This window comes from Anolis sagrei, chromosome X (assembly GCF_037176765.1).
Source record: "Anolis sagrei isolate rAnoSag1 chromosome X, rAnoSag1.mat, whole genome shotgun sequence".
In the NCBI taxonomy this organism is placed as follows: domain Eukaryota; kingdom Metazoa; phylum Chordata; class Lepidosauria; order Squamata; family Dactyloidae; genus Anolis; species Anolis sagrei.
This window is the reverse complement of record NC_090034.1, coordinates 106,978,025-107,100,841: the sequence shown is the minus strand read 5'-3', so window position 1 is coordinate 107,100,841 and position 122,817 is coordinate 106,978,025. Positions and strand designations below refer to the sequence as shown.

At 44.7% G+C, this 122,817-nt stretch overlaps 4 protein-coding genes across 4 annotated transcripts in view; all 4 read right to left on the bottom strand.

Annotated features, from left to right (window-relative positions):
• Nucleotides 1-13,465: 13,465 nt before the first annotated feature.
• LOC137094878 (very-long-chain 3-oxoacyl-CoA reductase-B-like) lies at nucleotides 13,466-54,697 on the bottom strand. The gene is made up of 11 exons (XM_067460801.1): nucleotides 54,523-54,697; nucleotides 48,495-48,541; nucleotides 45,477-45,552; nucleotides 23,583-23,693; nucleotides 23,180-23,244; nucleotides 22,004-22,048; nucleotides 20,847-20,881; nucleotides 17,764-17,845; nucleotides 17,494-17,559; nucleotides 15,395-15,544; nucleotides 13,466-13,704 (listed from the first exon to the last, which is right to left on the bottom strand). Exons 1-11 carry the CDS (start codon nucleotides 54,695-54,697, stop codon nucleotides 13,609-13,611), a joined length of 948 nt encoding a protein of 315 aa, XP_067316902.1. The 3' UTR covers nucleotides 13,466-13,608.
• A 3,663-nt stretch (nucleotides 54,698-58,360) lies between these two features.
• Nucleotides 58,361-71,723, bottom strand: LOC137095002 (very-long-chain 3-oxoacyl-CoA reductase-like). Its single transcript, XM_067461134.1, has 11 exons — nucleotides 71,543-71,723; nucleotides 70,024-70,070; nucleotides 68,570-68,645; nucleotides 68,132-68,242; nucleotides 67,710-67,774; nucleotides 63,005-63,049; nucleotides 62,558-62,592; nucleotides 60,463-60,544; nucleotides 60,166-60,231; nucleotides 58,965-59,114; nucleotides 58,361-58,538 (listed from the first exon to the last, which is right to left on the bottom strand). Exons 1-11 carry the CDS (start codon nucleotides 71,715-71,717, stop codon nucleotides 58,440-58,442), a joined length of 951 nt encoding a protein of 316 aa, XP_067317235.1. The 5' UTR covers nucleotides 71,718-71,723; the 3' UTR covers nucleotides 58,361-58,439.
• Nucleotides 71,724-79,387: 7,664 nt separating this feature from the next.
• On the bottom strand, nucleotides 79,388-109,219 carry LOC132780527 (very-long-chain 3-oxoacyl-CoA reductase-B-like). Its single transcript, XM_067460800.1, has 11 exons — nucleotides 109,057-109,219; nucleotides 98,901-98,947; nucleotides 89,394-89,469; nucleotides 88,954-89,064; nucleotides 87,305-87,369; nucleotides 85,113-85,157; nucleotides 84,990-85,024; nucleotides 83,998-84,079; nucleotides 83,782-83,847; nucleotides 82,401-82,550; nucleotides 79,388-79,483 (listed from the first exon to the last, which is right to left on the bottom strand). The coding sequence occupies exons 1-11, from the start codon at nucleotides 109,211-109,213 to the stop codon at nucleotides 79,388-79,390; spliced, it is 930 nt and encodes a 309-aa protein (XP_067316901.1). The 5' UTR covers nucleotides 109,214-109,219.
• A 7,529-nt stretch (nucleotides 109,220-116,748) lies between these two features.
• LOC132780456 (galectin-7-like) overlaps nucleotides 116,749-122,817 on the bottom strand; it is an 11,799-nt gene continuing 5,730 nt past the window's right edge. The window contains exons 5-7 of the mRNA XM_067460799.1: nucleotides 120,166-120,276; nucleotides 118,260-118,292; nucleotides 116,749-116,994 (exon numbers count right to left, since the gene is read on the bottom strand). Of these exons, the coding sequence (XP_067316900.1) occupies nucleotides 116,989-116,994; nucleotides 118,260-118,292; nucleotides 120,166-120,276 (150 nt within the window). The 3' untranslated portion in view covers nucleotides 116,749-116,988. The remainder of the gene's footprint in view (nucleotides 116,995-118,259; nucleotides 118,293-120,165; nucleotides 120,277-122,817) is intronic.

Here is a 122,817-nt window from a genome sequence, read left to right as displayed (position 1 = left end):
TACCAAACCCATGGATACTATATTCATGGATACTGAATCTGTGGATACTGAATCCATGGATACCGAATCTATGGATATCAAATTCGTGGATACTAAATCAGTGGATACTAAATCAGTGGATACCGAATCTGTGGATACTGAATCCATGGATACCGAATCTATGGATATCAAATTCGTAGATACTAAATTCATGGATACTAAATCCTTGGTTACCAAATCTGTGGATACTGAATCCGTGGATACCGAATCTATGGATATCAAATTCGTGGATACTAAATTCATGGATACCAAATCTGTGGATATATAATCTGTGAATATCGAATCTGAGGATATATAATCCGTGAATATCAAATCTGTGGATATCGAATCCGTGGATACCGAATCATAGAATCATAGAATAATAGAATCATAGAATCAAAGAGTTGGAAGAGACCTCCTGAGCCATCCAGTCCAACCCCATTCTGCCAAGAAGCAGGAATGTTGCATTCAAATCACCCCTGACAGATGGCCATCCAGCCTCTGTTTAAAAGCCTCCAAAGAAGGAGCCTCCACCACACTCCCTACGGGGCAGAGAGTTCCACTGCTGAACGGCTCTCACAGTCAGGAAGTTCTTCCTCATGTTCAGATGGAATCTCCTCTCTTGTAGTTTGAAGCCATGGCTCCATTGCATCCTAGTCTCCAGGGAAGCAGAAAACAAGCTTGCTCCCTCCTCCTCCCTGTGGCTTCCTCCTCTCACATATTTATACATGGCAGTCGCATCTCCTCTCAGCCTTCTCTTCTTCAGGCTAAACATGCCCAGCTCCTTAAGCCGCTCCTCATAGGGCTTGTTCTCCAGACCTTTTATCATTTTAGTCGCTCTCCTCTGGACACATTCCAGCTTGTCAACATCTCTCTTGAATTGTGGTGCCCAGAATTGGACACAATATTCCAGGTGTGGTCTAACCAAGGAAGAAAAGAGCATGGGGAGCATGACTTCCCAATTTGGTGTCGTCTCTTGATTCAGGCCAAAATCCCATTGGCTTTTTTTGCCGCCACATCACATTCCTGGCTCATGTTTAACTTGTTGTCTACGAGGACCCCAAAATCTTTTTCACACATACTGCTCTCGAGCCAGGCCTCATTGTCCCCCATTCTGTCTCTTTGCATTTCGTTTCTCCTGCCTAAGTGGAGTATCTTGCATTTGTCCCTGTTGAACTTCATTTTGTTAGTTTTGGCCCTTCATCTCTCTAATCTGTCAAGATCGTTTTGAATCCTGCTCCTGTCCTCTGGAGTCTTGGCTCTCCCTCCCAATTTGGTGTCGTCTGCAAACTTGATGATCCTGCCTTCTAGCCCTCCATCTAAGTCATGAATCAAGATCCTGATCAGGACCGGGACCAGGACGGAACCCTGCTGATGGCACTCCACTCGTCACTTCTTTCCAGGATGAAGAGGAAGCCTTGGGGAGAATCACCTTCTGGGTTCGTCCACTTAACCAATTCCAGATCCACCTCATCGTAGTCTTGCCTCGCCCACATTGGACTAGTTTCCTTGCCAGAAGGTCATGGGGGACCTTGTCAAAGAAGGCCTTCCTGAAATTCCTTTTTTAAAAAGAGAGCAAAACGTATAGATTTGCTTTTGGGGTTTTCCAAGCAGCGGCCGAATCTGTGGATACAGAATACATGGATACCAAACTATATCTGTGGATACTGAATCCGTGGATACCGAATCTGTGGATATCAAATTCATGGATACTAAATCCGTGGATACTGAATCTGTGGATACTGAATCCGTAGATACCGAATATATGGATAGCAAATTCGTGGATACTACATTCATGGATACTAAATCCTTGGATACTGAATCCGTGGATACCGAATCCATAGGTGCTAAATCAGTTGATACCGAATCTGTGGATACTGAATCCGTAGATACAAAAATCTATGGATATCAAATCCATGGATACCTAATTCATGGATACTAAATCCGTGGATACCGAATCTGTGGATGCAGAATCGATGGACACCGAATCCATGGGTGCTAAATCAGTGGATACTGAATCAGTTGATACTGAATCCGTGGATACCGAATCTATGGATATCAAATCTGCGGATACCGAATCCGTGTATATCAAATCCGTGGATACTGATTCTGTGGATACCGAATCCATGGATATTGAATCTGTGGATAAAGAGGCCTGGCTGTAGATAGGAAGGTAGATAAACAAATGGAGGTCTTCCTTTTGAGTCATTTCCAACCTATAGTGAGTCTAAAAGGAAGCCATTGTGCGTTTTCTTGGCAATGCAACGAAATCCTGGGAGTTGTAGTTTGCCCTCTTTGGCAGAGAAAGCTAAAGGCTCAATGCGATGGAATCCTGGAAGTTGTAGTTTGCCCTCTCCAGCAGATAAGGCTAAAGGCTCAATGTGACGGAATCCTGGGAGTTATAGTTTCAAGTTAGGGCACTTATACACTGTAGAATCAATGCATGGGAGTTGTAGTTTTCCCTCTTCGACAGAGAAGGCTCATGGCTTAATGTGACGGAATTCTGTGAGTTGTAATTTAAAGTAAGGGCGTATCTATGCTGTAGAACTAATTCATGGGAGCTGTAGTTTGCCCTCTTTGGCGGAGAAGGCTAAAGCCTCAATGCGATGGAATCCTGGCAGTTGTAGTTTGACCTCTTCAGCAGAGATGGCTAAAGGCTCAATATGACGGAATCCTGCGAGTTATAGTTTCAAATTAGGGTGCTTATACACTGTAGAATCAATGCATGGGAGTTGTAGTTTGCCCTCTTCGACAGAGAAGGCTGGTGGCTTAATGTGACGGAATCCTGGGAGTTATAGTTTCAAATAAGGGTGTATCTATGCTGTAGAACTAATTCATGGGAGACTTAGTTTGCCCTCTTTGGTGGAGAAAGCTAAAGGCTTAATGTGATGGAATCCTGGAAGTTGTAGTTTGCCCTCTTCAGCAGAGATAGCTTAATGTGATGGAATCCTGGGAGTTGTAGTTCCAATAAAGGCGTATGTACGCAGTTTTACCACGCATAAACGGCTATGGCCCAATTGCTATGGGACCCATCCTGAGAGTTGTAGTTTCACAAGGTCTTTGTCGAAATCTGACAAAAAGAGTGCCAAAATACAATTCTCAGTATCCCGTTTCAGTTAGCCATTGGTATTTAAAAGTCAAACCATATTCATTGTATTGTGTAGATGTGTCCTTAGTGAAACTACAACTCCCAGGATTCCATAGCATAATTGAGGCATGGCGAAGCCAAACTGTATTCATTTCTCTCTGTGTCCATTCACTTCCTGACGAATAAATGAGTAAAATTGGACCTACCATGAGGCTCATCCAGGACGAGGTTAGTCCACTTTGCTGCTGCAAAACGGGCAGGAGCACCAACCCAAGGCGATGTTTGGAGCCCCCTTTTTGGTGCCAGCTTCAGGCCGAATGTGTCCAAAACGTGAACCCCCCCCCCTTAAAATAACCAATAACCGCACCCCGGACCCTAATGTCACAACTGATGCCAACACAGAAGAGGAACAGGGACCCGAAAGTCCCAACTTCCCCACCGACAATAAACACAAAAGGTGGGGCCCCAGAACCTACCCACTCCGTGGAAGACAAAGGAGGAACTTTGCAGTATGTTTTGGGGAAGAGGATGGAGAACTGCAAATCCCACTCTCTCGCCCTATTGAAATGAAGGACCTCTGGTACCATCACCAGGTGCTTTGAGGGAAGGGGCAGCGTTTATTTCCCTTTATTGGATCTCCTGCTGGCTTGCCGACGTCACAGCCAATCATACCAGGGTGGTCGCCTCCCAGCTCCAGGGTTTTCTGTTGTTGTTGTTCATTCATTCAGTCGTCTCTGACTCTTCGTGACCTCATGGACCAGCCCACGCTAGAGCTCCCTGTCAGCCGTCACCACCCCCAGCTCCTTCAAGGTCAGTCCAGTTGCTTCAAGGATGCCATCCATCCATCTTGCCCTTGGTCGGCCCCTCTTCCTTTTGCCTTCCACTTTCCCCAGCATAATTGTCTTCTCCAGGCTTTGCTGTCTCCTCATGATGTGACCAAAGGACTTCCACTTTCCCTCTAGTCTCCTTCCCTCCAGTGAGCAGCCAGGCTTTCTTTCCTGGAGGATGGACTGGTTGGATCTTCTTGCAGTCCAAGGCACTCTCAGAACTTTCCTCCAGCACCACAGCTCAAAAGCATCGATCTTCCTTCGCTCAGCCTTCCCTCAGGTCCAGTTCTCACATCCGTAGGTGACTACAGGGAAGACCATGGCTTGGACTAGGCAATGGATCTTGGTTGCCAGTCTGATGTCTCTTTACTATTTCATCGTGATTGGACATTGCTCTCCTCCCAAGAAGGAAGCGTCTCCTGATTTCCTGGCCACAGTCTGCGTCTGCACTCATCTTTGCACCTAGGAATACAAACCCTGTCACGGCCTCCACGTTTTCTCCCTCTATTTCCCAGTTGTCAATCATTCTTGTTGCCATCATCTTGGTTTTTTTGATGTTTAGCTGCAACCCGGCTTTTGCGCTTTCTTCTTTCACCTTGATGAGAAGGCTCCTCAGCTCCTCCTCGCTTTCGGCCATCAGAGTGGTGCCATCTGCATATCTGAGGTTGTTGATGTTTCTTCCAGCCATTTCCACCCCAGCTTTGCATTCCTCAAGCCCCGCACATCCTCGCATGATGTGTTCTGCATACACGTTAAAAAGGTTGGGTGAGAGGATGCAGCCTTGCCGGACGCCTTTCCCAATCTGGAGCCAGTCTCCTGTTCTGTGGTCACTTCTGACTGTTGCTCCTTGGTCCTTGTACAGATTCCTCTGGAGAGAGGGAAGGGGGCTTGGGATGCCCAATCCCACCAAGAACTTGCCACTTTCTAGATGACATCAATTACCTGGACCAGTCACAGTCTGGTTTCAGGCCTGGCCACGGCACTGAGACGGCTTTCGTCGCCTTGGTGGATGACCTCTGTACAGAGCTGGACAGGGGGAGCGTGACTCTGTTGGTCCTCTTGGATATCTCAGCGGCTTTCGATACCATCGATCATGGTATCCTTCTGGGACGACGCTCTGGGATGGATCTCGGGGGCACGGTTTTGTCGTGGCTCCGGTCCTTCCTGCAGGGTCGATCCCAGATGGTGAAGCTGGGAGACGCCTGCTCGGACCCCTGGCCTTTGACCTGTGGGGTCCCGCAAGGCTCCATTCTGTCGCCCATGCTTTTTAGCATCTACATGAAACCGCTGGGATTGGTCATCCGGAGTTTTGGAGTTAGGTGCCATCTCTACGCAGATGACACACAACTCTACTACTCGTTTCCACCTAATTCCAAGGAAACCCCTCGAGTGCTGGACGAGTGCCTGGCCGCTGTGTCTATCTGGATGAGGAGGAACAAGCTGAAGATCAATCCCAACAAGACAGAGGTCCTCCTGGTCAATCGCAAAACGGATTGGGGTATAGGGTGGCAACCTGTGCTGGACGGGGTTACACTCCCCCTGAAGCCACAGGTCTGCAGTTTGGGAGTCCTCTTGGATTCATCGCTTACGCTTGAGGCTCAGGCGTCGGCGGTGTCCGGGAGGGCTTTTGCACAATTGAGACTCGTGCGCCAACTGCAACCGTACCTCGTAAAGGCTGATCTGGCCGGGGTGGTCCACGCCTTGGTCACCTCTAGATTGGACTACTGCAATGCGCTCTACGTGGGGCTGCCCTTGAAAACGGCTCGGAAATTTCAGTTAGTCCAGCGGGCAGCAGCCAGGATGTTAACTGGTGCTCCTTACAGGGAGTGGTCAACCCTCCTGTTTAAGGAGCTCCATCGGCTGCCGTTCATTTTCCGGTCCCAATTCAAGGTGCAGGTGCTCACCTACAAAGCCCTAAACGGTTTGGGACCTGCCTACCTATGTGACCGTGTGCAGGAAGCAGGAGCAGGGGAGCCTAGGGATGATTATTGTTGCTACCAATTTGAAAGGAACCAAATTTACCATCAAGTTAGAAGGGAGGCTGTTCAATCGCACCTCTTCCTTTATTAAGATAGTAATAACTTAGTAGTAATTATACTGTATGTATTGTAGCGTGACTGGAGATAAGAATGTAGATCTATTTGGTCACTTTCCCCTGCGTTTCTGCCACCACGTGAGGTAAGTTATAATATTGTGAGAAATGGCACACTGGACGCAGAATTGATGGAGGTGAGGCAGTCTTCAAACAAAAGTTAACAAGTTTATTGAGCACAAAGCGTGTGGTTGAAAGTTGTAATTTTTCTTATAGAACTTAGAACAATGCTTGTAAGTTTAACAGTTCATTCTTTAAAGTAACACAGTATCTTCCTGACGTAGAGCACTTGCTTCAGACAAAGTATCAATACAGGGATATTTCCCTTATTTGATCCTTCCTAGATCAAATTCTAAATAATAGGCCTGGGCGGTTTCGTTTCGTTAATTCGTAATTCGTTAATAATTCGTTAATTTTTCCAATTACAAAACGATAACGAACCATTCTGGAGCAATCATTTAAAAAAACGAATTTTTAAACACGTTTTGTAAATGCTTCGTATTTCGTTATTGTATTCGTTTCGTTATTGTTTTGAGGTCGTTTCGTTATTATTTCTGCATGTCTGGGCCAGTTTTATGGTTTAATTAGTGAAAAGAAATTATAACATCATACCAACAGTCAACAACAGAGGGAGAGGGAAGCTTCAGAAGGTTTTGGAGGTTTTTTAGCGTATTTCGCGGTCGCGTCCGCCATTAACGAATCGATTCGTTATTGTTTTGGAAATCGATTCGTTAATTTTTTACCATTTACGAAATTTCGTAAATATCGAACTTTTTAAAAGGAAAATTTTGTAATTATTTTAAATATCGAAACAAAAAAACCCCCAAATACAAATCGATTTTAGAAACAAATTTTTGCGTTGTTACCCAGGCCTACTAAATAAGCTATTCTTTAGCCTCTCCTTGGACTAAAGAATTCCGGCTATGTTTCCCCCCTTTCGGCTACCCTAGCCAGAGAAACTTTCAATAGCCAGACCCAGCTTTCCAAAGCCTTGAAACTTTGCTTCACAAGTCACTCAGCCACCTTTTCCTCTCCTTCTCTCTCAACTGCTCACTCTAACTCCTCACTGCTCAACCCTAACTCCTCACTCCTCGGAACCTAAAACCTAACTGATTTTTAACTGTCGTTTTTCAAACTCTCCCCTCTAAGCTCCTCCCACTTCTCTCTCTACAGCATCGTCTCCATGGCAACGCACTCCTCTGGCTTAGGCCGCTCCAGCATTACTGCAGCCAATCTAAACACAAATACAGTTAAAATCATACAATTTATAGTCAACTTCTGTACAGACCGCATCTCCGTTTATGAGCTTCAAAGCAGAGGGGTGGTTCACGGAACCAATTCTTCGGCTTTAAGTGCCTTCCGCCGGGCTGACTTTCTCAGTTCAGGCATCGTTTCAGATTGATGAAGACCTTGGCGGTTCTCCCGGTTTCCCTGGCCATGGTCATAGAATCATAGAATCATAGAATCATAGAATCAAAGAGTTGGAAGAGACCTCATGGGCCATCCAGTCCAACCCCATTCTGCCAAGAAGCAGGAATATTGCATTCAAATCACCCCTGACAGATGGCCATCCAGCCTCTGCTTAAAAGCTTCCAAAGAAGGAGCCTCCACCACACTCCGGGGCAGAGAGTTCCACTGCTGAACGGCTCTCACAGTCAGGAAGTTCTTCCTAATGTTCAGATGGAATCTCCTCTCTTGTAGTTTGAAGCCATTGTTCCGCGTCCTAGTCTCCAAGGAAGCAGAAAACAAGCTTGCTCCCTCCTCCCTGTGGCTTCCTCTCACATATTTATACATGGTCTTGAAAGATTTCTAGGATATCAAGCACGGTTAGTGGATTGCTAACAGGTTCCAGTATTTTACAGTGTGGCTTTGGGTTTTGTTTTATCCATTTAAATTCATGTTTGCTGATTTTGCTGTGGCTTTTGACTTGCATTTCCCCTTTATTTTGTAACCATTTTTCTTCAATAAAAAAGGATTGTTTTTCACAGTCAAGTGTGGTGGATAGTTATCTTAGGGCCTCGTTCCCTGCTCTGGATTGCAACAAATCCTTTCAAAATAGAAACGCCAGCGCCCCCTATAAACGAAACGAGTTTAGAACCATTTTTTTTCTTGATCACCCAAGCCTAATAGCTCCCTAGTTTCTGGGATTTTTAAATTCATGGACTCCAAACTCTCAACTGAAATGCTATCTCCACTGATCCCTAGAAGCGTTGGTATATCTGTAGCTCTCAAATAAAGAAAGGAGGAAGGAAAGAAAGAATCCTAGAATCAAAGAGTTGGAAGAGACCTCATCCAGTCCAACCCCATTCTGCCAAGAATCAGGAATATTGCATTCAAATCACCCCTGACAGATGGCCATCCAGCCTCTGTTGAAAAGCTTCCAAAGAAGGAGCCTCCACCACACTCCCTACGGGGCAGAGAGTTCCACTGCTGCTCTCACAGTCAGGAAGTTCTTCCTCATGAAATTGGATCAAAAAGTAATTTAATCCGAATTAATTACGATTTTAGAAGCTTACGAACGAACTTACCCAAGCCAAGTAGCTATGGTTTTCTGTTGGCAAGGTGCACTTTATCCCACTATCCACTTTATTTTATTTATTTATTTTATTTATTTATCGTGTCATCCACAACCAGAACATTGTATTACATTTCTAACAGAACAAAACAAACAAACAGATTAAAAAAACCCACAAATTTTGCAAACTTGGTAGTTGGTTAAATGTCCTTTGACCAGTCTCTGGCCCCTTGGAGTGCCTCTGGTGTTGCCGCAAGGAGGTCCTCCCTTGTGCATGTGGCAGGGCTCAGGGTGCATTGCAGCAGGTGGTCAGTGGTTTGCTCTTCTCCGCACTCACATGTCGTGGACTCCACTGTGTGGCCCCATTTCTTAAGATTGGCTCTGCATCTCATGGTGGTGCCAGAGCGCAGTCTGTTCAGTGCCTTCCAAGTCGCCCAGTCTTCTGTGTGCCCAGGGGGGAGTCTCTCATCTGGTATCACCCACGGATTGAGGTGCTGGGTTTGAGCCTGCCACTTTTGGACTCTCGCTTGCTGAGGTGTTCCAGCGAGTGTCTCTGTAGATCTTAGAAAACTATTTCTTGATTTGAGTCGTTGACGTGCTGGCTGATACCCAAACAAGGGATAGAAAAGGTGCCCTAAACATAGTCTGCCTCACTTATCCCTGACTGGACTGCCGCGTCTAGTGGGGTCACCACCCTGCGGCCAAAAAAGAAAAATGAACTTCGGTACGTGGAATGTACGGACTCTGATGGACAACAGTGGCAGTGAACGCCCCGAACGCAGAACTGCCATCATTGCAAGGGAGCTGGGACGCTTCAACATCGACATAGCAGCCCTTCAGGAGACCCGGAGAGCAGGAGAGGGACAGCTGAAGGAAGAAAAAGGAGGCTACACCTTCTTCTGGAAGGGACTGCCCGAAAAAGACCAAAGAATGCACGGAGTTGGCTTCGCCATCAGAAATGATCTGATGAAACATCTGCCCGAAGCACCCACTGGCATCAACGAACGACTCTCAACCCTCCGAATCGATCTTGCCAAAAACCAACGGGCAACCATCATAAGTGCCTATGCACCAACACTAGATGCTGACGAAGACATCAAGGAGAAATTCTACTGTCAGTTGGACACCGTCCTATCGGGGATACCTAAGGAGGACAAAATCATCCTCCTGGGGGACTTCAATGCAAGAGTCGGGCGAGACTTCGACCTGTGGCCAGGGACCATCGGAAAAGACGGGGTTGGAAACAGCAACTCAAATGGCATCCTGCTTCTCACCAAATGTGCGGAGCACAACCTTGTCATCACCAACACGCTCTTCCACCAGAAAAACAAGTTCAAGACATCATGGAAGCACCCCCGGTCAAAGCATTGGCACCTCTTAGACTATGTAATCACACGCGCCAGAGACCGCCGTGACGTGCTCCTCACAAGAGCCATGACAGGTGCTGACGACTGCTGGACTGACCACAGGCTAATTCGATCCTCGATGGCTATCAAGATCGCTCCCAAGCGCAGACTCCAAGGAAGGAAGACAAGGCGCAAAATGAACACCCAAGCCCTTCAGGAGCCCTCCAGACGAGCCCATCTCCAAACAGCACTCAAGGACCATCTACCCACAGTACACCCCGAAAATGTTGAGGAACATTGGAACAAACTGAAGACCTCCATCATCCAAGCCTGCGAAGAAACTATTGGATACCAAGCCAAGAAACATCAAGACTGGTTTGATGAAAATGACATCGAGATCCAATAGCTAATTGACAAGAAAAGGAAAGCCTTCCAAGCATGGCAGAGAAACATCAACTGTGCTACTAAGAAAAAGATCTATGCCAGTGCAAAAGCTGAGGTCCAAAGAAGGACAAGAGAACTCAAGAACATCTGGTGGACAAAGAAGGCCGAAGAAATCCAACACCTGGCAGATACCCATGATGCTCAGGGATTCTTCAAAGCCACAAAGGTCATCTACGGACCAAGAAACCATGGCACACAGCCTCTACGCTCATCAGATGGAACCAAACTCCTGAAGGACCAAAACTCAATTGCACTACGTTGGAAAGAACACTACCAAAGCCTCCTGAACCGCAGCTCCAATGTGGCCGAAGAGGTCCTCTCACAAATCCCGCAGCAACAAACCAGGGACGAGCTTGCAGCACTGCCTAGTTTGGAAGAAGTCAGCAATGCCATCAGCCAACAGAAGAATAACAAAGCCAGTGGACCAGATGGGATCCCTGCTGAAATCTTTAAAGAGGGAGGACCTGAGCTGACTCACCAACTCCACCAGCTCATAGAAAAAGTGTGGGTGACCGAGAAAATCCCAGCAGACTTCAAGGATGCCACCATCATCACCCTCTTCAAAAAAGGAGAAAGAACAGACTGCGGAAACTATCGAGGTATCTCCCTTCTAACCTCCGCTGGGAAAATCCTCGCAAGAATCCTTGCAAACCGCCTTCTGCCCCTCTCAGAAGACACCCTCCCAGAATCCCAGAACGGCTTCCGCCCCTCCAGAGGAACCGTGGACATGATCTTCACTGCACGACAGCTCCAAGAAAAATGCAGGGAACAAAACCAACCTCTGTACATGGCATTCATCGACCTTGCAAAGGCATTCGACACAGTGAATCGCAGCGCTCTCTGGACCATCCTCCACAAAATCGGGTGCCCAAACAAATTTGTGAACATCCTGCGGCTCCTCCACGATGACATGATGGCAACAGTCTTGGACAGCAGTGGCTCCCAAAGTGACCCATTTAAGGTGGAATCAGGTGTCAAACAGGGATGTGTTATTGCCCCAACTCTATTCTCCATCTTCATCGCTATGATACTTCACCTTGTTGATGGGAAGCTTCCCACCGGAGTGGAAATAATCTATCGGACAGATGGCAAGCTATTCAACCTCAGCAGACTGAAAGCCAAAACCAAGGTCACAACAACATCTGTTATAGAACTCCAGTATGCTGATGACAATGTCGTCTGTGCGCATTCAGAAGAAGATCTACAAGCCACTCTAAACACCTTCGCAGAAGCATATGAGAAGCTCGGCCTGTCATTGAACATTGAGAAAACCAAGGTGCTGTTCCAGCAGTCACCAGCCCATCCCTCTCCAATGCCAGTAATACAGCTTAATGGTGTCACATTAGAAAATGTGGACCATTTCCGCTACCTTGGCAGCCACCTCTCCACCAAAGTCAACATCGACGCCGAAATACAACACCGCCTGAGCTCTGCAAGTGCAGCATTTTTCCGAATGAAGCAGAGAGTGTTTGAGGACCGGCACATCCGTAGGGATACCAAGGTGCTTGTTTATAAAGCTATTCCCCTCCCAACCCTGCTCTATGCCTGTGAGACGTGGACTGTCTACAGACGTCACATGCAGCTCCTGGAACGTTTCCATCAGCGCTGCCTCCGGAAAATCCTGCAAATCTCCTGGGAAGACAAGCGGACAAACGTCAGTGTGCTGGAAGAAGCAAAGACCACCAGCATTGAAGCGATGGTCCTCCAACATCAACTCCGCTGGGCCGGCCACGTTGTCCGGATGCCTGACCACCGTCTCCCAAAGCAGTTGCTCTACTCCGAACTCAAGAACGGAAAACGGAACGTTGGTGGACAGGAAAAGAGATTTAAAGATGGGCTCAAAGCCAACCTTAAAATCTCTGGCATAGACACTGAGAACTGGGAAGCCCTGGCCCTTGAGCGTTCCAGCTGGAGGACAGCTGTGACCAGCAGTGCTGCAGAATTCGAGGAGGCACGAGTGGAGGGTGAAAGAGAGAAACGTGCCAGGAGGAAGGCGCGTCAAGCCAACCCTGACCGGGACCGCCTTCCACCTGGAAACCAATGCCCCCACTGCGGAAGAAGATGCAGAGCAAGAATAGGGCTCCACAGCCACATACGGACCCACAAAGAAACCCATAATGGAAGACCATCTTACTCGTCCAACGAGGGATCGCCTAAGTAAGTAAGTAAGTAAGTAAGTAAGTAAGTAAGATCTTAGAAAACTATTTCTTGATTTGAGTCGTTGACGTGCTGGCTGATACCCAAACAAGGGATGAGCTGGAGATGTCTCTGCCTTTGTCCTTTCACTATTGGCTGCTACTTCCCGGCAGATGTCAGGTGCTGTGATACCGGCTAAGCAGTGTAATTTCTCCAGTGGTGTAGGGCACAGGCACCCTGTGATAATGCGACATGTCTCATTAAGAGCCACATCCACTGTTTTAGCGTGGTGAGATGTGTTCCACACTGGGCATGCATACTCAGCAGCAGAGTAGCACAGCGCAAGGGCAGATGTCTTCACTGTGTCTGGTTGTGATCCCCAGGTTGTGCCAGTCAGCTTTCATATGATGTTGTTTCTAGCGCCCACTTTTTGCTTGATGTTCAGGCAGTGCTTCTTGTAGGTCAGAGCACGATCCAGAGTGACTCCTCCCAGGTATTTGGGTGCGCTGCAATGCTCCTGTGGGATTCCTTCCTACCCAGGTAATAATCCTCAGAGCTTGGGATGCTTGTCTGTTCTTAAGGTGAAAGGCAGAAGTCTGTGTTCTAGATGAGTTAGGGATCACTTGGTTTTCCCATTGATATCCAATTGATATGACAATAATGTGATACATAAAATAGGATCAGATGGCGAGGAAAGAGGTCGTAATATGGAGGAAGCAACACCAGCAGTTTAAGCTATGTAGATGACATTGAGTTAATTGTAGAAGATCCCTCATGTTCAGAAGGTTTGTGAAGAGAAAGTGGAAAGACACTTCTTGGTTCTGATACATTTTGCAATTGAGAAGAAATCTGTTCAAATTGGGACTAAAACGTTGCAGCCGGTGTCAGGAATCTCCAAAAACGATTCAGGGACAACAGAAGCAGAATTTGGATATTAAAAGTGGGGGGGGGGGACACACAACCACACAGACCAATAGCAGGAAACAACATATTTTCACCCATAGTGTATAATGAGAACTTTATTAAATTGTGACACAACCATCATTTTAATAACATAGGCATTTTTGGAACCAACTGCTCTGCATGGTCCTGGTCCTGGTCCAGCTCCGTTCCACAAGAACCATCAGGAAGGTGAAATTGCGTTATTTGAAAAGGGACTTCATTCCAGACCGATACATCAATTGGCCATAGGATGTGGACAGCAATGATGTTGGGATGAACCACTCCACCATGGCAGACTGAAACAAAAGCCATAGAGAGAGGAAAGTTAAGTATTATCACTTTTGGAAAAGTTTGGCAGAGGCAAGCTCACCAGCAGAGTGGCTTAAGGCACATCTACACTGTATTGTCGAAGGCTTTCATGGCCGGAATCACTGGGTTGTTGTAGGTTTTTTCGGGCTATATGGCCATGTTCTAGAGGCATTCTCTCCTGACGTTTCGCCTGCATCTATGGCAAGCATTCTCAGAGGTAGTGAGGTCTGTTGGAACTAGGAAAAAAGTTTATACATCTGTGGAATGACCAGGGTGAGATAAAGGACTCTTGTCTGCTGGAGCTAGGTGTGAATGTTTCAACTGACCACCTTGATTAGCCTATAATAGCCTGACTGTGCCTAGAGCAATCTTTTGTTGAGAGGTGATTAGATGCTGTGTGCTCCCACAGAAGTTGAGGAAGCAAGAACCCATCTTGTTCCCTTCTGCTTCAGGATAAGCCTTGTCTTAGAGGGCACTAGAAATCTGAGTAAGTGTTTAAAATTAGCTGCTTTGAGTGTTGATTTGTTTGCTGCTTTGAGTGTTAGCTGCTTTGAGTGTTGCTTTGTTAGAGGGCACTAGAAATCTGAGTAAGTGTTTAAAATTAGCTGCTTGAGTGTTGCTTTGTTTGAAAGGCGGGGCGAGGCTACATTTTTTTTTAGCCAGCAGTGCAGGCCAGCAATTAGTGGCCCATTGTTTTCTGCTTCCTTGGAGACTAGGACGCAATGGAACCATGGCTTCAAACTACAAGAGAGGAGATTCCATCTGAACATGAGGAAGAACTTCCTGACTGTGGGAGCCGTTCAGCAGTGGGACTCTCTGCCCCGGAGTCTGGTGGAGGCTCCTTCTTTGGAAGCATTTAAACAGGGGCTGGATGGCCATCCGTCAGGAGTGATTTGAATGCAATGTTCCTGCTTCTTGACAGAATGGGGTTGGACTGGATGGCCCATGAAGTCTCTTCCAACTCTTTGATTCTATGATTCTACGATTCTATGATTCTATGTCCTTGTTTGTTTCCTGCGCAGATTCTTTTTGCACGGTCTGCCAAGGCTTTAATGGTGCACAACAACAGAGAGGAAACAAACAAGGACATCTAATCACCTCTCAACAAAAGATTGTTCTAGGCACTGCCAGGCCCTTATATGCTAATCAAGGTGGTCAGTTGAAACATTCTCACCTAGCTCCAGCAGACAAGAGTCCTTTGTCCACAGATATATAAACCCTTTTTCCTAGTTCCAACAGACCTCACTACCTCTGAGGATGCTTGCCATAGGTGCAGGCAAAACGTCAGGAGAGAATGCCTCTGGACCATGGCCATATAGTCCGAAAAACCTACAACAACCCACACATCTACACTGCTTGACACTATTTCTGTATGTAGATGACATGGTCTTTCTCTCAAATATTAATTTTAGTTCGACTTCCCCACCCGGCAAAAAAACACAACCCAAAACTACTTTGTACCCACTTTTCCTATTGTTGAAGACAGGGGAGCTCTTTTCCTGTAATAGGACCCAAAGCAGAACTTTGTTTGGGGAGAAGTTATTGGTGTTCTGGAGCGACTGGGCAGAAAACCGACCTCAAATCTCAACTTCTTGGTACGCTTCCAAAGAGTTTCATTGACCAGGAAAGTGGGGTGGGTTTTGTTGAGTGAGGAAATGCCTCTTGCCCCCAACTCACCTGCAAGCTGTGGCTGAGGCACCCCGAGGTTCTGTTGGTGAAGCCCACGGTGTTCAAGGCTTTGTGGGCATAGACCTCGGGAGACATCTTTGCGATCCGGAAGTTAAAGAGCTTGGTCATGTTGGTGTCGACAAACATTGGTAAGACGCACTGTGGAGGGGAAAGGAAGGACAAGAGAAGGACAAAGGTGTGTTCGTTCTCTCAAAACGGGATGGACCAGAGATCATATTCCAAAGATGGACCCAAGGATGGAGGGAAGGAGAAGGCAAAGACCTGGTAGAGATAGAGCTTGGAGCTTGAGAGAAGGAGGAGGAAGAGACAAAGAAAAATAAGATGAAGGAAAAGGAGAGAAGAAGGAAGGAGGATGAGGAGGAGGAGGAATAAGATGAAGGAAGAGGAGAGAAGAAGGAATAAGAGAATGAAGAGAAGGAGAAGAAGAAGAAGAAGAAGAAGAAGAAGAAGAAGAAGAAGAAGAAGACAACAAAGGAAGAGTAGAATAGAAGGACGGAGGAGGAGGAGGGAAAATAAGATGGAGAGGAGAGGAGAAGGAAGAAGAGAATGAAGAGAAGAAGATGATGACAAAGGAAGATGAGAAGAATAGAAGGAGGGAGGATGAGCAGAAAGAAGGATAAGATGAAGAGAGAGGAGAGGAGAAGGAAGAAGAGAATGAAGAGAAGGAGGAGGAGGAGAAGAAGAAGACAACAAAGGAAGAGGAGAATAGAAGGACGGAGGAGGAGGAGGGAAAATAAGATGGAGAGGAGAGGAGAAGGAAGAAGAGAATGAAGAGAAGAAGATGATGACAAAGGAAGATGAGAAGAATAGGAGGGAGGATGAGGAGTAAGAAGAATAAGATGAAGAGAGAAGAGAGGAGAAGGAAGAAGAGAATGAAGAGAAGGAGGAGGAGTAGAAGAAGAAGACAACAAAGGAAGAGGAGAATAGAAGGACGGAGGAGGAGGAGGGAAAATAAGATGGAGAGGAGAGGAGAAGGAAGAAGAGAATGAAGAGAAGAAGATGATGACAAAGGAAGATGAGAAGAATAGAAGGAGGGAGGATGAGGAGTAAGAAGAATAAGATGAAGAGAGAGGAGAGGAGAAGGAAGAAGAGAATGAAGAGAAGGAGGAGGAGTAGAAGAAGAAGACAACAAAGGAAGAGGAGAATAGAAGGACGGAGGAGGAGGAGGGAAAATAAGATGGAGAGGAGAGGAGAAGGAAGAAGAGAATGAAGAGAAGAAGATGATGACAAAGGAAGATGAGAAGAATAGAAGGAGGGAGGATGAGGAGTAAAAAGAATAAGATGAAGAGAGAGGAGAGGAGAAGGAAGAAGAGAATGAAGAGAAGAAGAAGACAAAGGAAGAGAAGAATAGAAGGAAGGAGGATGAGCAGAAAGAAGGATAAAATGAAGGGAGAGGAGAGAAGAAGAGAGTGAAGAGGAGAAAAAGAAGACAAAGGAAGAGTAGAAGAGAAGATGAAAGGAGGAAGAAGAATAAGAAAAGGAAGAAGAAGGAAGAGGAGAAAAGAAGGAAGAACAAAGAGTAGGAAGGTGAAGGAAGAGGAGGAAGAGGATGAAGTGTAGAAGATAAAGGAGGAAGAGGAGGAAGAAGAAAAATATGATGAAGAGAATGAGGAGAAGAAAAAGAGGATGAAGGAAGATAAGAACAGAAGAAAAAAGGAGAAGAAGAAAAGGAAGATGGAAAATGAGAAGGAAGAAGGAGGAGGAGAGAAAAGGAAGTAGAAGACGATAAAGAAGAGGAGGAAGAAAGGGAAGAAAGGGAAGAGATGAAAAGAAAGAAGGCAAAGAAGACAGAGTAGGAGAAATGTGAAGAAAAGGGAGATGAAGGAAAAGGAGAGAAAAAGGCAGAAGATGAGGAACAAGAAGAAAGCTAATGAGGGGGAGGAGGCAGAGCAAAAAGAGGGGGAGGAGGTAGCAGTGGTAGAAAAACGAAAAAGAAAAAGAGAGGTGAAAGAAAGCAAACCAGGAGAAGGAAGAGGGAGAAAAGAAGAAGAGAAGGAGGAGGATGGAGAATAAAGAGAAGAAAGGGAGGAGGAGATGGTGTAGATGAAAAAAAGAAGGAGTTAAAAGGCATTTCAGTTGCAACATACCTGTACAATGATGCCTTTGGACCTGTATTCCACATCTAACGCCCGCGAGAAGAAATCCACAAAAGCCTGAAAGGAAAGTGTTGTGCAACATTGAACGGTCCAATTGGATCTTTGAAATGGCATTTCCCCTCCCAAATAGTTGGGGCGGTGACCCCATATTCAATTTCACAAGGGTGCTGGCAAACATGGGAAATGGGAACGGGGTCTCTCAAGCAGAGTAATTGATTTGCAGGGCAGAAGCTGAACTGCCCTCCTTGGTGTTTGTCTCACCTTGCTGGAGCTGTACAGCGCAGCCCAGGCCGTGGGTCTCCAGGCACTAGCAGAAGACAGGTTTATTATGATCCCCTTCTTCCTACAAAGAGATACATGAGGTGTGTGTGTGTGGGGGGGGGGGGGTGTTAGAGGTCCCGTTCACGCTACAGCTGTCCAAGTCCAGCTATAGACTCTCCAAAATGCTGTGAAGGCAAAAACAAACATGTCTTCTCCTTAATGTGACTCAGAGCCCAAGCCCAATACAATCACTGTCCCATGGTGCCTCTTGATGTTTCCCTGTTGACTGCAACACCCAACATTCCTCACCTCTATTGGAAAAACCAGGGAGTAGGCACGTGATTTATAGTTCCTCTATCACAGTAGTTCTCAACCTTCCTAATGCCGCGACCCCTTAATACACACACACACTTGATCTTAGCCAAAAGGCCGAGAAGCGACCCCTTAATACAGCGCCTCACGTTGTGGTGACCCCCAACCATAAAATTATTATTATCATGGCTACTTCCTAATTGTAATTGCGTTACTGTTATGAATCATAATGCAAATATCTGAAATGCAGGGTGTATTTTCATTCACTGGACCAAATTTGGCACAAATACCCAACAACAGCACTCCATGCTGTCATGTCAGCCACATGACCTTGGTAGAGTTTGGGGAAAACAGACATTTGGGAGCTACTGGGATGTATAGCTCCCTTGCCATCAAAGAGCTCAGAAGAGTGTGTGGGGGGCAGAAAGGCTGTGCTCATGGCAAGGCCGTGAGCTCAGCCTCCGCCTCGCCCCTGCACCCTTCCGAACTTGGAAAGGCACGGGAGTCGGGCAGAAAGGCGTGCAGCCTTAAGGCCGTGAATGCAGCCCTCCGCCTCCCCCCCCCCCTCGGTGCCCTTCTGAACTCGGAAAGGTGCAGGGGGTGGGCAGCCCTCTCTTGCCCAAACAGCAAGGGTTGGCAGCCATTTTGGCGGGGGCAGGGCCAACCAAGGCAGCTTCACGACCCCCCGAAAATGTCCCAACGACCCCCCTGGTGGTTGCGACCCCCAGGTTGAGAACCGCTGCTCTATCACGTCCTCCCAATGCTGTGAATTGGAGTGATTGTCTCAGGGCAAGCTATTAAATCAAACCAAACCTTGCAGAGTCTTTTTATCAATAGCACTGTTCTACAAATTTTCAGTTTTTCTCAGTTGCGGAATCGAAATGTGCCGTTTCTTAATAAATTTAACATGCTGAATTCAAATATAATAATTAAATGTGTTCATTGGCTCTGGTTTTTATGCAACAGCTATTTCAATTTTCTCCACAATAGGTAATTCGTTAATATTATGATAATGCGCCTAACCTTACTGCATGCATATAAACCGTGAATATTTACTAATTTTTAGTCAAATTATATTGCCAATAGTTTATACATGAGAAATATTTATTTAATTAGTCTATTGTTTATGTTTGTGCAGCAAGAAACTCTATTAGTAGGCCGAATGCAGTTGAAAAGTCTGAAAGTGTAAATGTCACTTTAATTGTGACTTTAGTTTCTATCCTGTTTGCTTCTCTTGACTTTTCTTTTGTCTTCAAGGAAAGGGTTGTCTCTTGCAATGCTCCAGCAGGAGTCTGACAGCATTGACGGAGTCCATTGGCCTTGATCTCTTTTTTCCATAGTGCTTTATTGACACACGTGCGAGGAGGCAGAACTACAGTAAAAAGAACAACGTAAAACGATGTTTAACGAGACTGTCTCAGTCTTCAACTGACTGACCCTCACCCTTCAAAAGTCTGGCCTTATATAGGGCTTTCTGGCTTTTGCACACGGCACTCATACTGCATCATCAAACTTTCTAGCGTATTCCAGAATCTTCCATAGTGTAAGTCGCAACATGTATTTTTTCAACCATACGTGATCACGTGATTCATATCATAAAAACTAGAGCCAATACACATTTTTAAATGTCATTTTCGTTTTCAGCACCCCAAAATCATAAAAGAACAACTATTTTCAGGCCCACAACTTTTTCTCCGTTGAACAGTGTAGTCAGCAGAGATTGACAGCCTCTGACCTTAAGCAAACACTGGTTTTCATCCAAACTCTCAGTGGAGGCTTTAATCTTGACTCCTTGCTTATGTTCAACTATACACTGTTCCCTCACTTATTGCGCGTGTTACGTTCCAGGACCACCCACGATAAGTGAAAATCCACGAAGTAGGGACGAGGAAGAGGAGGGGGAGGGGGAGCCAGGTGATGGACCTCACCCTAGGACTTGTTTCTGGGCTGGGCCTTGGCAGGAGCCTCTTCCTCCTCCTCGCCACCTCCGCGGTTCCCCGCTTCTTCCTCAGAGGCCTCTTGGGTGCCGTTGACACCACTGCCAGGCTGGGCTGAGGCTTGGTCTTCTGTGCTCGGCACCCAAGGGATGAGGAAGTAGGTACAAGGAAGAGGAGGAGGAAGAGGAAGAAGAGGAGGAACTGGGCGCTGGGCCTTGCCCTGGGGTTTGTCTCCAGGATGAGCCTTGGTATAGCCCTCTTCGGCAGTGGCCTCCTCCTTTTCTCCTCCGGAGAAAAGCCCCAGGGTAAAGACGTTAAGAAATCCAAGTCTTTCTTTTGATAACTAAGAAGAGTAGTATTTGTTTTTCCCCCAATTTTATTACTTTTTTAAAAAAAAACAAAAAAAGTGGAAAAACCCGCGAAACAGCGAGTCCACAATAAGCGAACCGCGAAGTAGCAGGGGAACACTGTATACACATCAGGACTCCCGGATTTGCTATCAGTATATACAGGGATGTACACACAACCGATACAGTGACAATCCAGCGAGAAGTGTAGCAAGATAATCCTAGCAAGAGATGCATGGCAAGGCAAGCACGTGGCAAGAGAAAAACGCACATACCGGCTTCTCCCTTTCTACCCACAGCTCACCCCGACCTAGGCTTGGAACTGTCAACCTTTCAATTGGTAAGATCTATTGCTGCTGGTGATGAACCAGCTGTGCTAAAGCCCAGCTAACAACCTCTGGTTTCAGTGGAGAGGACTAATGGGTGTTGCAACCTTTCAACATCTACAGCTTTCCCCTGGAAACGGAGAGCCCTCTTTGTCTCCTACCTGGCGACCATTTGAGGAAGGATGGCTTCCGTCATCTGCAAAGAAAGAGTAATCTCAATTGAGTTCTCGATTGTCTGCAGTTTTGATTAATCCACATCCAACAAAGTATGTCCCACAAAGCATTTCAACAACAACAACAACAACAACTTTATTTTTGTACCCTGCCACCATCAACCCGACTTACAGATGGTACAAAGTTCCTAAAACAGAGTATAATATGAACCACAAAATACAATAAAATAAAAACATATGGCTTACAAAACAACAAATTAAAAACAGTGCACAATAACCTATGGTGACAAGCTACCAAAGAACATGGCCAGACTGTAAACAAAACATGAGGGATGTTGCAACTCAGAGTAAGCTTCACCTTGCTGCCAAACACCACCACACAAGAGCTGTAGTTTTATAGTTTATTGAGGAAAAAATCCAAGTCAAAATAAAGAATAAGCATTGCAAAGTTCCAAAGAATAAGGTTAAATACAGAATATAGTTCCAAAGACCTTCAGGTAAAAACAGGAGACACAATCCTATTGGCAAAGTTCAAACCAGAGTCCCAGATACAAGCAATGAAACAATTGCTCCATGAATCACAATGCAAGAAATCCCAAGCGTACTGCTTTCCAGGCTAAGGTTATTCCATGAAGCTTCCAGGCTAGTAAGCTACGTTGAACTGACGCTTTCTCAGAGTTTGCAAAAGGCCTAAATACCTTTCTAACATGAAAACATTAGGCTCTCATCATCATAAAAACATTGCGATGACCTTTCACCGAGCTGGCTTCTCATCTGCTGGCCAGATCAAGGCGAGCTTGCCGGGTCAAGTCACTATCTACACTTCCGGTATCAGTGTGGGAAGGCACCTGCTCGCTATCTCCTTCATTAAAATTCCTTTCTGGTGGAAACGGCTGTGTTGATACTGCACTGTCTGTGGGGGCCTCAGAAGCAGGCCCAGAGATTTGAGGCACAGACAAAGAGCCAGGAAGCTGAATCCCAGCAGGAATCTGAATCCCATCATCCTCATCGTCAGAAAATAGCTCAGCCACAACAAGGGAGTGAGATAGTGCAAAAATGTAGCCATGGAACAAGGACATGAGAAGAATTCTGATATTTTGTAGGTTCTATACGCAAAGACAGAAACCAGGTTGCATTCCACCTACCTTCAGGGTTGAAAGGATGTTGCAATTCACCACGTCGTTAATGTACTAAAAGGAAGGGGGGCAGAATAAGGTTTGGTATTAGTTTCGTTTATGCAAGTATGTCCTCTCTAGGCACTTTCTAGGTCCTCCAGCCCCATACTGCTCTCTGGTTCGAGAGCAGTATGTGTGGAAAAGATCTTGGAGTCCTCGTGGACAACAAGTTAAACATGAGTCAACAATGTGATGTGGCGGCAAAAAAAAAGCCAATGGGATTTTGGCCTGCATCAATAGGAGCATAGTGTCTAGATCCAGGGAAGTCATGCTCCCCATGCTCTATTCTGCTCTGGTTAGACCACACCTGGAATATTGTGTCCAATTCTGGGCACCACAATTCAAGAGAGATATTGACTCTAAGCTGGAATGTGTCCAGAGGAGGGTGACCAAAATGATCAAGGGTCTGGAGAACAAGCCCTATGAGGAGTGGCTTAAGGAGCTGGGCATGTTTAGCCTGAAGAAGAGAAGGCTGAGAGGAGACATGATAGCCATGTATAAATATGTGAGAGGAAGCCACAGGGAGGAGGGAGCAAGCTTCCTTTCTGCTTCCCTGGAGTCTAGGACGCAATGGAACAATGGCTTCAAACTACAAGAGAGGAGATTCCATCTGAACACGAGGAAGAACTTCCTGACTGTGAGAGCCGTTCAGCAGTGGAACCCTCTGCACCGGAGTGTGGTGGAGGCTCCTTCTTTGGAAGCTTTTAAACAGAGGCTGGATGGTGATTTGAATGCAATATTCCTGCTTCTTGGCAGGAGGTTGGACTGGATGGCTCATGAGGTCTCTTCCAACTCTTGGATTCTATGATTCTATGAAAGGTTTTCATCTTGACGTACGTAGACGATATAGTGCTTTTCTCCCTCTCTCAGTTGGGTCTTAAAAACCTTCTGAAGGTTTTCAGTACCGACAGGAAAGAGGAATATCTGTCAATCAATTACTCCAAGATCAAGATTAATGGTTTTTGGCAGAGAATTCCCCAGGTATAAATGGTCTTTAGACCAACATGCCATAGCATGGTGATTAAGGTGGTCAGCTAACTGAACCTACTCTAAAAATCTTCAGTAGCAATGTGTTGGCACAAACGCTATTTGGTGCACAAATCTGGGGATTCGATAATAACACTTTATGAAAAAGATGAAAGTCACCTTATCAATGTCGGGGGTCCGCAGGAAATCTAACGGCATCAACTGGTTCGTGCCAACGTTGTTCACTGCGGAAAGACCAAAAGGCACACACTCGCATTGGTAAAGAATTTGGAGAGGTTTTCGATGGAAATACACTTAGAACAGACACGAGCAAACTTGGGCCCTCCAGGTGTTTTAGACTTCAACTCCCACAATTCCTAACAGTCCAAAGCACTTGGAGGGCCCAAGTTTGCCCATGCCTGATGTGGAATGAATGTGGTTTGGCACCACCTTAATTGCCATCTAAACCAAGGGATTGTCCTTGACTCACCATCCAAGAACACTTTCAAGGGAACCATTCAAGTTGGGAGTCAATAAATGAAAATCCCAGCTCTCAAACAGAAAATATGAAGACATAATTTACCCAAAACACCAATCTCCAATCCATGCAGAGTTTTGTGGATAGATTCATAGATTTCGGAGCCACCTGTAAAGTCCGCCTGGATCACTTTGGTCCTCCGGCCATAGAGTTGCTCTGCGGAAAAGGAAAAAAGAGATGGACGTGCCTCAGTTTCCCCATTTAAAAGGAGCCAAAAGTGTCAAAAGGAACAAATCCAAATCCAGTGAAAAGTATCCCAGTTACCAAATGCATCTACACTGTAGACTAGAGCAACGATGTTTTGCAGCCAACTAAAAAATGCACAGAATGCATCCTGAAAGCTGTTTCCAATGCCTGCACTATCCAGCTGTTTTTCTGCGGTACATTTTTTGCAAATGCAATATTGGGAGAATATTAAGACACTAAAATGATTTGCAGAGCCAATGTTAACAATTAAGTCGATACGTCGGTCCTTGTCTCACCAATTTCATCAGCCACTTGCTTCAGCTTTTCCATGGAGCGGCTGGCCAGGATGACATCGAGACCTTTCTTGGCAAGCTGGAAAGGGAAAAACAGAGTTGGAAAAGTCATGGCGGCATCTACACTGATACAGTTTGACACCATTTTAATTGTGAGTAATCAATGCCATGGAATCTTGGGTGATGTAGTTTTTCAAGGGCCTTCAAGGGCAACCTCTGTCATTGCCTGCCTGAAAATCATTGACCAAACCATCTCCATCTTGTACCTCTGCCTCAGCACCATCATGTCTCTCATCATTTCCCTCATCATTTCCCACATCAGGATCCTGAAATACAAACATAGGCTGATTCCCGACATTTACCTGGAATCACACTGTGTCCAATTTTGGGCACCACAATTGAAGGGAGAGATTGGCAAGTTGGAATGTGTCCTCCCACCAAAACCCTCCTCCTCTGTGATTGGCCAGCCTCTCAGCCACCTCTCAGCCAAGGGGAGGGCTATTTCTGCTAGTCCAAGTGGGGAGGGGAGAGCAGGGGTGTTTGGTGCATGAGAGTGTGGTGCGCATGTCCGCGTGAGGGAGAGAGTGTGAGGCTGGAGGGAGGCTTGCACCAGCAAGTCCCTTCAAGGCATGGGGATTCTTAGAGCAATGGCCCATCTCGATCAAAGAGTGAAGAGTAGAGACATCACACTGGCAACAAAGATCCGCATACTTAAAGCAATGGTATTCCCTGTAGTAACCTATGGATGCAAGAAATGTATCCAACTGTGTGGGAAAGTGGATAGTGGTTGTTCATCATTGACAGAAATGTATCCAACTGTCTGGTGATTATGTGGGAAAGTGAATAGTGGTTGTTCATCGTTGGCAGAAATGTATCCAATTATCTGGTGATTATGTGGAAAAGTGAATAGTGGTTGTTCATCATTGGAAGAATTGGATCCAATTATCTGGTGATTATGTGGAAAAGTGGATAGTGGTTGTTCATCGTTGGCAGAAATGTATCCAATAGTCTGGTGATTATGTGGAAAAGTGGATAGTGGTTGTTCATCATTGGAAGAATTGTATCCAATTATCTGGTGATTATGTGGAAAAGCAGATAGTGGTTGTTCATCGTTGGCAGAAATGTATCCAATAGTCTGGTGATTATGTGGAAAAGTGGATAGTGGTTGTTCATCGTTGGCAGAAATGTATCCAATAGTCTGGTGATTATGTGGAAAAGTGGATAGTGGTTGTTCATCGTTGGCAGAAATGTATCCAATAGTCTGGTGATTATGTGGAAAAGTGGATAGTGGTTGTTCATCGTTGGCAGAAATGTATCCAATAGTCTGGTGATTATGTGGAAAAGTGGATAGTGGTTGTTCATCATTGGAAGAATTGTATCCAATTATCTGGTGATTATGTGGAAAAGCAGATAGTGGTTGTTCATCGTTGGCAGAAATGTATCCAATTGTTTGGTGATTATGTGGAAAAGTGAATAGTGATTGTTCATGGCCCAGCATTATTTCCAATTTTAACTCTACATTTGGCCATCCCACTGTTTTTAATTATGTGTTGCTTTTTTGATAATGTTGTGTATTTTATTGTCTATGTTTTTTAATTGCTTGTATTGATGTTTTATTGCTTTTGTTGTTGTGTTTGGGCTCGGCCTCATGTAAGCCGCACCGAGTCCCTTGGGGAGATGGTAGCGGGATACAAATAAAGTTAATAATAATAATAATAATAATAATCGTTGGCAGAAATGTATCCAATTGTCTGGTGATTATGTGGAAAAGAGAATTGTTCATCGTTGGCAGAAATGTATCCAATTGTCTGGTGATTATGTGGAAAAGTGAATAGTGGTAGTTAAAGAACACATTCTAAGGATTATTTCTGCATTTGATTTATTAAAATATTCCCATCCAAACCCAAGTAACGCAGGTGGAGGCATTACTTTTCATTCAACCCAAATAATAATAAATTGACAGTGTTGGTTCCTGTTTCATTGTGTAGTCCTATTGCAGAAACTTTTGTGTTGCAAACTATGTTGAATCGGTTGAGACTCAATGAGATATTCATTGAAAGACTAGAGCACAATGTGCTCTAGCACGATGTCCCTTTTCCCGTGTTTTACAACCCAGGAACAAAAACCGTGTTACATTGTGTTACTATTATTGTTGTTTTTATTTGTTCCTCCCCTTTCCTCTCTTGACTCAAAGCAGCCACTCACCTCATGGGCGTAAGCTTTTCCAATGCCGGATGTAGCACCGGTGACCACTGCAAAAACAAGAAAAGGGACAGGTTAGGAGTCCTGCAATGACTAACTACTTGCTTTCTGGACTGTAATTAAAAGTTGCTAATAAGAACTGAAAAGTAGACTTTGTTGCACCGTTGACCACTGCAAAGACAAGAAAAGGGACAGGTTAGGAGTCCTGTAATGACTAACTACCTGCTTGCTGGACTGCAATTAAAAGTTGCTAATAAGAACTGAAAAGTAAAACTTTGCACCGGTAACCACTGCAAAGACAAGAAAATGGACTGATTAGGATTTATGCATTGATGCAAACTTTCAAATCCTCATTTTAATATCCCGAGATTCCCCCCAAATTTCGTCACAAAAATATCATTGCAGATTTGATAAATGTGGATTTAATGATGTGTGGGAATGAATTGAAAAGAGAATGAGTGGAGCTAATCATTTTGGAGACACCAATTCTAAAAGGCCAAATCCTGCAATGACTAACTATTGCTTGCTGGACTGTAATTAAAAGTTGCTAATAAGAACTGAAAAGTAAACTTTGTAGCACCGGTGACCACTGCAAACACAAGAAAAGGGACAAGTTAGGATTTATGCATTGATGCAAACTTTCAAATCCTCATTATAATATCCAGAGATTTCCCCCAAGTTTTGTCACGAAAATATCATTGCAGATTTGATAAGTTGGATTTAATGATGTGTGGGAATGAATGGAAGAATGGAAGAGTGAATGAGTGGAGCTAATAATTTTGGAGACACCAATTCTAAAAGGCCAAGTCCTGCAATGACTAACGACCTGCTTGCTGGACTGTAATTAAAAGTTGCTGATAAGAACTGATTATCCAGAGATTTCCCCCAAGTTTTGTCACGATAATATCATTGCAGATTTGATGTGGATTTAATGATGTATGGGAATGAATGGAAGAATGGAAGAGTGAATTAGTGGAGCTAATAATTTTGGAGACACCAATTCTAAAAGACCAAGTCCTGCAATGACTAAATACCTGCTTGCTGGACTGTAATTAAAAGCTGCTAATAAGAACTGAAAAGTAAACTTTGTCATGCCGGTGACCACTGCAAACACAAGAAAAGGGACAGATTAGGGTTTCTGTATTGATGCAAACTTTCAAATCCTCATTTTAATATCCAGAGATTTCCCCCAAGTTTTGTCAGGAAATATCATTGCAGATTTGATAAGTGTGGATTTAATGATGTGTGGGAATGAATGGAAGAATGGAAGAGTGAATGAGTGGAGTTAATAATTTTGGAGACACCAAGAGTGAATGGAAGAATGGAAGAGTGAATGAGTGGAGCTAATAATTTTGGGTACACCAATTCTAAAAGTCAAGTCCTGCAATGACTAACTACCTGCTTGCTGGACTGTAATTAAAAGTTGCTAATAAGAACTGAAAAGTAAACTTTGTAACACCGGTGACCACTGCAAACACAAGAAAAGGGACACATTAGGGTTTCTGTATTGATGCAAACTTTCAAATTGTCATTTTAATATCCAGAGATCCCCCCCCCCCCAATTTTGTCCCTTGCAAAATAGAAAACAAAGGGTGTGCCTACACTGTTGGAATTAATGTAATTCGGTCCTACTTGAACTGCCATGGCTCAAGGCGATGGGATCTCGGGAGGAGCAGTTTGGAAAGATTCTATTTGTGCTTTGCCAAACCACAACTGCAAGGACTTGTTTTCTCTGATTTGGCGAAAAGATAGCAAACCTGGCAAGAGAATTGAAAGCAGTTGCAATTTCAGGTTTTGCATAGGATGCTCCGTACTCATCCACTCAACATTTGCAATAACAGGTTGCACAACATTTCAGTTGTGCCAATCCTTGACACAATTTGAACGGTAACGGCTTCGTGATATGGAATAATGGGAGTTGTAGTTTGGTGGGGCACACGAAGAACTTTGTAAAACTACAACTCCCAAGGCTCCATGGCACGGAGCCGAGGCAGCGAAAGTGGTGTCAAACTGCATTCATTCTACAGTGCAGACGCCACCAAAGACTCGTATCTGTAACATTGAAACTTGCCATCTTGGGTTTTATTCCTGACCTTTCAGAGTCTACGTTAGTCCTGATTTGAGGTACATCTACGTTGTTGAATAATAATACTACAACTACTAATTAAATATTATGATTAAGAATACTAATTATTAGACTATGTACTATATTTAATTATTAGAATATTAACTATATTATTATTATTATTATTATTATTATTATTATTATTATTTATTGGAGTCCCCAAACTTGTTGACCGAAAGGTTGCAGGCTCGAATCCAGGAAGCAGGGTGAGCTCCTGCTGTTAGCCCCAGCTTCTGCCAACTTAGCAGTTCGAAAACATGAGAATGTGAGTAGATCAATAGGTACCACTCCAGCGGGAAGGCAATGGCACGCCATGCAGTCATGCTGGCCACATGACCTTGGAGGTGTCTACGGACAACGCTGGCTCTTCGGCTTAGAAATGGAAATGAGCACCAACCCTCAGAGTAGGACATGACTGGACTTAATGTCAGGGGAAAACCTTTACCTTAATAATTTATTATTTACTGCTCGCCTCTAGTTATGTCTCAAGGAAGACCTTAACCACGGTGGTCCAGGCTCTTGTTACATCCCATATAGACTACTGCAATGTGTTCTACGTGGGGCAGCCCCTGAAGACTGTCCAGAAGCTCCAAGTAGTCCAATGGGCAGCAGCCAGATTCCTTACTGGATCGGCATACAGGAGGCATACAACTTCCACTGGCTGCCAGTCTGCTACCAGGCTCAATTCAAAGTACTGGCTTTGGCAGAAACAGGCATCGCATTACATGCAATGGAATCCTGGGAGTTGTAGTTTAACAAGGTCTTGAACCTTCTATACCCAGAAAAGTGTAGGTACCTCACCATACTACAACTAGGATGGCATGCCATTGAGTTGGAAATGCAAAAAGAGGCATCCCATTACATGCAATGGAATCCTGGGAGTTGTAGTTCAACAAGGTCTTGAACCTTCTATACCCAGAAAAGTGTAGGTACCTCACCATACTACAACTAGGATGGCATACCATTGAGTTAGAAATGCAAAAAGAGACATCTCATTACATGCAATGGAATCCTGGGAGTTGTAGTTTAACAAGTTCTTGAACCTTCTATACCCAGAAAAGTGTAGGTACCTCACCATACTACAATTCCCAGGATACCATTGAGTTAGAAATGCAGAAACAGGCATCTCATTACATGCAATGGAATCCTGGGAGTTGTAGTTTAACAAGTTATTGAACCTTCTATACCCAGAAAAGTGTAGGTACCTCACCATACTACAATTCCCAGGATACCATTGAGTTAGAAATGCAGAAACAGGCATCTCATTACATGCAATGGAATCCTGGGAGATGTAGTTCCACATGGGGCCATAGAGTGTGAGTATGTCACCAAACTACAATTCCCAGGATGGTCTAGCATTGTGTTAGAAACGCAGAACCGGACATCTCATCACAAGCTATTGAATTCCTGGGAGTTGTAGTTCGGCAAGATCTTGAGCTGTCCACACCACCAAACTACAACTCCCTGGATCTTCTTAGCATTGAATTTCAGCAGTCAAAGTGGTGCCGAACGCATGATACAGTGCAGAAGAGATGCGCCCTTGGGGAGTCTATGGAGCGTGTTTGCACTCACCTGCCCAGGTGCCGTAATGGGAGAAGTCCACCGCTTTCCAATACTCAGAGAGAATGTGGACCCGGACCTTGAACCAAAGGACCCAGGAGGCTCTCAGGAGCATCCAAAGGGCAACGGCGCCTCCAAAGAGGCAGAAGTAGAAGTCCAGGGAAGTCATTCCACTTTGGGGAGCCATTGCCACCTTTCCCATGCTCTCCTTGCGCCACCCGTCACCACTGATGTGGAAGACGGGCACGGAGAAATTAGTTCACGCCGAATACAGATCCTTTTATTTCCAGACCTACGTGGAGTCGGTTCACACCTCTTTCTGGCTCCAAGGCACATGCGCTTCCAAGTGCCAGAACACTCCCAGACAGTCTGGCAACACCTTTGCTTTCACTACATCCAAACCTTTGTTCCATGCGGGGTGAGTCAATGCTTGGGATAATGAGTAGATGATTTCAGATTGTGGAAGACCTATGTCAGCCTAGATCAGGGTTTCTCAACCTGGGGGTTTCTCAACCCCTGGAGGGTCACGAGGGGGTGTCAGAGGGGTCACCAAAGACCACCAGAAAACACTGTATTTTCTGTTGGTCATGGAGGTTCTGTGTGGGAAGTTTGGCCCAATTCAATCATTGTTGGGTTCAGAATGCTCTTTGATTGTAGGTGAACTATAAATCCCAGCAACTACAACTCCCAAATGTCAAGGTCTATTTTCCCCAAACTCTACCAGTGATCATATTTGGGCATATTGAGAATTTGTGCCAAGTTTGGTCCAGATCCATCATTGTTTGAGTCCACAGTGGTCAGTGAATGTAGGTGAACTACAACTCCCAGAATTCAAGGTCAATGCCCACCAAACCCTTCCAGTATTTTTTGTTGTTCATGGGAGTTCTCTGTGCCAAGTTTGATTCAATTCCATTGTTGGTAGAATTCAGAATGCTTTTTGATTGCAGGTGAACTATAAATCCCAGCAACAACAACTCCCAAATGTCAAGGTCTATTTTCCCCAAACTCTACCAGTGATCATATTTGGGCATATTGAGAATTCATGCCAAGTTTGGTCCAGATCCATCATTGGTTGAGTCCACAGTGCTCTGTGGATGTAGGTGAACTACAATTCCCAAAATTCAAGGTCAATGCCCACCAAACCCTTCCAGTATTTTTTGTTGGTCATGGGAGTTCTGTGTGCCAAGTTTGATTCAATTCCATTGTAGGTAGAGTTCAGAATGCTCTTTGATTGCAGGTGAACTATAAATCCCAGCAACTACAAATCCCAAATGTCAAGGTCTATTTTCCCCAAACTCTATCAGTGATCATATTTGGGCAGATTGAGAATTCGTGTCAAGTTTGGTCCAGATCCATCATTGTTTGAATCCACAGTGCTCAGTGAATGTAGGTGAACTACAACTCCCAAAACTCAAGGTCAATGCCCACCAAACCCTTCCAGTACTTTTTGTTGTTCATGGGAATTCTGTGTGCCAAGTTTGATTCAATTCCATTCTTGGTGGACTTCAGAATGCTCTTTGATTGTAGGTGAACTATAAATCCCAGCAACTACAACTCCCCCCAGGACAAAATCAATACTCTCCCCCAACCCCACCAGTATTCAAATTTGGGCATATTGGGTATTTGTGCCAAATTTGGTCCAGTGAATGAAACTACATCATGCATCTCAGATATGTACATTACAATCCATAACAAGAGCCAAATTACAATTATGAAGTTGCAACAAAAATAATGTTATGGTTGGGGGTCACCATAACATGAGGAAGGGTATTAAGGGGTCGCGGCATTAGGAAGGTTGAGGACCACTGGCCTAGATGTACATCGTCTCGGAGACGCGTCTGTGGTGCACGAGCCATAGAGGACCTTGTGCGAGGAATGAGAACTCCGTGTGCCAATGGCATGCACCAGGATGAATGCGCAGTGCAAGGCTGGCTTGGAGACATCAGTTCCAGCGCACGCTCCCAATAAGGATGCTCCCACTGGCAAAGCTTAGTTTGCGCCACCCTTCTGGCTCCAAGGCACACACACATTGGCCATACACAAGTTCTGAGTGCCACTCACTCCTTCCTACCCCATATCCCTTCTCCCCTTTCCTTTCTTTCCCTCCTTCCTTGCTTACCTTCTTCTTTTCTTTCTTTCCCTTTCTTTTTTCTTCTTCCATCTTCTCCTTTCCTTCCTTATTTCCTTCCTTCCATTTTTATCTTTCTTCCCTTCCTTCTCCTTTCCTACCTTTTTTCCTTTCTCCCTTCTCATCTCGCTTCCTTCCTTCCTTCCTTCCTTCCTTCCTTCCTTCCTTCCTTCCTTCCTTCCTTCCTTCCTTTTCCTTTCATTCCCTTTTCTTTCCCTTTCTCTCCTTTCTCCCTTATTTCTCTCCTTCCTTCCTTCCTTCCTTCCTTCCTTCCTTCCTTCCTTCCTTCCTTCCTTCCTTCCTTTCTCTTTCCTTTCTCCCTCCCTCTTCCTTCTCCTTTCCTACCTTTTTTCCTTTCTCCCTTCTCATCTCCCTTCCTTCCTTCCTTCCCTCCCTCCCTCCCTCCTTCCTTCCTTCCTTCCTTCCTTCCTTCCTTCCTTCCTTCCTTCCTTCCTTTTCCTTTCATTCCCTTTTCTTTCCCTTTCTCTCCTTTCTCCCTTATTTCTCTCCTTCCTTCCTTCCTTCCTTTCTCTTTCCTTTCTCCCTCCCTCTCTTTCTTCCTTTTTCCATTCATCCCCCTTTCTTTCTGTTTCTTTTCTTTCTCCCCTCCTTCTCCTCTTCCTTCCTCTTTCCTTTCTTTCCCCTTTCTCTCTGTCTCTATCTCTCTCCTTTCTCTCTCCCTCCCTCCCATCCTTCCTTCCTTCCCCTTACCTTTCATTTCCCTTTCTCTCTCTCTCTTTCCTTTCTGCCTTCTTTCCTTCCTCTTTCCTTTCCTTCCCCTTTCTCTCCCTCATTTTCCTTTCACCCTTCCTTCCTTCCTTCCTTCCTTCCTTCCTTCCTTCCTTCCTTCCTTCCTTCCTTCTCCTTTCCTTTTATTCCCCTTTCTTTCTCTCTCTCTTTCCTTTCTCCCTTCCTTTCGTCTTCCTTCCTTCGTTCCTTCCTTCCTTTTTCCTTTCATTCCCTTTCTCTCTCTCTTTCCTTTCTCCCTTCCTTCCTTCTGTTCCCCCTTCCTTCCTTCCATCATTCTCATTTCCTTTCATTCCCCTTTTTCTCTCTGTTTCCTTCCTCCCTCCCTTCCTTGTCCCCTTCCTTGGCACACAAATGCAACATGGCCAACTGGGAATACTGGTGGATTTTGGGGGTGATTGACCTTTAATGGATGAAAGTTTTATGGATTTTAATTCTGAAAGGGAAAAGATGGAATTTATCTCAGCAATGGGGTTGTTTTATGGGGGAACAGGGTAGGCCAAAGTAGATGGCAAAGCAATGGGAATAATAATAATAATAAATAATAATAATCATCATCATAGAATCATAGCATCAAAGAGTTGGAAGAGACCTCCTGGGCCATCATCCAGTCCAACCCCATTCTACCAAGAAGCAGGAATATTGCATTCAAAGCACCCCTGACAGATGGCCAGCCAGCCTCTGTTGCCATCATTGGCCATAGGGTAGTCCAACTCAATGTCAACACAATGTCAAAGATCCCTAGAAAGGACCATGGGATACTCCAACACAACCCTATCTCCTCGAGGACCTCGAAAATGGCTAGAAAGGACATTGTTCCAAGTGTTTGCTATTTTCTATGACTAGCAGGATGTCATCTACAAAGTTTTAACTGCTGGTGTTGCTTCCTCCATGTTAAGGCCTCTTTCCTCGCCATCTGATCCTATGTTATGTATTACATTATTGTCATATCAATTGGATAGTGTGATCAAGTGCAGCTTTGCCAACAGAAAACCATAGCTACCTATTTTCTGAGATTTTTGTATTCAACTGAAATGCTATTTCCATCGATCCCTGGATGCGATGGTGCATCTGTAACTCTCAAATAAAGGAGGAAGAAGGTTTGTAAAGAGAAAGGGGAAAGGTATTCTTGGCTCCGATACATTTTGCAATTGAGAAGAAATCTGTCCAAAGGTGGGACTAAAACGTTGCAGCCAGTGCCAGGAATCTCCAAAAGCTATTCAAGGGCAACAGAAGCAGAATTTGGATATTTAAATGCGGGGGGGGGGGGGGGGCTACTACATAGAACTCTGTTGTTTAACATCTATATGCGACCACTTGCTCAGCTGGTTCGAGGTTTTGGGCTGGAGTGTGACCAGTACGCCAATGACACTCAGCTGGTGCTGCAGATGGAAGGCTGACTGGACTCTGTACCCGATTGTTTCCATCAGTACCTCAAGGCCGTGACTGGATGGCTGCGTGCCAGCAGGTTGAGGGTGAATCCAGCAAAGATGGAGATCCTATGGCTGGGTCGACCGGGCAGTGGGGATATCCAGCTGCCTACCCTGGATGGAGAGGCACTATGCCCGTCATCGTTGGTCAAGAGTTTGGGAGTCCTTTTGGACCCTCTGCTGAGGATGGAGGCCCAGGTCTCTCTCCGCCGTGAGCAGAACCGCCTTCTTTCTTTCCCCTGCGGCAGGCTAGACGGCTGGCCCCCTCCCTGTCCAGGGACGACCTAGCTACGGTGATCCAGGCCACGATCATCTCAAGACTGGACTACTGTAACGCCCTCTCCATTGGCCTTCCTCTGTCGGTGATCCGGAAGCTCAAGTTGGTACAAAATGCAGCCGCTCGGCTTCTTGCAGGAATTCCGATGAGATGCCACATCACCCCAATCTTCCTGCAGCTGCATTGGTTACCCATTGAGCACCGGATCACTTTCAAAGGGATGGGACTCACCTTGAAGGCCTTGCATGGTCTGGGGCCAATGTACCTGAAGGACCTCCTCACCCCCTCCCAACCCCAGAGATCCCTCTGTTCTGAAGACCAAGATCTATTGGAAGTCCCCATTGTCAAGACCTTGTGTCTAACAGCAACCAGGCGCAGAGCCTTCACAGCAGTGGCACCATTGCTCTGGAATACTCTGCCACCTGAAGTCCGTGCCTTGCGGGACTTATCAGCTTTCTGCAGGGCATGGAAGACAGACCTGTTTCAACATGCCTTTGATTTTTAATATTGCTGTTTTTAAATTGTTTTAAATTGTTTTAAAATTGTGTTAGATTTTAGCCATTCTTGTAAGCCGCTCCGAGCCCCAGAGGAGTGGCGGCATAGAAGTTCAAATAATAAATAAATAAATAAACTATAGTAGCAAACTATACATTTCCACCCATAATGCATAATGAGGAATTTATTAAATTGTGACTCATCCATCATTTCAATAATACAAGGATTTGGTTTGGAACATAGCAACCAACGGCTCTGCACGGTCCTGGTCCTGGTCCAGCTCCTTTCCGCAAGAACCATCAGGAAGGGGAAAATACATTATTTGAAAAGGGACTTCAGCATAGCCCGATGGATGAAACGTCCATAGGATGTGTGGTACACTAATGACTTTGGGAAGAACCATTCCAACATGAAATTCTGAATCAAAAGCCAAAGAGAGAGGAAAGTTAGGTAATATCACTTTTGGAAAAGTTTGGCAGAGGCAAGGTCACCAGCAGAGTGCCTTAAGCCACATCTACACTGCTTGACACTATTTCTGTATATGTAGACGACATGGTCCTTCTCTCATATATTAATTTTAGTTCAACTTCTCCACCCAGCAAAAAACACAACCCAAAACTACTTTGTACCCACTTTTTCTATTCTTGAAGACAGGGGAGCTCTTTTCCTATAATTGGATCGAAAACAGAGCTTTGTTTGGGGAGAAGTTATTGGTGTTCTGGAGCGAATGGGCAGAAAACCGACCTCAAATCTCAACTCCTTGGGACGTTTCCAAAGGGTTTCATTGACCAGGAAAGTGGGGTGGTTTTTTGGAGTGAGGAAATGCCTCTTGCCCCCAACTCACCTGCAAGCTGTGGCTGAGGCACCCCGAGGTTCTGTTGGTGAAACCCACAGTGTTCAAGGCTTTGTGGGCATAGGCCTTGGGAGACATCTTTGCGACCCGGAAGTTGAGGAGCCTGTTCATTTTGGTGTCAACAAACATTGGTAAGACGCTCTGTGGAGGGAAAGGGAAGGCCAAGAGAAGGACAAAGGTGTGTTTGTTCTCTCAAAACGGGATGAACAAGAGGTCATATTCCAAAGATGGATCCATGGATGGAGGGAGGGAGGAAGAAGGCAAAGGCCTGATAGAGATGAAGTTTGGAGCTTGAGAGAAGGAGGAGGAAGAGATGAAGAAAAACAAGGTGAAGAAAGAGAAGAGAAGAAGGAAGATAATGAAGAGAAGAAAAAGGACAAAGGAAGAGGAGAAAAGAAGAAAAGGGAAGAGAAGGACGAGAGAGTGTAGAGTAAAACAAGAAGGAGTTAAAAGGCCATTTCAGTTGCAACGTACCTGTACAATGATGCCTTTAGACCTGTATTCCACGTTTAACACCCACGAGAAGAAGAGAGAAGAGAATGATCAGATGGCAAGAAAAAGAGGACAAAGGAAGAGGAGAAAAGGAGAAGGAAGGAGGATGAGGAGGAAAAAGAAGAAATAGAAAGAGGAGGAGAAAAGAAGGAAGAGAACAAAGAAAAGGAAATTGAAGGAAGAGGAGGAGGGAGCAGAAAGAGTAGAAGATAAGGAGGAGGAGGAAGAAAAATATGATGAAGGAAGAGGAGTGAAAAAGGAAGAAGAGAACAAAGAGAAGAAAAAGAGGACGAAGGAAGATGAGAAGAAAAAAGAAGAAAAAGAAGATGACAGAAGATGAGAGAAGAAGGAAGAGAACAAACAGAAGAAAACAAGGTGATGGAAGAGGAGGAAAGGAAGAAGGAGGAGAAGGGGAAAGGAGGTAGAAGACGATAAAGAAGAGGAAGAATGGGAAGGAAGAGATGAAAAGAACGAAGATAAAGAAGACAGAGTAGGAGAAATGGAAGAAGAAAAGAAGGATGAAGGAAAAGGACAGAAAAAGGTAAAAGATGAGGAACAAGAAGAAGAAAGGGAAGGAGGGGGAGGAGTCAGAGCAAGAAGAGGGGGAGGAGGTAGCGGTGGTAGAAAAAGGAAAAAGAAAAAGAGGAGGAAAGGAAAGCAGTAGAACGAAGAGAGAGAAAAGAAGACAAAAAAGAAGGAGGGTGGAGAAGAAAGAGGAAGAGGAGAGAGTGTAGAGGGGGGAAAAGGAGTTAAAAGGCTATTTCAGTTACAACATACTTGTACAATGATGCCTTTAGACCTGTATTCCTCATTTAATGCCCGCGAGAACAAATCCACGGAAGCCTGAAAGGGGAAGCAAGGAAAGTGTCATGTGACATTGAACGGTCCCATTGGCTCTTTGAAATGGCATTTTCCCTCCCAAATAGCTTGCACAACTGTGCCATTGAGGCGGGGACCCCACATTCAATTTCACAGGGGTGCTGGGAAACATCAGAAATGGGAACAGGGTCTCTCAAGCAGAGTAATCGAGTTGCAGGACAGAAGCTGAACTGCCCTGCTTGGTGTTTGTCTCACCTTGCAGGCGCAGTACATCGCAGCCCAGGGCACGGGTCTCCAGGCCATTCCAGAGGAGATGTTTATTATGATCCCCTTCTTCCTACAAAGAGATACGGGGGGGGGGGGGTGTTAGAGGTCCCGTTCACCCTACAGCTGTCCAAGTCCAGCTATAGACTCTCCAAAATGCTGCGAAGGCAGGAAACAAACATGTCATCTCCAGAGCGCAAGCCCAATGCAGTCACTGTCCCGTGGTGCCCCTTGATGTTTCCCTGTTGACCTGCTTGGACTGCAACACCCAACATTCCTTACCTCTATCTGAAAAACCAGGGAGGAGGTACATGATTTATAGTTCCTCTACCATGCCTCCCCTATGCTGTGAACTGGAGTGATTGTCTCAGGGCATGCTCTTGAACCAAACCAAACCTTGCAGAGTCTTTTATCAATAGTCAGCAGAGATTTACTGCACAGCCTCTGACCTTAAGCAAACACTGGTTTTCACTCAAACTCTCAGTGGAGGTTTTAATCTTGACTCGTTGCTTATGTTCAAATGTATACACATCAGGATCAGGGATATACTCACAACCGACAGACAACAGATAGAGGTATTATGTTTGCATTTTTCCCAACTTCAGTGTCCAGGATATTAACCATGATTCTCAAATTATAAGGACTGGACCCAATTCAGTAGGAAATTTTCCTTATCACCATTGCACCATATGTCAGCAATTTATTCAAACTAAGGTTTTTCAAAATGCCCAAACGAAGAGTATTTATCAACTGCATCATTTTGCTACCTGCACCACTAAAGGTGTCATTTATGTCATTATCTGTCCCTGCTCCCTGATGTATGTCGGGCAGACCAGTAGACAAACTAAAATTAGGAATCAGGCCGTTGACTCAAACCTATATAAACATTTCAATGTTATGAACCATAGTCCTGAATTGTCCCGGGTCCTAGTTTTAGAGGTGGTTACATCCTTCTCAAACATACATTTATCCTCTAGACTACAACAACGTGAAGCCTTCTGGATTTTTACTCTTAAAACTGTGCATCCTAAGAGTCCAAATGATTCCATTTCATTTCAATGTTTTATGTGAGCCAGTACATGCCTCTTTAAACAGGTTTTTCTTCTGAGTAACTTACAATTGATGACTGGGATACAGCCATACCGGTAGCTATAAATTACTCTTCATATACTTTAAGTTTCTCCCTATATACTGGAGTGTCGACCTGCCTCTCCTGGGCTTGCCATGGAATCAAACGAATAGCAGAGCACCTTTGTAGGAGAAATTACGTGAGTATTTTTGTTTCCTGTTCTGTATGCTTTCATATTTGGTAATTGCTTTCCTATACTATGTTTTTTAGCCACGTATATGCAGGGAACACATATGTGGAAGGTAAAAGGAAGAGGGGCTGACCAAGGGCAAGATGGATGGATGGCATCCTTGTAGTGACTGGACTGACCTTGAAGGAGCTGGGGGTGGCGACAGGGCCGACTCTTCCATGAGGTCACGAAGAGTCGGAGACGACTGAAGGAATGAACAACATATGTGTTCCCTGTAGGTCCAATCATATATTGACTCTACTTGAAGAATTCTCCACTTTGCAAAACTGACTATTTGTGGATTTCTACACTTGTATCAACTACCACCTCAGGAACACTCCACGTGGTCGAAATTGGCTGTAGTTTATAAACTGTGAATTCCAAAAAAGGACTGACAAACTTTGATTTGCTGTTGACAAACTGTGGTTTTAAAAAAAGGACTAACAAACTTGTGCATTCTGCTGTAGGAATCAGCTGTCTAACCCACATTGAGAAATTCTGGAGTAAGAGACTTGCAAAAAAGACTTACAAACTTCGATTGGTTATTGATAAACTTTTGGTTTTCAAAAAGAATTTACAAACTTGTGCATTTTGCTGTAAGGATCTGTTGTATATCCCACATAAGGAATTTTTTTGGTTTAGAGAATTGCATGAAGCATACTCTGTACAAGCAGCTAGTGCCTTTAATGTTATAGTACTATGAGCATAGATATGATATACAGTCTTATATCATATCATATACATTTTGCCCTTGTACTCGATTCCTGCCACAGGGGGGTCGCTCCATCCTCTATGACGCAGAGTCTTGATCACAGACTTACTCTTTCCTTTGATTGCCAACATTTCAGGTATTTCTTTTATGGTGCCGTAAAATATCTCCCCACTTAAGTGGTGCCTAATTTCTCTACTCACAGCTCACAGCTGTTTTCAGACTGCTTAGGTGGACAGTAAGCTGGGCTGAAGGTCAGGTGCTCACCCCAACTTCGAACTGTCAACCTTTCAATTGGTAAGCTCTATACTTTACTTAGGCGATCCCTCGCTTTCCAAGGATGATTGTATTCCAGTGTTCTTGTGGGTCCGTATGTGGCTGTGGAGCCCTATTCTTGACCTGCATCTTCTTCCGCAGTGAGGGCATTGGTTTCCAGGTGGAAGGCGGTCTCGGTCGGGGTTGGCTTGATGTGCCTTCCTCTTGGCACGCTTCTCCCTTTCACCCTCCACTCGTGCCTCTTTAAATTCTGCAGCACTGCTGGTCACAGCTGACCTCCAGCTGGAGCGCTCAAAGGCCAGGGCTTCCCAGTTTTCAGTGTCTATGCCAGAGTTTTTGAGGTTGGCTTCGAGCCCATCTTTCAATCTCTTTTCCTGTCCACCAACATTCCATTTTCCATTCTTGAGTTCGGAGTAGAGCAACTGCTTTGCGAGTCCGAGGATGATGGTCCTCCAAGTTCGGTGTCCTGGGGGTGGGTTCGTAGGTGACGGTGGAGCCCTATTCTTGACCTGCATCTTCTCCCGCAATGAGCGCATTGATTTCCAGGTGGAAGGTGGTCCTGATTGCTTGATGCACCTTCCTCTTGGCACATTTCTCTCTTTTGCCCTCCATTCGTGCCTCTTCAAATTCTGCAGCACCGCTGGTCACAGCTGACCTCCAGCTAGAGCACTCAAACGCCAGGGCTTTCCAGTTCTCAGTGTCTATGCCACACTTTTTAAGGTTGACTTTGAGCCCATCTTTCAATCTCTTTTCCTGTCCACCAACATTCCATTTTCCATTCTTGAGGTCGGAGTAGAGCAACTGCTTTGGGAGACGGTGGTCGGGCATCTGGACAACGTGGCCGGTCCAGCGGAATTGATGGCGGAGGACCATCGCTTCAGTGCTGGTGGTCTTTGCTTCTTCCAGCACGCTGACGTTTGTCCGCTTGTCTTCCCAGGAGATTTGTAGGATTTTCCGGAGGCAGCGCTGATGGAATCATTCTAGGAGTTGCATGTGACGTCTGTAGACAGTCCACGTCTCACAGGCATATAGCAGGGTTGGGAGGGGAATAGCTTTATAGACAAGCCCCTTGGTCTCCCTACGGATGTCCCGGTCCTCAAAGACTCTCTGCTTCATTCGGAAAAATGCTGCGCTCGCGGAGCTCAGGCGGTGTTGTATTTTGGTGTCTATGTTGACTTTGGTGGAGAGGTGGCTGCCAAGGGAGTGGAAATGATCAACATTTTCTAATGTGGCACCATTAATCTGTATCGCTGGCATTGGAGAGGGGTTGGCTGGTGTCTGCTGGAAGAGCACCTTGGTTTTTTCAATGTTCAATGACAAGCTGAGCTTCTCGTATGCTTCTGCGAAGGTGTTTAGAGTGGCTTGTAGATCTTCTTCTGAATGCGCACAGACGACGTTGTCATCAGCATACTGGAGTTCTATAACACATGTTGTTGTAAGCTCTATTGCTGCTGATGATTAAGCAGCTATGCTAAAGCTCGGCTGACAATCTCTGGCTTCGGTGGAGAGGACTAATGGGTATTGCAGTCCTACAACATCTACAACTTCCCCCCTTGAGACAGAGGGCCCTCTTTGTCTCCTACCTGGCGACCATTTGAGGAAGGATGGCTTCCGTCATCTGCAAAGAAAGAGTAATCTGAATTGAGTTCTCCATTGCCTGCAGTTTTGGTTAATCCACATCCAACAAAGTACATCCCACAAAGCATTTCAATAACAACCACAACAACAACAACAACAACAACAACAACAACTTTATTCTTGTACCCCACTTCAATCAACCCGAGGGGACTTGGGGCATAAAATGAACCACAAAATGCAAAACAGTAAAATAAAAACATATGGCATATAAAACTGCCATTAAAAACAGCAAACAATAACCTATGGAACATGGCTGGACTGTAAACAAAAGGCAAGAGAGTGGGATAGTGCAAAATTGTAGCCGTGGAACAAGGACAGGGGGAGAATTCTGATAGTTTATAGGTTACTAGCCATCCCCTGCCACGCATTGCTGTGGCCCACTCTGGTGGTCATGGGGTTCTGTCTGGGGGGTTTGGCCCAATTCTATCGTTGGTGTTGTTAAGAATGCTCTGTGATTGTAGGTGAACTACAAATCCCGGCAACTACAACTCCCAAATGTTGAGATTCTATTTTCCCCAAACTCCACCAGTGTTCACATTTGGGCATATTGAGTATTCTTTTAGAGTTTGGTCCAGATCCATCATTGTTTCAGTCCACAGTGATCTCTGGATGTAGGTGAACTACAACTCCCAAACCAAAGAACACTGCCCACCAAACCCTTCCAGTACATTTGGGCATATTGAGTATTCTTGTAGAGTTTGGTCCAGATCCATCATTGTTTTAGTCCACAGTGATCTCTGGATGTAGGTGAACTACAACTCCCAAAGCAAAGGACACTGCCCACCAAACCCTTCCAGTACATTTGGGCATATTGAGTATTCTTGTAGAATTTTGTCCAGATCCATCATTGCTTTAGTCCACAGTGATCTCTGGATGTAGGTGAACTACAATTCCCAAACCAAAGGACACTGCCCACCAAACCCTTCCAGTACATTTGGGCATATTGAGTATTCTTGTAGAGTTTGGTCCAGATCCATCATTGTTTTAGTCCACAGTGATCTCTGGATGTAGGTGAACTACAACTCCCAAACCAAAGGACACTGCCCACCAAACCCTTCCAGTACATTTGGGCATATTGAGTATTCTTGTAGAATTTTGTCCAGATCCATCATTGCTTTAGTCTACAGTGATCTCTGGATGTAGGTGAACTACAACTCCCAAAGCAAAGGACACTGCCCACCAAACCCTTCCAGTGTTTTCTGTTGGTCATGGGAGAACTGTGTGCCAAGTTTGGTTCAATTCCATCGTTGGTGGGGTTCAGAATGCTCTTTGATTGTAGGTAAACTACAAATCTCGGCAATTACAACTCCCAAATGTTGAGATTCTATTTTCCCCAAACTCCACCAGTGTTTACATTTGGGCATATCGAGTATTCTTTTAGAGTTTGGTCCAGATCCATCATTGTTTTAGTCCACAGTGATCTCTGGATGTAGGTGAACTACAACTCCCAAACCAAAGGACACTGCCCACCAAACCCTTCCAGTGTTTTCTGTTGGTCATGGGAAAACTGTGTGCCAAGTTTGGTTCAATTCCATCGTTGGTGGGGTTCAGAATGCTCTTTGATTGTAGGTGAACTATAAATCCCAACGACTACAACTCCCAAATGACAAAACCATAATTTTTTGAGTGGTGGTCACTCCTTGTGTTGTGAGACTTTTGTTGCCAAATTTGGTGTGATTTCGTTCATTGGTTCTTTTGTTTTTAGGGTACTCATTACGCACATAACATTTTTTATATATATCGATATACAACAGATGGAAACTTGGTTGCATTCCACCAACCTTCAGAGTTGAAAGGATGTTGCAATTCACCATGTCATTAATGAACTAAAAGGGGGGAAAAAAGGGGGGAGAATAGGGTTTGGTGTTAGTTTCGTTTATGCAAGTATGCCCTCCCCAGGCACTTTCTATGTCCTCCAGCCCAACGCTATGGTCTTGGAGGCACACAACACATTGCCAACATTGTTATGGAAAAGCTAAATACAGGGAGTATCATAGACTCATAGAATCAAAGAGTTGGAAGAGACCTCCTGGGCCATCATCCAGTCCAACCCCATTCTGCCAAGAAGCAGGAATATTGCAGTCAAATCACCCCTGACAGATGGCCATCCAGCCTCTGTTTAAAAGCTTCCAAAGAAGAAGCCTCCACCACACTCCGGGGCAGAGAGTTCCACTGCTGAACGGCTCTCACAGTCAGGAAGTTCTTCCTCGTGTTCAGATGGAATCTCCTCTCTTGTAGTTTGAAGCCATTCCTCCATTGCGTCCTAGTCTCCAAGGAAGCAGAACACAAGCGTGCTCCCTCCTCCTCCCTGTGGGTTCCTCTCACATATTTATACATGGCTATCATATCCCCTCTCAGCCTTCTCTTCTTCAAGCTAAACATGCCCAGCTCCTTAAGCCGCTCCTCATAGGGCTTGTTCTCCAGACCGTTGATCATTTGAGTCGCCCTCCTCTGGACACATTCCAGCTTGTCAATATCTCTCTTGAATTGTGGTGCCCAGAATTGGTCACAATATTCCAGGTGTGGTCTCACCAAAGTGGATGGCCCATGAGATCCCTTCCTACTCTATGAATCTATGATTCTATGAAATGCAAAGTCTGTCACTGCCTCCACATTTTCTCCCAATATGGTGCAGGAATCCAGGGACTAGATGATAACACTTTACAGAAAAGATGGCAGTCACCTTCTTGAGGTCCGGGGTCTGCAGGAAGTCTGACGGCACCGAATGGGACATGCCAACGTTGTTCACTGTAGAAAGACCAAAAGGCACGCACTCGTATTGGCAAAGAACTCAGAAAGGTTTTCGATGGAAATACACTTAGAACAGACATGGGCAAACTTGGGCCCTCCAGGTGTTTTAGACTTCCACAATTGTCAGTCCTGTCAGTCCTATCCATCTGGTTGTCCTTATCTAGTTGTCAGATTGCCCAAAGGCCTGGTCCTACAACCACGTCCTTACCTTCCTCCTGAAGGAGAGGAGGGATGTTGATGCCCTGATTTCCCCCGGGAGTGAGTTGCACAGGTGAGGGGCCACCACCGAGAAGGCCCTGCTCCTTGTCCCCACCAACCTCACTTGTGATAGCGGTGGGGTCGAGAGCAGGGCCTCCCCAAATGATCTCAGACTCCAGGGTGGGACGTAGAGGGAGATACGTTCGGACAGATACACTGGAACGGAACCGTACAGGGTTTTGCAGGTCAAAACCAGCACCTTGAATTGTGCTCGGAACTGAACCAGCAGCCAGTGGAGCTGACACAGCAGGGGAGTGGTGTGCTCCCTGTATGTCGCTCCGGTGAGCAATCTGGCTGCCGCTCGCTGAAACAGTTAAAGTTTCCGAACAGTCTTCAAGGGCAACCCCACGTAGAGTGCGTTGCAGTAGTCTATTCGGTGATGTAACAAGAGCGTGGACCACTGTGGCCAGATCAGACTTCCCAAGATACGGGCGCAACTGGTGCACAAGTTTTAGTTGTGCAAAAGCTCTCCCGGCCACCGCTGAAACCTGAGGTTCCAGGCTCAGCGATGAGTCAAAACACCTGGAGGGACGTAGTTTGCCCATGCCTGAAGTAGAATGAATGTGGTTTGGCACCACCTTAATTGCCATGGGAGAACTATCAAAAGCAAAGGATTGTCCTTGACTCGCCATCCAAGAACCCTTTTAAGGGATCCGTTCTAGTTGGGAGTCAATAAAGGGGAATCCCAGCTCTCAAATGGAAAAGATGGAGGCATAATTTACCCAAAACGCCAATCTCCAAGCCTTGCAGAGCTTCTTGGATGGATCTGTAGATTTCGGAGCCTCCGGTGAAATCCGCCTGGATCACTTTGGTGCTCCGGCCGTAGAGTTGCTCTGTGGAAAAGGAAAGAAGAGATGGACGTGCCTCGGTTTCCCCATTTTAAAAGGAGCCAAAAGTGTCAAAAGGAGCAAACCCAAATCCAGTGAAAAGTATCAAATGCATCTACACTGTAGACTAGAGCAACCAACTAAACAATGTACAGAATGCATCCTGCAAGTTGTTCCCAACGCTTTCCCTTTCCGACTGCTTTTCAGTGGTACATCTTTTGCAAATGCAATATTGGGAGAATATTAAGACACTAAAATGACACGCAGAGCCAATGTTAACAATTAAGTCGATGCGTCGCTCTTTGTCTCACCAATTTCATCAGCCACTTGCTTCAGCTTTTCCATGGAGCGGCTGACCAGGACTACATCGAGACCTTTCTTGGCAAGCTGGGAAGGGAAAAACAGAGTTGGAAAAGTCATGGCGGCATCTACACTGTAGAAATGATACAGTTTGACACCATTTTAATTGTGAGTGAAATAATGCCATGGAATCTTGGGCAATGTAGTTTTTCAAGGGCCTTCAAGGGCAACCTGGAAGTCCCTGAAGAGACTCAGAACCAGAGTGGGCAGATCAAAAGACAACCTGGCAAAATGGCACTACCTAAAAGAATCCTATAATGATGGCAAGGCTGAATATTTTAAATAATCTACCCACAGAACACCCCGAAAAGGTTGAGGAACATTGGAACAAACTGAAGACCTCCATCATCACAGCCTGCGAAGAAACTATTGGATATCAAACCAAGAAACATCAAGATTGGTTCGACGAAAATGACATCGAGATCCAACAGCTAATTGACAAGAAAAGGAAAGCCTTCCAAACATGGCAGAGAGACATCAACTGTGCTGCTAAGAAAAAGATCTACGCCAGCGCAAAAGCTGAGGTCCAAAGAAGGACAAGAGAACTCAAGGACATCTGGTGGACAAAGAAGGCTGAAGAAATCCAACACCTGGCAGATACCCATGATGCTCAGGGATTTTTCAAAGCCACAAAGGTCATCTATGGACCAAGAAACCATGGCATACAGCCTCTACGCTCATCAGATGGAACCAAACTCCTGAAGGACCAAAACTCAATTGCACTACGTTGGAAAGAACACTACCAAAGCCTCCTGAACCGCAGCTCCAAGGTGGCCGAAGAGGTCCTCTCACAAATCCCACAGCAACAAACCAGGGATGAGCTTGCAGCAATTCTTAGTTTGGAAGAAGTCAGCAATGCCATCAGCCAACAAAAAAATAACAAAGCCAGCGGACCTGACGGGATCCCTGTTGAAATCTTTAAAGAGGGAGGACCTGAGCTGACACACCAACTCCACCAGCTCATAGAAAAAGTGTGGGTGACCGAGAAAATCCCAGCAGATTTCAAGGATGCCACCATCATCACCCTCTTCAAAAAAGGGGAAAGAACAGACTGCGGAAACTTAAAAACTCTGGCATAGACACTGAGAACCGGGAAGCCCTGGCCCTTGAGTGTTCCAACTGGAGGTCAGCTGTGACCAGCAGTGCTGCAGAATTTGAAGAGGCACGAATGGAGGATGAAAGAGAGAAACGTGCCAAGAGGAAGCGTGCCTTCTCTACCCTTTTTTCTTCTTTCTCTCCTTCTCTCTTTCTTTCCCTCCTTCTTTCCCTCTTTCTCTCCCTCCTCTCCTTCCTTCTCTACTTTTCTTTCTTTCCTTATCCCTTCCCTCCTTCTTTCCCTTCTCTCCTTCCTTCCTTCTCTACCATTTTCTTTCCTTCCTTCTCTCCTTCCCTCTTTCTCTCCCTCCTTCTCTCTTTCCTTCCTTCTCTACCCTTTTTTCCTTCTTTCTCTCCTTCCCTCTTTCTTTCCCTTCTTCTTTCCCTCTTTCTCTCCCTCCTCTCCTTCCTTCTCTACCTTTCTTTCTTTCCTTATCCCTTCCCTCCTTCTTTCCCTCTTTCTCTCCCTCCTTCCTTCCTTCCTTCTCTACCTTTCTTTCTTTCCTTATCCCTTCCCTCCTTCTTTCCCTCTTTCTCTCCCTCCTTCCTTCCTTCCTTCTCTACCTTTCTTTCTTTCCTTATCCCTTCCCTCCTTCTTTCCCTCTTTCTCTCCCTCCTTCCTTCCTTCCTTCTCTACCTTTCTTTCTTTCCTTATCCCTTCCCTCCTTCTTTCCCTCTTTCTCTCCCTCCTTCTCTCCTTCCTTCCTTCTCTACCTTTCTTTCCTTCTTTCTCTCCTTCCCCCTTCTTTCCCTTCTTCTCTCCCTCCTGCTGTATTTCCTTGCTTCCTTCTCTACCCTTATTTCTTTCCTTCCTTCCCTTCCTCCTTCCTTCCTCTTTTCTGTGCATGTGTTTTGGCTGTGTATATGCATATATGTGTGTATATATGTGTTTGTGTATATATATGTGTGTGTGGTTTTGCGCATGTGTTGTAATGTATTTTTTGTTTTGTTTTGTTTTTTGTCTTTTTAAGTCTCTTTTGCTGTGTTTTTCGGTGTTTATTGAGTGATGGTCACTCATTGGCCTGAGAGGTGTCTTGTGTCCAAATTTGGTGTCAATTCGCCCAGTGGTTTTTGAGTTCTGTTCATCCCACAAACGAACATTACATTTTTATTTATATAGATTGTGGTTTTATACTGTTTAATGTTTAATTTGCAATTTGTTGTTATGTGTACTGACTTGTTGTAAACTGCCTTGAGTCGCCGATAAGGCTGAGAAAGGCAGTGTAAAAGTATAGTAAATAAATAAAAAAATAAATATTTGCAACCTGGGAACAAAAATCTTGTTACATGGTGTTATTGTTATTGTTGTTGTTGTCCACCGCCTTTTTTTGCCATAATGACATAAAGCCCTCCTGACAGATGGCCAGACACCTCCTGTTGAATTCTAGAATTTTAAAGTTGGAATAAGCCCAAAGGGAAAGTCAATGGCCATGAAGAAAGACACAATCAAAGCCCTCCAGACAGATGGACATTGAGTCATAACGTTATAACATGACATCATACAGTTGGAAGAGACTCCAAGGACCACCCAGTCCAACCCCATTCTGGCATAAAGAAGGATATAATCAAAGCCCTCCCAACAGATGGTCATCCGGCCTTTGTCTGAAAGCCTCCAAAGAAGGATACTCCTTCTAGATTTGTGCAGAGGAGGTTTGCCTTGAAGCTGAGAGAGTGCGACCCATGTTTCCATGGCTGAGCGTACAAAAATACGGCACAAAATGACCTCCAGGCTATGCGTATTAGCTGTATATGGAGCATCAATAAATGTGGTGTTTAGGCTTAGATCACTCATTATAAATATTCTCAGGCAAGTAGACTAAGAATCCCATATTTGGATCTCCCTTTTTCTTTCTTGACTCAAAGCTGCCACTCACCTCATGGGCATAAGCTTTTCCAATGCCGGATGTAGCACCGGTGACCACTGCAAAAACAAGAAAAGGGACAGGTTAGAGTTTATGCATTGATGCAAACTGTCAAATCCTCATTTTAATATCCAAAGATTGCCCCCAGGTTTTGTCACGATAATATCATTGCAGATTTGATAAATGTGGATTTAATGATGTATGGGAATGAATGGAAGAATGAATGAGTGGAGCTAATAATTTTGGAGACAGCAATTCTAAAAGACCAAGTCCTGCAATGACTAACTACCTGCTTGCTGGACTGTAATTAAAAGTTGCTAATAAGAACTGAAAAGTAAACTGTAATAAGAACTGGACAGGGATAAGATCAATGTTAATACTGTTCAGAAGGAAGTCAACTCAAAGCTATCACCAATCAAGAAGAAGTTGATAAGTTTGGATGCACCAGAAAACTATTAAGTCCTGCAATGACTAACTACCTACTTACTGGACTGTAATTAAAAGTTGCTAATATGAACTGAAAAGTAAACTGTGATAAGAACTGGACAGGGATAAGATCAATGTTAATACTGTTCAGAAGGAAGTCAACACAAAGCTAACACCAATCAAGAAAAAGTTAATAATTTTGGACGCACCAAAAAAATTTAAGGCCTGCAATGACTAACTACCTGCTTGCTGGACTGTAATTAAAACTTGCTAATAATTCCAAATCCCCTTCCCCAGATTTCTATACTTTTATATAATGTTTTTTATGTACAATTAAAGAGAAAATGTATTTAATAAAATTATTTTTTAAAAAAACTTGCTAATAAGAACTGAAAAGTAAACTGTGAGAAGAACTGGACAGTGCTAAGATCAATGTTAACACTGTTCAGAAGGAAGTCAACACAAGGCTAACACCAATCAAGATGAAAACATGTGCAGTAGAACCTTGATAGATAAGAAAAGCCTATATAGTGTGTGGTCAAGGGGTGTGGGGCGTGGGTATGAAAGAGTTGAATGGAAGGATGCATGGATGGAGTTAATAATTCTGGACGCACCAGTAAAATATTAAGTCCTACAATCATTAACTACCTGCTTGCTGGACTGTAATTAAAAGTTGCTAATATGAACTGAAAAGTAAACTGTGATAAGAACCGGACAGGGATAAGATCAATGTTAATACTGTTCAGAAGGAAGTCAACACAAAGCTAACACCAATCAAGAAAAAGTTAATAATTTTGGACGCACCAAAAAAATTTAAGGCCTGCAATGACTAACTACCTGCTTGCTGGACTATAATTAAAACTTGCTAATAAGAACTGAAAAGTAAACTGTGAGAAGAACTAGACAGTGCTAAGATCAATGTTAACACTGTTCAGAAGGAAGTCAACACAAGGCTAACACCAATCAAGATGAAAACATGTGCAGTAGAACCTTGATAGATAAGAAAAGCCTATATAGTGTGTGGTCAAGGGGTGTGGGGCGTGGGTATGAATGAGTTGAATGGAAGGATGCATGGATGGAGTTAATAATTTTGGACGCACCAGTAAAATATTAAGGCCTGCAATGACTAACTACCTGCTTGCTGGACTGTAATTAAAACTTGCTAATATGAACTGAAAGGTAAACTGTAATAAGAACTGGATAGTGATAAGATCAATGTTAATACTCTTCAGAAGGAAGTCAGCACAACGCTAACACCAATCAAGAAGGAGTTAATAATTTTGGACGCACCAGTAAAATATTAAGGCCTGCAATGACTAACTACCTGTTTGCTGGACTGTAATTAAAACTTGCTAATAAGAACTGAAAAGTAAACTGTGAAAAGAACTGGACAGGGATAAGATCAATGTTGACACTGTTCAGAAGGAAGTCAACACAAGGCTAACACCAATCAAGATGAAAACATGTGCAGTAGAACCTTGATAGATAAGAAAAGCCTATATAGTGTGTGGTCAAGGGGTGTGGGGCATGGGTATGAAAATTAAAACTTGCTAATATGAACTGAAAGGTAAACTGTGATAAGAACTGGATAGTGACAAGATCAATGTTAATACTGTTCAGAAGGAAGTCAGCACAACGCTAACACCAATCAAGAAGGAGTTAATAATTTTGGACGCACCAGTAAAATATTAAGTCCTGCAATGACTAACTACCTACTTGCTGGACGGTAATTAAAAGTTGCTAATAAGAACTGAAAAGTAAAATGTGATAAGAACTGGATAGTGATAAGATCAATGTTGACACTGTTCAGAAGGAAGTCAACACAAAGCTAACACCAATCAAGAAGGAGTTAATAATTTTGGACGCACCAGTAAAATATTAAGGCCTGCAATGACTGACTAACTGCTTACTGGACTGTGATTAAAACTTGTTAATAAGAACTGAAAAGTAAACTGTGATAAGAACTGGACAGGGATAAGATCAATGTTAACACTGTTCAGAAGGAAGTCAGCACAAGGCTAACACCAATCAAGATGAAAACAAGTGCAGTAGAATCTTGATTGATAAGAAAAACATATATAATATGAGGTCAAGGGGTGTGGGGCGGTACAGGATTTTCATGTTCTGGGCCCTGTGTGTACATTACGCTGGACGTCTCTTCGTGGTCGTGATGATATAAAATTTTGCTTTTAATCTACTCCTGAGACTGGACATTCGTCTGTGTGCTCCCCACGACCGGACCTTCAATAGGGGCCCAGATTTGGGGTCCCTTATAACATCAGCAGAATATTGCAATAAAAGACTCAATTTGATTAATGTGGATTTAATATGATGTGTGGGTATGAATGAGTTGAATGGAAGGATGCATGGATGGAGTTAATAATTTTGGAAGCACCAACATATTAAGGCCTGCAGTGACTAACTACCTGCGTGCTGGACTGTAATTAAAACTTGCTAATAAGAACTGAAAAGTAAACTGTGATAAAACTGGACAGGGATAAGATCAATGTTAATACTGTTCAGAAGGAAGTCTGTAATTAAAACTTGCTAATAAGAACTGAAAAGTAAACTGTGAAAAGAATTTCACCCTATGTCTGGAAACTCTGTCAAACTGGCTACGTGCTAGCAGACTGAACCCGGCGAAGACTGAGATTTTCTGGCATGGCCGCCCAGCAGGTCTGACTCCTCCATTACCCACCTTCGATGGTGCTGCACTATCTCCATCGACCACTGATAAGAGCTTAGGTGTCATCCTGGATTCACAGGTGACGATGGAAGCTCGGGTCGCTGCTGCCAGCAAACAGGCCTTTTTTCATCTACGACAAGCGAGGCAACTGGCACCCTCCCTATCTGACAAGGCTCTGGCAACTGTCATCCATGCCACGGTCATGTCTAGGCTGGACTATGGCAACGCCCTGTATGTGGGCCTTCCGAGGTCTACGACCCGAAATCTCCGTATTGTTCAGAATGCGGCAGCCAGGCTACTCACAAGAACACCCATGAAATGCCATAGAACACCTTCAGTGCTGCAACATCGACATTGGCTTCCAACTGAGTCCCGTGGCCTGTCTAAGATGCTAGTTCTGACCTCTAAAACTCTTTACGGCCAGGGTCCATTGTACCTTAGGGACTGCCTCTCCTTCTCCCATCATCGGAGGTCACAACGACCAGCCCAACGTGACTTACTCCATAGACCGGGTCCTAGAGAAGTGTCCTTGGAAAGGACCAGGCGCAGAGCTTTCTCTATTTCTGCCCCTCCTGCCTTATTGTGGGATTCCTTGCCGCCCTACATGAGAGCCATGTGTGACTTCGGGCCTTTTACTCTTGCACTTAAGACACCTGACTTTTTACTAGAGCAGTCGATCTCTGTTAATTTTTAATTTCTGTATGTATGTATTTTATCTTTTAATTTAGCTGTAAATCGCCTAGAGCATTCTCGGATGGAGGGCGATTAATAAGTTATTAAATGATGATGATGATGATGATGACAATGATAAGAACTGGATAGTGATAAGATCAATGTTAATACTGCTCAGAAAGAAGTCAACACAAGGCTAACACCAATCAAGAAGAAGTTAATAATTTTGGAAGCACAAGTAAAATATTAAGGCCTGCAATGACTACCGTATATACCCGACTATAAGCCGAGTTTTTCAGGTCTTTTCTCAAGCTGAAAAACCTCCCCTCGGCTTATATTCGGGTGAGGGTCCTGGTGGGAGTGTGTGGGGCTGAAAGAAGAGCCCGTTCCCCATGCCTTCCCACCAGGATCCTCAACTCTCCTCCTCCCTGCACTCCTTTTCCTTCTCCGAGTCCGGAGGAGAGCAAGGCCGTGGACAAGCCCCACGGTCACGGTTCCCTCCTTCGTCGAGGAAACCTCACACGGAACGAGGGAGGAGGTTGGACTAGATGGCCCTTGGGGTCTCTTCCAACTTTTTATTAGTATTAATATTGTTGTTGTTGTTGAGGCTGGGTGGTCATCTTTCAGGAGTGCTTTGATTAATTAAGACTTCGACAGCCTGAGTGATTACTTTGGATTTTGGAAAATGACTATGGATGAGTATGAGATCAAGGTTCAGCACTTTATGTGCTTTCAATCTGTTCCATAATTTATGTGTTTTGATTGCTCCTATGTTTAACTGGTTTATACTTTTGATGAGGTGCAGTTTGATGCCAGTTGAACTGCCATGGCTTGATATTACTATGGATTCCAGGGAGTTTGCAGTTCAGCAAGGGCTTTTGCCTTACCTTGCTGCATCAACATTGTAAAATGGGTGCAGTTTCACACCACTCGAACTGCCGTGGCTTGATGCTCTGGAATCATGGGTGTTGTAGTATGGCAAGGGCTTGAGCGGCCTCTGCCAGTTGGTGCTGGCATTCACCAAACTACAATTTCCAATACGACATAGTATTGAGTTAAAAGCAGAGAACCAGATACCTCATTACATAATATGTAATCCTGGGAGTTGTAGTTTTCCAGGGACTTTATCTGTCTCTGCTAATCACTGCTGCAATTTCCCTGGATGGCAGAGCATTTGAAATAAAAATACAGAAGCAGATATCTCACACCATGCAATAGAATCCTGGGAGTTGTAGTTCCCAGGGGCCTTAGAGTGAGAGTGCATCACCGAATTACAATTTGCAGTATTCTACAGCATTGAGCCCTGGCAGTGAAATTGCAGAACTGGGTGTTTCATCACATGCTAAGGAAATCCAGGGAGTTGTAGTTTAACAAGGTCTTGAACCTTCCATACTCAAAAAAGTGCAGGTACCTCACCATACTACAACTCCCAGGATGGCATAGCATTGAGTTAAAAATGCAGAGACAGACATCTAATCACATGCTATGGAAATCCTGGAAGTTGTAGTTTAGCAAGGTCTTGAACCTTCTGAAATGGCAGGGAGAAGCTTTCAGGAAAAGAGACAAAGAGAGGTCTGGAGGTCTCAAAAGCACGTATTTTATTTCCAGCTGGGACCCTGGAGTGGGCTATGTCCAAAAGCATCCAGAGCCCCAATATAGGCGTTGACTATGGCTTTTATACCCTCCAATCGCAGTCAAACAAAGAACATGCGTCTACATACATTGACCTCATTGACAACTCCCAGGGTGGCATAGCGTTGAGTTAGAAATGCATAAACAGACATCTCACAAGCTATGGAAATTCTGGGAGTTGTAGTTTAACAATGTCTTGAACCTTCCATACCCCCCAAAAAGTGCAGGTACCTCACCATACTACAACTCCCAGGATGGCATAGCATTGAGTTAAAATGCAGAAACAGATATTTCATTACATGCAATGGAATCCTGGAGAAGTTATAGTTCCCCAGGAACCTTAGAGTGCAAGTGAGTCACCAAAATACAACTCCCAGGATGGCATAGCATTGAGTTAGAATCACAGAACTGGACATACCATCACATGTTATGGAATTCCTGGGAGTTGTAGTTTGGCAAGATCTTGAGCCTTCCATACCAAAAAAAAGCTCTGGTCCCTCACCAAACTACAACTCCCTGGATCTCCTTAGCATTGAGTCTCAGTAGTCAAAGTGGTGCTGAACGCATGATACAGTGCAGAATAGATGCGCCCTTGGGGAGTCTATGGAGCGTGTTTGCACTCACCTGCCCAGGTGCCGTAATGGGAGAAGTCCACTGCTTTCCAATACTCGGAGAGAATGTGGACCCGGATCTTGAACCAAATGAACCAGGAGACTTTCAGGAGCATCCAAAGGGTGATGGCCCCTCCAAGGAGGCAGAAGGAGAGGTCCAGAGAAGTCATTTCACCTTGGGGAGCCATTGCCACCTTTCCCGATGCTCTCTTTGTGCCACCCGTCACCACTGATGTGCAAGACAGGCACGGAGAAATTAATTCACACTGAATACAGATCCTTTTATATCCAGACTGATGCGGAGTCAGTTCACACCTCTTTCTGGCTCCAAGGCATATGCGCTTCCAAGTACCAGAACACTCCCACATTGTCCGGCAACACCTTTGCTTTCAGCACATCCAAACGTTTGCTCCCTGCGGGGTGAGTCAATGCTCAGGATGAGGACTAGATGATTTCAGATTGTGGAAGACCTATGTCGGCCTAGATGTACATCGTCTCGGAGACGTGTCTGTGGTGCACCAGCCATAGAGGACCTTGTGCGAGGAAGGAAAACTCCGTGTGCCAATGGCCTGCACCAGGATGAATGCGCAGCGCAAGGCTGGATTGGAGACATCAGTTCCAGCACACGCTCCCAATAATGATGCTCCCACTGGCATCCTTATTGGCTCCAAGGCACACACACATTGGCCATGCACACGTTCTGAGTGCCACTCACTCCTTCCTACCCCACATACCTTTCCCCCCTTTCCTTTCTTTCCCTCCTTCCTTGCCTACCTTCTTCTTTTCTTTCGTTCTCTTTCTTTTTCTTTCTTTCTTCTTCCATCTTTCTTTCTTCTCCTTTCCTTTCTTCCTCCCTCCCTCCCTCCCTCCCTTCCTTTCATTTTTATCTTTCTTCCCTTCCTTCTCCTTTCCTACTTTTCTTTCCTGTCTCCCTTCCTTCTCATCTCCCTTCCTTCCTTCCTACATTCCTTCCTTCCTTCCTTTTTCCTTTCATTCCCCTTTCTTTCTCTCTTTCTTTTCTTTCTCCCTTCCTTCTTTTTCCTTCTTTCCTTCCATTCCTTCCTTTCATTCCCCTTTCTCTCTGTCTCCCTCCTTTCTCCCTCCCTCCCTCCCTTCTCCTTTCCTTTCATTCCCCTTTCTCTCTTTCTTTCCTTTTGAGCTTCCTTCCTTCCTTCCTTCCTTCTTTCCTTCCTTCCTTCCTTCTTTCCTCTTTCCTTTAATTCCCCTTTCTCTCCCATTCCTTTCACCTTTCCTTCCTTCCTTCCTTTTTCCCTTAATTCCCATTTCTTTCACTCTTTCTTTTCTTTCTCCCTTCCTTCTCCCCTTCCTTTACTCTCCTTTCCTTTAATTCCCCTTTCTCTCTCTCTTTCTTTTCACCCTTCTTTCCTTTCTCTTTCCTTTCTCCCTTCCTTCCTTTTTTCCTTTAATCCCCTTTTCTCTCTTTCCTTTCTCCCTTCCTTCCTCTTTCCTTTCCTTCCCCTTTCTCTCTCCATCTTTCTTTTTGCACTTCCTTCCTTCCTTCCTTCCTTCCTTCCTTCCTTCCTCTCTCATTTCATTCTCCTTTCTCTCTCTTTCCTTTCATCTTCCTTCCTTCCTTTTTCCTTTAATTCCCATTTCTTTTTCACTTTCTTTACTTTCTCCCTTCCTTCTCCCCTTCCTTTATTCTCCTTTCCTTTAATTCCCCCTTCTCTCTCTCTTTCCTTTCACGTTTCTTTCCTTCCTTCCTTCCTTCCTTCCTTCCTTCCTTCCTTCCTTCCTTCCTTCCTTCCTTTCTCCCTTCCTTCCTTTTCCCTTTAATTCCCATTTCTTTCGCTCTTTCTTTTCTTTCTCCCTTCCTTCTCCCCTTCCTTTATTCTCCTTTCCTTTAATTCCCCTTTTTCTCTCTCTTTCCTTTCACCATTCTTTCCTTCCTTCCTTCCTTCCCTCCCTCCCTCCTTCCTTTCCCTTTCCTTTCTCCCTTCCTTCCTTTTCCCTTTAATTCCCATTTCTTTCTCCCTTCCTTCCTTTTCTTTCTCCCTTCGTTCTCCCCTTCCTTTATTCTCCTTTCCTTTAATTCCCCCTTTCTCTCTCTCTTTCCTTTCACATTTCCTTCCTTCCTTCCTTTCTCTTTCCTTTCTCCCTTCCTTCCTTTTTCCTATAATTCCCATTTCTTTCACTCTTTCTTTTCTTTCTCCCTTCCTTCTCCCCTTCCTTTATTCTCCTTTCCTTTAATTCCCCTTTCTCTCTCTCTTTCTTTTCACCCTTCTTTCCTCCCTCCCTCCCTCCCTTCCTTCCTTCCTTCCTTCCTTCCTTTCTCTTTCCTTTCTCCCTTCCTTCCTCTTTCCTTTAATTCCCATTTCTTTCTCACTTTCTTTGCTTTCTCCCTTCCTTCTTCCCTTCCTTCCTTCCTTCCTTCCTTCCTTCCTTCCTTCCTTCCAAGTGTTTGCTATTTTTTATGACTAGCAGGATGTCATCTACATAGCGCAAACTGCTGGTGTTGCTTCCTCCATATTCAGGCCTCTTTCCTCGCCATCTGATCCTATGTTATGTATTACATTACTGTCATACAAATTGGATAGTGTATTCAAGTGCAGCCTTGCCCTTTGGAAACCACAGCTACCTAATTTGTTGTAACTCAGCGTGTGCCTCATGTAGCTACTAGTGATAGTAGGAGGAAACGAGGCTTGGAAGAAGAAGACGCTCAGCAACAGCTGAAGCGCATTAGGGAATTGTTCTTAGAGCCTACGGATGAGGAAGACTTTGAGGGGTTTACTCGTGAGGAAATGGAGGTGGAGGATTACCGTGGTGTAAAGCGAGTAGCACGCTGCTCAGACAGTGATGGGGAATCTATTTCCAAACGGCTTAAAGATGTAGCAGATTGCAGGGAGTTTGACAGTGAGGATGAAGAGCTGGATTGGACCAGGGTCCAAGAAGTGTTAGATGTGGTTAATGCTCCAACTTCCAGCGATGAGTTCCATGGTTTCACATACACTTGGGTTTCAGATACTGCTTCGCAGGATGCAGTCCAAAGTGCAGAATGGCAGCAATGGAGAAGTCGTGATTCACCTGTGGAAATGGATGCACCTGGAGGTGAATCCAGTGACTCTGATGAGATTTAAGGAGTAGCTTGAGAGCAGTCTAGTTGCAGAGTTCAAAGTGTCGTGTTTCCGTGTGCCTTGTTCCTAAACTCTTGCCTTGAGTTCCTGCTTACAGCTTCGTGGCTTCCTGACTGTGCTGACCACCTTGCCGGAATTGGAATCGTGAGTCTTATCTCCTGCCCTGACCCTTGGACTGCCTTGACCACTCTACGCTCCTGTTTATCCCCTGTGACTTCGTTGGACCGCTCCTGATGCTGAATACTGCTCAATGATTTGTTTGGACTTCGGAATTGACTGTGTTTTGATGCTGACTTCAAGCTTTTTGCCTGTGTTATTCTTGCTTTCCTTTTCGCAGCGCTGACTGCTTGGACCTTTGTTTATTTACATTCCTGCTGGCTGCAAGCTCTTTTGTGTTTATTGCTCTGCTTTTAAGAGTCCTTTTTCATGTGTTAATTGACATTAAAGACCTTCTGTTAACTCTTTAACTGCTGTTTTGCCTCGCTAGTCCGCCTGGGTCTTGACAGAATTTCTGTGATTTTTAAATTCAGCGAATCTGTCCAAAGGTGAGACTAAAACATTGCAGCCAGTGTCAGGAATCTCCAAAAGCTATTCAGGGGCAACAGAAGCAGAATTTGGATATTTAAAAGGGGGGGAACTACATCGAACTATAGCAGCAAACAATACATTTCCACCCATAATGCATAACGAGGGATTTATTAAATTGTGACGCAACCATCATTTTAATGCTACAAGGATAGGGTTTGGAACATAGCAACCAATTGCTCTGCACGGTCCTGGTCCTGGTCCTGGTCCGGCTCCTTTCCGCAAGAACCATCAGGAAGGTGAAAATACATTATTTGAGAAGGGACTTCAGCATAGCCCGATGGATGAAACGTCCATAGGATGTGTGGTACACTAATGACTTTGGGAAGAACCATTCCAACATGAAATTCTGAATCAAAAGCCAAAGAGAGAGGAAAGTTAGGTAATATCACTTTTGGAAAAGTTTGGCAGAGCAAGGTCACCCGAAGAGTGCCTTAAGGCACATCTACACTGCTTGACACTATTTCTGTATATGTAGACGACATGGTCCTTCTCTCATATATTAATTTTAGTTCGACTTCTCCACCCAGCAAAAAACACAACCCAAAACTACTTTGTACCCACTTTTCCTATTGTTGAAGATAGGGGAGCTCTTTTCCTATAATAGGACCCAACGCAGAGCTTTGTTTGGGGAGAAGTTATTGGTGTTCTGGAGCGAATGGGCAGAAAACTGACCTCAAATCTCAACTTCTTGGGACGCTTCCAAAGGGTTTCATTGGCCAGGAAAGTGGGGTGGGTTTTTGGAGTGAGGAAATGCCTCTTGCCCCCAACTCACCTGCAAGCTGTGGCTGAGGCACCCCGAGGTTCTGTTGGTGAAGCCCACGGTGTTCAAGGCTTTGTGGGCATAGACCTCGGGAGATATCTTTGCGGCCCGGACGTTGAGGAGCCTGTTCATGTTGGTGTCAACAAACAGTGGTAAGACGCTCTGTGGAGGGAAAGGGAAGCCCAAGAGAAGGACAAAGGTGTGTTCGTTCTCTCGAAACAGGATGGACCAGAGATTATATTCCAAAGACGGATCCAAGGATGGAGGGAGGGAGAAGGCAAGGGCCTGGTAGACACAGCTTGGAGCTTGAGAGAAGGAGGAGAAAGAGATGAAGGAAAATAAGGTGAAGGAAGAGAAGAGAAGGAAGAAGAGAATGAAGGGAAGAAAAAGGACAATGGAAGAGGAGAAAAGAAGAAGAGAAGAAAAGGGAAGAGGAGAAGGAGGAGGAGAAAGTGTAGAGGAAAACAAGAAGGCGTTAAAAGGCGATTTCAGTTGCAACGTACCTGTACAATGATGACTTCAGACCTGTATTCCACGTTTAATGCCCGCGAGAAGAAGAGAGAAGAAAAGAACGAAGAGAAGAAAAACACGAAGGAAGAGGAGAAAAGGAAAAGGAAGGAGGAAGAAGAAAGAGAAAGAGGAGAAAAGAAGGAAGAGAATAAAGAAAAGGAAGATGAAGAAAGAAGAGGAGGAGGGAGCAGAAAGATTAGAAGATGAGGAGGAGGAGGGAGCAGAAAGATTAGAAGATGAGGAGGAGGAGGAAGAAAAATAAGATGACGGAAGAGGAGAGAAGAAGGAAGAGAACAAATAGAAGAAAGCAAGGTGATGGAAGAGGAGGAGAGGAGAAGAGAGGAGGAGGAGGGGAAGGGAGGTAGAAGATAATAAAGAAGAGGGAAAAAGGGAAGGAAGAGATGAAAAGAACAAAGATAAAGAAGAAGAAAAGGGGGATGAAGGAAAAGGACGGAAAAAGGTACAAGATGAGGACCAAGAAGAAGAAAGAGAAGGAGGGGGAGGAGGCAGAGCAAAAAAGGGGGGAAGAGGTAGCAGTGGTAGAAAAAGGAAAAGGAAAAAGTCAGAAGAGGAGGAGGAAAGCAAATCAGGAGAAGGAAAAGAGAGAAAAGAAGACAAAAAAGAAGGATGGAGAAGAAAGAGGAGGAGGAGAGAATGTAGAGGGAGGGAAAGGAGTTAAAAGGCGCTTTCAGTTGCAATATACCTGTACAATGATGCCTTTAGACTTATATTCCATTTTTAACGCCCGCGAGAACAAATCCACAGAAGTCTGAAAGGGGAAGCAAGGAAAGTGTCGTGTGACATTGAACGGTCCCATTGGATCTTTGACATTGCATTTTCCCTCCCAAATAGCTTGCACAACTGTGCCATTGGGGCAGCGACCCCACATTCAATTTCACAGAGGTGCTGGGAAACATCAGAAATGGGAACAGGGTCTCTCAAGCAGAGTAATCGAGTTGCAGGGCAGAAGCTGAACTGCCCTGCTTGGTGTTTGTCTCACCTTGCAGGCGCAGTACATTGCAGTCCAGGGCACAGGTCTCCAGGCGTTTCCAGATGAGATGTTTATTATGATCCCCTTCTTCCTACAAAGAGATACATGGTATGTGTGGGGGATGTTAGAGGTCCCGTTCACCCTACAGCTGTCCAAGTCCAGCTATAGACTCTCCAAAATGCTGCGAAGGCAGGAAACAAACATGTCATCTCCTTAATGTGACCCAGAGCGCAAGCCCAATGCAGTCACTGTCCCGTGGTGCCTCTTGATGTTTCCTTGTTGGCCTGCTTGGACTGCAACACCCAACATTCCTTACCTCTATCTGAAAAACCAGGGAGGAGGTACATGATTTATAGTTCCTCTACCATATCTCCCCTATGCTGTGATCTGGAGTGAGTGTCTCAGGGCATGTGTTGTGGTTCAACAGCAACAGCATGATGGGAATGAGAGTGCAGAACAGCATGCTGAAAATGAGAGTGCAGATGTGGGCTTTCAGTTTTCTCAGTCACAGCCTGTAGCTAGAGACAAGCCGCTGTTCTCACAAGAACGGAATGTAGCTGATAAGACATTTGGTGGGAATCAAGGTCAAGCTGCCCAGGTGTTGAGACGGAGCTCACAAATTGCGGCCAAGTGTTGAGCTCATCCGTTGGTGGGAAAACTGCTTGTTAGCTGCCTGTTTGATGTTCAATGTTTTGATGTTTAACGTATAAGTAACCTGCCTTGGAGCTGGCTCTGTGTTAGTTCCAACGTTGCTAATGGCTTGCTTCGGCTTCGGCTGTGGGGCTTGGGAAAAGTCTGCTTCATGTTACCTCATGCTATTTCCTGGACTTTACTCTGCTTCTATGCTTCAAGTCTCCTGCTTTGACAAAAAGGGATTATATTGGATTTTTACCTTGTACTACTGATCTCCTCACTGCTTATGAACTGCTTTGTTTGGAAAACCTCACAATAAACTTTCTACCTCACAACTTTGGCTGGTTTGTTAAAGATAGCAAGGTGAATCTTAGCCTGAGATACAACAGCATGCTATTGAACCAAACCAAACCTTGCAGAGTCTTATATCAATAGCAGAGATTTACTGCACAGCCTCTGTGTGATGGCGCGAGTGGCACCACCTGTGTGTAGAACTGTTAGTTGCAAGATTTAAACTGTTGTATCATGCTTAATCCTGCCTTTTCACCTTTCTTATGTATAGTTGGATAGATTGGTTATTTATAGCTGTCAATCAGTGTTGTTTGCACCAGTTAAATTGCTTCCTTGGCTCAATTGTTTGGCTCCACCTCTTCCTGGAGGAGAGGAGTGCTTCCCTTTTTTCATTCTGCTATCAGAGTTTCTATCAGGTGGACATGAGTAAGAGACTTGGCTCTAAAAGCCCCTGCTTAAATTACCTCTCAGCACCAATTCTAAGGTTTTTTACCCTTGGGACTCATGCTTTATGTCCAGATCATCCTGGACAACATTGAGGAGACCCAAGTGCCTTCAAACCGGTTCTTTTGGCACCAGAGGAAGGTCTTGTCCCTTCAACATAGGCCATTGGACTGGGGTTGTGTTTATACCGATATTCACAGCCATTGAGGAAAGAGGAAACAGGAAAAGCTTCTCAGCTGTAAAATCCTTGGACTTCAGAGATTGTAAAGTATATTTCCTTTGTCCCTGTTGAAACATCAAGCTTATGCCTGAGAAAGATAACTCATTGTGAACAATAAATACCATTTCAAGTTATCTGTTGTGTTTTGGTCTTTGGGAGTTCCGGTTTCCTAAAGGAGGGCAAGAAGCAATCCCCTGGGGAAAGATGTCACGTCCATGCCTCTTTCACTAAGAGCTATAGCCCCCAGGCGTGACGGCACACTCTGCTCCGCTCACAGCTGTTTTCAGACTGCTTAGGTGGACAGTAAGCTGAGCTGAAGGTCAGGTGCTCACCCCAACCTGGGCTTCGAACTGTCAGCCTCTAAATTGGTAAATTCTATTGCTGTGGATGATTAAGCAGCTATGCTAAAGCTCGGCTAACAATCTCTGGCTTCAGTGGAGAGGACTAATGGGTATTGCAGTCCTACAACATCTACAGCTTCCCCCCTTGAGACGAAGGGCCGTCTTTGTCTCCTACCTGGCAACCATTTGAGGAAGGATGGCTTCTGTCATCTGCGAAGAAAGAGCTCAATTGAGTTCTCTATTACCTGCAGTTTTGGTTAATCCACATCCAACAAAGGACGTCCCACAGATCATTTAACAATAACAATAACTTTATTCTCGTACCCGCCTCCATCAACCCGAGGGGACTTACAAATGGTACAAAATGCGTAAAGCAGAGCATAAAATGCACCGTAAAATACAAGTACAATAAAATAAAAACATATGGCATACAAAATAGCAATTAAAACAGTGCACAATAACTTATGGCGACAAGGGACAGAAGAACATGGCTGGACTGTAAACAAAAGGCGAAGGAGTGGGATAGTGCAAAATTGTAGCCGTGGAACAAAGACATGGGAAGAATTCTGATATTTTATAGATTCTATACGCAAAGACAGAATCCTGGTGGCATTCCACCTACCTTCACGGTCGAAAGGATGTTGCAATTCACCATGTTGTCAATGTACTAAAAGGAAAGGGAAGAATAGGGTTTGGTATTAGTTTCATTCACCCAAGTATGTCCTCTCCAGGCACTTTCTGGGTCCTCCAGCCCAACACTATGCTATTGGAGGCATACAACACATTGCCAACATTGTTATGGAACAGCTAAATAGAGGGTGAAAAACAGGGGTGCTTTCTGCCCCACCTCACACTCTTTTTAACATCTATATGAATGATTTAGTGCCTTGTTTAGCTAAAATTGACCTTCCTTCACCAGTAATTGTCAGTGTGTAATTCATGTATGACGTGTGTTAAAATGTAATTTTATGCGATAGGATTGTGATTGTAATAGAATTGTATTGCCAGGATGTAGTTTGACACAGAAGGGTTAAACAGCAAAGTAACAAGCTGTGAGAATGTGACCCTGAGTTCTTGCTCTGTGGAAGATTAGGGAGTGCCCGAGATAAACTTCCTTCCAGCTGCAGTTTGTATTAGTTCCTATCTCTTTCGGTTTGCGTTCTTCACATCTATCCGCTGATGGTGTATGTTGTCTATTTTGAGCTGCTTAAGTAAAGCTGACCCATGACAGACTTTGTATTTCTAGGTGCAAAGATGAGTGCAGATGCAGACTGTGGCCAGGAAATCAGAAGACGCTTCCTTCTTGGGAGGAGAGCAAGGTCCAATCTCGATCAAATAGTAAAGAGTAGAGACATCAGACTGGCAACCAAGATCCATTGCCTAGTCCAAGCCATGGTCTTCCCTGTAGTCACCTACGGATGTGAGAGCTGGACCTTAGGGAAGGCTGAGCGAAGGAAGATCGATGCTTTTGAGCTGTGGTGCTGGAGGAAAGTGCTGAGAGTGCCTTGGACGGCGAGAAGATCCAACCAGTCCATCCTCCAGGAAATAAAGCCCGACTGCTCACTGGAGGGAAGGAGACTAGAGACAAAGTTGAAGTCCTTTGGCCACATCATGAGGAGACAGCAAAGCCTAGAGAAGACAATGATGCTGGGGAAAGTGGAAGGCAAAAGGAAGAGGGGCCGACCAAGGGCAAGATGGATGGATGGCATCCTTGAAGTGACTGGACTGACCTTGAAGGAGCTGGGGGTGGTGACGGCCGACAGGGAGCTCTGGCGTGGGCTGGTCCATGAGGTCACGAAGAGTCGGAGATGACTGAATGAATGAACAACAAACAAAGTAAAGCTGAAAACCTGCTTTTACCAGAGACTCCAGAGTCCATTATTCTGAGCTTCTGCGATACTCTGCTACATGCTAACAATTGGTTATGGGCCCGCACTGACCGGGCTTGTTAACCTGGACCTGCTGACCTGCAGAGCTGCTGACCAGGTTGGAGGCTGTGATCGAAGCTGTGTGGTTTGGACTGGTGACTGGAGCCTGTTTCACCAAGAGCTGGTGAGTGTCTTCGTAGAAAGACTGATTCCGGGAGTAAGCAGAGTTGTGAGCGGGGCGTGCTGGACCCAGAGATTGATGATCGGAAAGTGTGAAGCTGTAAAGCCATAAAATTGAGAACCAGAGGGGAAACTGCCAGGTGCCACTGATGGTCTGAATCAGTGGTTGGGCTTAAACTCGGATCACAAGGGTCTCCTGTGGTGAGAATGGCTGCTTCTAATCCAATGCCGATGATTGAAAAACTCAGTGACCATAATTATAAGCTATGGTCTGTCTTTATGCAGCATCTGCTTGCGAGAGATAGCTTGCAAAGGACTATTTTAGGCACAAAAGTTGACCCGGAGAAAAATCAGAAGGAGCTAGCGAGCCTGATCCTTTGTTTGATGCCGGATCAACTGGTTCATGTGCGAGGTCTGCAAACTGCCAAGGAAGCATGGGATGCTCTCCGCGCTGTGCATTTGAGAGAGAGCACACTTGGCAAAATGATATGGACTAAGAGATTGTATTGTGCCAAACTGGAGGAAGGTGGAGATGTAAGATCGCATGTGAAAAAGGTGAAAGAGCTGTTCTTGGAATGCCAAACCAGAGGTCAAGATCAGCAACGAGAATCAGTTACATTTTGATGTCTTCGCTGAATGACGGATGGGACCATTTGTTGTTTTCGCTACAAGCGGTGAGAGCCCAGGACCTCATGTTGGATTTAATCTGTTCAAGAATCCTGGAGGAAGAAGAGAGACGATTGTTTGAGAGAGAACAGCGTGGAGGCTGCTGGAATGAGGGGGAGTCAACACAAACAGAGACTGTTCCTGCCAGCGTGCGAGCAGCAAAGGCTGAAAGGAGATGTTATGCCTGCAACGAACCAGGACATTTGGCCAGAGACTGCAAGCAAGGAGAAATCAACCCAGAGGTAGCCATGCCAGAGGGGGCTTCGGCAGAGGAGGATGCCGTGGTGGTGGAATATCGGACTTTGCTGGAGGTAGAGTGATGATCAGTTACATTGATGATGCTGGTGGCTGGAGATGTAGACAGTGTCCGGAGTGATAAATGGGTACCTGATTCCGGTGCTGCTCATCACATCACCAACAATCTCTCCAGCCTGAGGAATGTGGAGTCTACGGAAGGAGCTACAGTAACTCTGGCAGATGGATCTTTACAAATGTTTTCTCAATTTGGGACTTGATATATTCCTTGTCTGAGAGTGTATTGGGAAAAAGTTTTGTTTGTTCCACAGATGAAATCCAGTCTGCTTAGTGTAGCCACATTGACTGATCACCAGTATAAAGTTTCTTTTAAGGGCATTTATTGTTACATACATGACAAGGAAGGAAAGTTAGTTGGAAAAGGGGTGAAACGAAACAAAATGTATGAAATGTTCAACAAAGTAAATAATGTTGGAGAGGAAAACGTTGAGATCTTGTGTGTAGGCAGCCAGATACAACATGATCGTTGTGTACGTTTGTTTCATCGTGTTATGGGGCATGCAAACATGGAAATTTTAAAGAAAACGCTTAATCTATGTCCAGAGTATAAGATGGAGTCGTGTTACTATGACTTGGATTGTGCAATTTGCCAGGAAGTGAAAAAGGTACCTATCAAGTTCTACAAAAGATCAAAAATTAAGGTAAACAACTTGTTTGAGAAAGCACATGTGCATATAGAGGGTCCTTTTGATGAGAGTTGTGGTGGATCAATATATGTAATGTTGATTGTTGAAAGGTTAAGCAGATTTGGTCATGTGTATTTCCTAAAAGATGTATCTGAAGCAACTGAGAAATTGTCTAATTGGCTAAACTTGATTGAAAATGTTTATGATAAGAAATTGGGCACACTTATAATTGATAAAGGAGCAGAAATTTGCAGTGATGAAATTAAGTAATTCTTGAGATCTAAGGGTATTGATTGGATGGAGATTGGTCAATTTAAATATTCAGTCAAAAAACTAATGTGTTGATACCTGCAAGTGAGAGAACTAAAAACAACAGAGACACAGGGAAATGACATTTATTGGTTATAACAAAAGGTTTTACAATTTTTTGGATATGCCCAAGACTATAAAGTTAGCGAAAATTGCCTATCTTGAAAGACCTAGGGATTGGAACCAAATTCATTCAAACACAGAGTTTTTGTACGGCTTTCCAAAAGCTAGTGAGAGATCTGTAAGTGAAGAAAGAAGGGTGACATCTTGTGATGAAGTGAAGCAACAGCAATCAGTGAAAACAGAGAGTTTAACGCCTAGTAAAAGTTCACCCAAGAGTAAAACAGCAAAAACACAAGTCAGAACCGACAGACAGGTAAAGCAGGAGGACAAAGAAGTTCAGTTGGAACAAGTAAGTGCAGGGAAGAGAGAAGAAACAAAATATATACTCATTCCTTATTTGCCCAAGCCAGGTAAATTCCACAGAGTTCCAGTAGGAAAAGACTATACTGATGATGATAACTGTGTTGTTCAAAGAATGTAAAAGTGATATTTTGAAGATGTGCTTTGCAAAAGATGTGAGTGTTTGTGTATAGTAGTTTGATAAATAAAGTTATAAGTAGTGTAGAGAAGAAATGAATGTTACTTATAGAAGTTAAGTTGTTATTGTGGTTAAGATAATGTGTATATAGTAAGGACAGGAAATTACATTTAAAGAGGGGGAATTGTCCGTGTGCAATTCATATATGATGTGTGTTTAAATGTAATTTTATGTGATAGGATTGTGATTGTAATAGAATTGTATTGCCAGGATGTAGTTTGACACAGAAGGGTTAAACAGCAAAGTAACAAGCTGTGAGAATGTGACCTTGAGTTCTTGCTCAGTGAAAGATTAGGGAGTGCCAGAGATAAACTTCCTTCCATGTCTGTCCGCTGATGGTGTATGTTGTCTATTTTGAGCTGCTTAAGTAAAGCTGAAAACCTGCTTTTACCGGAGACTCCAGAGTCCATTATCCTGAGCTACACGCTAACAGTAATCAGGAGCAAAAAGGTTTTCATCCTGTTGTACGCAGATGATATAGTGCTTTTCTCCCTCTCTCGGTTGGATCTTAAAAACTTTCTGAAGGTTTTCAGTACTGACTACTGAGAGGAATATCTGTCAATCAATTTCTCCAAGACTAAAGTTATGGTTTTTGGCAGAGACTTCTGAGATATAAATGGTCTTTAGACCAACATGCCATAGCAGCTCAGCTAATTGAACCTATTCTGCAACTCTTCAGTAGCAAAATGTTGGCACAAATGCTACATGGTGCTCAAATCTGAAGCCTAGATCATAACACTTGATGGAAAACATAGTAGTCACCTTCTCGATGTCGGGGGTCTGCAGGAACTCTAACGGCACCACCTGGGTCATGCCAACGTTGTTCACTGGAGAAAGACCAAAAGGTACACACTCGCATTGGTAAAGAACTTGGCGAGATTTGCGATGGAAATACACTTAGAACACACATAGGCAAACTTGGGTCCTCAAGGTGTTTAAGACTTCAACTCCCACAATTCCTAACAGCCAGAATTGTGGAAGTTGAAATCCAAAACACCTGGAGGATTGTAGTTTGCCCATGCCTGATATAGAATGAATGTGGTTTGGCACCACCTTAATTGCCATGGGAGAGCCATCGAAACCAAGCAATTGTCCTTGACTCTCTTTCAAAGGATCCATTCTAGTTGGGAATCAAGAAATGGGAATCCCGGCTCTCAAAAGGAAAAGATGGAGGCATAATTTACCCAAAACGCCAATCTCCAAGCCTTCCAGAGCTTTGTGGATGGATTCGTAGATTTCTGAGCCTCCGGTGAATTCCGCCTGAATCACTTTGGTGCTCCGGCCATAGAGTTGCTCTGCGGAAAAGGGGGGGGGGAGATGGGCGTGCCTCAGTTTCCCCATTTCAAAAAGGAGCCAAAAGTGTCAAATGGAACAAACCCAAATCCAGTGAAAAGTATCCCAGTTATCAAATGCATCTACACTGTAGACTAGAGCAATGACTTTTTGCAGCCAACTAAAAATGTACAGAATGCATCCTGAAAGCTGTTTCCAACGTCTGCTTGTTCCACCTGTTTTTCAGTGGTACTTCTTTTTGCAAATGCAATATTGAGAATATTAAAACACTGAAATGATTTGCAGAGCCAATGTTAACGATCAAGTCAATATGTCAATCCTTGTCTCACCAATTTCAGCAGCCACTTGCTTCAGCTTTTCCATGGAGCGGCTGACCAGGATGACATCGAGACCTTTCTTGGCAAGCTGGAAAGGGGAAAACAGAGTTGGAAAAGTCATGGCTGCATCCACACTGCAGAAACAATGCTTTGCTCTTATGTACTTTGCTCTTGAGAGAGAGTCCAATATTTGCACTGGTATATAATAATAATTATAATTATAATAATTATTATTTCACCAAAAATCTCTCACTTGCTGTACATGGATGATCTAAAGCTTTATGGAAAATCGGAAACTGAAATCGAGTCACTAACCAACACAGTCAGAATCTTCAGCATTGACATCAGTATGGAGTTTGGCCTCAACAAATGTGCCACAGCGGCATTAAAGAAAGGGAAAATTACCCAAAGCGAGGGCATAGAGATGCCAAACGGACAAACCATAAAGTGCAATCAGCCTGAAGCCTACAAATACCTGGGCATACTACAATTGGACAATATCAATCATGGTCTAGTGAAAAATGTGGTCAGCAAAGAATATATCCAAAGAGTCAGAAAGTTTTTGAAGAGCAAATTAAATGGCGGAAATACTATCCAGGCTCTCAACCCCATCATTAGATACACAGCTGGGATTGTGAACTGGACACAAGCAGAGATGGAGGATCTGGACAGAAAAACAAGACAACTGATGACAATCCACTACTCATGACACCCACATAGTGATGTTGACAGACTTGACCAGCCCAGAAAATCAGGAGGCAGAGAGAAGAGGGATTCTGCAAGGGAAACACACGGTAGAAGAAGAAGAGAAACATGGACTGGCAGATGATGGGAAAGGCAGTCAAGAACCAACATTGACTTGACCAACAAGAGTAGAAAACTGCTTCAAGTGCAAAAGACAAAGAGGGAATGCCATAAAAACACAATCCAGAGCAGAAGAGGAAACTGGCAAAAGAAGGCTCTCTCTCCATGGACAGTTCCTGGGGAAAATTAAGAGCCAAATGGACAAAGAAAAAACATGTCTGTGGCTCACAAATGGGACTCTGAAAAAGGAGACAAAGGAGGGCCTGATTCTGGCAACCCAAGAACAAGCCATTCGAACCAAGGCCATCCAAGCCAGGATTGAAAAGTCAATGACAGATCCCAAATGCAGACTCTGCAAGGAAGCAGATGAAACAATAGATCACATCCTCCACTGCTGCAAGAAGATCACGGATAGACTACAAGCAGAGGCACAACACCGTTGCTCAGATGATCCATTGGAACTTGTGCCACAAATACCATTGAAAATGTAGAACACAATGTGCAAAAGAAAAGCTTCGGAAGGGCAAAGAGACTTCCGGTTTCCTTAAAACACTTTGAAATCGCTTCAAAAAGCAAATTTTCCGAATATACATAGGCAAGCAGACCAAGAATCCCATATTTGGATCTCCCTTTTTCTCTCTTGACTCAAAGCTGCCACTCACCTCATGGGCATAAGCTTTTCCGATGCCGGATGTTGCACCGGTGACCACTGCAAAAACAAGAAAAGGGACAGGTCAGAGTTTATGCATTGATGCAAACTTTCAAATCCTCATTTTAATATCCAGAGATTCCTCCCAAGTTTTGTCATGAAAATATCATTGCAGATTTGATAAACGTGGATTTCATAATGTGTGGGAATGAATGGAAGAATGAATGAGTGGAGCTAATAATTTTGGAGACACCAAACGCAGCATTGCCCAAACATGAATCAAGGAACATGAAAGGCACTGCAGACTGCTCCAACCAGAGAAGTCAGCCATAGCAGAGCACCTGAGGAACCAACCTGGACATGGCATATTATTTGAGAACACAGAAATGCTGGACCACTCACACAACCACCATGTCAGACTACACAGAGAAGCCATTGAAATACACAAGCATGTGGACAATTTCAACAGAAAGGAAGAAACCATGAAAATGAACAAAATCTGGCTACCCGTATTAAAAAATTCTAAAATTGCAACAGCAAAACAGCAAAGAGAAAAACAGGCAGGGACATCTAATCACCTTTCAAGAAGAGTTTGCTCCAGGCACAGTCAGCCCATTGTATGCTAATCAAGGTGGTCAGTTGAAAGATCCACACCTAGCCCAACTTACAAAAGCCCTTTGCCCCACCCCGGTCATTCCACAGATATATAAACCCATGGTCCTAATTCCAACAGAACTCACTACCTCTGAGGATGCTTGCCATAGATGCAGGCGAAACGTCAGGAGAAATGCCTCTAGAACATGGCCATATAACCCAAAAAAACCCACAAGAACTGAGCTTGTTTTAAGCTGGCTGGAATGTTGCCTTCCCGAAGGGAGGCATTAACCACCACCTCTACCCACTCTGCCAAACCCCCTCTGGCTTCTTTTACCAGCCAGGAAGGGCAGGGGTCTAGGATGCATGTGGTGGGCCTCACCTCCCCAAGAACCCTGATGACCTCATCGAGTTGAACAGATTGAAATGAATCCAACAAAACTGGACAAGCAGATGCTTGTGTTACATCCTCGGAGACTGCCGTTAATGTGGTGCCAAAGCCCGAACGGATCAAAGCGACTTTGTCTGCAAAGTACTGAGCAAAGGCTTCACAGTGCGCTGCCGAGTCGTCAGGGGACCCACTCAAGGTGGGGTTCAACAACCCTCTGACTACTCGAAACAGACACAAAATTGGCCGAATAAAAAGTTCCCCAGGGGCCTTAGAGTGCAAGTGAGTCACCAAAATACAACTCCCAGGATGGCCTAGCATTGAGTTAGAATCACAGTACTGGACGTCTCATCATATGCTATGGAATTCCTGGGAGTTGATCTTGAGCCTTCCATACCCCCCCAAAAAATGTGCTGCTGATACCTCACCAAACTACAACTCCCTGGATCTCCTTAGCATTGAGTCTCGGTAGTGAAAATGGTGCCGAACGCATGATACAGTGCAGAATAGATGCACCCTTGGGGAGTCTATGGAGCGTGTTTGCACTCACCTGCCCAGGTGCCGTAATGGGAGAAGTCCACCGCTTTCCAATACTCGGAGAGAATGTGGACCCGGATCTTGAACCAAAGGAACCAGGAGGCTCTCAGGAGCATCCAAAAGGCAACGGCACCTCCAAGGAGGCAGAAGGAGAGGTCCAGGGAAGTCATTTCACCTTGGGGAGCCATTGCCACCTTTCCCATGCTCTCCTTGCGCCACCCGTCACCACTGATGTGCACGACAGGTACGGAGAAATTAATTCATGCCGAATACAGATCCTTTTATATCCAGACCTACCTGAAGACAGTTCACACCTCTTTCTGGCTCCAAGGCACGTGCGCTTCCAAGTGCCAGAACACTCCCACATTGTCCGGCAACACCTTTGCTTTCAGCACATCCAAACTTTTGCTCCCTGCGGGGTGAGTCAATGCTCGGGATGATGACTAGATGATTTCAGATTGTGGAAGACCTATGTCGGCCTAGATGTACATCGTCTCGGAGAATGAAAACTCTATGTGCCAATGGCCTGCACCAGGGCGAATGCGCAAGGATGGCTTGGAGGATGCTCCCACTGGCAAACCTTGTGCCACCCTTCTGGCTCCAAGGCACACATGCTTCAAAGAACCAAAATACTCCATAATAATAATAATAATAATAATAATAATAATAATAATAAGGTCCTCTGAGGATGCCAGTAGCCACAGGTGCAGGCGAAATGTCAGGAGAAAATGCTGCTGCTCAAACACATTGGCCATGCAACCCAGAAAGCACACTGCACCCCAATGGCTATGATATGCGTTTCTATCCCCTTTTGATCCCTTGACTAGCCTCCGAGTGCCGGTGACTAGCATAAATACATTGCTCTTGATCAGTTTCTGAGGACCACTCACTCCTTCCTACCCACACACCTTTCCCCCTTTCTTCTTTCTCTCCTTCCTTGCCTGTCTTCTTTTCTTTCTTTCTTTCCCTTTCTCTTTCTTTCTTCTTCCATCGTTCCTCCTCCTTTCCTTTCCCTTTCTCTCTCTCTTTTTCTCATTTTTCCTATCTGCCTTCCTTCTCTTCTTCCTTCCTTCCTCCTCCTTTCCTTTCATTCCCCTTTCTCTCTTTTTTTTCTCCCTTTCTCCCTCTCTCTCTCTTTCTTTCCTTTCTCCCTTCCTTCTCTTCTTCCTTCTTTCTTTCCTTCCTTCCTTCTCCTTTCCTTTCATCCCCCCTCTCTCTTTCTTTCCATTCTTCCTTCCTTCCTTCTTTCATCCCTTCCTTCTCCTTCTCCTTTCCTTTCATTTCCCTTTTTCTCTCTCTCTCCCTCTTTCTCTCTTTCTTTCCTTTCTCCCTTCCTTCTCTTCTTCCTTCCTTCCTTCCTTCCTTCCTTCCTTCCTTCCTTCCTTCCTTCCTTCCTTCTTCCCCTTTTCTTTCATTTCCCCTTCTCTCTTTCTTTCCATTTTCCTTCCTTCTTTCATTCATTACTTCCTTCTCCTTTCGTTTCCTTTTCTCTCTCTTTCTCTCCCTCCCTCCCCCTCTCTCTCTTTCTTTCCTTTCTCCCTTCACTTCTTCCTTCCTTCCTTCCCCTTTCCTTTCATTCCCCCTCTCTTTCTTTCCATTCTTCCTTCCTTCCTTCTTTCATTCCTTCCTTCTCCTTTCCTTTCCCTTTCTCTCTCTCTCTCTTTTCTTTTTTCCTATCTGCCTGCCTTCTCTTCTTCCTTCCTCCCTTCCTCCTCCTTTCCTTTCATCCCCCCCTCTCTCTCCCTTTCTCTCCTTCTTTCTCTCTTTCTTTCCTTTCTCCCTTCCTTCTCTTCTTTCCTTCTTCCTTCCTTCCTTCCTTCCTTCCCCTTTCCTTTCATTCCCCCTCTCTCTTTCTTTCCATTCTTCCTTCCTTCCTTCCTTCTTTCATTCCTTCCTTTTCCTTTCATTTCCCTTTCTCTCTCTCTCTCCCCCTTTCTTTCCATTCTTCCTTCCTTCTTTCATTCATTCATTCTCTTTTCCTTTCATTCCCCCTTCTCTCTCTTTTCTTTCTCCCTTCCTTTTCTTCTTCCTTCCTTCCTCTTTTCTTTCATTCCCCTTCTTTCTCTCTTTCCTTTCTCCCTTCATTCTTTCCTTTCATTCCCCTCTCTCTCTCTTTCCTTCCTTCCTTCCCCTTTCTTTTCATTCCCTTTCTTCCTCTCTCTTTCTTTCCTTCCTTCCTTCCTTCCTTCTCTTTTCCTTTCATTCTCCCCCCTCTCCCTTTCCTTTCTCCCTTCCTTTTCTTCTTCCTTCCTTCCTCTTTTCTTTCATTCCCCTTCTTTCTCTATCTTTCCTTTCTCCCTTTGTTCTTTCCTTTCATTCCCCCTCTCTCTCCTTTCTTCCTTCCTTCCTTCCTTCCTTCCTTCCCCTTTCTTTTCATTCCCTTTCTTCCTCTCTTTTTCTTGCCTTTCTACCTACCTTCATTCATTCATTCATTCATTATCTTTTCCTTTCATTCCCCCTACTCTCTCTCTCTCTCTCTTTCCTTTCTCCCTTCCTTTTCTTCTTCCTTCCTTCCTCTTTTCTTTCATTCCCCTTCTTTCTCTCTCTTTCCTTTCTCCCTTCGTTCTTTCCTTTCATTCCCCCTCTCTCTCCTTCCTTCCTTCCTTCCCCTTTCTTCCTTCCCCTTTCTTCCTTCCCCTTTCTTTTCATTCCCTTTCTTCCTCTCTTTTTCTTGCCTTTCTACCTACCTTCATTCATTCATTCATTCATTATCTTTTCCTTTCATTCCCCCTACTCTCTCTCTTTCTCTCTTTCCTTTCTCCCTTCCTTTTCTTCTTCCTTCCTTCCTCTTTTCTTTCATTCCCCTTCTTTCTCTCTTTCCTTTCTCCCTTCATTCTTTCCTTTCATTTCCCTTTCTCTCTCTCTCTCTCTCTTTTTTTCCCTTCCTTCCCCTTTCTTTTCATTCCCTTTCTTCCTCTCTTTTTCTTGCCTTTCTACCTACCTACCTTCATTCATTCATTCATTCATTCATTCATTCTCTTTTCCTTTCATTCCCCTTCTTTCTCTCTCTTTCCTTTCTCCCTTCATTCTTTCCTTTCATTCCCTTTTCTCTCTCTCTCTCTCTCTCTCCTTCCTTCCTTCCTTCCTTCCTTCCTTCCTTCCCCTTTCTTTTCATTCCCTTTCTTCCTCTCCCTTTCTTTCCTTTCTACCTTCATTCTTTCATTCATTCATTCCGTCTCTTTTCCTTTCATTCCCCTTTCTCTCTCCCTCTCTTTTCTTTCTCCCTTCCTTCTCTTCTTCCAACCTCTTTCCTGGCACCCAGTGTTCATCAGCAAACTGGGTGCCATGCTAAAAGATCTCAGCTGAAGACAATTTGGAGAGAAAATCAAGAAAACTCATGACTATTCATAGTTCATGACCTCCTCGCTTTGATGTTGACCTGCTCTATCTGTCTAGAACGTCTGGTGGCAGAGGACTTTTGCAAGTCAACAAGCAGTCGAAGAAGAACAACACACCCTGGCAGAAGATGTCAAGGAAAGCCAAGAACCTGCTTTGAAAGAAGTCAATAATTAGAAACTTCTCAAACCACAGCAGACAAAGAGTCAGTACAAGAAAACTGCACTCCAAACCAGAGCTGACAGCTAGCACAGCAAAGCCACCCACTGGGTGCCATGCCGAAATATCTCAGCTGGCATTTGGAAACAATACACATTGACAAAATCACGACCTGTCAACTGCAAAAGGCCACCTGACTTGGTGGGACAGAAAGAGGGAAAAAGGAGGGGAGAGAAGGAAGGAAATAAAGAAGGGTAGAGAAAGAAGGAGAGAAGGAGGGGGAGAATTAGGGAAAGAAGGAGGGAAGGAGAGAAAGAAATAAAGAAGGGTAGAGAAGGAAGGAAGGAGAGAAGGAGGGGGAGAAATAGGGAAAGAAGGAGGGAAGGAGAGAAAGAAAGAAAGAAGGGTAGAGAAGGAAGGAAGGAGAGAAGGTGGGAGAGAAAGAGGGAGAGAAAGAGGGAAGGAGAGAAGGAAGGAAGGAAAGAAGGGTAGAGAAGGAAGGAAGGAGAGAAGGTGGGATAGAAAGAGGGAAAGGAGGGAAGGAGAGAAAGAAAGAAAGAAAGAAAAATAGAGAAGGAAGGAGAGAAGGTGGGACAGAAAGAGGGAAAAAGGAGGGAAGGAGAGAAGGAAGGAAATAAAGAAGGGTAGAGAAGGAAGGAAGGAGAGAAGGTGGGAGAGAAAGAGGGAAAAAGGAGGGAAGGAGAGAAGGAAGGGAGGAAAGAAGGGTAGAGAAGGAAGGAAGGAGAGAAGGTGGGATAGAAAGAGGGAAAAAGGAGGGAAGGAGAGAAGGAAGGAAATAAAGAAGGGTAGAGAAGGAAGGAAGGAAGGAGAGAAGGTGGGATAGAAAGAGGGAAAGAAGGAGGGAAGGAGAGAAAGAAGGAAAGAAGGAAAGAAGGAAAGATAGAGAAGGAAGGAGAGAAAGTGGGACAGAAAGAGGGAAAAAGGAGGGAAGGAAGGAAATAAAGAAGGGTAGAGAAGGAAGGAAGGAGAGAAGGAGGGAGAGAAATAGGGAAAGAAGCAGGGAAGGAGAGGAGGAAGGAAAGAAAGAAAGATAGAGAAAGAAGGAGAGAAGGAGGGGGAGAAATAGGGAAAGAATGAGGGAAGGAGAGAAAGAAAGAAAGTGTAGAGAAGGAAGGAAGGAGAGAAGGTGGGAGAGAAAGAGGGAAAAAGGAGGGAAGGAGAGAAGGAAGGAAGGAAAGAAGGGTAGAGAAGGAAGGAAGGAGAGAAGGTGGGATAGAAAGAGGGAAAGAAGGAGGGAAAGAGAGAGAGAAGGAAAGAAAGAAAGATAGAGAAGGAAGGAGAGAAGGTGGGAGAGAAAGAGGGAAAAAGGAGGGAAGGAGAGAAGGAAGGAAATAAAGAAGGGTAGAGAAGGAAGGAAGGGTAGAGAAGGTGGGAGAGAAAGAGGGAAAAGGGAGGGAAGGAGAGAAGGAAGGAAAGAAAGAAGGGTAGAGAAGGAAGGAGAGAAGGTGGGAGAGAAAGAGGGAAAGAAGGAGGGAAGGAGAGAAAGAAGGAAAGAAAGAAAGATAGAGAAGGAAGGAGAGAAGGTGGGACAGAAAGAGGGAAAAAGGAGGGAAGGAGAGAAGGAAGGAAATAAAGAAGGGTAGAGAAGGAAGGAAGGAAGGAAGGAAGGAAGGAAGGAAGGAAGGAAGGAAGGAAGGAGAGAAAGTGGGACAGAAAGAGGGAAAGAAGGAGGGAAGGAGAGAAAGATGGAAAGAAAGAGAGAAGGAAGGAGAGAAAGTGGGAAAGAAGGAGGGAAGGAGAGAAGGAAAGAAAGAAGGAAGGAAGGAGAGAAGGAAATAAAAAAGTGAAAGAGGGAAGGGAGGGAGGGAGGAAAGATCGCATCATTCAGAAATACATCACACAGTCCTAGACGCTTGGGAATTGTCCGACTTGTGATTTCTAGATCTCATTTGCTGTGACATACGGTGCTTTTGTGTCAGTAAAATAATAATAAACTTTATTTATATCCCCCCCCCCCCCATAAGAGATAGTAACTTATAGTTTTGCTAAGGACAAGGACGCCAGGCTGGATAATAAGGGTTAAGCCTTGGTCAGTTTGGTGTGTATCATTTAATCAAGGCGTTATGCTCTATTTTCATATGTTTACAACAACAACAACAATTTTTATTGATTAGCCAACTGGCCTTATCAAAAACAAACAATGCAGACATATGTTTACAGCAGAAGGTAACCAATTTATCACTGAAAATCATGCCACAAAAGTATTTGACTTTTCCCACCTGAGACACACCTGGGCTCCTGATGGTCCCCCATCTCACAAACAAGGGACTCTCTTTCCCCCTCGTGGATAGATTTCCCTTTATGGACCTTCCTATGAATAATATGAACTATGGATACTGGGGGAGGTAGTTGGGTTTACTCTCTGTATTATGATTTCTTTATTTTCCTATTTTCTCCTGTATTTCTATATTTCCCTTCATGTATTTGACCTTGCCCTGACCCTTTTGCCCCCTTCTCCTCTCCTTGGGGGAAATCTACAAGGAAGCTGCCCTGCCTCTGGATCATGAAAAGACCCTTCTCTTTGGACATTCTTTGCATGGACAATAATAAAGGAAATCCTTTTGACTTTGGAGTTGGGCCACCATTAGGATTTCCGTTTGGCAGACTTTTTAATCATATAACAATGGGGGGAATACGACCTTAGGAAAGTCCTCTTTCCCTCCAAGCCGTTTTTCTTTCAAATCTTCCCACTAAGAACATCCGCAAAAGTTCCCCCTTTGTGCCCTATCTGATTGTAAGAGGAAAACCTGGATTAAGCCATCAATGCTTATCACAGACCCATCTCAGGACAATAAAGTGGCTTCTCTGGAAGGCCGATCCCCAGCCTTTTGGGGTTCAGCCTGAGTTTGAACTTGAACCTGATTCTCTGTTTGTTCCTCCTGACGCTAACGAAAATATGTTTACTGATGCTAATGGAAATGTACCTCTTGATGCCAATGCTCCTGAAATTAGTGAGGAAGAAACTTCTGTAGGTTTGGAAAATGCCAATGTTCCTGAAATTAGTGAGGAAGGAACTTCTGTAGATTTGGAAAATGAAAGTACCAGTGTTCATGAGAATGTTTCAGAGGGAAGCCATGACCTTTCACTCCCTTCTGCACCTGGTAACTTTAATGAGAACAGAAGGGGCCAGATTTGGCAAGACAGAAGTAAATCACTCAGCTTGCGAAGGTCTTCCCGATTAAAAGAAATACAAACAATGGCTTCAAAGCAGAGGGGCGGTTCACGGAACCAATTCTTCGGCTTTAAGTGCCTTCTGCCGGGCTGACTTTCTCAGTTCAGGCATCGTTTCAGATTGATGAAGACCTTGGCAGTTCTCCCGGTTTCCCTGGCCATGGTCTTGAAAGATTTCTAGGATATCAAGCACGGTTAGTGGATTGCTAACAGGTTCCAGTATTTTACAGTGTGGCTTTGGGTTTTGTTTTGTCCATTTAAATTCATGTTTGCTGATTTTGCTGTGGCTTTTGACTTGCATTTTTCCTTTATTTTGTAACCATTTTTCTTCAATAAAAAATGATTGTTTTTCACAGTCAAGTGTGGTGGATAGTTATCTTAGGGCCTCGTTCCCTGCTCTGGATTGCAACACAGCCTCAATAAGCCTAAAACTCCATAATCCACTCCAGAATGCATTGTTTCCCTTCATCCCGCCTCCCTCCCTTCTGATTCGCTGGAGCGTCGAGGCAGCAGGAGCCTCCTGATAGGCTCTGGCACCCCACGAAAGCCCTGTGATTGGCCCTGATGCATGGGGGACGGCCAAGCCTCCTCCCAGCTGTCAGCCAATCCCCTTTGAGCTGGGAAGTGGGAATTTTGAAACTCACAACTCTGTATTTTCTATAAAAATGGCCTTTACTTCTGTAACCACATGCTCTGCTTGGCGAATGATTGCCACTCTGCATCCTTTTCAGCTGAATCGCTAATAAACATCTCGGTGGCACTTCCTTCAACTTGGTGAGACCCTTTATTGGGAAAAATCAGGGATTGGGTGCTTCTCTCTGTCTCGCCAGGGTAACGAACTCTTTAATGAGTCTGATTGACTCCTAAATTCCTGCTCTATAACAAAGGTAGGACTAAAACGTTGCAGCCAGTGTCAGGAATCTCCAAAAACTAACCAGGGTCAACAGAAGCACAATGTGGATATTTAAAGGAGGGGTAACCGCATAGAACTATAGCAGCAAATAATACTTGTCCACTCAGAATGCATAATGAGGAATTTATTAAATTGTGATGCAACCATCCTTTCGACAACATACGATTTGGCTTTGAACATGGCGACCTGATTGCCCCGTACGGTCCTGGTCCTGGTCCAGCTCCTTTCCACAGGAATCATCAGGAAATGGTAATGACGTTATTTAAAAAGGGCCTTCGTCATGTTCCGATGTATCCACATTCCATAGGACGTGTGCAGCAAGGATGGTGGGAAAATAATACTTTCTATGTTGCGCTGAACCAAAAGCCAAAGAAAGAAGAAAGTTAAGTATTATCGCTTTTGGAAAAGTTTGGCAGAGGCAATGTCATTGGCAGAGTGGCTCAAGGTACATCTACACTGGGTATTTGTAGGTTTTTTCGGCCTATATGGCCATGTTCTAGAGGCATTCTCTCCTGATGTTTCGCCTAAATCTATGGCAAGCATCCTCAGCATCTGTGGAATGACCAGGGTGGGACAAAGAACTCTTGTCTGCTGGAGCGAGGTGTGAATGTTTCAACTGACCACCTTGATTAGCATTTCATGGCTTGGCAGTGCCTGGGGGAATCTTTTGTTGAGAGGTGATTAACTGTGCCTGCTTGTTTATTAATTTTTGAGTTTTTTAATACTGGTAGCCAGATTTTGTTCATTTCCCCCCCAGGTACTTCCAAGGCATTAAATACTAATCAAGATGGTCAGTTGAGACATTCACACCTAGCTCCAGCAGACAAGAGTCCTTTGTCCCACCCTGGTCATTCCACAGATATATAAACCCAATTTTCCTAGTTCCAACAGACCTCACTACCTCTGAGGATGCTTGCCATAGATGCAGGTGAAACGTCAGGAGAGAATGCCTCTAGAACATGACCATATAGCCCGAAAAAAACCTACAACAACCCAGTGATTCCAACCATGAAAGCTGTTGCAACTCAGGATAGTATTCACCTTGCTCCAGACACCACCACGCCAAAGCTGTAGGCTTTTGTAGTTTATTGAAAAAAGCAAAATCAAAACAAAGAACTAGAAATGCAATAGGTCCATAGGCAAAACAGAGACTTAAATGTAAAGGCAATGTTCCCAAGATCCAAAGGCAAAAACATGAAGCATAATCCTTTAGCAATGGCCAAACAAAAGTCCATGGTAAACAGTTGAAAACAAGACCCGAATCCCAGACTCGGGAAGCCAGAAGTGCGCTGCTAAAAGCCAAGGAAAATCTCCAGAAGTTAATATGGGAAGAGCAATGTTGGACTGACAAAAACTGCTAAAAGCCAGTTTGCAAGACTAAATACCCTTTGCGAACATGAAAGCATTGCGTTGACCTTTGGCACCTTTGGCTTCTCGCTTGCTGACCAAGCGAGTGCTTCCCCGGAGAATTAATTGAAACTAAATTCAGACAAGACAGAGGTACTCCTGATCAGTCAAAAGGCCAAACAGGGCATAGGGTTACAGCCTGTGCTTGACGTGGTTACACTCCCCCTGAAGGCGCAGGTTCGCAGTTTGGGAGTGATCCTGGACTCATCGCTGAGCCTGGAAACTCAGGTCTCGGCAGTGGTCAGGAGAGCTTTTGCACAATTAAAACTTGTGCGCCAGCTGCACCCGTACCTTGGGAAGTCTGACTTGGCTACAGTAGTCCACGCTCTGGTTATATCCCGTATAGACTACTGCAATGCTCTCTACGTGGGGTTGCCTCTGAAGACTGCTCGGAAGCTGCAATTAGTCCAACGAGAGGCAGCCAGATTACTAACAGGAGCGGGGTACAGGGAGCATGCTACTCCTCTGTTGCACCAGCTCCATTGGCTGCCAATTAGCTTCCGAGCACAATTCAAAGTGCTGGTGTTGACCTATACATCCCTAAATGACTCCGGCCCAGTTTACCTGTCCAAACGGATTCTCCCCTATGAACCATCAAAGTAGTTGAGATCTTCTGGAGGGACCCACCACCCTCGCAACTGCGTCTGGTGGGGACGAGGGACAGGGCCTTCTCAGTGGTGGCCCCTCGGCTCTGGAACTCTCTCCCACTGGAGATTAGAACTGCCCCTTCTCTCCTGACTTTTAGAAAGCTGGTGAAAACTTGGCTCTGGAATTTAGCATTTGATGAGTGAGTCAATAACTCTTGACCACACGGACGGATGGTGATGAATTGTAATTTCATTTTGACGACTTGGCCTTATGTAGTTATATGATTGCTTTTACTGTATTTTATGGATTAGTGTATTATGGGGTGTGATGTTTTTAACTATTGCTTATGAATCTTTGTTGTAAACCAGCCTGAGTCCCTCTCCGGAGGTCAAGAAGACCGGTATATAAAAGTACCCCGCTCCCATCAATAGCCTGGCTGCCAAACGTTGGACTAGTTGCAGCTTCCAGGCAGTCTTCAGAGGCAATCCCACGTAGAGAGTGTTGCAGTAGTCTATACAGGATGTAACCAGAGTGTGGACCACCGTGGCCAAGTCAGACTTCCCAAGGTACGGGCGCAGCTGGCACACAAGCTTTAACTGTGCGAATGCTCCCCTGGTCACCGCCGAGACCTGAGGTTCCAGGCTCAGCGATGAGTCCAGGATCACTCCAAAGCTGCGAACCTGCGTGTTCAGGGGGAGTGTGACCCTGTCCAGCACAGGCTGTAACCCTATGCCCTGTTTGGCCTTGTGACTGACCAGGAGGACCTCTGTCTTGTCTGGATTTAGTTTCAATTAAGGCTCCGGAGAAGCACTCGCTTGGCCAGCAAGCGAGAAGCCAAAGGTGCCAAAGGTCAATGCAATGCTTTCATGTTTGTTCTCATCCGGACCGTCACAGCAGCCAAGCATCGGTTCGGGTCCTGGGTGGGAAGGAGTGACAGAGTTGATGTCATCTGCGTACAGATGACACCGTACCCCGAAACTCCGGATGATCTCCTCCAGCAGCTTCATGTAGATGTTGAACAACATGGGGGACAGTATTGAACCCTGAGGAACCCCACAAGACAATGGTTGTGGAGCTGAACAGGTGTCTCCCAAAAACACCATCTAGGTACGACTCTCCAGAAAGGACCGGAGCCACAGCAGAACAGTCCCTCCAAGGCCAATTCCGGCAAGGCGTCCCAGAAGGATTCTGTGGTCTTTGGGACACTTACAAGGGGTTTTATTGACCAGGAAAGTGAGGGGTTTTTTTGGGGGGGGGGCTCTTGTCCCCAACTCACCTGCAGGCTGTGGAAGAGAGACCCGGTGGTTCTGCTGGTGAAACCCACGGTGTTCAAGGCTTTGTGGGCAAAGACCTCGGGAGATATCTTTGGAGTCCATAATTTTATGTGCCTGGCCATATTGGTGTCGACAAGGATTGGAAGGATGCTCTGAGGAGGGAAAAGGAGGCCCAAGGGAAGGACAAAGGTGCTTTCACTCTCTCGAAAAGGGAAGGATGGGAGGTCAAGTTCCAAAGATGGACCCAAGGATGGAGGCAGGACGAAGGCAAAGGGTTGGTAGAGAGAAAGATTGGCGCTTCAGAGAAAGAGGAGGAGGAGGAGACAAAGGAAAATAAAATGAAGGAAGAGGAGAGAAGAAGGAAGAAGAGAATGAAGAGAAGAAGAAGAAGAAGAAGAAGAAGAAGAAGAAGAAGAAGACGACGACAAAGGAAGACAAAGGAAGAGGAGAAAACAAGAAACAAAGAAAAAGGAGGAGGAGGAGGAGGAGTAGAGAAAAAGGAAGAAGAGAACGAAGAGAAGAAAAAGAAGATGAAGGAAGAAGGAGGAGGAGGAGAAGGAAATGGAATGAAGAAGATAAAAAAGAGGAGGAGGGAGGGGGGAAGGAGGAGGAGGAGACAAAGGAAAATAAAATGAAGGAAGAGGAGAGAAGAAGGAAGAAGAGAATGAATAGAAGAAGAAGAAGACAAAGGAAGACAAAGGAAGAGGAGAAAAAAGAAGTGAAGAAAAAGGAGGAGGAGGAGGAGGAGAGAGAAAGAAGAAGAGAACGAAGAGAAGAAAAAGAAGATGAAGGGAGGAGGAGGAGGAGAAGGAAATGGACAGAAGAAGATAAAAAAGAGGAAGAGGGAGAAGGAGGAGGGGGAGGAGGAGACAAAGGAAAATAAGAAGAAAGAAGAGGAGAGAAGAAGGAAGAAGAGAATGAAGAAAGAAGATAAGAAAAGAAGCTAAGAAAAAGGGGGAGAAGGAGGAGGAGGGGAAAAAGGAAGAAGAGAATGAAGAGAAGAAAAAGAAGATGAAGGAAGAAGGAGAAAGAGAAGGAAAAGGAGACAGAAGAAGATAAAAAAGAGGAGGAGGAAGAAGAAGGAAGAGAGAAGAAAGAAGCTAAAGAAGACAGAGTAGGACAAAAGGAAAGAAGAAGAAAAGGGAGATGAAGGAAGAGAGGTGGAGAAAAGATAAGGAACAATAAGGAGAAAGAGACGGAGGGGAGGAGGCAGAGCAAGAAGAGGGGAAGGAGGTAGCAGTGGTAGAAGAAAGAAGAAAAAGAAGACAGAAGATGAGAAAGAAAGCAAATAAGGAGAAGGAGGAGGGAGAAGAGGAGGAGGAGGAGGAAGAGGGAGAGTAGGGGGGGAGCAGGAGTTGAAAGAGCATTTCAGTTGCAACATACCTGTACAATGATGCCTTTAGACCTGTATTCCACGTTTAACACCTGTGTGAATACATCCATGAAGGCCTGAAAGGAGAAGCAAGAAAAGTGTCATGTGACAGTGAACGGTCCACATGGGTCTCTTGGAATGGCATTTTCCCTCCCAAATAGTCTCTCAAGCAGAGTAATCGATTTGCGGGGCAGAAGCTGAACCACCCTGCTTGGTGTTAGCCTCACCTTGCTGGCGCTGTACACTGCGGCTAAGGGAATGGGTTTCCAGGCGGATGCAGAGCAGATGTTGATGATGATCCCCTTCTTCCTACGAAGAGAAGCATAGCAGGGAGTTAGAGGTCCCATTCCTCCTAAAGCTGTCCACGTCTAGCTACAGACTCTCCAAAACGCTGCAAAAGTTGAAAACAAGCCTGCCCAGAGCCCAAATCCAATGCAATCCCTGTCCCATGGTGTCTCTTGATACTTCCCTGTTGACCTGGTTGGACCACAACACCCAGCATTCCTCGCCTCACATTGTTGGCTCATGTTTAACTTGTTGTCCACGCAGATTCCAAGATCTTTTTCACATGAGACTGTGAAAGTCGTTCAGCAGTGGAACTCTCTGCCCTGGAGTGTGGTGGAGGCTCCTTCTTTGGAAGCTTTTAAACAGAGGCTGGATGGCCATCTGCCAGGGGTGATTTGAATGCAATGTTCCTGCTTCTTGGCAGAATAGGGTTGGACTGGATGGCCCATGAGGTCTCTTCCAACTCTTTGATTCTATGATTCTATGTCCTGCTCTCATTTGAATCCTAGAATCCTAGAGTTGGAAGAGACCTCATGGACCATCATCCAGTCCAACCCCATTCTGCCAAGAAGCAGGAATACTACATTCAAAGCACCCCTGACAGATGGCCATCCAGCCTCTGTTTCAAAGCTCCCAAAGAAGGAGCCTCCACCACACCCCGGGGCAGAGAGTTCCACTGCTGAACGGCTCTCACAGTCAGGAAGTTCTTCCTCATCTTCAGATGGAATCTGAACCTACAAAACCCTATACAGTTCCGGCCCAGTTTATCTGTCCAAACGTATTCTCCCCTATGAACCATCAAGGTTGCTAAGATCTTCTGAAATAAATAAATAAACTCCAATGCATTCCTATCTAGCAGTGCATTCTCTATCTACCAAAACAACATCTACTATAGCTTTTCCCCTTGAGACGGAGGGCTCTCTTTGTCTCCTACCTGGCAACCATTTGAGGAAGGATGGCTTCTGTCATCTATAAAGAAAAGAGTAATCTCAGTTGAGTTCTCCAAAAAAAAGAACATCCCACAAACCAGAAGGAAACCTGGTGGCATTCCACCTACCTTCACGGTCGAAAGGATGTTGCAATTCACCAAGTTGCCAATGTACTAAAAAGAAAAGGGGGGAAAATACGGTTTGGTATTGGTTTCATTTATCCAAGTGATGGGGAGATATTGGAAAAATAGATATTTATTTATGCATATCTATTAGGCCTGGATAACAACGGAAAAATTTGTTTCTAAAATCGATTCGTTTTTTGGGGTTTTTTGCGTTTCGATATTTTAAAGAATTCCGAAATTTTCCTTTTAAAAAGTTCTATATTTACGAAATTTCGTAAATGGTAAAAATTTACAAAACAATAACGAATCGATTTCCGAAACAATAACGAATCAATTCGTTAATGGCGGACGCGACCACGCAATACGCTAAAAAACCTTCAAATGGGACAGGGGGAACTTCTGAAGCTTCCCTCTCCCTCTGTTGTTGACTGTTGGTGTGATATTATAATTTTTTTTCACTAATTAAACCAAAAACAACTATAAAACTTGCCCCAGACATGCGGAAATAATAACGAATCGACCTCAAAACGATAACGAAAGGAATACAATAACGAAATACGAAGCATTTACGGAACGATTTAAAAATTCGTTTTTTTAAAAAATTGCTCCAGAATGGTTCGTTATCGTTTTGTAATTAAAAAATAACGAATTTTTAACGAATTACGAATTAACGAAACGAAACCACCCAGCCCTAATATCTATATATATAAAAATGCTCATGTCGTCGTGAGTGGCTTAAAAATGAAAAAAATACAGGGCCAATAGCACAGGGGGCTGCTGTGCTATTGGCAGTGAGGGCAGAGTGGTGTTGGTAGCGGGGTATAAATAAAGATTATTATTATTAGGTTCTTGTGGGGTTTTTTGGGCTATATGGCCATGTTCTAGAGGCATTTCTCCTGACCTTTCGCCTGCATCTATGGCAAGCATCCTCAGAGGTAGTGAGGTCTGTTGGAATTAGGACAATGGGTTTATAGATCTGTGGAATGGCTGGGGTGGGACAAAGAGCTCTTCCCTGCTGGAGCTAGGTGTGAATGTTTCAACTGATCACCTTCATTAGCATTTGAAGGCCTGGCTGAGCCTGGGAAAATACCCTGTTGAGAGGTGTTAAGATGTGCCTGGTTGTTTCCTCTCTGCTGTTTTGCTGTTGTAATTTTAGAGTTTTTTAATACTGGTAGCCAGATTTTGTTCATTTTCATGGTCTCTTCCTTTCTGTTGAAATTGTCCACATGCTTCTTGTGGATTTCCCTGCTTGAGCAGTGGTGCCAAACCACATCAGGCATGGGCAAACAGAGAAGCCATTGAAATCCACAAGAAGCATGTGGACAATTTGAACAGAAAGGAAGAGACCATGAAAATGAACAAAATCTGGCTACCAGTATTAAAACATTCTAAAATTGCAACAGCAAAAACAGCAGAGAGAAAAACAGGCAGGGACATCTAATCTCCTTGCAAGAAGAGTTTGCTCCAGGCACAGTCAGCCCATTGTATGCTAATCAAGGTGGTCAGTTGAAAGATCCACACCTAGCCCAACAGCAAAACAGCAGAGAGGAAACAACCAGGCACATCTTAACACCTCTCAACAGGGTATTTTCCCAGGCTCAGCCAAGCCTTCAAATGCTAATGAAGGTGGTCAGTTGAAACATTCACACCTAGCTCCAGCAGAGAAGAGCTCTTTGCCCCACCCCAGCCATTCCACAGATATATAAACCCATTGTCCTAATTCCTTAGACCTCACTACCTCTGAGGATGCTTGCTATAGATGCAGGCGAAACGTCAGGAGAAATGCCTCTAGAACATGGCCCTATAGCCCGAAAAAACCCACAAGAACCTAGTGACTCCGTCCATGAAAGCCTTCGACAATACATTATTATTATTATTATTATTATTATTATTATTATTATTATTAGGAATGGTTTCCATCCCGATGTACGCAGACGATATGGTGCTTTTCTCCTTATCTTGGTTGAGTCTTTAAAACCTTCTGAAGGCTTTCAGTACCTACTACTAAGAGGAATATCTATCAGTAAATAACTCCAAGACCAAGGTTATATGTTTTTGGCAGGCAGCAAGTTGGTTAAGGTGGTCAGCTAACTGAACCTACTCTCAAAATCTTCAGTAGCAATGTGTTGGCACAAATACTATACGGTGCACAAATCTAATAGATGATAACACTTTACAGAAAAGATGGAAGTCACCTTCTTGAGGTCAGGGGTCTGCAGGAACTCTGACGGCATCGTATGGGCCATGCCAACGTTGTTCACTGCGGAAAGACCAAAAGGCACACACTCGCATTGGTAAAAAACTTGGAGAGGTTTTTGATGGAAATATACTTAGAACAGACATGGGCAAACTTGGGCCCTCCAGGTGTTTTGGACTTCAACTCTCACAATTCCTAACAGCCTACCGGCTGTTAGGAATTGTGAGAGTTGAAGTCCAAAACACCTGGAGGGCCCAAGTTTGCCCATGCCTGATGTGGTTTGGCACCACTGCTCAAGCAGGGAGCTTTGAGATGGTTGCTCCATCCATGTTCAACATCTACACAAATGACCACCCACTGCCAGAAGGGACAGAGAGCTTCACCTATGCTGATGATTGTGCCATCACCGCTCAAACAGGGAGCTTTGAGATGGTAGAACAGAAGTTCTCCGAAGCTCTAGCTACTCTTACTGCCTCTTACAGGGAAAACCAGCTGATCCCTAATCCATCCAAAACACAGACATGTGCCTTTCATCTCAAGAATAGACAAGCATCCCGAGCTCTGAGGATGATCACCTGGGAAGGAATCCCACTGGAGCATTGCAGCGCACCCAAGTACCTGGGAGTCACTCTGGACCGTGCTCTGACCTACAAGAAGCATTGCCTGAACATCAAGCAAAAAGTGGGTGCTAGAAACAATATTATACAAAAGCTGACCGGCACAACCTGGGGATCACAACCAGACACAGTGAAGACATCCGCCCTTGTGCTATGCTACTCTGCTGCTGAGTACGCATGCCCAGTGTGGAACACATCTCACCACGCTAAAACAGTAGATGTGGCTCTTAATGAGACATGCCGCATTATCACGGGGTGTCTGCGCCCCACACCACTGGAGAAATTACACTGCTTAGCCGGTATTGCACCACCTGACATCCGCCGGGAAGTGGCAGCCAATAGTGAAAGGACCAAGGCAGAGACATCTCCAGCTCATCCCTTGTTTGGGTATCAGCCAGCATGTCAATGACTTAAATGAAGAAATGGTTTTCTAAGATCTGCAGAGACGTTCGCTGGAACACCCCAGCAAGCAAGAGTCCAAAAGTGGCAGGCTCAAACCCAGAATACCAAATGAGAGACTCCCCCCTGGGCACACAGAAGACTGGGCGACTTGGAAGGCGCTGAACAGACTGCGCTCTGGCACCACGAGATGCAGAGCCAACCTCAAGAAATGGGGCCACAAAGTGGAATCCTTGACATGTGAGTGCGGAGAAGAACAAACCACTGACCACCTGCTGCAATGCAACCTGAGCCCTGCCACATGCGCAATGGAGGACCTTCTTGCGGCAACACCAGAGGCACTCCAAGGGGTCAGAGACTGGTCAAAGGACATTTCATCAACTACCAAACTTGCAAATTTTGTATTTTGTCTTGTTGTTTGCTTTGTTTCTGTTAGAAATGTAATACAATTGACTGGATGCCCTGACACGACAAATAAATAAACCACTTTCACTGCCACGGGAGAACCATCGAAACCAAGGGATTGTCCTCGACTCGCCATCCAAGAACCCTTTCAAGGGATCCATTCTAGTTGGGAGTCAATAAATGGGAATCCCAGCTCTCAAACGGAAAAGATAGTGGTATTATTTACCCAAAACACCAATCTCCAAGCCTTGCAGAGCTTCTTGGATGAATTCGTAGATTTCAGAGCCTCCGGTGAAATCCGCCTGGATCACTTTGGTGCTCCGGCCGTAGAGTAGCTCTGCAGAAAAGGAAAAGAAAGAGATGGACGTGCCTCAGTTTCCCTATTTTAAAAAAGAAGCCAAAAGTGTCAAAAGGAACAAACCTAAATGCAGCAAAAACTACCCCAGCTATCAAATGCATCCACACTGTAGACTAGAGCAATGGATTTACGCAGACGACTAAAAAATGTACAGAATGCATCCTGCAAGTTGCTTCCAACGCCTTCTCTTTCCGCCTGCTTTTCTGCAGTACATTTTTTGCAAATGCAATATTGAGAATGTTAAGACACTGGAATGATTTGCAGAGCCAATGTTAAAAATTAAGCCAATATGTCAATCCTTGTCTCACCAATTTCAGCAGCCACTTGCTTCAGCTTTTCCATGGAGCGGCTGACCAGGACGATATCGAGACCTTTCTTGGCAAGCTGCGAAGGGAAAAACAGAGTTGGGAAAGTCATGGGTGCATCCACACTGAAGAAATAATACATTTTGACACCACTTTAATTGCCAGTGCTAAATGCCATGGAGTCCTGGGAGCTGTAGTTTTTCAAGGGCTTGTGCACTGAACATGGCTCTTAAAATGGTATCAAACTACATTCATCCTGCAGTGTAGATGAAGCCTACATGTACTTTGCTCTTGAGGGAGAGTCCAATATTTGCACTGGTATATAATCATCATCATCATCATCATCAACATAATCTATATAAATAAAAATGTAATGTTAGTTCGTGCTATCATCAGAACTCAAAAACCACTGGGGGAATTGACACCAAATTTGGACACAAGACACCTAATAGTTCAATGTATGTCCTCCACTCAAAAAATTGATTTTGTCATTTGGGAATTGTCGTTGCTGGGATTTATAGTTTACCTACAATCAACGAGCATTCTGAACTCCACCAATGATGGAATTCAACCAAACATGGCATACAGGACTTCCATGACCAACAGAACACACTGGAAAGGTTTGGTGGACATTGAGTTTGGGAATTATAGTTCACCCACATCCAGAGAGCACTGTGGACACAAACAATGATGGATCTGGACCAAACTTGGCACGAATATTCCATATGCCCAAATATGAACACAGATGGAGTTTAAGGGAAATAGACCTTGACATTTGGGAGTTGTAGTTACTGGGATTTATAGTTCACCTACAATCAAATAGCATTCTGAACTCCACCAATGATGGAATTCAACCAAACATGGCATACAGGACTTCCATGACCAACAGAACACACTGGAAGGGTTTGGTGGGCATTGACCTTGAGTTAGGAGTTGTAGTTCACCTACATCCAGAGGGCACTGTGGACTTAAACAATGATGGATCTGGACCAAACTTGACACAAATATTCCATATGCCCAAATATGAACACAGATGGAGTTTGGAGGAAATAGACCTTGACATTTGGGATTTGTAGTTACTGGGATTTATAGTTCACTACAATTAAAGAACATTTTGAAACCCACAAACAACAGAAATGGGGCAAACTTCCCACACAGAACCCCCATGACCAACGGAAAATACTTAAGGCCATCCAGTCCAACTCTCTTCACCAGGGCAAGAAAATGTAATCAGAGCCATCCAGTCATAAATATAGATAGATAGATATGATTCTCACACAAACACACAGATATAGTATCATAGATTTGAAATAGACCCTTAAAGAAGGACAATGATCTGTTGCATGTTCCAGAGTAGGCAAACCAGACACTCTCCTCATCAACACTGACAAAGAAACAACAAGAAATACTGTTTACCCAGAAGCAGAAAGACAATACATAGATTAGAAACCAACACTTTCTCATTACTTTATTTTCCAGATCAACAGACTGAGCCACAGCAACGCGTGGCAGGGGACAGCTAGTAATAATAATAATAATAATACTAGTAGTAGTAGTAGTAGTAGTAGTAGTTCTGGCAGCCCAAGAACAAGCCATTAGAACCAATCCCATCAAAGCCAGAATTGAAAAGTCAACAACAGATCCCAAGTGTAGACTCTGCAAGGAAACAGATGAAACAATCGATCCTATCCTCAGCTGCTGCAAGAAGATCATGGATGGACTCCAAGCAGAGGCACAACACCCTTGCTCAGATGATCCACTGGAACTTGTGTCACAAATACCATCTGCCTGTGACAAAGAACTGGTGGGCTGAACATGGCTCTTAAAATGGTATCAAACTACCTTCATCCTGTGGTGTAGAATAAGCCTATATGTACTTTGCTCTTGAGGGAGAGTCCAATATTTGCACTGGTATATAATAATAATAATAATAATAATAATAATAATAATAATAATAATAGTTCTGGCAGCCCAAGAACAAGCCATTTGAACCAAGGCCATCCCAGCCAGAATTGAAAAGTCAACGACAGATCCCAAGTGTAGATTCTGCAAGGAAACAGATGAAACAATCGATCCCATCCTCAGCTGCTGCAAGAAGATCGCGGATAGACTCCAAGCAGAGGCACAACACCCTTGCTCAGGTGATTCATTGTAACTTGTACCACAAATACCATCTGCCTGCGACAAAGAAATGGTTGGATCACAAGCTGGAAAAAGTTACAAAAATGGAACATGTCAAACTCCTCTGGGACTTATAACAACAACAACAACAACAACAACAATAAAGATCGAACTGCAAAGACTCTGGCACAATTTATTTACAGTATTTATATTCTGCCCTTCTCACCCTGCAGAGGACTCAGGGCGGATTACAATGTACACATACATGGCAAACATTCACTGCCATAGACACACAACACATATAGACAGACAATCAGAAGCTATTTAACATTCCAATTTTCTGGCCACCAGGGGAGCTGTTGCATCACCGTCCATCTGCAACACTGATGAAGTACTTTCCATGGTACCTAAATTTCCTACTTATAGAATCATAGAATCCAAGAGTTGGATTAAAAGCTTCCAAAGAAGGAGCCTCCACAACACTCTGGGGCAGAGAGTTCCACTGCTGAACGGCTCTCACAGTCAGGAAGTTCTTCCTCAGATGGAATCTCCTTTCTTGTAGTTTGAAGCCATTGATCCGTTGCATCCTAGTCTCCATGGAAGCAGAAAACAAGCTTGCTCCCTCTGCCCTGTGGCTTCCTCTCACATATTTATACATGGCTATCATGTCTCCTCTCAGCCTTCTCTTCTTCAGGCTAAACATACCCAGCTCCCTAAGCCGCTCCTCATAGGGCTTGTTCTGCAGATCTTTGATCATTTGAGTCGCCCTCCTCTGGACACATTCCAGCTTGTCAATATCTCTCTTCAATTGTGGTGCCCAGAATTGAACGCAATATTCCAGGTGTGGTCTAACCAAAGCGGAATAGAGCATGGGGAGCATGACTTCCCTGGATCTAGACACTAGGCTCCTATTGATGCAGGCCAAAGTCCCATTGTTTTTTTTTTTGCCGCCACATCACATTGTTGGCTCATGTTTAACTTGTTGTCCACGAGGACTCCAAGATCTTTTTCACACGTCCTGCTCTCGAGCCAGGCCTCATCGTCCCCCATTCTCTATCTTTGCATTTTGTTTTTTTCTGCCTGAGTGGAGTCTCTTGCATTTGTCACTGTTGAACTTCATTTTGTTAGTTTTGGCCCATCATCTCTCTAATCTGTCAAGATTGTTTTGAATCCTGCTCCTGTCCTCTGGAGTCTTGGCACTCCCTCCCAATTTGGTGTCTTCCCAGATGCAACTGTCTTTCAAGTTGCAAAGGTCGACAACAAGCTACACAATTTGTTTGGAAGCTCACTCCAACCCGGGCTGGCAAATGCAAGAGCTTTCTGTTAGTAGTGATCTTAATGCAGCTGACACCCAGCCAGCTGCGCCACAGTCCCAGTCAAGGTGGTCCCAGTGGTGATCGGCACACTGGGCGCAGTGCCTAAAGACCTTGGCCTGCACTTAAACATAATCGGCGCTGACAAAATTACCACCTGTCAGCTGCAAAAGGCCACCTTACTGGGATCTGCACGCATTATTCACCGATACATCACACAGTCCTAGACACTTGGGAAGTGTCCGACGTGCGATTCAATACAACAACCAGCAGAGTGATCTTGTTTGCTGTGGACTCATCTTGTTTTGTTTATAATAATTATAATAATAGTTATAATCAATACGACATTTGCAAGTCAGCGCTCTTGCCCTAAGGTTCCTCCCTTTCCCATTGAGAAGAGGATCTGAACCACGAGAGACATTAAATCCCTAATCATAGCAACCCAACTTAATGAAATTGACTAATGGGAGGATTAGAAAGTATAATTGCTGGTGATGATAGGTTTCAGAATCAGTCCTAATTAAAAATAAATGTATCTGTCGTGGGTGGCACATAATCAATATCCCGTCTAGAGTCATCAAGTCTGTAGAATGAAGGCAGTTTGATCCCTGGAAAGTTGTTGTTGTTACACTTGTTGTTCATTCGTTCAGTCGTCTCTGACTCTTTGTGACCTCATGGACCAGCCCACGCCAGAGCTCCCTGTTGGCCGTCACCACCCCCAGCTCCTTCAAGGTCAGTCCAGTCACTTCAAGGATGCCATCCATCCACCTTGCCCTTGGTCGGCCCCTCTTCCTTTTGCCTTCCACTTTCCCCAACATAATTGTCTTCTCTAGGCTTGGCTGTCTCCTCATGATGTGGCCAAAGGACTTCAACTTTGTCTCTAGTATCTTTCCCTCCAGTGAGCAGCCGGGCTTTATTTCCTGGAGGATGGACTGGTTGGATCTTCTCGCAGTCCAAGGCACTCTCAGCACTTTCCTCCAACACCACAGCTCAAAAGCATCTCTCTTCCTTCGCTCAGCCTTCCCGAAGGTCCAGCTCTCGCATCCGGAGGTGACTACAGGGAAGACCATGGCTTGGACTAGGCAATGGATCTTGGTTGCCAGTCTGATGTCTCTACTCTTGACTATTTTATCGAGACTGGTCCTTGCTCTCCTCCCAAGAAGGAAGCGTCTCCTGATTTCCTGGCCACAGTCTGCATCTGCACTCATCTTTGTGCCTAGAAATACAAACCCTGTCACGGCCTCCACGTTTTCTCCCTCTATTTCCCAGCTGTCAATCATTCTTGTTGCCATAATCTTGGTTGTTTTGACGTTTAGCTGCAACCCGGCTTTTGCGCTTTCTTCTTTCACCTTGATTAGAAGGCTCCTCAGCTCCTCCTCGCTTTCGGCCATCAGAGTGGTGTCATCTGCATATCTGAGGTTGTGAATGTTTCTTCCAGCCATTTCCACCCCAGCCTTGCATTCCTCAAGCCCCGCACATCCTCGCATGATGTGTTCTGCATACGAGTTAAAAAGGTTGGGTGAGAGGATGCAGCCTTGCCGTACGCCTTTCCCAATCTTGAGTCAGTCTCCTGTTCCGTGGTCAGTTCTGACTGTGGCTCCTTGGTCCTTGGACAGATTCCTCAGGAGAGAGGGAAGGGGGCCTGGGATGCCCATCCCACCCAGAACTTGCCACCGTTTATGATGATCCACACAGTCAAAGGCTTTAGAAGAGTCAATGAAGCAGAAGTAGATGTTTTTCTGAAACTCCCTGCCTTTCTCCATGGTTCAGCCTCCGGAGATTGGCAATCTGGTCTCTCGTTCCTCTGCCTTTTCTAAACCCAGCTTGAACATCTGGCAACTCTCGCTCCATGTCTTGCTGGAGTCTTCTTCCTTGCAGGATCTTGAGCATTCCCTTCCTGGCATGAGAAATAAGGGTCACTGTAGGGAAGTTTGAGCAGTCTTTCGCATTTCCCTTTTTTGGTATGGGGATAGAAGTTGACTTTTTCCAGCCTGATGGCCATTCTTGTGTTTTCCATATTTGCTGGCATATGGCATGCATCACCTTGACAGCATCCTCTTTCAAGATTTTAAACAGTTCAGCTGGGATCCCGTCGTCTCCTGCTGCCTTGTTGTTAGCAATGCTTCTTAAGGCCCATTCAACCTCACTCCTCAGGATGTCTGGTTCTAATTCATTCACCACACCAAAATTATCCTCAATATTATTATCCTTCCTATACAGATTTTCTGTTGTTACACTATGTAACAAAAGTTGAAAACAAATAAATTCTGTTCCTGGTTTGAATGTGTCATTTCCTGTTTAATTGCTCAGTCCTTACTCTGAAAGTAGTCGTTCTTAAGGAGTCACAGATATATAAGATTTTATATCTACTAAATAATAATAATAATAATAATAATAATAATAATAATAATACTTTATTTATATACTGCTCTATCTCCCCTAAGGGACTCAGGATGATTTCCAAATAGCTGTCAGGAGTCAATTTCTGAGGGCATGAAGACATCCGTGACATCCTGACTGAATCATCCTGGATGAATCAATTCTCTCTTTGTGACATTTTGAAGCCAGCAGAGGGCGCTGGAAACCTTGTATTGGAACTTGTGAAGCAACAAGTTCTAATAAGGAAACTGAGACGATGGGGAGATGGGCAGGAAAAGTGTATAAAAGGAAGTGGTGGTGGGAAAAAGTCAGTAGTGTCTTTCTTTGCTGCAGAGATACAAGCAATATATCCATTTCAAAGAAGAACCAACTTGTGAGTGGTTATTTAATATTGCTATAGAGATCCTACAGTCTGACAATAGCAAAACACCAACATACATCGTAGAATCATAAAATCATAGAATCAAAGAGTTGGAAGAGACCTGGTGGGCCATTATCCAGTCCAACCCCATTCTGCCAAGAAGCAGGAATATTGCATTCAAATCACCCCCGACAGATGGCCATCCAGCCTCTGTTTAAAAGCTTCCAAAGAAGGAGCCTCCACCACGCTCCAGGGCAGAGAGTTCCACTGCTGAACGGCTCTCACAGTCAGGAGGTTCTTCCTCATTTTCAGATGGAATCTCCTCTCTTGTAGTTTGAAGCCATTGTTCCATTGCGTCCTAGTCTCCAAGGAAGCAGAAAACAAGTTCGCTCCCTCCTCCCTGTGGTTTCCTCTCACATATTTATACATGGCTATCATATTTCCTCTCAGCCTTCTCTTCTTCAGGCTAAACATGCCAAGCTCCTTAAGCCGCTCCTCATAGGACTTGTTCTCCAGACCCTTCATCATTTGAGTCGCCCTCCTCTGGACACATTCCAGCTTGTCAATATCTCTCTTGAATTGTGGTGCCCAGAATTGGACACAATATTCCAGGTGTGGTCTAACCAAAGCAGAATAGAGCACGGGGAGCATGACTTCCCTGGACCTAGACACTAGGCTCCTCTTGATGCAGGCCAAAATCCCATTGGCTTTTTTTGCCGCCACATCACATTGTTGGCTCATGTTTAACTTGTTGTCCACGAGGACTCCAAGATCTTTTTCACACGTACTGCTCTCGAGCCAGGCATTGTCCCCCATTCTGTATCTTTGCATTTCATTTTTCCAGCCAAAGTGGAGTCTCTTGCATTTGTCCCTGTTAAACTTCATTTTGTTAGTTTTGGCCCATCATCTCTCTAATCTGTCAAGATCCCTTTGAATCCTGCTCCTGTCCTCTGGAGTATTGGCTCTCCCTCCCAATTTGGTGTCGTCTGCAAACTTGATGATCCTGCCTTCTAACCCTTCATCTAAGTCGTTAATAAAGATCCTGATCAGGACCGGGCCCAGGACGGAACCCTGCTGATGGCACTCCACTTGTCACTTCTTTCCAGGATGAAGAGGAAGCCTTGGGGAGCATCACCCTCTGGGTTCGTCCATTTAACCAATTACAGATCCACCTCACCGTAGTTTTGCCTCGCCCACATTGGACGAGTTTCCTTGCCAGAAGGTCATGGGGGACCTTGTCAACGGCCTTCCTGACATCCAGACACGCTCCATCCATGGCATTCCCCGCATCTACCCAGCTTGTAACTCTATCGAAAAAAGAGATCAGATGAGTCTGGCATGACTCGTTTTTGATAAATCCATGTTGACTATTAGCAATGACCGCATTTGTTTCTAAGTGTTTGCAGACCACTTCCTTAACAATCTTTTCCAGTTCAATCTCAAGCTGAATACCAACAACAAACTGATCAGCTTCGATGTGGTGTCTCTATTTACCATGGTCCCGGTAGCAGACACCATGGCACTCATCAACCAGAGGTTCCCAGAAGACATCACGGCTCTGTTTCACCATTGCCTCACCACCAGCTACTTTCAGTGGGACAATGAATTCTACGAACAGAAAGATGGAGTAGCTATGGGGAGCCCTCTCAGCCCGGTCATAGCTCATTTCTACATGGAACACTTTGAAAAACAAGCCCTGGAGACAGCAACCAAAAAGCCCATGATATGGTTCAGATATGTGGAGGACACTTTCACCATTGGGAGCCACTGAGAAGAAGAACTCAACAGGTTCCTGGACCATCTCAACAGCATCCACCCAAACATCCAGTTCCCCATGGAAAAAGAAAAGGAAGGAAGACTGCCTTTTCTAGATGTCCTAGTCATCCGCAAACCAGATCAACAATGGGTCACACCGTCTACAGAAAACCCACACACACAGATAGATATCTACATCAAAACTCCAACCATCACCCAAGTCAAAAAAGAAGTCCCATTAAAGCCTTGGCAGACTGTGCAAAAAGAATCTGTGAAGCCCACCTCCTCCAAGATGGACTGAACCACCTCAACTGGGCTCTCCAGGCCAAGGGAGACTCCACCTCAGACATCAGAAGATCTGCAAGACAACCGAGAAGAAGCCACGAGAGTAAATATGAAGACCCACCCAGAGGAAAAGTGTTCCTGCCATACATCAAGGGAACCACTGATCGCATAGGGAAGCTGATGAGGAAACACAACATACAAACAATCTACAGACCCACGAAGAAAGCCCAACAAATGCTTTGTTCAGCAAAGGACAAGAGGGATCCTCTCACCTCTGCAGGAGTCTACCGTGTACCATTCAGCTGTGGACAAGTCTACATAGGGACCACCAAACGCAGTGCCCAGACACGCATCAAGGAACATGAAAGGCACTGCAGACTACTCCAACCAGAGAAGTCAGCCATAGCAGAGCACCTGAGGAACCAACCTGGACACAGCATATTATTTGAGAACACAGAAGTGCTAGACCACTCTCACAACCACCATGTCAGACTACACAGAGAAGCCATTGAAATACCCAAGCATGTGGACAATTTCAACAGAAAGGAGGAAAACATGAAAATGAACAAAATCTGGCTACCAGTATTAAAAAACTCTAAAAATACAACAGCAAAACAACAGAGAGGAAACAACCAGGCACAGATTAACACCTCCCAGCAAGAGATTTTCCCAGGCTCAGGCAGGCCTTCAAATGCTAATGAAGGTGATCAGCTGAAACATTCACACCTAACTGCAGCAGGGAAGAGCTCCTTGTCCCACCCCAGCCATTCCACAGATATATAAACCCTTTTTCCTAATTCCAACAGACCTCACTACCTCTGAGGATGCTTGCCATAGATGCAGGCGAAACGTCAGGAGAAATGTCTCTAGAACATGGCCCTATAGCCCGAAAAAACCCACAGGAACCTAGTATTAAAAAACTCTAAAATCACAATAGCACAAGAACAGAGAGGAAACAAACAAGGACATCTACCCACCTCTCAACAAAAAATTGCTCTAGACACTGTCAGGCCATTATATGCTAATCAAGATAGTCAGTTGAAACATTTACACCTAGCTCCAGCAGACAAGAGTCCTTTGTCCCACCCTGGTCATTCCACAGATATATAAACCCATTGTCCTAATTCCAACAGACCTCACCACCTCTGAGGATGCTTGCCATAGATGCAGGCGAAACGTCAGGAGAGAATGCCTCTAGAACATGGCCATATAGCCCGAAAAAAACCTACAACAACCCAGTTATAACCTGTTATTTCTATCTCCCTTTTTCTCTCTTGACTCAAAGCAGCCACTCACCTCATGAGCATAACTTTTTCCAATGCCGGACGTAGCGCCAGTGACCACTGCAAAGAAAAGAAAAGAAAAGGGACAGGTTATTGATTGATTGATGTATTTAAAACTTTTATATCCCAGCTCGCAGCAAGGATTCAATGCTAATAATACAGTCTAAAACATGATACAACAACAAAAGATTAAAGTCCATATAGAATAAAATACATATAAGCCAAATCGCCAAGATAAAATCATGTCCAACTCGGTCCGCATATGTGGTCGATAACTTTGGTCTGTAGCCGGTCTCAGCCATAATTCTGGAAATGCTTCGTTGCATTCAAATCACCCCTGACAGATGGCCTCCAAAGAAGGAGCCTCCACCACACTCCAGGGCAGAGAGTTCCACTGCTGAACGGCTCTCACAGTCAGGAAGTTCTTCCTCATGTTCAGATGGAATCTCCTCTCTTGTAGTTTGAAGCCATTGTTCCATTGTGTCCTAGTCTCCAGCAAATCAGAAAACAAGCTTTCTCCCTCCTCCTCCCTGTGGCTTCCTCTCACATATTTATACATGGCTATCATGCCTCCTCTCATCCTTCTCTTCTGCAGGCTAAACATGCCCAGCTCCTTAAGCCGCTCCTCATAGGGCTTGTTCTCCAGACCCTTGATCATTTGAGTCGCCCTCCTCTGGACACATTCCAGCTTGTCAATATCTCTCTTCAGTTGTGGTGCCCAGAATTGGACACAATATTCCACGTGTGGTCTAACCAAAGCAGAATAGAGCATGGGGGGCATGACTTCCCTAGATCTAGACACTATGCTCCTCTTGATGCAGGCCAAAATCCCATTGGCTTTTTTTTGCCGCCACATCACATTCCTGGCTCATGTTTAACTTGTTCCCCAGGAGGACTCCAAGATATTTTTCACACGTCCTGCTCTCGAGCGAGGTCTCATCGTCCCCCATTCTGTATCTTTGCATTTCGTTTTTCCTGCCTAAGTGGAGTATCTTGCATTTGTCCCTGTTGAACTTCATTTTGTTAGTTTTGGCCCATCTCTCTTAGAAGATCTTAACTGACTTGATGGTTCATAGGGGAGAAACTAATGAGCCAGTAGATCGAATAATAATAATAATAATAATAATAATAATAATAATAACAACATTTTGCCAGTAGAACAAAAAGGCAATAAAAGAAGAAGTAGGGGCACGAAAAGATACAGATACAGAATGGGTGACAATGAGGCCTGGCTCGAGAGCAGTACGTGTGAAAATGATCTTGGAGTCCTCGTGGACAACAAGTTAGACATGAGCCAAGAATGTGATGTGGCTGCAAAAAAAGCCAATGGGATGTTGGCCTGCATCAAGAGGAGCCTAGTGTCTAGATCTAAGGAAGTCATGCTCCCCATGCTCTATTCTGCTCTGGTTAGACCACACCTGGAATATTGTGTCCAATTCTGGGCACCACAATTCAAGACAGATATTGACTCTAAGCTGGAATGTGTCCAGAGGAGGGCGACTAAAATGATCAAGGGTCTGGAGAACAAGCCCTATGAGGAGCGGCTTAAGGAGCTGGGCATGTTTAGCCTGAAGAAGAGAAAGCTGAGAGGAGATATGATAAAAGGTAAAGGTAGTCCCCTGACATTAAGTCTAGTCATGTCTGACTCTGGGGTGTGGTGCTCATCTCCATTTCTAAACCGAAGAGCCAGCGTTGTCCGTAGACACCTCCAAGGTCATGTGGCTGGTATGACAGCATGGAGCGCCGTTACCTTCCTTCCAGAGCGGTACCTATTGATCTACTCACGTTTGCATGTTTTTGAACTGCTAGGTTGGCAGAAGCTAGGGCTGACAGCGGAATAGCCATGTATAAATATGTGAGAGGAAGCCACAGGGAGGAGGAGGGAGCAAGCTTCCTTTCTGTTTCCCTGGAGACGCAATGGAGCCATGGCTTCAAACTACAAGAGAGGAGATTCCATCTGAACATGAGGAAGAACTTCCTGACTGTGAGAGCCGTTCAGCAGTGGAACTCTCTGCCCCGGAGTGTGGTGGAGGCTCCTTCTTTGGAAACTTTGAAACAGAGGCTGGATGGCCATCTGTCAGGGGCGATTTGAATGCAATATTCCTGCTTCTTGGCAGAATGGGGGTGGACTGGATGGCCCAGGAGGTCTCTTCCAACTCTTTGATTCTATGATAGAATAGCGTGTCATACGTTCACCATCATGGTTTTAGTGTGATTTAGAAATATGATGTTTTAATGATGGTCTGGAGGTGAGAATAAATAAATAAATAAATATTTTTCAAATAAATATGTTTTAACATGTATCCATTTTAATTATAATTTGAATGTTAATGTTTATTGGAATTGTATGTTGAATAATTGCCTATATGTAAGCCGCCGTTGAGTCCCCTTCAGGGTTGAGAAAGGCGTGGTGTAATTAGGGTAAATACATCCTGCGGCTCCTCCACGATGACATGACGGCAACAGTCTTGGACAGCAATGGCTCCCAAAGTGACCCATTTAAGCTGGACTCGGGTGTCAAACAGGGATGATGTGTTATTGCCCCAACCTTATTCTCCATCTTCATCACCATGATACTGCACTGTGTTGACGGGAAGCTTCCCATCTATCGAACAGACGGCAAGCTATTTAACCTTACCAGACTGAAAGCCAAAAACAAGGTTAGAACAACATCTGTTATAGAACTCCAATATGCCGATGATAACATAGTCTGTGCGCATTCAGAAGAAGACTTACAAGCCACTCTAAACACCTTTGCAGAAGCATATGAGAAGCTCAGCCTCTCATTGGACATCGAGAGACCCAAAGTGCTCCTCCAGCAGTCACCGGCCAATCCCTCTCCAATGCCAGAGATACAGCTTAATGGTGTAACATTAGAAAATGTTGGCCATTTCCACTCCCTTGGCAGCCACCTCTCCACAAATGTCAACACTGACACGGAAATGCAACACCGCCTGAGCTCTGCAAGTGCAGCATTTTTCCGAATGAAGCAGAGAGTGTTTGAGGACCGGGACATCCGTAGGGATACCAAGGGGCTTGTTCTGTCGTGCGCTGGGCTTGTAAATAGTTGTCTTTTAAACAGGACGTATAACTTTAGCCCAGCGGGAAGCCAGGGCCCCTGAAGAGAAATTCTTAAGGATTTTCACCATAAACAGTCTTTAGAGGGCTTGTGAAATATAACAGTCTTTTATTGGTGAAAATCAACAGAAACTTCTTTTGTCTTCAAAAGGTTAAACAAATGCTTCCAGGCTTTTGTGCAACTGGTGGCTTCTAACTGTTACTTTACTCTAAAGGAAAATCCCTTTCCAAACCTCTCCCAGGCTAACTGTGATCCTAAACCTAACTGATGTGGATCCACTACCGGGCTGAACTGCGTCTCAAAACTGAGTGGACCTACCAGTAGGTCTGTAGTCACTTAACTGGAGTTCTTGATGTTCAAAGCTGTTATTCCCTCTGAAATTCCTCAGTGCTGTAAGGCTGTTTCCCTGGGAACCTTTGGGAACCTTTAGATGCTCTTAAGACTGTTCTCCCCCAGGAGGTCTTAAGGGTTGAAGCCTTTGTACAGGAGAAGTCTGTACACGTCCTGTACATTGACTTTCCTTGCTGAGACTGACTGAAAATGGCTCCCTTCTCTTCTCAATTGTCCTGAACTTAACGATGATGGACAGGGGGCCTGCCCTATAACTGCAAACTTTAACAGGAAGCCACCCTTATGCAGAATCCCAAGCCTTGGGCTGCAAGCAAACACTTAATACAAGGCAAATAAAGTGGGAGCTTCTGGTACAGCTGTACCAGAACAGCACTTGATTATAATGCTATTGTCCTCCCAACCCTGCTCTATACCTGCGAAACGTGGACTGTCTACAGACATCAACATTGACACCGAAATACAACACCACCTGAGCTCTGCGAGTGCAGCATTTTTCCAAATGAAGCAGAGAGTGTTTGAGGCCCAGGACATCTATACGGAGATCAAGGGGCTTGTTTATAAAGCTATTGTCCTCCCAACCCTGCCCTACACCCGCAAAACGTGGACTGTCTACAGACATCAACATTGACACCGAAATATAATACTGCCTGAGCCCTGCGAGTGCAGCATTCTTCCGAATGAAGCAGAGAGTGTTTGAGGACCGGGATATCCGTAGGGAGACCAAGGTGCTTGTCTATAAAGCTATTGTCCTCCCAACCCTGCTCTATGCCTGCGAAATGCTGACTGTCTACAGACATCAACATTGACACTAAAATACAACACCGCCTGAGCTCTGCGAGTGCAGCATTTTTCCGAATGAAGCAGAAAGTGTTTGAGGTCTGGGATATCCGTAGGGAGACCAAGGGGCTTGTTTATAAAGCTATTGTCCTCCCAACCCTGATATATGTCTGCGAAACATGGACTGTCTATAGATGTCAACATTAACACTGAAATACAACACCACCTGAGCTCTGCGAGTGCAGTATTTTTCCGAATGAATCAGAGAGAGTTTGAGGACCGGGACATCCGTAGGGATACCACGGTGCTTGTCTATAAAGCTATTGTCCTCCCAACCCTGCTATACGCCTGTGAAACGTGGACTGTCTACAGACGTCACATGCAACCCCTGGAATGATTCCATCAGCGTTGCCACTGAAAAATCCTGTAAATCTCTTAGGAAGACAGGCGAACAAATGTCAGCATGCTGGAAGAAGCAAAGACCACCAGCACTGAAGCAATGCTCCTCCGCCATCAACTCCTCTGGACCGGCCACATTGTCCAGATGCCCGACCACCGTCTCCCAAAGCAGTTGCTCTACTCCGAACTCAAGAACGGAAAACGGAATATTGGTAGGCAGGAAAAGAGATTGAAAGATGGGCTCAAAGCCAACCTTAAAAACTCTGGCATAGACACTGAGAACTGGGAAGCCCTGGCCCTTGAGCACTCCAGCTGGAGGTCAGCTGCGACCAGCAGTGCTGCAGAATTTGAAGAGGCACGAATGGAGGGCGAAAGAGAGAAATGTGCCAAGAGGAAGGCGTGTCAAGCCAACCCCGACCGGGACCGCCTTCCACCTGGAAACCGATGCCCTCACTGCGGGAGAAGATGCAGGTCAAGAATAGGGCTCCACAGCCACCTACGGACAACCAATCTTGGAAGACAATCTACTCGGACAACGAGGGATCGCCTAAGTAAGTCAGTAAGTAAGTCTACTCTTCGCTCTTATTTATTTACGACATTTATATGCCGCTCTTCTCACCCCGAAGGGTTATCAATCAGCCTGGTTGCCGGAATCTGATGTTTAACTGCAACCCAACCAAACTTCCACCTTGGTGAGAAGGCTCCTCAGCTCCTTCTCGCTTTCAGGCATCAAAGTGGTATCATCTGCATATCTAAGGTTGTGAATGTTTCATCCAGCCATTTGAACTCCAGCCTTGCATTCGTCAAGCCCCACATGAACGTCGCATGATGTGTTCTGCATACAAGTTGAATAGGTTGGGGGAGAGTAGACAACCCTGCTGTACGCCTTTCCCAATCTGGAACCCGTCTGTTGTTCCGTGGTCAGTTCGTACTGTTGCTATTTGGTCATTATAGAGATTCCTCAGGAGACAGAGAAGGTAATTTGGTCTCCCCGTACATACCACCAAAAATTTGCCACAAATTATTATTATTATTGTCGGCTTATACTCGAGTATATACGGTAATATATAATGAATTAGCCATCCCCTGCCACGCGTTGCTGTGGCCCACATGGGGGATCTATGTGGGAGGTTTGGCCCAATTCTATCGTTGGTGGGGTTCAGAATGTTCTGTGATTGTAGGTGAACTATAAATCCCAGCAACTACAACTCCCAAATATCAAGATTATATTTTCCCCAAACTCCACCAGTGTTCACATTTGGGCATATTGGGTACTCATGTAGAGTTTGTTCCAGATCCATCATTGTTTGAGTCCGGATGTAGGTGAACTACAACTCCCAAACCAAAGGATACTGCCCACCAAACTCTTCCAGTATTTTCTGTTGGTCATGGGAGAATTGGGTGCCAAGTTTGGTTCAATTCCATCGTTGGTGGGGTTCAGAATGCTCTGTGATTGTAGGTGAACTATAAATCCCAGCAACTCCAATTCCCAGATGTCAAGATTCTATTTTCCCCAAACTCCACCAGTGTTCACATTTGGGCATATTGAGTATTCGTGCCAAGTTTGGTCCAGATCCATCATTGTTTGAGTCCACAGTGATCTCTGGATGTAGGTGAACTACAACTCCAAAATCAAAGGACACTGCCCACCCAACCCTTCCCGTATTTTCTGTTGGTCATGGGAGAACTGTGTGCCAAGTTTGGTTCAATTCCTTCGTTGGTGGCGTTCAGAATGCTCTTTGATTGTAGGTGAACTATAAATCCCAGCAACTACAACTCCTAAATGTCAAGATTATATTTTCCCCAAAGTCCACCAGTGTCCACATTTGAGCATAGTGAGTATTTGTGTAGAGTTTGGTTCAGATCCATCATTGTTTGAGTCCACAGTGCTCTCTGGATGTAGGTGAACTACAACTCCAAAACCAAAGGGCACTGCCCACCAAACCCTTCCAGTATTTTCTGTTGGTCATGGGAGAAGTGTGTGCCAAGTTTGGTTCAATTCCATCATTGGTGGAGTTCAGAATGCTCTTTGATTGTAGGTGAACTATAAATCCCAGCAACTACAACTCCCAAATGACAAAATCATTTTTTTTTGAGTGAAGGACATACATTAGGTTGTTAGGTGTCTTGTGTCCAAATTTGGTGTCAATTCGTCCAGTGGTTTTTGAGTTCTGCTAATCCCACAAACGAACATTGCATTTTTATTTATATAGATTATTCCATATTACAACTATTAATGAATTAATTATAACATTTAATTATTAATTATATATTCCTCCTTATGATTATTGATTACCTGCCCCTCCTTGTGTCTCGAGGTGGGGCACGACCTCGTCAGAATAGATCATCATAATAATTAAATATATTCCATTAAAAATTACATATTAAAACATCGTTCTATAAAATAAATATATTAAAAATGCATGGAATGAAGAATGCCCTGGTTCGATACTATTGAAGAATGATGGCATCCTGGGAGTTGTAGTTGGGCAAGGACTTTTTGCCTTGTCTTGGTGCATCTGCATCGTTGAATGAACGAACTGTCATGGGAGTTGTAGTTTCGCAAGGACCTTAGTTGCCTCGGCCAGGCGATGCTGGCATGTCACCAAACTACAACTCACCAAGAAGGCATAGCATTGAGATATCTCATTATATGCTATGGAATCCTGGGAGTTGTAGTTCCCCAGGGCCTTTTGCTGCCTCTGCCCAAAAGTATGAGTGCATCAACAAACTACAGCTCACCAAGATTGCATAGCACTGAGTTGAAAATGCAGAACCAAATACCTCATTACATGCTATGGAATACTGGGAGCTGTAGTTTGACGGGCCTTTAGCTGCCTCTGCCCAAAAGTATGAGTGCATCAATAAACTACAGCTCGCCAAGATTGCATAGCATTGAGTTAAAAATGCAGAGCCAGATATCTCATTACAAAGTATGTAATCTTGGGAGTTGTAGTTCAACAGGTCCTTTACCTGCCTCTGCCCAAGAATGTCATTGCATCATCAAACTACAAGTCACCAAGATTGCATAGCACTGAGTTAAAATGCAGAACCAGATATCTCATTACATGCTATGGAATCCTGGGAGTTATAGTTCCCCAGGGCCTTTTGCTGCCTCTGCCCAAAAGTATGAGTGCATCAACAAACTACAGCTCGCCAAGATTGCATAGCATTGAGTTAAAAATGTAGAACCAGATATCTCATTACAAAGTATGTAATCTTGGGAGTTGTAGTTCAACAGGTCCTTTTGCTGCCTCTGCCCAAAAGTATGAGTGTTTCATCAAATTACAAGTCACCAAAATTGCATAGCATTGAGTTAAAAATGTAGAACCAGATATCTCATTACAAAGTATGTAATCTGAGTTAAAATGCAGAACCAGATCTCTCATTACATGCTATGGAATCCTAGGAGTTGTAGTTCCCCAGGGCCTTTAGCTGCCCCTGCCCAAGAGTGAATGCATTAACAAACTACAGCTCGCCAAGATTGCATAGCATTGAGTTAAAATGCAGAACCAGATCTCTCATTACATACTACGGAATCCTGGGAGTTATAGTTCGACAGGTCCTTTTGCTGCCTCTGCCCAAAAGTATGAGTGTTTCATCAAACTACAAGTCACCAAAATTGCATAGCATTGAGTTAAAATACAGAACCAGATATCTCATTACATGCTACGGAATCCTGGGAGTTGTAGTTCCCCAGGGCCTTTTGCTGCCTCTGCCCAAAAGTATGAGTGCGTCAACAAACTACAGCTCGCCAAGATTGCATAGCATTGAGTTAAAAATGTAGAACCAGATATCTCATTACATGCTATGGAATCCTGGGAGTTGTAGTTCCCCAGGGCCTTTATCTGCCTCTGCCCAAGAATGTCATTGCATCATCAAACTACATAGCACTGAGTTAAAATGCAGAACCAGATATCGCATTACGTGCTATGGAATTGTGGGAGTTATAGTTCGACAGGTCCTTTTGCTGCCTCTGCCCAAAAGTATGAGTGCATCAACAAACTACAGCTCACCAAGATTGCATAGCATTGAGATAAAAATGCAGAACCAGATATCTCCTTTACAAAGTATGGAATCCTGGGAGTTGTAGTTTGGCAAGGACTTTAGCGGCCTCTGCCCAAGAGTGGGAGTCCAACACCAAACTACAACTCCCAGGATTCTACAGCTTTGAGCCATGGAAATTAAAATGTATGCTACAGAAATCCTGGGATTTATAGTTTGACAAGGTCTTGAGCCTTCCATATCCCAAAAAGTGCTGGTGCCTCACCATACTGCAACTCCCAGGATGGCATAGAATTGAGTTAAAAATGCAGAACTAGATACCTCATTACGTGCAATGGAATCCTGGGAGTTGTAGTTTCCCTAGGGGCCTTAGAGTGTGAGTGCGTCACCGAACTGCAACTCCAAGGATTCTACAGCATTGAGTTAAAATGCAGAACTGGATGCCAGGGAAATCCTGGGAGTTGTAGTTTGGCAAGGTCCTGAGCCTTCCATACCAAAAAAAAAAAAAAAAAAGCGCTGATTCCTCACCAAACTATAACTCCCTGGATCTCCTTAGCATTGCATCTCGGCAGTCAAAGTGGTGCCACATGCATGATACAGTGCAGAAGGTCTTGAACCTTCCATATCAAAAAAAGTCCAGGTACCTCACCATACTACAACTCCCAGGATGGCATAAGATTGAGTTAAAAATGCAGAAACAGACATCTCATCACATGTTATGGAAATCCTGGAAGTTGTAGTTTAACAAGGTCTTGAACCTTCCATACCCCCCAAAAAGTGCAGGTACCTCACCATACTACGACTCCCAGGATGGCATAGCACTGAGTTAAAAAGCAGAAACAGACATTTCATTACATGCAAAAGAATCCTGGGAGTTGTAGTTTAACAAGGTCTTGAACCTTCCATACCCCCCAAAAAGTGCAGGTACCTCACCATACTACAACTCTCAGGATGGCGTAGCATTGAGTTAAAAAGCAGAAAGAGACATTTCATTACATGCAATGGAATACTGGGTTTTGTAGTTTCCCAGGGGCCTTAGAGTGCGAGTGCGTCACTGAACTACAACTCCCAAGATTCTACACTATTGAGCTGTGGCAGTCAAAATGCAGAACGGGGCCTTAGAGTGTGTCATTGAGCTACAACTCCCAAGATTCTACACTATTGAGCTGTGGCAGTCAAAATGCAGAACGGGGCCTTAGAGTGCGTCATTGAACTACAACTCCCAAGATTCTACGCCATTGAACTGTGGCAGTCAAAATGCAGAACGGGGCCTTAGAGTGCGAGTGTGTCATTGAACTACAACTCCCAAGATTCTACGCCATTGAGCTGTGGCAGTTAAAATGCAGAACTGGATGCTACGGAAATCTTGGGAGTTGTAGTTTGACAAGATCTTGAGTCTTCCATACCAAAACAAAAACAAAGAGCTGATGCCTCACCAAACTACAACTTCCTGGATCTCCTTAGGATTGCGTCTCGGCAGTCAAAGAAGTGCCGAACGCATGATACAGTGCAGAATAGATGCGCCCTTGGGAAGTCTATGGAGCATGTTTGTACTCACCTGCCCAGGTGCCGTAATGGGAGAAGTCCACCGCTTTCCAATACTCGGAGAGAATGTGGACCCGGACCTTGAACCAAACGAACCAGGAGGCTCTCAGGAGCATCCAAAGGGCAACGGCGCCTCCAAAGAGGCAGAAGTAGAAGTCTAGAGAAGTCATTCCACTTTGGGGGGCCATCTCAACTTTCCCGATGCTCTCCTTGCAAGGAATGAATGCGCAAGATGAGTTTGGAAGCATTTATTGGGAGCGCACACTCCCAATAAAGATGCGCCCATTGGGCAACCTTGGCTTGCACCACCCTTTTGGCTCCAAGGCACTTTACTTACTTAGTTAGTTAGTTAGTTACTTATGCAATCCCTGGTAGCCTGAGGATGATGGCCCTCCAAGTGTAGTATCTTGGTGGTGGGTCCAGGCTGATGGTTCTCCAAGTGTAGTATCTTGATGATGGGTCCAAGATAATGATCCTCATAGTATCCAGGATGATGGCCCTCCAAGTGTAGTATCTTGGTGGTGTGGTCCAGGATGATGGTCATCCAAGTGTAGTATCTCGGTGATGGGTCCAGGATGGTGGTCCTCCAAGTGTAGTATCTTTGTGGGTTCAGGGTGATGGTCCTCCAAGTGTAGTATCTTGATAATGGGTCCAGGATGATGGTCATCCAAGTGCAGTATTTTGATGATGGGTCCAGGATGATGGTCCTCCAAGTGTAGTATCTTGGTGGTGGGTCCAGGCTGATGGCCATCCAAGTGTAGTATCTTGATGTTGGGTCCAAGATGATGGTCCTCCAAGTGTAGTATCTTGATGATGGGTCCAGGATGATGGTCCTGCAAGTGTAGTATCTTGGTGGTGGGTCCAGGATGATGGTCCTCCCAGTGTAGTATCTTGGTGGTGAGTCCAGGATGATGGTCCTCCAAGTGTAGTATCTTGGTGGTGGGTCCAGGGTGATGGTCCTCCAAGTGTAGTATCTTGGTGGAGGGTCCTCCAAGTGTAGTATCTTGGTGGTGAGTCCAGGATGATGGTCCTCCAAGTGTAGTATCTTGGTGGTGGGTCCAGGATGATCGTCCTCCAAGTGTAGTATCTTGATGATGGGTCCAAGATGATGGTCCTCGAAGTGTAGTATCTTGGTGGTGGGTCCAGGATGATGGTCCTCCAAGTGTAGTATCTTGGTGGTGGGTCCAGGATGATGGCCCTCCAAGTGTAATATCTTGGTGGTGGGTCCAGGATGATGGTCCTCCAAGTATAGTATCTTGGTGGTGGGTCCAAGATGATGGCCCTCCAAGTGCAGTATCTTGGTGGTGGGTCCAGGATGATGGTCCTCCCACCAGACAAAAGGATTCACTTGGCAAACTATTGATTACTTCGCGCTGGGGGGCAGGAGACCCTCGAAAAGTCTTCTCCTCCCGTAACTGTTTTTTTCAAAACTCTTCACAGTGGACATTCACTCCAGTCTCTTCATTGTGTCATATCTGATGGCAACAGGAAAACTCGGATTAAGTGATCATTATTTATCGCCCACCCATCAAGGAACAATAGACATGGCTTCTTTTGCAGGCCGGTTTGCGGACTCGAGGGCCCCAAGGCATCAAAATCCTATAATCCACTCATGAACACATTGTTTTTTCTTCGTCCCGCCTCCCCTCTTCCTGATTCGCCAGAGTGCTGAGGCGGTAGGAGCTTTCTGATAGGCTCCTGCATAGCGGGGGAGCTCTGTGATTGGCTCTGGCGCAGGGAGGGCGGCTGCGCCTCCTCCCAGCTGTTATCGCGTCAACCAATCACCTTCGAGCCAGGAGGAGGGCGGGGAGCGGGAATTTTGAAACTTCTGAGCCTGTTTTTTGTATAAAAATGTCTCTGATCTCTGTAACGACATGCTCTGTAGGCGAATGATTGCTACATTGCATCCTTTTCAGCGGAATCGCTAATAAAACACCTTGGTGCCACTTCTTCAACTTTGGTGAGATTTCTTTTGGATTTTTAAAGAAAATAAAATTGCTGAAATCAGGCTTCTCTGAACTCGCCAATGTAGCAATCCCTCTTTGGTGGGGTCCCAGGGTCTCTCCTCCTGGGGCAGACCCTCCTAAAGTTCTTATCGACTTCACTTGTGCCAGTGGGATTGAAGGCCAACACGTCAGAGGTTCAAATCTGGGGAGAGAGTGGATGAGCTCCCTCTGTCAGCTCCCGCTCCCCATGCAGGGATATGAGAGAGGCCTCCTACAAGGGTGATCAAACATAAAAAAAATCAGGACAATGTCCCCTGGGCAACGTCCTTGCAGACAGCCAATTCTCTCACACTAGACACAACTTGTAGTTTCTAACCCTAACCCTAACCCCTAAACTCCTAACCCCTAATACTAATCCCTAACCCTAACCCCTAGCCCTAATTCCTATCCCTAACTGCTATCCCTATACCTAACTCTAACCCCTAACCCTAATCCCTAACCCTAATCCCTAAGCCCTAACCTTAACCCCTAAACCCTAACCCTAAGCCCTATCCCTAACTCCTAACCCTATTCCTAAACCCTAATCCTGACCCTAACCCTAACCCTAATTCTTATCCCTAACCACTAACCCTAACCACTAACCCTAACCCCAACCCCTAACCCTAACCCCTATCCCAATCCCTAACTCCTAATCCTAACCCCTAACTCTAACCCTAATCCCTATACCTAACTCCTAACCCTATAACTAAAACCTAACCCTAACTCTTAACTCTAACCTTAACCCTAATCCCTATCCCAATCCCTCCTAACCCCTAACTCTTACCCCAACCCTAACCCCTAACCCTAACTCCTAATCCTAAACCCTAACCCTGACCCTAACCTCTAACTCTAACCCTATCCCAATCCCTGACTCCTAACCCTAACCCCTATCCCAATCTCTAACTCCTAACCCTATTCCTAAACCCTGACCCTAACCATAACCTAACCTCTAACCCTAACCCTAACCCTAACCTGATAATTACAAAAAGTTTGACTTTGTTGGTTTGTGTAATCTTTATATCCCTCCACATTCTTTTTAGAGGCTCGCAGTCAGTCTGATGTTCTAACACCATATTCACAGTCCTGATGGTCACGTATAGAATTCAAATTTACCTTGACTTCTATTAACCTATTTTGCTAAGGTTGGTGCTATGAATATGTAATGAATTCCAGTGAATACCTTGTGCGCTGCTGAATAATATGGATATAGCTTTTTGTCCTCTTTAATTATTCTCAGTACATCCTTTAAGTTGTAATTGCTAATCAGCTGAACGAAACCACGTCTCGCTTGCCAACCCCCACCCTTTTGTGATGAGGAGTCCAGATCCTGGTTGAACGTTGTGTTGAAATCCCCTGCTAATATCATATTGCCTGTTTGGACTTTTCCAATCCTTTCATCAACCCCTTCTCGGCTTGTTTTGAAGATTTAATAACTCAGCTTCCATGTCTGCCATGTCTGTAATAATAATAAAAAGAAGAATAGGGTCCTCTGAAGATGTCAGTAACCTGAGATGCAGGCGAAATGTCAGGAGAAAATGCTGCTATAACAAAAAATGTTCTCTTGCTACTTTGTGGTTCACTTTCCGTGGACTCGCTGTTTCATGAGGAAGGTGGAGGGGGGAAAGGAGGAGGAGGAGGGCTTGCTTCCTTTCCTTCCTTCCCTGATTTTCACTTATCGTGGGTGGTCCTGTGTTAGGGATTCCTCATCTTCGGAAGAGGAAGGGGACCAGGGAAGTGCTCAGGAACTGGAGGGAGAAGAAGAATCAGATGATGAGGTTGTACAAGTGCCCACATTTCTAGAGAGACGAAAGGAGACAGAGCACAGATGGCGTTCAGCTAGAATAGCTGCTAGAAACGCTGAGCTAATTGGGAGACGCCCTAGCACCTCCTGCATGGGGAATTTGGGGCTATAAATCAGAAGCAGGATCAATCAGTTTTCGCTGGTAACAACGACTCTGATGCTGACGTTTTCACTCAATTGAACCTGCTTTGTGTCTGCTGCTAAGGACTTAGTGGTCAGTAGCCTGAGATGCAGGCAAAACGTCAGGAGAAAATGCTACTAGAACATAAAGTGTTCCCTTGCTACTTTACGGTTCACTTTCCGTGGACTCGCTGTTTCACGGGGAAGGAGGAGGGGGTAAATGAGGAGGAGGGCTTGCTTCCTTTCCTTCCTTCCCTGTGCGAGAGAAGGAGGATGGAAGGGAGAAAGAGGAGAGTCCCTACTTCGCTGATTTTCACTTATTGTGGGTGGTCCTGTGTTAGAGATTCCTCATCTTCAGAAGAGGAAGGGGACCAGGGAAGTGCTCAGGAATTGGAGGGAGAAGAAGAAGCAGATGATGAGGTTTTACAAGTGCCCACATTTCTAGAGAGACGAAAGGAGATGGCGTTCAGCTAGAATAGCTGCTAGAAACACTGAGCTAATTGGGAGAAGCCCTAGCACCTCCTGTGTGGAGAATTCAGGGCTATAAATCAGAAGCAGGAGCAGTCAGTTTTTGCTGGTAACAAGGACTCTGATGCCGATGTTTTCACTCCAATTGAACCTGCTTTGTGTCTGCTGCTAAGGACTTAGTGATCTTTGCTAGAAACGCTGAGCTAATTGGGAGATGCCCTAGCACCTCCTCCATGGGTAATTCAGGGCTATAAATCAGAAGCAGGAGTAGTCGGTTTTCGCTTGTAAAAACTACTCTGATGCTGTTTTCACTCCAATTGAGCCTGCTTTGTGTCTGCTGCTAAGAACTTAGAGATCATTGCCCGTTGTCTGATGGAAGATTGCTGTTTCTTTTGGGACTTTGTAAGAGACTTTAATTTGCGTCTGCATTAAGAATTCCTTGCTTTCTTTTGCATTTTTCAACTGCATTTGCTTATCCTTTGTGTTTGCTGAAGTAAAACGTTTTTCTTTTACTTTCAACATTGTATTAAGGCTGTTTTTGAAGGGCAATTCAGGACACCCTGGAACGTAATGATATCAAGCAAGAATTTAGGGGTCTTTGCCAGGAGGCAGAGACCAATCAGACTCATCAAAGAGTTCATTGCCCTAGCGAGACAGAAAGAAACACCAAATATTTTTCCCTGATTTTTCCCAATAAAAGGTCTCACCAAGTTGAAGAAAAGCCACCGAGTTGTTTATTGCGATCCAGCTGGAAAGGATGTTATACTGCAATCATCCGTCAAGCAGACATGCATTGAATACAAAATAAAGCCTTTTTATACATATACAGTAGGCTTGGGTGGTTTCGTTCGTTAATTTCGTAATTCGTTATTAATTCGTATTTAAATTAGCTTACGATCCAATATTGAGCCATGCAGGAATAGTGTGAGGAGTAAATTAGATTCAAAACAATTTTTTCAATTTATTTCGTAATTATTTTGTAATTATTTTGTAATTATTTCGTAATTATTTCGTAATTATTTTCGCATGTCTGGTGCAAGTTTTATAGTTGTTGTTTGTTTTATCACACCAACAGTCAACAACAGGGAGAGGGAAGCTTCAGAAGTTCCCCCTGTCCCATTTGGAGGTTTTTTTTAGCATATTGCGCAATCGCGTCCGCCATTAACGAATCGATTCGTAATTATACGAAATTTCGTATATTTCGAAATTTTTAAAAGGAAAATTTCGGAATTATTTAAAAAAACGAAACACAAGGGCTCCCTAAAAACAAAACGAGTTTAGAACCAATTTTTTCTGTGGTTACCCAAGCCTAATATACAAAGCTGTCAGATTTGAATCTCTCGCTCCCCGCCCCTCAGCCGGCTTGGCGCTGATTGGTCGGCACTCTACAGCTGGGAGGAGGCTTGGCCGCCTCCTGAGCACCTTAGCCAATGAGTGAACTCACGCTGCTTCGGCCTCCTGGCCAATCAGCGGAGAGGGAGGCGGGATGAGAGGGAAACAATGAGAACTTGAGTGGATTATGGAAATATGTGATGTCCATGTGGCCGGTGAGTATTCAGGGGCCTTCCAACTGACCGGCTTATTGTGATGAAGGGTAGTAATCAACATTGAGGTCTGGCGAGATGGCCAGAATCCAGATTTTTCTTGAGCCGGGATATAGGGACAATAGAGCAATCTTGTCTGTAGTTTCAGTTGAGGGAAGCTTAACTGAGTAAACAGATCAGGACAAATTGTGGCTTTCCGAAGGCCCGTTGTCCTGTTGAGATAGGATCATTTATGTCAAGAGGGCACATTCCCTCGAGCGGCCAGACTCTGAGACCCGAGAATCAGTGCCCATTGTATTGTCCATGCAAAAATGTTCTTTGTCAAGGTTCTTTTCAATCAGGAGATTACCTCTCTTCCTGGGGTCACAGAGAGTGGCATATCATATTTTATACATTATATCTAAAAAAATGCTCTGTGCATAATGAGTACCTTAAAAACAAAAGAACCAATGAACGAAATCACACCAAATTTGGCAACAAAACGTCTCACAACACAAGGAGTCACCATCACTCAAAAAATTATGATTTTGTCATTTGGGAGTTGTAGCTGCTGGGATTTATAGTTTACTTACAATCAAAGAGCATTCTGAACACCACCAATGATGGAATTGAACCAAACGTGACACATAGAAATGACCAACAGAAAACACTAGAAGGGTTTGGTGGGCATTGACCTTGAGTTTGAGAGTTGTAGTTCACCTACATCCAGAGATTACCATGGACTCAAACAATGATGGATCTGGACCAAACTTGGCATGAATATTCCCTATGGTCAGATATTAACACAGATGGAGTTTGGTGGGAAATAGACCTTGACATTTGGCAGTTGTAGTTACTGGGATTTATAGTTCATCTACAATCAAAGAACATTCTGAACCCCACCAATGACAGAATTGAACCAAACTTGTCACACATGACCAACAGAAAATACTGAAAGGCTTCGGTGGGCATTGACCTTGAGTTTGGGAATTGTAGTTCACCCACATCCAGAGAGCACTGTGGACTCAAACAATGATGGATCTGGACCAAACTTGGCACGAATATTCCATATGCCCAAATATGAACTCAGATGGAGTTTAAGGGAAATAGACCTTGACATTTGGGAGTTGTAGTTGCTGGGATTTATAGTTCATCTACAATCAAAGAGCATTTTGAACTCCACCAATGATGGAATTGAACCAAACATGGCATACAGGACTCCCATGACCAACAGAAAACACTAGAAGGGCTTGGTGGGCATTGACCTTGAGTTTGAGAGTTGTAGTTCACCTACATCCAGAGACTACCATGGACTCAAACAATGATGGATCTGGACCAAACTTGGCATGAATATTCCCTATGGTCAGATATTAACACAGGTGGAGTTTGGTGGGAAATAGACCTTGACATTTGGAGTTGTAGTTACTGGGATTTATAGTTCACGTACAATTAAAGAGCATTCTGAACCCCACCAACGGCAGAATTGGGGCAAACTTACCACACAGAACCTCCATGACCAACAGAAAATACTTAAGGCCATCCAGTCCAACTCCCTTCACCAGGGCAAGAAAACATAATCAAAGCCCTCCTGACAAAGAGTCATCCAGCCATAGATATAGATAGGTATATATGATTCATACACACACAGATATAGTATCCTAGATTTGAAAGGGACCCTTAAAGAAGGACAATGCTATGTTGCATGTTACAGAGTAGGTCAACCAGGCACTCTCCACATCAACACTGACAAAGAAACAACAAGAAATCACAAACATAAAGAAATTACATAGATTAGAAACACTTTCTCATTACTTTATTTTCCAGATCACCAGACTGGGCCACAGCAACGCCTGGCAGGGGACCGCTAGTACATAATAATAATTTTTATTGATTAGCCAGGGGGCACAACGTAGTTGAAAAACACATATACAGGCAGTCCCCCAAGTTACGAACAAGATAGCTTATGCAGATTTGTTCTTAAGCAGAATTTGGATGTAAGTCGGAAGAGGAACCGATCCTGTTTCAGCAGATCTTCTTTCCTTGCTGACTTAGGTCTGGAGGAAAATGAAAGAGAGAAACGTGTCAATTTGGTTTGCAATTGCGCTCCAAACAGAGGCCTGCACACAGAACTCACATAACCAATAGAAAATCCTGGAAGGGTTTGGTGGGCATTGACCTTGAGTTTGGGAATTGTAGTTCACCTATATTCAGAGAGGTTCTGGGTTTGAGCCTGCCACTTTTGGACTCTCGCTTGCTGGGGTGTTCCAGCGAGTGTCTCTGTAGATCTAAGAAAACTATGTCTTGATTTAAGTCGTTGACATACTGGCTGATACCCAAACAGGGGATGAGCTGGAGGTGTCTCTGCCTTGGTCCTTTCACTATTGGCTGCTCCTTCCCGACGGATGTCAGGTGGTGCAATACCGGCTAAGCAGTGTAGTTTCTCCAGTGGTGTAGGGCGCAGACACCCCGTGATAATGCGGCATGTCTCATTAAGAGCCACATCCACTGTTTTAGCGTGGTGAGATGTGTTCCACACTGGGCATGCGTACTCAGCAGCAGAGTAGCATAGCGCAAGGGCAGATGTCTTCACTGTGTCTGGTTGTGATCCCCAGGTTGTGCCAGTCAGCTTTCGTATGATATTGTTTCTAGCACCCACTTTTTGCTTGATATTCAGGCAGTGCTTCTTATAGATCAGAGCACGGTCCAGAGTGACTCCCAGATATTTGGGTGCGCTGCAATGCTCCCGTGGGATTCCTTCCCAGGTAATAATCCTCAGAGCTCAGGATGCTTGTTTGTTCTTAAGGTGAAAGGCACATGTCTGTATTTTAGATGGGTTAGGGATCAGCTGGTTTTCCCTGTAATAGGCGGTAAGAGCAACTAGAGCTTCGGAGAGCTTCTGTTCTACCATCTCAAAGCTCCATGCTTGAGCGGTGATGGCAGGATCGTCAGCATAGATAAAGCTCTCTGTCCCTTCTGGCAGTGGCTGGCCATTTGTGTAGCTGTTGAACATGGATGGAGCAAGCACGCTCCCCTGAGGCAGGCCGTTCTCCTGTTTCTGCCATCGGCTTCTCTGGCCCTGGAACTCAACAAAAAAGTTCCTGTTTTCTAGCAGGTTTCCTATGAGGCGGGTGAGGTGGTTGTCCTTTGTGATACTATACATTTTTCTTAGAAGGGGCTGAAAGGGTGTGACTTTCCCCAAGTCTTCACAGAGGACTTCCAAGGCCATTGCACTTTATTTGTAGTTTGGAGAAAACATTATAAGAAGAAAGAAAGACAAAGGCATTGAGAAAGACGAAAAAAGGGGATGCTGGTCCCTTACCTTGGACTCTGGCGGACTGTAAGAAGGCAGACTCTGCAAGACAGGGAAATAAGATCCGTTCAAAGGCTTGGAAACTATAACTTACTTACTTACTTTACTTTGTTTCTATTCCACTCTATCTCACCCCAAGGAGGACTCAGAGCGTCTTCCAAGTTTGGCAACGTTCAGTGCCACAGTTATACAAACATCAAAACAATACAAAGCTATAATTAATTATTAGAATCAAATGGATATATAAATTACAAATTAAAACAATTAAAACATGTAATACATTGTACCAATCCCGAAGTCATCGTTTACGTTGCTTCTTATGTCAGTTCTGTCAGTGGCATCGCCTGCACAGCAAGGCAAAGAACACGATCATCACAGCCACCTTTAGGCTATAAACTACTTTATTTACAGCTATACATAGTAGCACATCGTAAAACTGATTCCTCTCCGTCCATAGAACACGCTCTTATCAGTACTAGTCCACACCTCCTGCATTCCAGAGTGACATATGACATATGACGCACGACACTGCATCCATTGCTCTATACACTTTGATTTATGACCTCTCTAGGAATGCCATTCCCTCCAGGGTACAGTTAACCCTTTCCACACAGGAAATACTCTCAGCACATAGCATTGCATTTTAAACATACATACATACGTACTTTGAAATCTACATTACACATTTCAAACAGCTCCAGCAGGTTCCGTGAGAGTCTATTGCACTTAGTTATACTTCTTAGAATAATAGAATCCTAGAGTTGGACGAGACCTGGTGGGGCATTCAGTCCAACCCCATTTTGCCAAGAAGCAGGAGAATCACAGTCAAAGCACCCCCGACAGATGGCCATCCAGCCTCTGTTTAAAAGCTTCCAAAGAAGGAGCCTCCACCACATTTGCCAAATGCTTGCTTCCACAATCAAGATTTTATTTTTTTAGCAAAGACCAGAAAGGAGGGGGCTGATCTAATATTGCTTGGGAGAGAGTTCCACAGTCGAGGGGCCACCATCGAGAAGGCCGTGGGCTGGTCCATGAGGTCACGAAGAGTCAGACATGACTGAACGAATGAACAACAAGGAAAGAGAGAGACACAAAATAATCAGTATTGAAAGAAGTTGCTTTGTAAACATTGTTTTCTCCCTTTGTCTTGGGAGGAGGGATCTCTTTACATTGCACGCCCCTCTTTTCTGGGGAATGGTTAAACCCTTATTTATATCGCTGCAAACACTGCAAGGCTATAGAGAAGTATTTCCATTACAAATCAAAACAATTAAAACATGTAACATGAGGAAGAATTTCCTGACTGTGAGAGCTGTTCAGCAGTGGAACTCTCTGCCCCGGAGTGTGGTGGAGGCTCCTTCTTTGGAGGCTTTAAAACAGAGGCTGGATGGCCATCTGTCAGGGGTGATTTGAATGCAATATTCCTGCTTCTTGGCAGAATGGGGTTGGACTGGATGGCCCATGAGGTCTCTTCCAACTCTATGATTCTATGATTGCACCAATCCCAAAGTCATCGTTTACATTGCTTCTTATGTTGGTTCTGTCAGTGGCATCACCCGCACCTTTAGGTTATAAACTACTTTATTTACAGCTATACACAGTTGCACATCATAATACTGCTTCCTCTCCATAATACTGCTTCCTACATAGCAAACATACATAACACACTGTTATCAGTACTAGTCCACACCTCCTGCATTCCAGAGTGATGTATTGAAAGAAGTTGCTTTGTAAACATTGTTTTCGCCCCTTTTCTTGGGAGGAGGGATCTCTTGTTTACATTGCACCCCTCCCCCTCTTTCCTGGGGAATGGCTAAACACTTATTTATATTGCTGCAAACACTGCAAGGCTATAGAGAGGTATTCCCATGATCTTGGGCTAAACTGGGATCAGACGAGGTTAAGCAAGGCTCACCAGGCTGTTGATTGCGGTTAGATGGAAATCCCCTAGGATGACCACGGCCTGGACCTCCTTCAGGGGCATCCGGTGCTTGTATTCCGTGTAGGTCTTGTTGTTGATGTAGACCTGCGTGAAAGAAATAGGTGAAAGTGTGTCCTTTTGTAAAGGGATGAGTCCACCTCCAGCTTGAAGGCCATCAACCCAGACCAAAACAAAAACAACTCCAGGCAGCAAACAACCAAGCGCTAGTTAACACCTGCCAAACAGAGGGTGCCTCCAGGCAGCAAACCCCACTTAATGGCCACTTCATGCGATTCAAGCTTACTAATTGCAACATTCACACTAGCTTTACACAGACAAGGGAGACCAAGGTGTTTGTCTATAAAGCTATTGTCCTCCCAACCCTGTTATATGGCTGCAAAACGTGGACTGTCTACAGATACCACCTACGGACCCACCCCCAGGACACTGAACTTGGAGGACCATCATCCTCGGACTACGGGGGATCGCCTAAGTAAGTAACACAGACAAGGGTTCTTCTTCCCAACCTGGACACTTCACTTGCCTCACTTCCAACAGAACTTCTGAAGAAGCCATTAGCCACAGATGCAGGCATGTGATGGCGCGAGTGGCGCCACCGATGTGTAGAACTTTAAAGTGCAAAGGTTTAAACTTAATAACATGCCCAAACTTGCCTAGTTTGTAAATGTATAGTTGGATTGATTGGTTATTTGTAGCTGTCAATCAATGTTGTTTGCATCTGTTGAATTGCGTCCCCTGCTTAATTGTTTGGCTCCTCCCCTTACTGGGGAAGGGGGCAGGCCTTTCTTTTCAGTCCACCATCAAACATCTCAGCAGATGGACGTGAAAAAGGACTTGGCTCTAAAAGCCCTTGGATAAGTTATATCTCATTACCAATTCTCAGGTTTTACCCTTGGGGCTCATACTTCATGCCCAGTTCACTCTGGATGACATTGAGGAGACCCAAGCACCCTCAAACCAGTCCTTTGGCATCAAAAGGAAGACTCTGTGCCTTCAACATAGGCCATTGGACTGGGGGTTGTGTTTGTTCTGACTTTCACAGCCATTGAGAAAAGAGGGAATGATCTAGAGCTAAAATGTAGGGGTCTTTGCCAGGAGGCAGACACCAATTCGACTCATCAAAGAGTTCTTTTTCCCTGGCGAGAAGAGAAGCACCCAATATTTTTCCCTGATTTCCCAATGAAAGGTCTCACCAAGTTGAAGAAAAGCCATCGAGGTTTTATTTGCGATTCAGCTGAAAAGAATGCCGAGCTGCAATCATTCGCCAGCAGGGCATGAGGAGAATACACCAATGCAGTCATATTTATAGTAAATTCAAAGTTGCAGAGTTCAAACTTCCCACCCCAGCTTCCCTGATGTTCCCCGCCGTGATTGGGCAATAGACGATCAGCTGGGAGGCGGCCCTCCCGCCCCCGGCATCTCTGGACCAATCAGGAAGCTCCAGTGGTCCGTAGGATCCAGTGGAGAGACCTCTGCCACCTGGCAGCAACAGCAAATCAGGAGAGAGGGAGGCGGGATGATAGAACACAAAGGAATCTGGGAAGGAGTCTTTAAACAAAGGCAATGCCATGTGGCCTGCGAGGCAAAAAGCTCAAGCAGGGCTGACCTATTGTGTTCATGAGTGTTGTAAATCAGCATGTGTAAAAATATCCAAATCCTTCCTGGCTGTGAGACAGGAGAACAATGAGGGCAGCCTGGGGTTAATGCTATCATTGGGAAGTAAACAAAAAAGCAGAGGGGAATATTTCTCCTTATCTTACTTGAAGAGTGATAGAAACTTTGCCAAACAATTCTTTACTCTAGTGGGCCATCTCCAATGCTAGGGATAAGAATCTCCTCCTATTATCCGTGCAAGTGTGTCTTTGGCTGGAGGTTTCGGTAATCGCTAATGGCTTTTGTTTCTGAAGGCCAGGTGGTTCCCTTACATACTTCTTTGGAGGGAGAAGGGGGCAAAGGGTCAGGAATACAAGGAAACATGAGGAGAAATACAGGAGAAAATATGAAAATATAGAAATCATAATACAGAGAGTAAACCCAACTACCTTCCCCCAGTGTCCATAGTTCATATTATTCATAGGAAGGTCCATAAAGGGAAATCTCTCCATGAGGGGGAAAGAGAGTCCCTTGTTTGTGAGGTGGGGGACCACCAGGAGCCCAGGTGTGCCTCAGGTGGGAAAAGTCAAATACTTTTGTGGCATGATTTTCAGTAATAAATGGGTTACTTTCTGCTGTAAACATATGAGAATAGGGCACAAAGCCTTGATTAAATGATATCCACCAAACTGACCAAGGCTTAACCCTTGTTATCCAGCCTGGCATCCTTGCCCTTAGCAAAACGATAAGTTACTATCTCTGGGGGGGGGGGGGTCATGTTTGACCTCAGGAACAGGGAAGGCTTCTCAGCTGGAAAACTCCTTGGACCCAGAGCTTCAGAGACTGCAACGTATATTTTCCTTGTCCCTTTTGAAATATCAAGTTTAATCCTCCAGAAAGATAACTCTTTGTCAACAATAAAAACCATGCTAATCAAGGTGGTCAGTTGGAACATTCACACCTAGCTCCGGCAGACAAGAGTCCTTTGTCCCACCCTGGTCATTCCACAGATATATAAACCCACTTTCCTAG

Bases quoted from the DNA above. Each gene is read 5' to 3' on its own strand.
- LOC132780527 (XM_067460800.1), bottom strand. From the start codon at position 109,213: ATGACTTCTCTAGACTTCTACTTCTGCCTCTTTGGAGGCGCCGTTGCC. The intron at 89,065-89,393 runs GTGAGACAAGGA...CCTTTTCTGCAG, and splicing joins GCAAGTGGCTGCTGAAATTG to AGCTACTCTACGGCCGGAGC. The intron at 83,848-83,997 runs GTGAGGCTAACA...TTCTCCTTTCAG, and splicing joins CAGTGTACAGCGCCAGCAAG to GCCTTCATGGATGTATTCAC.
- LOC137095002 (XM_067461134.1), bottom strand. From the start codon at position 71,717: ATGGCTCCCCAAGGTGAAATGACTTCCCTGGACCTCTCCTTCTGCCTC. The intron at 67,775-68,131 runs GTAAATTATGCC...GTCTTTCTCCAG, and splicing joins CTTGGAGATTGGCGTTTTGG to TGAACAACGTTGGCATGACC. The intron at 62,593-63,004 runs GTAGGTGGAATG...CTTTCTTCGCAG, and splicing joins ACATCCTTTCGACCGTGAAG to ATGACAGAAGCCATCCTTCC.
- LOC137094878 (XM_067460801.1), bottom strand. From the start codon at position 54,697: ATGGCTCCCCAAGGTGAAATGACTTCTCTGGACCTCTCCTTCTGCCTC. The intron at 23,694-45,476 runs GTGAGACAAAGA...CCTTTTCCGCAG, and splicing joins GCAAGTGGCTGATGAAATTG to AGCAACTCTATGGCCGGAGG. The intron at 23,245-23,582 runs GTAAATTATGTC...GTCTTTCCGCAG, and splicing joins ATTGGAGATTGGTGTTTTGG to TGAACAACGTTGGCACGAAC.